Source organism: Malus domestica, chromosome 07 (assembly GCF_042453785.1).
Source record: "Malus domestica chromosome 07, GDT2T_hap1".
In the NCBI taxonomy this organism is placed as follows: Eukaryota; Viridiplantae; Streptophyta; class Magnoliopsida; order Rosales; family Rosaceae; genus Malus; species Malus domestica.
Window position 1 is genome coordinate 7,457,972 of NC_091667.1, and position 144,179 is coordinate 7,602,150.

Genomic DNA, 144,179 nt, shown 5'->3' on the forward strand with positions numbered 1-144,179 from the left:
CATGTTCATAGAGAACAAAATTTTGCAACATACAGGTTAGCCAAGTTGGGTCTAACTAGTGAGATGGATTTTCAAGAGCGTGCAGAGCCTCTCTTGATTTAGTCCAAACTAATGTTGATGATTGCTCTGGTGTTGCCAGAGCTAAATTAGTTGTTCTTTAGTTTCTTCTCTCATTTTCTCCCTTGTGCCCGAAAAATTATGAGCAATACTTATTTTTCTCTTAACAAAAAAATATGCACAAGTCAATTATTAGGCTACTCATGTAAGTAGTGTAGTTTATTATATAGTATCCAAAAACAACATGCCTGTTCTTGTCCTTGGCGATAAATAGAATGAGCTGCATGTCGTCCTAAGCGGCCTGGTTTAGCATAGGAATGTTTTCTGCAGATGTTTCAAGCCTTATTGGCGGATTGCTTACCTCTGCCCTATTCTTTAAGTTTCTGCCTGCTTAGCCAGGTTAATCGGGGCATTTTGATTAATTAGTTCCTCCAACCTTTTCTTTCTTTCATGTTAATCTTTTTCCCATTGACATTAGAGGCCGTTTACCTGCATAAATAATCGCATCATGGCAATTGACGAATTAGTTTACGTTGTTTTGTAACTCTCGACTCATGTTGCCTTGCAGGTTATCTTTGGGGGAGAGCCTTGAGGGTATTAAGGGTACATTTAATTATTAAACATTGAAGGCAATGTTGCTTGTAGAATAAGTTCATATGAAGCCATGGATTTCTTCTACACCGGAAAAAAGAAGAGAAAAGGTAAAATAGAAGTCGGACTTCATTTTCCGGTCATCCCTTGGGTGTATCCCCTTGCATGTAGTGCCATGTTCTACAGGATGAGCTCCGCACCGGATTCAGGCTGTCCAGAATGTCTGGCATTACGGCTCATGTTCTCGTTCATCGACTTGGAAATTATCTGTAAGATTGCGAGTTTACCAAATGAGACGTGAATGTTTTTCTTTAACTTGTTTGATAGTACTGTAATATGATTCCGTCAATAAGCACCACTGATCCCGCCCCAATCTTCACGTTCCCCAGAAGAGTTGCACCAGCACCAATTAGTGTACCATCATCAACCATTGGGTGCCTGTGTCCGTCCACCTTTCCAGTCCCACCCAATGTCACATGGTGCAATATTGCCACATTGTTGCCTATGACTGCCGTCTACCCAAACACCACGGTTGTCGTGCTGTCGAACAGAACGCCGTCACGGATCCTTGGGGCTGGGTGAATGTCCACGGAAAACACATCCGCAATTCACGAGTGGAGTGCAAGTGCTAGTGGTCCACGTGACTGACCACAACTTATGAGCCACTCGATGAGACTAACAAAATGAACACAAACTTCTTCTTCTTTTTTTTCTCTTTTTTTTTTGTTTTATTTTTTTTATTTTTAATTTCATTATAAATTAATCCAAAAGAAGATAAAAAGCTAAGGGTAATTATATATATATATATATATATATATATATATATTAAAAAATGGACCAGTTAGTGTCTTTGTCATGATAGTTCATCCTTCTGGAGGGTCATGAAGACTTCAGATAGGCATTTAGTTTTCACCTGGCTACTATGGTGTGGTTTACCAGCGTTACGAATTGAATTCAGGACGTGCCGTGTAGAATACGAGTTTGAAATTTGTCATTGACTAGTGAGCCACCCAGTCACTTTAGTACCCTTAACTAGGTGTTTTTCATCTCACCTTCATACCCAAATTTTGATTTTTATGTCACTTGCATAGTTTCATTAGTCAATTTGTCAATTGCATAGCTTGACCAAACAATTTTGTACCATGTGAAGTTTTAACATTAAATAAATTAATTAAGGAAAATTTGAAAAGAAAAGGACAATCTTTCTCCTCTGCCTTTGTCTCCATTGTCCTTCTGCTATCTGTCAGAAACTTCATGCTCAAACTAATAATAGGGTTTAGTTCAGAAAATAGCTGTGTATTATGTGAGAGTAGATGCCACCATATGTAAGTACATAATTCTTGCCAATATCAATAAGGATTCCCAATTAGGAAACTAGACATGTTTCCTACAATTTATTAGTTTAAGGGTAATGTTAGAGAGACCAAATTTGCAAACTAAAAGATGTGTTACCAATAAGAATTAAGCACGTTAATCAACGGTTAAGTAATAATCCAATCATCAACTTTCATGTCATTTAGTTTACAAAATTTAGTCTACAAATATAGTCTCCCTAGCATTACCCTTAGTTCAATGCCATATAACAATCCTTCTTAAATAAGAATTAGCATTCCTCTTCGAAAATGACTTTCTTATACAAATTGGATTCAATTAGCCAGTTTTAAAACACCTAATCTCATGCTCATACTCTAACATTTTTCCACTTGAGCATGAAACCAATTTTAGACACAGCTTCACCAATTATCAAGAAGTGATCACATAGCCTTATTTAACATCACGACGAATGTTCATTGCATTTCAAAACATAGAAACTGAAAGCCTTCCAACTACAAACCAAAATGTAGTATTGATTCTAAGCTTATATACAAAGTAACTTGTGATCACATAAAGCCTGAATTTTTTTTGCTTTATTTTAGTATTTGGGGTTGCATAGATGTGTAATTAGTGTGATTTTTTTTTTGCACAGGTTCTTTCATGTTTTCTATTAAGATGGTCACTTACCTTTAGAACTTATGTTTACCATCCCACTAGTCTTTGTGTATTCTGCCTGGTCATATTTAATAATCTATTCATTGATAGAAAGTCGGAATTCAATAACTTAAGTTTTGGATTTCAGTTTTCATTTCGATTAAGTGTAATTTCTAAAATATAATTCATGAAACTTCAATATTTTGTGGATTGAATATATTTGTTTGTCATGAGCTAAATCAAATAACAACATGCAAAAATTGTTGTCAATAAGTAAAATGACAACATGCAAAAGTTGTTTTCTAGAAGGTACCTTTGGTTTCATCAAATAATAACACCCAAATAGTAGTATTACGAATTAACTACAATTTCAAAGCAAACGCTAAGGTATTTTTGGCGCCATCAAATCGCCGACTAGGCTTGCTGGGAGTGGATTGATCTCATCCTCATCAGTTGGAGAAGCAGCTTGTGCCATGAACAACTTTTTGTTTTTCACATATAGAATCCAAATAATATTGAATAACATTTCTCACCAATTATTATTATTATAAAAATAGAGAAAACATAAAACATTCATCTCAAGAGGAAACTATGGGCATTAAGCTTAAACTTGATTCAAATGGTAGTCTCACCATTTCTGTTGAATGTGAACTTTTATTCAAATGTGATTAAAGGCTTCAAAAATATCAAGGCTAATTTTTTATGCAGCAAATGACAATGTGCATAGGCAGTGGCCTATGTCATTTATGGCTTTTTTTTTTTTTACATTCCAAGTTGATTTCTACTTGTCCTTTTTCAACTTATACATATATGCAGTTGGTAATGTTTATGTGGCTTTAAGCATATCATTGTTTGCTTTTCCTTCTCGTATTTTGTTAAATAATATAGTTAATGGACTTGACCTTATTCAGTCTTAATGGATTAATACATAGAACAATTCTCTTGCAAAAAGTACGGTATTCATTGATCATATTAAGAATTTGTATAAAGTGGATATGATGTTTTAATGGGCCTCGATAAAAATATTGCTAAAGATTTCAATGCTGTTGAAAACAATAAAGTCTCACATCACAACTACATGTTAGCTATCCTCTGTCAAGCGGTCTATTATTAAGCCCAGAAACTCCTCACCAAACAAAATTTTGTGTTGTTAAACCATATCGTATCTGTTAAAACATAAACTCAAGGCCAAGATTTAGTAACATAAACCACAATTGACCAAAACACAAAACCTAAATTCATTGAATCAAACAAATAACACTAACCTCGAGAACTTTCATTCACAGAAGTCATGGTTGAACAAATCGCATAACACTTCCATTAGTCATTCTCTTCTCTATCAGAAACCTTATGCTCAAACTATAATAGTGGTTAGTCTAGAAAATAGCGTGTATTATGTGAGAATAGAAACCACTACATATAAGTATATATAATCCTTGCCAAAATCAATAAAAATTCCTTATTAGAATCCATATAAGAAACTAAATATGTTTTCTACAATTTATCAGTTTAATGATATATAATAATCCTTCTCAAATAAGAATTAGCATTCCCCTTCTAATAAGACTTCCTTACACAAATTGGATTTAATTAGTCGGTTTTAAAACACCTAACTCATGCTCATACTCTTAATATTATCCTAGTTGAGCATGAGACCAATTTTAGACATAGCTTCACCAATCATCAAGAAGTGATCACATAGCTTTATTTAATAGTTTAACTTCACGACCAATGCTCATTGCATTTCAGAAGATAGAAACTGAGAACTTTCGACTAGAAACCAAAGTGTAGTTTGATTCTATACTTACATATATACAATCTTGAAAAATAACTCGTGATCGAACTGATGCTATCAAACCCAGTTTGCTCCCACTTTATAAAAGATTAAAATACATTAACCGCATGTGAGAGCAACATTTTTGATATCTAAATTGACAATTCATAACTGCTCAACCAAACAATGTTTTCGAAGCATCAAATGAATTGTACTTGGGATTAATTTTTCTTTCAAATATACAAATTTCTTTATTTAGGAAGAAATGAAACTTAATTTGAAGACATTTACTGAAACAAAAAATTGACTACCAAAACTAGTTGCAAAACTAGCTCAAAACCAAAAGGAAAATTAAAACTTAACTTCATTAGGATTGAACCGACTGCATCAGTCTTTTCAACTTCACAATAACAATCCCAATCTTCTGGCAACAATGAAAACTACTCTCACTGATCACAACTTTCCAGCACATCCATCTGAGAAACATGAGACTTAAACTTTCCAATTGGCAATGCTTTGGTCAGTGGATCATCAAACATCTTAGTTGTGTTCGTGTACTACACATCAATAATATGTATCAACCCACACAAACATTACCAATTGCATATATGTATAAGATGAAAAAAGCAAAGTAGAAACCAACTTTGAATGTAAAAAAAAAATCACAGATAACATAGGCCATTGCCTACGCGCATTGCCTTTTGCTGCATAAAAAAATTAACGTTGATGTCTTTGAAGCCTTTGATAACATTTGAATAAAATTTCACAACCAATAGAAATGGGGAGACTACCATTTGAATCAAGTTTCAAGCCTCACACCCATAGTTCCTCATTTGCTCTTGTTTTGATGCTAATGATAAAATCATTATGCTTTGTTATTGGCATTCTCACATCTCTCAACATAAGGTTTTTGAAAACATTAATTCTAATAATTTTATTCCTTAATGTGTACTAGTTAATTAAATTACAATCGAAATATATGCTTGCTGTAATTTTATTTTGGCTGTAAATGTGTAAATCAAAAAGTTGTTCATGGCATAAGTTGCTTCTCCAATTGATGAGGACAAGATTAATTCACCGCCATGAAGCCCTGACCGATGATTTGATGACACCAAAAGGTATATGTATGTGTATGCTTTTAAATTGTAGTAAATTCGTAAATACTATTATTTTGATGTTATTATTTGACGACACCAAAGAAACCTTTATGACAACAACTTCAGTACATTGTCATTTTACTTATTCACAACAATTTTTCATTTGTTATTTGATTTATCTCTTGACAAACAAATATCATCGATTCACAAATTGATACTTCATTAACTATATCTAGAAATTTACGCTTGTTCAAAATGGAAAAAAAAAACCGAAATTCAAAACTTAAGTTATTGAATTCCGACTTTCTATCAATGAGTAGATTATTATGTATGACTTGGCAGAATACAAGTATTTATAGTAACTAACTTGCCGCTAAATTTTATAGTGATTTGTTATATCATCTTAGCAAAAGTAACTTTTCGAAATATAATTGTGGTTGATTGCTTATTTGTGATAGAAATGTATAAGAAGTTTGAGACAGACGCATAAGGTTGGTGATCCTGTTTAAAGCACTCTCAAGTCAATTCAACCCATTCACAAGCCGACCCAAGCCACTTCATGCGACTCGCAAGCCGTTCCGAGCTAATCCAACCTGCCTCCTCTTCTTGAGCACGAGTTTGCACTAAAATGAAGAATTCATGATTCATAGGTGGGCACTGTCTAACGCGTATTTCTATTTTATGCTATATATAATGAACCTTGATCAATGTGTTTGAAGCTACCATTTAATCACATTTCATTAAAGTTTCACATCCAAAATACATGGCATTTGAATCTCGTAGCTCCTCCACTGCTCTTGTTTTGAAGATGAAGATACTGTGGTTAATATGCTTATTATTGCCTCCGTTTGCAACTATCTAAAGGTGAGGGTTTTGATTAATACACCTAATTATTTAATTTATTTCTTTACAATTGAGATACATTTTCCTATTTCGCTCTTTTTTCTTTTTAATATTTTGCTCTCTATTTCTTGTTTTTTAGTTTAATTTTTCTTGTGTGTGAAAAACACGAAGATTTTCATGGCACAAGATGCTATTCTTGATGATAATGATATCAATCCATTGGATGGAAGCCCAACAGTTGGTCTAATAACACCAAAGGTACATATGAAGTTTCAAAATTAAGTGTTGTACATTGCATGTCGTGGATCTGGTTATTGAAAATTCAGAATTTTCCCCAGTATTCATGGCATCCATGTCCATATTTTGGAAAAGATTCACTCTATTTAGGGTACTTATGAGCCAATCTTACCCACTTGTGAGCCGACCTAAGCCACCAAAATTTACTTGTGAATCGCTCTGAGCTGATCCTAACCCGCTTCCATTTCTTGAGCACAACTTTGCACCAAATTGTAGATTATGTGCTTCATAGGTGGGAAGTTTCTACACTTATTTTTATTAAACATCGAAGAAATACTTTGTCAATCACTCTATTAATTGATTACGTGACATAGCTCTTACTAACTTTATGCCATGTGAAGTTTTAAAATTAAATAAATATTTTCTTAATTATAAATATATAAAGAGAAAATGTCCAATGCAATTTAGCCCCTTTTAAAAACTTAAACGATTATAATGATTAAAAGTTGCAACTAGAGGATGGACACCCCAAATTAAAAAAATTAGTTATCTTATTTATTTATTTCGCCAAGGAGAAAGAGGATTTTCTGTCTCAGGTGGGTATATGGAAGATGATGATATAATAAAAAGTAGCAAAATGAAAAAGAGATCGTATAATAAAAACTCTTAATAAAAAGTTGCAAAAAGAAAAAGAGATGCATATTAAGAACTTTAAGGGAATGTAGTTTCTACATTTGGAAATTACTTACAACTAACATTGGACTTACTCGCAAAGGAAGCCAACTCTCACTAGGTATATGATATGAAGCTTTGGTTCATGTGTGTGTGTATATCAAGCCTTTAATCACATTTCAAATGGGATGACTGCCATCTGCTCTTGTTCTGATAATTATATAATATATGTTTTTATAATATATTTGATTCCCACCTTACGACCCCCCCACCTAGCCTCATGACAGAAAAAAAAAATTGAAAGAAAAGACTCAAAGAAACCCTTCACCTTCAGTAACTTGGTTCTCTCCCTCTCTCTTCAAACACTTCTCATTCAGCGATCGACACTCCACACTCATCCATTTGGAGTAACATCTCTGCGTCAAACACTCCCACTGACCTAACCTAACTAATTGATTTATACTTTATTAATTGGTTCTGGTTCTGAAGGTTTCATTTGATGGAAGAGATATTGTTAATTGGTAGTCAATTTTTTAATGATGATTGAAGTTAATATGATAATAATATTGTGTCTTATTTTGGGTATTAATGAATTAGGTGAAGATGAAGTCTAGGATTAGCTAAAACAAAGTGACAAATACCATTACCATACCATCTCATCCCGCACTATTTGGCATACCAAATTTCGGTATACCTAAAGTTTAGTACAAGTAATGGTAATAGATTTTGCAAATCTGAAATTTTGGTACGGTCTTTGGTATTGAGGTTTTGGTATAGTAACCGTATCGAACCCATCCCTACTAGTAAGCCTAGCCGATAATTTGAAGACACCAAGGGTAAGTGTCACATGATAATACCAATGGATGTCACATGATGATGATATTGTAATTATTAATAATAATACCAATAGATAATTAATAATAATACCAATGGGTGTCACATGATGATGATATTATTATTATTATCGTCGTCATCATCATCATCATTAGAGTATTCATGTGAATGGTACTCTTGCATATCAAACAAGATAAGTTATCAGTAGAATTATCACAACGCCATGTAGTAATCAAGCCGAGAGACCTAATTAAAGAATTTAAAAGATTGGTAATTGATCAATGTAACATGATGGATAAACTGAATTGTAACTTAGCCAAAGAGTTTAGTTAATCTGGTTTTCTATTTTACATATGGCCTTACTACAACTGAATCAATATCTAATGGTATATTATCAACATACAGATCAAAAGAATCTCCTTTTACATATGGTCTTACTGCAATTGAAACTCTATATTTAGTTACATGTTATTATGTAATACATAATACAAAATAAAAAGTAGCAAAAAGAAAAATAGATGGTATAATAAGAACTCTAAGGGAATGCAGTTTCTACATGTGGAAATTACTTACAACTAACATTGAACTTACTTGTAAAGGGAGCCAGCTCTTACTAGGAATATGAAGCCTTGATTCATGTATATATATGAAGTCTTTAATCACATTTCAAGTGGAGAGACTGCTATTTGCCCTGGTTCTGATATGCTTGTGTTTTGTTGCAATTGTACCAAAACTTATATACCGATATATTTATACCGAAACTTATGTACCAATACATTCATACCGAAACATATGTATAGATACATTCGTACATAAACTTATGTACCAATGCATTCACACTGCGACTTATGTACTGATGCAATCGTACGGCTACATACTTACCGAAACTTATGTACCGATACATTCATGTTGAAACTTATCTATCAATGGAATTGTACCGAAACATATATATCGATACATCGTACCAAAACTTTGTACCGATACAATTGTACCAAAAATTATATACGGATACATCGTACAAAAACTTTGTACTGATACATCATACCAAAACTTATATACCTATGCAATCGTACTAAAACTTACGTCCTGATACTTCCTAACCTATGAGGGTTTTTTTTAAATACAAATTGTTTTTGTATTGTTGTTGACTTTTTTTAATTATAAAAAATGTGCTATTGGAAGCTTAACTTTATAACAGTGTGAGAAGTCAATACTCACATGCAATGTAAAATATTGATGATTTCAACCGATTCTCCTTGAATTTTGACATATTATACTTCACAAGCCAAAATAGAACTTCATGCAAAATACAATCACAATCAAGACAAAACTAAACTAAATTCATGTTTAAACAATATATTAATTAGGTTGAAATAATAATTTAACTTTTGTATGTAGGTTATATATTGATCCTTATAAACAATAAAAATATTATTTGACAATTATTATTAAGTTTCCACAATTAAAAAAACCATATATATATATATATCATATATTCTTCATTGTGCGTAAATTTCTCTCTCTCTCTCTCTCTCTCTCTCTCTCTCTCTCTCTCTCTATATATATATATATATATATATATATATGCATATCACATACCTATGTATGTACTATAGTTATGTGCCGATACATTTTGTACCAAAACTTATGTACCGATACATTCGTACCGAAACTTATATACCTATGCAATCGTACCGAAACTTATGTACCAATTCATTCGTACCGAAACTTATGTACCAATTCATTCGTACTGAAACATATGTACTAATACATTCATACAAAAACTTATGTACTGATGCGTTCATATCGAGACTTATGTACTGACGCAATCATAGCACTACATTCGTACCGAAACTTATGTACCGATATATTCGTGCCGAAACTTATGTACCAATGCAATCGTACCGAAACTTATTTACCGATACATCGTATCGAAACTTATGTACTGATACATCGTACCGAAACTTTGTACCGATACATCATACCAAAACTTATGTATCTATGCAATCGTACTGAAACGTACGTGCTGATACTTCCAAACTTATGAGGTTTTTTTACAAATACAAATTCTTTTTGTATTGTTGTTGATTTTTTTTAATTATAGGAAATGTGCTATAAATACTTAAATATGGTAAGTTTTGATACTAAGGACTTAAAATTAGATTTATAAAACCATCCAAGTTAAAATCTTAAAAGAATCTTACTTAAGCCCTAAAATTTAAAATCTCCTTTTTACTTATCTTGTGCTATATGTATAGATGCCGTATTTTAGTGATATTGCACCATCGGCAAGAACACCATGCAAACCATCATCCCACACTCGAGTCATGATTTTTTGGTTTGTCATGGCTTTTATCATTGGCTTCATTTTGTGGGCTATGGGACATTCTCTATATCGTGGATGGAAAATGAGAAAACAACAAGACCTTGAAACGACACTGTCTGATTCTACGTGTGTTACATCTGACAATTCTCAAGTGATTCCACCTCCAATATTTGTATCACCCAGTGACAATTCTCATGCGATTCCACCTCTAATATTTGTATCGCCAAGTGCTCCACCACTTCAAGCATTAGCCTGCCATAGATGTGGTTATCCGGAGTGCAACATCCTCCCTTAGCAGCTTGTGTGCCCATGTTGTGGGAATATGTTGCCACTTAATTAATGTCTACACGTTTTAAGAAGTTGGTTTTATCACTGTCTTACCGACGTAATAAATAATTGTAGTACAAACTAAAATCATCTTATGTTTTATTGGAAGCTTAACTTTATTACAGTGTGAGAAGTCAACACTTACATGCAATGTAAAATATTGATGATTTCAACCCATTCTCCTTGAATTTTGACATATTAGACTTCACAAGCCAAAAAGGAACTTCATGCAAAATACGATCACAATCTAGACAAAACAAAACGTAATTCATGTTTAACAATATATTAATTAGGTTGAAATAATGATTTAGCTTTTGTATGTAGGTTATATATTGATCCTTATAAACAATAAAAATATTATTTGACAATTATTATTAAGTTTATACAATTAAAAAACAATATATATATATATATATCATATATTCTTCATTGTGCGTAAATTTCTCTCTCTCTCTCTCTCTCTCTCTCTCTCTCTCTATATATATATATATATATATATATGCATATTACGTACCTATGTATGTACTATAGTTATGTGCCGAAACATTTTTTACCAAAACTTATGTACTGATACATTCGTACCAAAACTTATATACCTATGCAATCGTACCGAAACTTATGTACCAATACATTCGTACCGAAACATATGTACAAATACATTCATACAAAAACTTATGTCCCGATGCGTTCATACTGAGACTTATGTACTGACGCAATCGTAGCTTTACATTCGTACCGAAACTTATGTATTGATATATTCGTATTGAAACTTATTTACTGATACATCGTACCGAAACTTATGTACTGATACATCGTACCGGAACTTTGTACCGATACATCATACCAAAACTTATGTACCTATGCAATCGTACTGAAACTTACGTGCTGATACTTCCGAACCAATGAGGCTTTTTGTCAAATACAAATTGTTTTTGTATTGTTGTTGACTTTTTTTATTTATAAAAAATGTGCTATAAATACTTAAATATGGTAAGTTTTGATAATAAGTGCTCCACAACTTCAAGCAATAGTCTGCCATAGATGTGGTTATCCGGAGTGCAACATCCTCCCTTCACAGCTTGTGTGCCCATGTTGTGGGAATATGTGGCCACTTAATTAATGTCTACACATTAATTAATGTTTACATGTTTTAAGAAGTTAGTCTTATCACTGTTTTACCAACGTAATAAATAATTGTAGTACAAAATAAAATCATCTTATGTTTTATTGGAAGCTTAACTATATTACAGTGTGAGAAGTCAACACTTACATGCTATGTAAAATATTGATGATTTCAACCCATTCTCCTTGAATTTTGACATATTAGACTTTACAAGCCAAAATGGAACTTCATGCAAAATACGATCACAATCTAGACAAAACTAAACGTAATTCATGTTTAAACAATATATTAATTAGGTTGAAATAATGATTTAGCTTTTGTATGTAGGTTATATATTTATCCTTATAAACAATAAAAATATTATATGACAATTATTATTAAGTTTCCACAATTAAAAAAACCATACACATATATCATATATTCTTCATTGTGTGTAAATTTCTCTCTCTCTCTCTCTCTCTCTCTCTCTCTCTTTCTCTCTCTCTCTCTCTATATATATATATATGCATATCACATACCTATGTATGTACTATAGTTATGTGCCGATACATTTTGTACCAAAACTTATGTAGTGATACATTCGTACCGAAACTTATATACCTGTACAATCGTACCGAAACTTATGTACCAATACATTCGTACCGAAACATATGTACTAATACATTCGTACAGAAACTTATGTACCGATGCGTTCATATCGAGATTTATGTACGGACGCAATCGTAGCACTACATTCATACCGAAACTTATGTACCGATATATTCATGCCGAAACTTATGTACCAATGTAATCGTACTGAAACTTATTTATTGATACATCGTACCGAAACTTATGTACTGATACATCGTATTGAAACTTTGTACTGATACATCATACCAAAACTTATGTACCTATGCAATCGTACTGAAACTTACGTGCTGATACTTCCGAACCGAACCTACGAGGTGTTTTTTTTTCAAATACAAATTGTTTTTGTATTGTTGTTGATTTTTTTTTAATTATAAGAAATGTACTATAAATACTTAAATGTGGTAAGTTTTGATAATAAGGACTTAAAATTAGATTTATAAAACCATCCAAGTTAAAATCTTAAAAGAATCTTACTTAAGCCCTAAAATCTAAAATCCCCTTTTTACTTATCTTGTGTTATATGTATAGATGTCCTATTTCAGTGATATTGCACCATTGGCAGGAAAGCCATGCAAACCATCATCCCACATTCGAGTGATGATTTTTTGGTTTGTCATGGCTTTTATCATTGGCTTCCTTCTGTGGGCTATGAGACATTCTCTATATCTTGGATGGAAAATGAGAAAGCAACAAGAACTTGAAACGACATTGTCCGATTCTACGCGTGTTACATCTGACAATTCTCAAGTGATTCCACCTCCAATATTTGTATCACTCATGTGATTCCACCTCCAATATATGTATCGCCAAGTGCTCCACCACTTGAAGCATTAGCCTGCCATAGATGTGGTTATCCGGAGTGCAATATCCTCCCTTCACAGCTTGTGTGTCCATGTTGTGGGAATATGTGGCCACTTAATTAATGTCTACACGTTTTAAGAAGTTAGTCTTATCACTGTCTTACCAACGTAATAAATAATTGTAGTACAAACTAAAATCATCTTATGTTCTATTGGAAGCTTAACTTTATTACAGTGTGAGAAGTCAACACTTACATGCTAGGTAAAAAATTGATGATTTCAACCCATTCTCCTTGAATTTTGACATATTAGACTTCACAAGTCAAAATGGAACTTCATGCACAATACGATAACAATCTAGACAAAACTAAACGTAATTCATGTTTAAACAATATATTAATTAGGTTGAAATAATGATTTAGCTTTTGTATGTAGGTTATATATTGATGCTTATAAACAATAAAAATATTATTTGACAATGATTATTAAGTTTCCACAATTAAAAAAACCATATATATATCATATATTCTTTATTGTGCGTAAATTTCTCTCTTTCTCTCTCTCTCTCTCTCTCTCCCTCTCTCTCTCTCTCTATATATATATGCATATTACGTACCTATGTATGTACTATAGTTATGTGCCGATACATTTGTACCAAAACTTATGTACCAATACATTCGTACCGAAACTTATATACCTATGCAATCGTACCGAAACCTATGTACCAATACATTCGTACCGAAACATATGTACTAATACATTCAAACAGACACTTATGTACCGATGCGTTCATGCCGAGACTTATGTACTGACGCAATCGTAGCGCTACATTCGTACCGAAACTTATGTACCGATATATTCATGCCGAAACTTATGTACCAATGCAATCGTACTGAAACTTATTTACTGATACATCATACCGAAACTTATATACTGATACATCGTACCGAAACTTTGTACCGATACATCATACCAAAACTTATGTACCTATGCAATCATACTGAAACTTATGTGCTGATACTTCCGAACCTATGAGGTTTTTTTTCAAATACAAATTATTTTTGTATTGTTGTTGACTTTTTTTAATGATAAGAAATGTGCTATAAATACTTAAATAAGGTAAGTTTTGATAATAAGGACTTAAAATTAGATTTATAAAACCATCCAAGTTAAAATCTTAAAAGAATCTTACTTAAGCTCTAAAATCTAAAATCCCCTGTTTACTTATCTTGTGTTATATGTATAGATGTCGTATTTCAGTGATATTGCACCATTGGCAGGAAAGCCATGCAAACCATCATCCCACATTCGAGTGATGATTTTTTGGTTTGTCATGGCTTTTATCATTGGCTTCCTTCTGTGGGCTATTAGACATTCTCTATATCTTGGATGGAAAATGAGAAAGCAACAAGAACTTGAAACGACATTGTCCGATTCTACACGTGTTACATTTGACAATTCTCAAGTGATTCCACCTCCAATATTTGTATCGCCCAGTGACAATTCTCATGTGATTCCACCTCCAATATCTGTATCGCCAAGTGCTCCACCACTTGAAGCATTAGCCTGCCATAGATGTGGTTATCTGGAGTGCAACATCCTCCCTTCACAGCTTGTGTGTCCATGTTGTGAGAATATGTGGCCACTTAATTAATGTCTACACGTTAATGAATGTCTACACGTTTTAAAAAGTTAGTCTTATCACTGTCTTACCAACGTAATAAATAATTGTAGTACAAACTAAAATCATCTTATGTTCTATTGGAAGCTTAACTTTATTACAGTGTGAGAAGTCAACACTTACATGCTAGGTAAAATATTGATGATTTCAACCCATTCTCCTTGAATTTTGACATATTAGACTTCACAAGTCAAAATGGAACTTCATGCACAATACGATAACAATCTAGACAAAACTAAACGTAATTCATGTTTAAACAATATATTAATTAGGTTGAAATAATGATTTAGCTTTTGTATGTAGGTTATATATTGATGCTTATAAACAATAAAAATATTATTTGACAATGATTATTAAGTTTTCACAATTAAAAAAACCATATATATATCATATATTCTTTATTGTGCGTAAATTTCTCTCTCTCTCTCTCTCTCTCTCTCTCTCTCTCTCTCTCTCTCTCTCTTTCTCTCTCTCTATATATATATATATATGCATATTACGTACCTATGTATGTACTATAGTTAAGTGCCGATACATTTTGTACCAAAACTTATGTACCAATACATTCGTACCGAAACTTATATACATATGCAATCGTACCGAAACTTATGTACCAATACATTCGTACCGAAATATATGTACTAATACATTCATACAGACACTTATGTACCGATGCGTTCATACCGAGAGTTATGTACTGACGCAATCGTAGCGCTACATTCGTACCAAAACTTATGTACCGATATATTCATGCCCAAACTTATGTACCAATGCAATCGTACTGAAACTTATTTACTGATACATCATACCGAAACTTATCTACTGATACATCGTACCGAAACTTTGTACCGATACATCATACCAAAACTTATGTACCTTTGCAATCATACTGAAACTTATGTGCTGATACTTCCGAACCTATGAGGTTTTATTTTAAATACAAATTATTTTTGTATTGTTGTTGACTTTTTTTAATTATAAGAAATGTGCTATAAATACTTAAATATGGTAAGTTTTGATAATAAGGACTTAAAATTAGATTTATAAAACCATCCAAGTTAAAATCTTAAAAGAATCTTACTTAAGCTCTAAAATCTAAAATCCCCTTTTGTACTTATCTTGTGTTATATGTATAGATGTCGTATTTCAGTGATATTGCACCATTGGCAGGAAAGCCATGCAAACCATCATCCCACATTCGAGTCATGATTTTTTGGTTTGTCATGGCTTTTATCATTGGCTTCCTTCTGTGGGCTATGAGACATTCTCTATATCTTGGATGGAAAATGAGAAAGCAACAAGAACTTGAAACGACATTGTCCGATTCTACACGTGTTACATCTGACAATTCTCAAGTGATTCCACCTCCAATATTTGTATCGCCCAGTGACAATTCTCATGTGATTCCACCTCCAATATCTGTATCGCCAAGTGCTCCATCACTTGAAGCATTAGCCTGCCATAGATGTGGTTATCTGGAGTGCAACATCCTCCCTTCACGTCTTGTGTGCCCATGTTGTGGGAATATGTGGTCACTTAATGAATGTCTACACGTTAATTAATGTCTACACGTTTTTAGAAGTTAGTCTTATCACTGTCTTACCAACGTAATAAATAATTGTAGGACAAACTGAAATCATCTTATGTTCTATTGGAAGTTTAACTTTATTATAACATGAGAAGCTAACACTTACATGCTATGTAAAATATTAATGATTTCAACCCATTTTCCTTGAATTTTGACACATGTTAGACTCCATCACAAGCCAAAGTGAAACTTCGTGCAAAATACAATCACAGTCTAGGCAAAACTAAACGTAATTCATGTTTAAACAATATATAGTTCATAGTTCCTTTCAATTTCCTTTGGTCACAACGAGAAGGATTATAGAGTAAAAGTTATATTTGAATAACCTACAACAACTCGAGAAAATGACCAAGATTCCCTTACTATTTCTTGCCAAGTCTAAATAAAAAATAGTTATTGAGGGAGAATCTTGTTTCGAATGATATGATCTATGGTTTCTCGGAGTCAAAATTTACTTACCGCCATGTTAGCCTCTTTAAATCCTTGCCCATAATTTTTGTCCATATTGACTTCTGTTTTGTATGCTGCATACTTTTGCAAGTTTTTTAAAAATAAAAGCCTGTTCATACCTGGTGTTGTATGGCTCTAATGTTGGCTGAAAGGAAATGAGGACAGCTCAGCTGCCAAGTCAACATAGGACAACTCAGCTGCCAAGTCAGCACAAATTAGTTAAAGGAAGTTAGAGAGATAACATGAAGTTAGTTAGGGTGGTTAGAAGTGTAATGAGTAAGATACAACAACCTATAAATACAAGGCTAGAACAATGTAATTGATTCATTCTGTCTGTAATACAATCTACTTCCTTTCTCATTGCTTCTTCTCTCTCTCATTCGATACATTCATCTTTTACATTTCTGCATTTCTTGCAAACCTTCATTTTCTCCAGTTTCGTGGTTCTGTTAATGTGGTATCATTGCCGAGGAACGACTGGGTGAATCTTCCGCTGTACTATTCTGCAAGTGATGGGTTTTCTATGGTGATTTCTGAGTTGCTATCGTAGACGAATATCAGGTTCTCTATGTTCATATATGTTCTTGTTTTCGTATATAAGGTGTTTATGATATTGTCTGAGTGAAGTTTGATATGATTTTCATGAGTAATTGATTGAAGGCCGATGCCATTTCTTGTCATGATATGATATGTTCGATGAATGTGATGAAGAATGTTTGATAAGGTTGATGTCAATTGTTTAATTTCAGTGAAATTAATTGAAAAATATGAGTTTCTTACTAGTGAAGAATTGTTGAAAAATAGTTGATTGAAAGATTGAGTGTTTTGTTATCAAAGGCTGAAGTTAATAGTCAAGAAAGTGTGGTGTATCTTTGCTGATTAGTTGGTTGCTCTTTTTAAAGATTTCCTTTGTTGATTCTTGAAAGTAGTATGTTCTTGGAAAGGCATAGTATCAATCTTGCATGATTTGTGAAGCATATTATATCAGAAAACACTATGAAAATTGAAGGGCTCCTTGGAATATTGACTGTGAAGCTTCAGGATGATAATTTTGTAAAATGGTCTTATCAATTCCAACCTATTTTGCGTGGATATGATCTGTGTGATTTCTTTACTGTGAGAGTCCTTGTCCACCAAAATTTGTTATTGATATTGAAACGGGTGTTACGAAGGAGATAACTGATGCATATAAAAGCTGGGTTAAAAAGGATATGGCATTACTCAGTTTGTTAATTGCAACTTTACCTGATGATGCAATGGAACACACTATTGGTTGTAAAACTTATCAAGAAGCTTAGACTTGCGTGCAAGATAGGTTTGTTTGATTTATGTTGCGAGAAGTAATCAATTAAAGACTAAGTTCTACACTACCCAAAAAGGAGTACATTTAGTTGATAAGTTTTTACTGCGATTGAAGTCTATCAGAAATCAACTTATTTCCACAAGGGAAAAGGTTTCAGATAATGATCTGGTTATAGAAACTTTGATAAGATTGCCACAAGAGTTTGATATGATAAAAAAAATGTGATATTGGCAAGAGAGACATCAATTTCAGTGAAGGATTTTATAGCACAACTGTTGAGTGCAGAATTGGAAAATGAATCCAAAATTCATCTTTAACTAATTCTATGTATGCACATGGTGAAAGCTCAAATTCAAGTGCCAATAGGGATCAAGGAAGATATCAAGGGGAAAGCTCAAACATGGGATCTGACAGTTATCAAGGGGATTCAAGTCAAAAGGCCCTATTCTTCTCAAAACAAAGGGTCATATAATTCTAACAGATATTCTTCTGGAAACAATTTTTCAAGGCCATATTTTGGGAATCGATACAAAGGCAACAATGTTTTCAATCAATCTAGGTTTAGTGGTGTTACTTCCACTAATGGTTCTAAACAAGGCAACAATTGGGAAATTGGGAATGGTAATACAAATTACAAATCGTCTGTGTCACCTAAATGTCAAATTTGCTCTCAATGAGGGCACACTGCACCAAACTGTCACTTCAGATCTACCAATGCTCAGGTTAATGTGTATGTTCCACCTATGGTTTGTCAAATACGTGGGAAGGAATGTCACATTGCTCTTGAGTGCTATCACAAAAATAACTACTCTTATTAAGCTTCGGCCCCACCTACTTCAATCACTGCAATGATAGCTCAAGGATCTCAAAGGTTTATTCCTAACAATGATGCACAACAAGTTCATGATTTCAATGGTGCAGACACATGGGTGCTCAATACTAGTGCAACACATCATATGACATCAAATATGGATAAACTTAATCAACCAAGGCCTTATAAGGGAGAAGAGAAAATTATTATAGGCAATGGTCAAGGTCTGGAAGTAAAACATGTTGGATCTACAATATTATTTACTCATGATTGTTTCTTAAATTTAAAGAATGTATTACATGTTCCTAGTATAACTGTGAACCTTTTATCAGTTAAGAAATTATGTCATGACAATGGATGCTGGTTTATATATGATGATCTTGTGTTTTTCATACAGGACAAGATTACAAAGGTGATATTGTACCAAGAGTGATGGGGATTTGTTTACAATACCTATGACAGTATTTTCAAGGAATTTCTCTGTTGCTGGAATGAATAAAGAACTGAAAGCTGGTTTGATTGGGAAAGTGGTGAAGACATCAACATGGCACAACATGCTTGGGCATCCATTTGAGGAAGTCTTGTCAGCAATGTTAAAAGCTTCTAAAGTCTCAGTTAGTAATATTCATCTAAATCTGTTTGTTCTTCTTGTGTTCAGAACAAAATGTGTAGGCAGTCTTCTGATGTTAGACAAAGTAGTGCAAGTTGTATGTTTCAAAAAGTACATTCAAATGTATGGGGACCTTCTCCAAATATATCAATATAATGATACATATATTACATCAGTTTCATTGATAATATTCAAGATTCTTATGGATCTTTCCTTTAGTTAATAAATCTGATGCTTTTGCTGTTTTTGTGGAATTCAATGCATTTGTTTCAACTCAGTTCAATACTTTAATTAAGTGTCTCCAAACAGATGGAGGGGTGAATATATAAGTAAAATGTTCACTAGTTTTCTGGAATCAAAAGGCATTGTTCACATGATTTCTTGCCTCTACAAACCCTAACAAAATGACCTAGCTGAGAGGAAGCATAGGCGTTTAATTGAGATTGCACTTACTCTCATGTCATAAGTTTCTTTGCCATCTACATTCTGGTATCACTCTTGTTCATATGTAGCCTATTTAATTAATAGGATGCCTTATAAGGTTTTGGGAATGCAATCACCATATCAGAAGTTACATAATGCTGCACCAGATATTCAACACTTGAAAATATCCCCTTCTCATACCATATAATGATCATAAGTTGCAACCAAGATCAGTTCAATGTGTTTTCCTAGGATATGCTATGGGATACAAGGGGGTGATCTGCTACAATATTAAAACTAGCAAGTTCATAATTTCCAGACACATTATTCATGATGAATCTCAATTTCCATACAAGTTGCAGACAATTTTGAAATATAGAGATATCTAGGGTTCTTAGTTTAACTTTTAGATACCAATAGTGGTTCAAGTTCTAATACCAGGACTACCAATGCCTTAGAGTTCACAAGTACATAATTTTAATCAAACTGATGACGGGTTGTCTGTTTCAATGTCTGAGAACAGTCTTATGTCAGGGAATGGATCAAGGTCACATGTCTTTTTCATCAACCAATGATTCCCATCACTCCCCTACTACTCTTCCTGGTACATCACCAATGTTACATATCCATAATGAAGCACAATTAGAGGTAATTCTCCATTTCTCTTCTACTTCATTATCATCACAAAGTCATGATTCATATACTATCATTTATGTTCATCTTATGGTTACAAGACTCAAAAGTGGGGTAATAACACAGAAAATCTATAAAGGATATATGGCTTCATTTCCTGAGCTACTAAGTTTGCAGATTACTGAAGAAGAACCCCTTGTTGGTGGATATTCCTTTGTTGCTTCCATTAGTGATGTTGTAGAACCATCAACCTTTAGAAAAACAGCAACTATACCACATTGGCAGTTAGCAATGCAAGAAGAATATGATTATTTAAGAGCTCAAGGCACATGGTAGTTGGTTCCACCACCTAAGGATAGGTCCATAATTGGTAGAAAATGAGTATATAAAGTCAAGAAGAACCCATATGGATCAATATCAAGGTATAAAGCTAGATTAGGGGCTCAAGGGTTTTCTCAAGAGCAGGGAATTGATTTTTTTGAAATATTTAGTCAACTAGTCAGACACACAACAGTGAGGATCATATTAGCATTGGATGCAATCAACCATTGGGAATTAAGACAATTAGATATCAAGAATGTCTTCTTACATGGAGATTTACAAGTGGAAGTTTATATGAAACAACCTCGAGGGCTTGTTGATCCAAGCTATCCAACACATGTATGTAGATTGATTAAGTTTCTATATGGTCTGAAACAAGCTCAAAGGGCTTGGAATTCAAAATTCACAAGTTATTTGCCATCAATGGGTTTCACAGTTTCATCCTTAGATTCTAATTTGTTTGTTAAACAAGATGGTGAAGATGTTACCATTCTACTACTTTATGTAAATGATATAATTTTGACTGGTTCAAACTCTCAGAAGGTACAAGTTGTGATAACTGAGTTAGCTGCAGTGTTTGAATTAAAGGACATTGGCAAACTAACAAACTTTCTTGGATTGCAAGTTAAGTACAAGGATAATGGGAATATGTTTGTAAATCAGTCTAAATATATTAAAGATTTGTTGCATAAGGCTGGGATGGACTCATGTAAACCTGCATCCACTCCATGTAAACCCCATAATCCATTATCACTCAATGAAGCAGAAATGTTAACTGATCCAAGTTTATATCGACGTTTAGTAGGTTCACTACAATACCTCACTTTCACAAGACCTAATATAGCCTTTACAGTGATTTTAGTTTGTCCATTTATGGCACCTACTGAAGTACATTTTGGAGCTGTTAAACGCATCTTAAGGTTTCTTCAAGGAACAATGAATCATGGAATTACATTTTCAGCAGACACATAGTTAGGCATCACAGCTTTTAGTGACTCAGATTGTGCTACAGATCTAAATACTAGAAGGTTTGTGATTGGCTATATAGTTTATATTGGTTGTAATACAGTGTCATGGCAATCCAAGAAACAACTTTCAGTTTCAAGGAGTTCTATAGAGGTAGAATATAAGGCACTTACTCACATAGCTGCAAATGTGGCTTGGATTCGAGCAATCTCAAAGACATGACTGCATTCATACCAACACCGTCGATGATTTACTGTGACAACAAGTTAGCTATTACACTAAGTGCTAATCCTGAGTTTCACTCAAGAATAAAACATATGGATACAGATTATCACTTTGTAAGGGAGCGAGTACAATAAGGAGAACTCACAGTTCAATACTTGCCTACTAAAGATCAAACTGCTGATATATTGACTAAGGTCTTCACAGTCCACTTTTTCTTAAACATTCATACAATCTCAAACTAGGGATCCTAGTTGAGATTGAGAGGGGATGTTGGCTGAAAGGAAATGAGGGCAGCTCAATTGCCAAGTCAACACAGGACAGCTCAGTTGCCAAGTCAACACGAATCAGTTAAAGGAAGTTAGAGAGATATCATGAAGTTAGTTAGGGTGGTTAGAAGTGTAATGAGTAAGGTACAACAACATATAAATACAAGGCTAGCACAATGTAATTGATTCATTCAGTTTGTAATACAATCTACTTCCTTTCTCATTGCTTCTTCTCTCTCTCATTTGATACATTCATCTTTTACATTTCTACATTTCTTGCAAACCTTCATTTTCTCCAATTTCTTGGTTCTGTTAATATCCAAACCCTTCTTAGAGCACGATGTCAACCACTTGTGCCATTACTTCACAAATGCCTTCTGAAACCTCTTTTTTTTCTTTTTTTTCTTTTTTTCCAAATGCTTACAACCTGTTGCAAATAAAATATTCATCAATTAGGATAATTTTTTTAGTGTAAATGTGGCACCACCACTTTGTTTTGCTTAAAATACATTGTCATTTTGGGTTAAAATCAACTTTTTATAGTAATACTAATAAGTATACATGCTATTATAATAGGTAACGTAAATATTATAGTATTGCATGTCTGGAGTTGTAATTCAAATATTAATTGTTTGTTGTTAAATTTCTACTTCTTGTTGTTTAATATTAATTATTTGTTGTTTAATTTCTACTTGTTGTTTAATTTCTACTTGTCATTAAATTATTTGTTGTTTAATTTGTACTTGTTACGATTAGGTTGCTCCCATTATTTGTTGTTTAATTTCTACTAGACAATACAAATATTGCTAGTCATGTAACGTACATTGTAGTTATCTATGCAAACGAAAAGTGGATGATCATAAATTGGTAATATTCTAACCTTGAAGAGCTAACAATGCATGCCTCAGCTTATGCGCCAAAGTTGAACCAATCATCACCCTGTATGTATGTAATAAAATATCAGGTAAATAAGTACTATTTTGAGAGGAAATTATGAACGTTTAAAGTTTGATTTTTTTTTTTTGAATCACTTGATTTCCTTGAGTATTGAAGAAGTTATGAACGTTTAAAGTTTACCCAGTTTCCGGCGAGTTTTCAAGTTTTCACTCAGACCAGTCAACTTTGAGGTTATTTTCCGGCCATCTTTGGCAACTATTGAGCTTCAAAATAGGTATAATCTTATTCTACACTTTTCTATCTTCATTTTGATATATTATGGGTCGAATTTGGTTAGGAAACAATTGAGTTATGAAGCTTTGAAAATTGCCCAAACTTCTGGCTAAGAGCTTTGAGACACTTAACGGAGTTTTTAACGGAATGACCAAAATGATGGATGGTGGACAATCTTAGGGACCACTTTTATCGATTTAGAATCTTAAGGACTAAAGTAATAAGTTATGCAAATCTCTGAAACCATTTTGACGACTTACCCTAAAATATCAGGTAAATAAGAACTATTTTGAGAGGAAGATTAAATATAATTTCGACAGTAAGGTAATTGAGAAGGACTTGGATTGTCTGTCCTCCCATTTCGGTGCCCTCCCCGTGCCCTCCTGTTTTGTGTGATCACGGTTAAGTCACGTCAACATTTTATATTATTTTTTTTATAAAAATAATAAAATAAAATAAAATAGTAAAATAAAATATTGACGTGGTTTTACCGTGACCACACAAACAGGAGGGCACGAGAAGGGCACCGAAATAGAAAGGCAGACAATCCAAGTTCAATTGAGAAAGAGTACTTTGGTTGCCCGAACAAAAGTAAAATTGATGACACTTTGCCCGATGCTTACTTCTTGATTTCATTTTTCTGCACTTCATCATTATCACCTATCCTTGAACATTTTGAAATCTGTTACAACCCAAACATAATCGGCATATAGCTATAAACATAAAAATATATTTATATTATAAGGGCGACGATATGTGGGTGTGTGTGTGTGTGTGTGAAGTTAAAGTTCCATATTAAAATGTTATAAGAAATTAAGTTTTAGGTTCAATTGTTAATGGTAGCTGTATTGTAGAACAGACTTTACGAGTAGACTCTTACCGTCATGATAGTAAGAGCTCCGAGACACTTAACAGAGTTTTTAATGAAATGACCAAAATGATGGATGGTGGACAATTTTAGGGACTACTTTTATCGATTTGGAATCTTAGAGACCAAAGTAATGAGTTATGCAAATTTCAGAAATCATTTTGACGATCAGGTAAATTATTACTTTAGTCTAAAGAAGGCTTTTCAATTGCACTGTACCAATGAACAGTGTTTTGAACCACATTTCAGTTTATTTACAAGATTGCCACTCGGATGCTTTTAACCAATTTTCACTTAATTTACAAAATTGCCACTCAGGCTTAAAAACCTATTTTCAGCCGTTGGCTACATTTCACGTTTGACTCAGCGAGAGAGAGAGAGAGAGGGGAGCCTGACAAATTGAAGAAAGACAACAGCTGGGTGTGCCTCTGGCGAGCGGAGAGAGGGGGATAGAGCGACTACAGAGGAGGGAGACACAAGGCCTGACAGATTGGAGAGAGATGGGAGCTACGGGTTTGGACTGAGTGAGAGAGATATTTAGGTAGGTGCTCTGCCAGGCTCTCTCTGCCGCTAATCTTGATGCACACGTGTTGATGATCGTGGGAAGGGAAGAACGATGGTAAAGCTGGCCTTTTACATTTCCTTCTCAAACCCTCATTGCCTCTTCCGTCTCCCACACCCTGCGAGAACGACGGTCTCACCTCCATCCTATCCTTCAGTCGCCGCTACGACAAAAACCACCTTGGAGCCAGTATAAAGGGGTATGAATTTGGATCTGAAACGAATACCTTTGTATATTTGGTTTTGTAGTTAATTTCACCTTCTGGGTTTATGCTGGGTTTTAGTACAATTTTAAAGGGAGGTATAATCTGGTGAGGTTTCTCAAGACCATGCAGAAGGCAGGGCTTTATGCTCACCTTCGCATTGGCCCTTATGTTTGTGTTGAGTGGAACTTTGGGTAATTTTTTTCTCTAGATCTATCATTTTGGCTTTTTTTCTTTCTTATTTTTTAGGATTTTCCACTCATTCTATTTTCCTCTCCTAATTTTAGAAAAAAAGTATTTAATTTTTCTGATTGTGTGGTTTGTAGGGGTTTTCCTATTTGGCAGAGGCAAGTTTTGATTTTTACTTTTCTTTTTTCTCACAGGGGGCTCTCGGAGAAGCATGTAATGGAGACACCACTTCTGTCATTATCTTTGGAAGTATTTGATGGTTGACTGGATGATCCTATTAGCGTGTCCTTCCGAGGAGGTTTGTATTCATCTTTCCACTGTTTTTGGAAAAATGTGTAGAAATCATAAAGATGCTTCTGAAGATAGGTAAGCAACAATTTCTAAAATTTTAGTGTAATCTTTTTTCATTATGAAGTTGTTCTAATGCTAATTAGTGATTTCAAACAAATTATGTGAAGTGAAAAGTGAAATTTTGTATGTTAAGCCACCACCACCTAGAACAAAAAATAAACATCCGCCACTGCTTTTCAGCTGTCGTCTCCTGCGATCCATTCAAATCTCCGATCGAAACAGGTATTTACTTCCGATTCCATTGATTTCAGATCGTTCAAATTTTCATCATAATTCGCAATCAATCTCCCAAATTTGTTGGATTTAGGGCTTTGTATCTGAATTATTGCTGAAATTGTGTGATGGGTTGAATGCAGAGAGAAACTTAGGGAAAGATGAGCGACGTATTCGAAGGGTATGAGCGCTACTACAGTGAGCTATCCGCCAACCTCACCAAAAAGTGTACGGTAGCTGGTGCTCTCAATAGAGACCAATTTTTTTTTCTCACTTTTCCTTATTTATTTATTTTTGTGAATTTAATATATACATGTAGTTGCGTTATATTTTAGATGATTTATGTTGTATTCAGTTGTGCTGGTGTCCTATTCAACGATTACTTTTGTCTCGAAATCTTCCGTTCTAGCTCTCCATACAAAACCGAAATCTTTGGTTCTCTCTAACTTCCTTTCCTCTTTTTTTTTAGTTGATGTTAATCTCGCGCCGATGGATCCCTTCGATTTGAAATGGTATACTATTGCTACTTCATTTTGCAGCTTTATTATTTTCATTTGATTTTTATAATTTTTTTGTATTTTACTTGCATTTAATTTGTTGAGATCTTTTGAATTCAGCTGCTTGAGTAATTAGGGATTTGGTTCCTTGGAGTGTCCTTAGGAGTAGCAGATTGAATCGATGAGATCGACGGCTTTGCCGTTTGGGATTCCGAAGTTGTTGCCGAATTTCCGACGAATTTCCAGCCCAGTTTGTGCGCGGCCTGTCTTCAGATCATAGTGAAGCGAGTTTTATTCAACTCAGGTACTGTATTTGAGTTTTAATTTTGGATTTTTGTTAATTTGGACGACACCCTAACAGTTTGGTTTTGCGGTGAGTTGTGGTGCTTTGTCAGGGCTTTCCCAGCTAAAAGGGGATTTTGCGTTTTGTCTCCTCAGTTGATAAACCTGAGATTTGACAGTAGCTAGAACGCCACTGTTACTTTTTGGGTATGTTTTCTGTCCTACTTTTTCCCAATTTGAATATGTATTCATAGTTGTCGGAATAAAACATATCTGTAGTTTTTGGGAAGAGCTGATGAATGATGGTATCTGTTCCTTCCATGTTAGAAGCATTTCGGGGTTTTATTTCATCTTATCTGCATGATTACTTGCCACCACATCCGCTGTTTCCTGTATTTTCTCGATTTTTTTTGCCTGAACCAGATCTATCTGATTCGTCTAATTCTTAACTTCGTGTGGTTTAGTCTTAGATTTTGAATATTGAGAAATTTGGATCTTCATGTGATTTACCATGCAGGATATTGAGTCTGTATGACATCAATAAGGAGGACATTGATGGTGTCATTGATCGTTCTCAGCTTTCAACAGTAACACAACCATCTCCACTCCAGATGCAGCTACCCATATTAGAGTTGCCAAAAGTTTGTTCTTCTCCATTCTGTTTATTTGTGATATTCATGTAATTTCAAACCCAGCATAGGGACATTAGATGCTACTAATTGTGTTGCGTTTATCTAGAACCTCCAAGGTGTTTGGTGCTCCTGCCTCCCTCCACCTTTCTGGAGTTGTTATTGCGTCTACTTAGTTTGCCTGAGTCGGCATGAAATATCTTAGTTGTATCTTTATGATATTAAAGCGAGCATGTTTATGTGTGTTCAATTACGTCTAGGTTTCTTCTTTATATAATGTGGTTGTCACCTTCGTTGGAATTTCTGAACTTTTTGAGATGTGAGATATCTCCATAAAAATAATGCTCATCATATGACGGGTAATTTAGTAGAACAATATTGATACCGTTGCTTGAGTTGCGGGCATTCTGTTTTCCTCTTCTAGAATTGTGACTCTAGGAGCTTTTTATGATTCACCGTTTCTGTTTTGCTTCTGTGATGATATTTAGGTTGGGATTCCTATTTCAGTGTCGTTTTCTCTCATCTCTATAGGATATCTTTGCCACAATTAATCACCCCCAAAAAAATTATTTGCATTGATTGTTTCCATCACTGGTCAGCGGACACAGGTTCTGTAGATCAGTTAGCATGTTTTGTTCCAATGTACTGTCATGAACAACTGTTCCTGAGAAGTTGAAGAGTACCATTCAACTTTTAAAGTTTTGGATTTCAAAAGATTAATCGACTCCATAAGCTATTAATAACTTGATTCTATAGAGACACCGAAAGGTCCTAATAAAGCCACTCAATCTGCAAATGTCAAATAAAGCAACTTATAAGTCTTATATATCACTCACCCAACGCATATTACTTTGTCTGCAATGGTACTGAAATATTGGTATACATCCCAACAGTGAGCATACATTTTCAAATATCTGCCACTTCAAGTCTCTGTGTGTGTTGTTTACCCCAGACTTTACACATCAATTTGGTTCTGTTTTCTTGATGGTTTGATGCGTTTTGTGTAATGTTTTTCGGTCAATTGACTAGGTTCATATGATTAATTCCCATGGTTTCCATGCCATATTGGTTGAATTTATTTTAACTATATTTATTTTTGGTGCAGGCATATCCTAATATGAACAACAAGTGGAAGGTTTACAGGACATTAACCAATTAGTTGGGCTATTAGTTCCTTTACTTTGTGGTGTCCCTATTGTGAGTGAAAAAACTGTTCAGGTACTTTATAGTTGGGAAGATTTAATGATGCTTTTTCTATGTACTTTACTTTATTATGTTTTGATAAACGGAGGTTCAGCAACAGGTTATTGAAATTATCACTTATATATATAACCTCCACCACAAAGTAATTTCCTAAGAAATGTGTAGTACTTTGTCTTCTGGGTTAGTGTTCTCTAATTTAGATTAGACATTAGGGCTTTGAGCTTGGTAAGGTTTCTTTTCTTGATGCACCTCATTTTTTTATTTATTGTTTTTCTTTTTGGAGTTTTTGATTTACAGATAAATTCAACATTTAAATTCTCTTTTTGTGATCGTGCAGATTTTGTCTCTGTAATCAGATGGTTGATATCGATGTCTGATTTCGTTCTTCTTCACTTTCAAGAAGCACCGGTGTTTATTGAAGGTATATAATCCGTTTAGACATTTAGTTTTCAATGTATCAAGTATTTTGCGTTGTTAGTTTTCTGTTACTTTTGTTGCTGCCTGCCTTTTTTTTCTATTTTTTTTCATTTTTATCCGCTTCTCTTTTACTTTTGTGCAACCCATTGTCCTCAGTTTATAATCTTTCGTTGGATAATTTGATCGCCTAATGTATTCTCAAGTGATATCTTTGGTTTTAAACTGTTCTAAACAATTTAATCTTTAAACTGTTCAATGTTAACCCCAACATTTTATTTTCATTCTGTACGCATTGGAACCAAATTTAATTGGTGCTAAAAACGTACAGAGCCTTTAACTATACCATGAATGCAATGTTAGCCAATAAATAATTATAAAAGTAACTTTGTCATGGGCTATAATCATATCCAGCATCGTTCCATGATTGTTACCAACCTTTAAAATCAAATTTAGCATCAGTATGTTTTACCTCTCTGTTTCAATCTCAACCACTAGCAGCTACAATTTTGTATTAATCACCGTTATCGATTGTTCTTAACATATGATCATCAGATCCCAATATGTCGACCATCGTTTTCCCTACCTTATCGTATGTGAAACGATTATATTTGCACTCACTTTTATTTATTGGAAACAGTATTTGTGTCTCTCCATATCCAATCCTTGGTGCAAAATGTTTACAATTTGAATCTGTTTCATCTTCCTACAGCCAAATTGGAATCAATCTGAAAGAACTGGGTCTATTCGCGGTCTTCAAGGTATAACATTGATCACTCTCAAATTTCTTTTTCAACATTTTTTCCTTTTGCATTTCTAAAAAAAAAAACCTTTATTCAATATATATTGATATGGTCACTTATAGCAGAACAAAACTTCATCTTTTTTGTCAATATTTAAGTTTTTTTTATTTTTCTTCATGAACCAGGTCAGCCCATAACTCTGTAACCATCCACGTATAGAACTTATCCATTTTTGTCATTGTGGTATCAATACAAATTTACTCTTATTTTTTGAGGTGGGATTGGTCTTAAAACACAGGAACCAGAATTTAATTGATCCCATTGTTCTGTACACAAAAATTCCATCAACCCAAAAACCTCACGTGGAAAACAAACGTATTTACCTGTTTTTTTTTTTCTGCTTTTCCTTAGTTTTAACCTATTTTTTCATTTTTTTTCCGCATCATTCTCTCTTTTCATGATTAGTTTTAGCGCACAGTTTTTAAACCTCTTAAACCCTGTTCGTTTTAATGTTTTGCTTCATTATTAACATTCATTTGGATTTGTGATTGATATCAACTTGGTCAGGTTTTCATTACTTGCAAAGCATCTTTAGAGTAATGCCTTTAAACTGTGTCAATTTTTCAATGAAAAACCTTGAGAACCTTATTCAGTATTTGGCGATTAGATGAAACATCAACATAATTTCCCTCGCATTAACCGATTCTCTGTGATTAAAGTCTGGAAAAATACAGTGAAAAAATGCAGCTTTTTTATGGGATTGACAATTTTCGGCTTAGTTTTGGCTAAAAAAGAATTAGAGTGTTACTTAGTAAGTTGAGTTAACAAATTTGCAGGATGCAACAGAGCACATAGGACAAGTTTTCAAACGAGTTAAGAAGATCCAGCTGAAAAGAGCATACAAGATAGAGAACTGGTATGCTACTTTGTCTTTGTGTTGGATTTTGATGTTTAGGTTCTGCTGCTCAGTAGACTTCATAGTGTTCTAAATCTGTATTGTAAATGTGCTAAAAGATTGGACATGTTATTGAATATTAGCCATGTAGTTTGAATTGGATATGTGATTGAATATTAGGTATTTAGTTTGAATTGATTTGGATATGTGGTTTATTGAATTGGAATTTGGATATGTGCTAATTTGAATTGGATATGTTGAATTAGAGATGTGCTACTTTGAATTGGATAAGTTGAATTGGAGTGTGCTATATTGATATATGATGAACTGATGGTTACAGAACACACACGCACACACTCACTAGTCATCACATACTCTGGGGCTGCATAACCATAGGTTCCCATGACTTGCGTCGGAACATGAGTTTTATCACCCTCAGGATTATCTTTCGCAAGTTCGAAATCCGAAAGCTAGGCATTGTAATCCTAAAATAACTCATTCATTTAACACATAAAAATTGTGCATTTTCATAATTAAAGTTTTAAATTGTCATCATTCTGTTCAAATGCACCATTTCTGTTTTGTTTCCCTTCTCTCATCTTGCAAGCACTCATGGTGTCCATTTCCTTTTAATTTTGGTTAATGCAGGTTTTGAAATTTGTGATGATCATTTTCATATTTCTATAAATTTTGAGAGAAAAAAGCATGTGAAAAACCACATTAGTCTCTAGGCATAAATCACATTAGTCTAATTATGGCCAGGATAAAAAACCATGTCATAAAATGTGGCTTGGTTACATTGCAATTTCAATTTGGGATTTGAATTTATTTACAAAATTACGATCCTTTTTAAAATTTAGAAAAGAGCATGTTAAAAGACCAATTTTCTTTACAGGAACTTGAACAAAAAGTAGGCCATGAGTGAAAACCAACCAGCAAAGATTATTATGGTGATTCACTAATTTAAACATAAACTAGCTTTGAGAGTCATGCTCACCCATTGTTGGTTTTCCTTGCGTGCATATTTCCTACCCAAAGTTTCCCAAACTATGTTCTCAAACCGCTGCATCGGCATATCTTTCCAACTTCTAATGGTCTTTGGTGCTAGAACATCTTCTAACTTCATTCTAAAAAAATTGATTCATAAGTAAAGACACCTAAAAGCAGCTAAGTAAACAATTTAATCAAGAAGCAATTCAGAAGTAGAACCAAATAAGCCACAGTTCAACTTTCGTACACCCTCCGGCGTAATTTAATATCAGAAATCGTCTCCTGAATTCAAGTTTGCCTAGAGCTTCTAATTGTGTGTGCCCATAGTGTCTTTCTTGGTCTACAACCAAGGACTGATTAGTGAGAGCTTCAAAAATAGATAGTTGTCATAAACAAACAATTGATCACGGTGATGTCTATGTAATTTGGGTTTATAGTGCTTCTAAATGCTGTTTTAATTGAGTTTTCTGTGTTTGGTCGATTTGTTGTTGCGGATGGGTGATACGTTTTTTTTCTTTCAGTTAAGAAACAGTGCCTTTCAGAGTTTGTAATTTTTTGTTGGGGTTTTTTCAAGCTGCTGTGTTAAAGGTATATGATGTGTTTTTTTCTTTTCGCTTTATTCTTGCTGATTTGGGATGGTTTTTACATGTTTTCAAAGGATGTTAGTGTTCAAGCTCTGCTGATATTTTATTCTTTTCATTTTGATTTTGTTTTTCAGTTGTGGTTATAGGATTGTTTTCTCTTTTTTTTCTTTTCTTTTTTCCCCCTTTGTACAGCTTTTCCAAAATTCAACTGTTGTTCTCAATTTGGTTATTTGAACCGAGGCCAGTTAGGCTCTGCCTTTGGAAGGTCTCACTGCTTTTAAAGTTGAATGGTGCTAACTGAATATAATGCGTTCATTCTTCAGTGTGTGTGAGCGTATGTGTATGGAGTGTATGTGAGTGCATGCAGTGTGTGCAGTGTGTCACTTGGGCCGTTGGCTTTTTTAGGTATGTTCATTTATAGAGATTTTGTAACTGTATTGTTGAATTTTTAATGTATGCTTGGATTTTAAAGGGGCACCGTATTTATGGGTTGTTGTACGATTCTAGGGAGATAAAAGAGGGGATTGAGAGGTCATGCTAAGGAGAGTATATTACTTGCCATTGAGGAATATACTTCATATAATAGCAATGTTATGATGTGTGGCATGCTTTAACTAAGGGATATTTTTATGTAGTAAGAAAGCCATATAGAGAGTCACATTTTTTTTTTTTTTTTTTTTTTGGATTTGGTAACTGAAATTTTGTGTAAACAAATGTTTCATAAGAAACAACTTTTTTGGAAACCATCTCTTTCTAATCAAAGACGTTCAGTTTCTTCCCACTCATTGTACAATGTGTTTATATACCAGCTCACTTGAATGTATAAAAAAAACTGTTTGTTTATAATTGTGTTGAATTTATTCGACTTAAATATGTTTTATTCATCCGATTACACCTGAAACAATAGGTTCCCGCAGCAACGCGGGGGCATATTTTCTCGTCTATTCTAAAGTAGGGGGAGGGCAGGCACTGTTCACGTTTGTTTTGATTTTGCTTTATTTACAACAATACCAGCCGAATGGGAGTGGGTTGGGAGGGTAATTCTCAAAATTTCAGAGGGTGATTTTGTCCTTTGAGGTCAATTCGTCCCCCCTCGATTTTGCTTTATTTACAAAAAAACCATGGGATTTGAGGCTGGGTTGGAACGTAGTTATTAAAAGTTAGGAGGGTAATTTTGTCATGTACGCTTGAGACGGATTGGGGTGGGTTTGGATATGCTGTCATTCAGTGAGGGTTTCGAGGATGGGAGGCCATGCCTCCGATAGAGAGAGAGACAGAGCGAGAGAGAGGGAGAGGGAGGAGTGGGGATCTCAGTGCCATTGCTCCAGATCCTCGATTTCATGAGTGGGAGAGGGGGGACAGTCAGAGAAAAGTATGGGGGTACTCCGATCTCTCTCTCTCCTCCGTTTCTCTCTCTTAATTTCCTTTTGGTTTTGGAAATCTCTGACCTTTTGGGTGAGTGAGAGATTATTGATGATGAGAAAAGTATGGAGGTCTGACCTTTTGGTTTGGGTATGCTTTCATTCCTCAATTTTCTCCATCCGAGCAATGAAAAATCGAATTGGGTTTTCAGATTATTGATGCACAGGGATTTACGGACAGAGAAGGGAGAGAGAGAGTTGATTGAGGGAGTTGGTGAGTGTGGGCTTGCACAGAGGGAAGATAAAAACAAACGTGAAAAGCGCCTGCCCTCCCTCCTAAGTGGGAAATGGCGAGCGTAGTGGACCCAATTTCATGGCAGGTTGGTTTAAAGCAATTCCAAAATTTGGGATCGTTTCGTATATTTTTAGGTTTTTCAATTTTTCTGATTCATTATATTTTAATTTTTATTGAATTCAGGTAACCATCTTCAATTTTTCGGTTTGATTTAAAGGAATTTTTTAGGCAGAAAAGCTAGGGCTTTCCGGTGAGTTCTTCAGGTTGTACATCCGGGTGGCTTTAATTTGTTTAAATTTGGGGCTTTTGTGATTTGGGACTTATAAATGGTTTGAAATTTACATTTTTCTAATTTCAGTTCCCACTCAAAAGTTTGTACTGCCTCATCATTAGAACTGTTTCCTTCTGCTCTTCTCCTCGAAACAAGGTCGCAGATCCACAGGCCATCAAGGTATGTCATTTAATTATATATTGTATATGTATGTATTGTATTATGCATGTGTGTGAATGTGTTTTTCTCTGTTAATCTGTATTGGTTTTCTTCTGATTTAGTTAATGGACTTTGTTTTTATTTCAGATAATTTGGTTCATGCTAAAGTTATTGAACGTACGATGGAACCAGTGGTCTTTCAAAAAGGTTGGTTCTTCTATATTTTTATCCTTTTGGTCGTTTTGAATGGACTTCCTGTATTCTGAATGAAGCTAAATTGAATAGCTGTTTTTCGTATACTGTATTTTCTTTTGTTAAATTAGTTATTTTTTTGTTGAAAAATGTTATTTGGTTTTGCAGATCAAAGTTTTTCAGCAAGAAAATTATCTGTCAAATTAAATTTATTGTTATAATTCTACATGTTCTTGGTTTGCATTTATTTTACTTGATTGTGTTAGTGGTTGCTTTTGTTTTCACCCAGCTACCAAAACTTTGCCTACACTGTCCATCTCTGTTCTCCGCCGTCCGTTACTGTAAGTCCCTTTTTCTTTTTCCAGATTTTTCAATCCTTTATGTTTCATTTTCTGAAATCTTCATGTTTCTGTGCATATATATATATATATATATATATATATATATATATATATATATATGTGTAAATATTGTTAGATATGGGACTGTAAGCAGTAGTGGATTAGTGTCAAATTGCACTTAATTAGTGGTTGGGGTGTAAGTAATGTGCTTATGCGTACCTGTTTCTTAGTTTTAATTTAAGTTTTCTGCATTTAAAGAGTGGTTAAAGAAAAGTTTTATGTAATTGATTTTCTGCTATAATGTTTTGCATTCTTTAGTTATATAGTTCTACATGTTCTTGGTTTGCATTTATTTTACTTGATTGTATTAGTGGTTGCTTTTGTTTTCACCCAGCTACGAAAACTTTTCCTACACTGTCCTACACTGTCCATCTCTGTTCTCCGCCGTCCGTCACTGTAAGTCCTTTTTCTTTTTCGAGAATTTTCAATCCTTTTATGTTTCATTTTCTGAAATCTTCATTTTCTGAAATCTTCATTTTCAATGCATATGCAAATCTATGCTGAAATTCCTCTCTAGGGATTTTCATTTGTAGTAGGATTGAATCGTTTAAATTCATCTTTATCATTGTATGAGAGTGGCCATGTTTTATTTTGTTGTCATCTTTCTTGATATCCTAATTGATTTGACTGGGTTAATATGCACTTAGTAATGCATTCTGGCAGCAGTATGCATGTTAATTCAACCGAAGAGTTAAGGTTCTATCACACAACAGGAAACTGGATTGATACCTACTACCTGGCTATCAGTAAATGCTTAATAACAAATTTATACAGATTATAAAGGTTCATGCATTCACAATCTCATTTTAAACTTGAAGGTAGTTGAGCTGAATATACTGAAAGATAGAGATGTGCGCACCGCTTTCATCATTTCAGTTATGAAAAAAATGTTTGAAAATAAAATATATTAATTTTTGGTTCTAATTATTTAATCCACATGAGAGCTATTGCCTTAAGGTCATGAGTTTTTTGTTGTAATTGGCGTTTCTTATTGGTCAACACAATACAAGCTTTACCAGAGCACTAGCTAATACTTTACTAGACTAAAGTAGAATGATTGTGTTTTCCAATTTGTCTGATTGTAATCAATCAATAATTTATTAAGCCAGTAGACTAAAGTAGAATGATTGTGTCTTCCAATTCACTAAAGCACTAGCAAACAATCAACTGAATCCCGATTTGTTTGCAGCGTGTCAGCAATGAATTAAAACATTTTATGGTGGATAATCAATTGGAAACAGCTTCAAATGGGAAGTTGGGCTGAGTTGGCACTTGATTGGGCTTTAGACTGAGAGAGTAATCTGGTACAATAGAGCCGATACTAACATCTGGTTCTGTCTAGACTCTAAATCACATCTTTAGTGGTCACATTTGAAACTTTGAATTCTTGAGTTTATATAAATTTTAATTCTCATTAGTTAATGCTTAACATTTGGCCTTTTGTTTAGAATAAAATCATTCCAATTTTTTTGTGTCTTTTTAGGTGGGATTTGGGATATGGTATACGTTTGGCCTATGTGAGTGATCCCTGCTACAGGAATGGACCTCTGTTAAATTTGATTTTCCTAAGCATTTTCTTTTGTTTAGTGTCAAAACTATTTATAAGTTATATTTATAAGCAAGTGTTTATATTAGGAGGTTGTATGTTGACTAAGCTTTTAAGTTAGAAGGTGGAGGTGTCTTTAAGGTTTAATACAATAGATAAGTGGGTTAGATTTCTCAACTTTTAAATTGAATGTACCACTGATGTGGGTTTTCGACCTTCTATTGGATTTACCACTGGGTTAAAAATTCTAAAGAAATGCATGAACTTGGTGGTTCTAATGATGTGTTCTGCTGTTCGGGTTGGATATTGGCAATGTGGGTCAGATCCCATTTTCTGTGACACTGCAGGTTTCCGCCTTCGGGATTTGTGAAACAGGAAAAACGAATTTTGGGTGTCTGAGTCCATGGCCATAAAAACCGAATCTTTCAACAGATTTATAGACCTTTGCAGAGTTATGATTAACAGAGACTTCGTGGAGTGCAGTATTTGAGTCTGGTTTTGGCTAAATGTGAACATTCTAATACATTGTTAAGGAGATACCTTGAATTTTCCCTTATATGGACAGTACTGAAAACAGTAATGTGAAACCATCTTAGTTTACGTTCCATTGTTGGAGGAAACTCTATACGACTTTTGATTTGCCAAATAATGTGCATGTTGTGTATATGCTTTATAGTGCATATAAGCATATCAATAATTCTTGGGGATGGATGGAGGGTTGTGTGGGTATGCTAGGATGATAGCATACTTTATAAGAGTGTTAGCTTCAAAACTGAGTTGCTATGGTGCTTCTTGGATTTCAGAACATTGGCTATGCTATATGGTACACCAGCCTATACAATGTTATACGGAATATGACCAAAATATTTACTTTTTGAAAGCGCTAATGAGCAAGAAAACGGAAATCTGTTATTGAAATGCAAGCATGTTCAATTTAATGTTTGTTAAAAGACCTTTTTTTTATTATGGTTTCTTCGGAGTTTCTTTTTCATTCAATGATGTAAATAATTTTCATCTTAATTTGTTTGTTTAATATAGGTAAGGGTGCTGTGCGAGAAGGCCAAGGAAATATTAATGGAAGAAAGCAATGTCCAGGTGGGCCTTTTTAGTTGCAAGTTTCTGTTTCATGTCTTTATTTGTATTGTTTCATACAGGTTTTGGACCTATAAAGATTTGGGCATGTCATGAGGTAAATGAATAACCATTTTGGGTTTTATGTGTTGTAGCCTGTAAAAAGCCCTTTAACTATCTGTGGTGATATTCATGGACAATTCCATGATCTGGCGGAGCTTTTCCTCATTGGAGGAAAGGCATTGTTCTGATTTGGGCTATTTAATTTATCGTATGTGTTCTTCAAGGTTGTTAATTGGTTGCTACTTATTGGTGATGTTTTCTCTTTCTTATTTTGTAGTTTTCTGGTTTGTTCTGTTGGATGTTTCACTTTCCAAAAATAACATTAATTTCCTGTTGCAATTTTTTTGCAGTGCCCAGATACAAACTATTTGTTTATGGGAGATTATGTGGACCGTGGCTATTATTCAGTTGAAACAATGACTGTAAGTATTGAGTATTTTTATTTCTACTTCTTATCTTTCAATTAGTTAAGCTATAATTTTAGGGTTCTCCTTCTGGCACTAAGATAAAGGTATTTTGGAAACTCTGTGCAATGATTTGGGTTGATTATTTAGGGTTTTGATCAATGGCAAGCCCAAAAGGCCTAACTATCTGCCTCTGGAGGTATGCCAGTTCCTTTTTATTATCATATCATTCTTTCTCAGACTCTTAGTCTTATCTTTTTGGAACTCCTCTGTCTGATATCTAGATTTGTGCTTCCCCATGGGGTTTCTCTTGGTGTTTTAGCTTTGTTCATTAGTTTTGCTTCAACGGTATACAAAAGCATTATCTTCAAAGCAGAGGGCATCCTTAGTTGAAAAATCAAGGCAGAAGGCTCAGGAAAGAATAAGAACTGTGACTGATATAGCTTTGCAGGTCATGAAAGGTTTAGTTTCTTTACCACATGTTGCAATAATTCTTCTTGCTCATTTGATTTACTATTGCAGGCTATGAAAAAATACCAGTATGATAATGATCCTGTGCTTGCTACATGTGGAATTTCTATAAATAAGGACTTGACTCAGGTCAAGGGCTGTGTTCTTGAGACTCCGAAGGTAAACTGTCACTTTATATATGGGCTTTGTGGGGTGGGGGGGGGGGGATTTGCAACTTGGATATTTCAAATGAGCTCAATAGGTTGTATCGAGTGCACAAATGAGCTCAATATGGCTCATCGGTTATAGAGAATTAGAATTTGCGACTTGGATATTTCAAATGACTAACAAACAGTAATCAATTTAACTTTTCTTCCCTGTCAGTTTTCGTGCTTTTTCTTTTCTTATTACTTTTAGGAGTTAATTTTTGAGATATTTTATGACTAACAAACTTGAATTTTTTGCTATTTAGTAGTGAATTTGTAGCACAGTGGAAATATGTGGAATGAGGGCGATGTCTTCTACTTGCTCATCCAAAGGTTCCAATTTTTTGCATTCTTTTGGGGTTTTTTTTTCTTAATTTTATTTATGAAATTAGATGACTAATTTTCAAATAATGAGAAATTAGTTCTTCGTTGTGAAATGTTCATTTTTCGGTGTTTCTATTAAAACAATGAAATCTTAATCTTCTATCAAATGGGCTGTAATTTCATATGTTTTAATGTAAACAGTTCACTGATTATGGTTGTAGTGGGTTGGTCTGAATTGCAGGATTATTAAGGTTTGGAAAAACTGATTATGGTTGTAGCAGGTTGGTCTGAATTGCAGGATTATTAAGGTCTGGAAAAGTTGCAGCCTGAGATGGACCAACTATCTGAGGCCAAACTTGAAGAGAGGTCTTTTATCATAATATGAGGAGAAGATATGCGGGATGAAGAGGTGAGCGAGAGAAACGGTGAGGTTTTATTTTCTGATTTGGATTGTGAAATTGAGTAATTTTCTGCTTTGTGTCTTTTGAGCAGGTGTGGGATTTAGTTTCATGCCAGGGGTTGTAATGGGTGGATTGGATGTAAAAAAAAATTCAATCCCCCCTAAATCTCTTCATTCCAACCAAACATTTGAGGATTTGGTTTTAATTGTTTGTTTGGACTTTTGAGCTTTTGACCAATTATTTGGATGCTAGGAAAATTTACATGCTATTTGGATACTAGGAATATTCATGGAACTCAAACAAGATTGTTTCATAATTTTTTGAGAAATGTGGAATTTCGTTTCAGATGGTATTGACTATTTTTCAAAATCCTATAATCTGATCGGAGTTCTGAATTTCCATTAAGATCAATATTAGTTGTTTTTGGTTCAAGAAATTCCAACATTCTTTGTTGGTCCTTGAAATTTTCATTAGCATGGAGTATAGTGGTTTTTGGGGCAGGTTTGCATGGAAGATGAGAAGACAATCTCTGTGTCCCTCGAAACAAGTATTTTGGGAAGCTCGATGATTTGTCTATGTTTTGCGAACAGGGTTCATTTTCTAAATGTTAATATTTAGTGTATTTACACTCAGGTGTTAAGCCATACATATATAGATGTATGCATGTTCTTTGTTTTCCCCATAATTTTCATATAATTTATGAAGAATGTATACGAACGACAATGATCGAGTGGATTATGCAAGTCTCACCATATAAACTGTAAATTCTACATGATTGTTCTCCTTCCCCCTCTCAAAACACAGTTTGGGTGGATTAACTAAGATATGTGTAGTTAATGTTTTTGTTTGTCTACAAGTCATGGTTTAGAACTTTTGATGCTTGGTGACTAACAATGTAACATATAATTAATGAGGCAGGTAGTGACACAAATTTGGGCAGGGCTTGGAGAGGCAAACCCCATATGGTGTATGCCTACACCAACATGACTAAGGTGGTTAACCCTGCCGGCTGGAGCGACGATAACCACCCTGAATGTAACGATAACCACCCTGAATGTAACAAGTTAGCAGATTATGTCATTTAAAACATGATTAAGCATTTTCATATAATTAGTTTTGAGAGTTAATAATATAATTTGAAATTGCAGCAATGTGGCCTGCGAAGAGTACAAGTGCATGGGTCCAGGTTCAAGTACATATAATGAGAAATTTGAGCAAATAACTGACTGACAAACAAGTCAAGCCTTTCATTAGCCTTGGATATATTCAGGGTATGGTTGCTTCCTCCTCCAAATCCAAAAGTGTAGTTATATATATATATATATATATATATATATATATATATATATATATATATATATATATATTACATATGTACACTACTAATTTTGTTAGTACTAGGAAAATAGTTGATTTTTCTACGTGCACATATACATATATAGGTTCGATTAAAAAATTCTGTCAATTGAAAATGATACTTTATGTTATCATTTACTTGGTACGTGAAGATGTTTCATTTTGAAAATAAAAGATAGACTATATACTTGGAACAAAATTCTGGAGACTGTTGAAGTGTGCCTTTGGATGCTAACTTGGTTCTTAGAGACTGTTTTGCATTGCTTCTTTCCTTACTACGTTATATGATATGGACATAATTTTTTGTTTATCATTTTGGAGGTTTTCTGGACCCTTGATTTTTTAACGTGCATTTGAGCTTTTCTGTTAAATAGCGTAGAATTGAGTACATGCTGATGGTCTCAATGAAAGAAGGTCATCATATACGGTAGAAATTGGTTTGAATTTCTGATGTCGTGTGAGTGGGTTTTAAATTTTTCAAACCACTATATTATCTTTTTAGTAAGCAATGAACATTCACAGAAGATGCAGTTTGGTTTCCTGTTGAAAATTTTAGTACTGATACATAAAATTTGCTAAATATCGTAACTCATTTTGGTCGTGAGTTTGTTCTGTAATTTTTTTTCCTCTGCTATTAATAGCTTACCACATGTGGTAGCAGAGTGATTGCGTTGGTAGCTTATGTATACAAGCAAATTCAGAAGACACAATGAGTTTGATATTCAAAAAAATGTCTGTTGGTTCAGTTTTTGAATCTTTAAAAATTGTCGAATCAATTTGAATATGTAATTTTATGTTTATAAAAAGTATAGAGTTTGGCTGTGTAAATGTGTATAGTTTTATACGTTTCGTTTAGTTGACAATATGATAATGGTTGAAGTGCATTCTTTAATGAAATGTGTTTTCTTTCCTCGATCGTAAATGTCTTTTTGGTATTTTGCAGATCGAAACAAAGTGAAAGCTTTTCACTGTGAATTTTACAACCGCTGCCTTGCTGCTTTGGTAAAGTCTCAACTTTTTGATAATATCATTTAATTTGGCATGTAATGTTAGGGTATTGAGTTGAATGCATATGCTACATGGCATAGGTCTAACATGATTAGAACTTTAATATCATGATGTGTGATGCTAATTAAGCACAATATGAGTATCTGTACCAAGAAAGACATGAGCATCTATCTGTTCCTATTGAGTCAAGTAAGGCATTGTATGCATAAGCACAAGTCATGACTAATTAATGTCCTATTGTTGGTCCAAGATGCCATTTTTATACCTTATATCATTTGGAGCTTTAGTTATATAACAAGTTGGTGCACTGAGTTGAATAAATGGTTGATAGGTTTGGTTTCATATTTATTGGAAAAGGAAAAATGGAGACATGGGAACACAATTATATATAGCATTGCTTATTTTTCTTGAAAGTCAAAGATGTGCCGATGGTGTTGAGGAGAATACCTAATTTAGTTTGACTGTTCTCATTTCTTTGAGTTTTGTAATTGCATTTTTAAAGCCAACATAGTTATCTAAGTTTGTTAGAATTTATGGTATTTTTTTAACAAGTTTTAAAAGATTCTGGTCATTTCGGTAAATTAAAGGTTTAAGATATCCACATTCATTTAACACATGAAAATTAAGCATTTTCATAATTAAAGTTTTAAATTATCATCATTCTGTTCAAATGCACCATTTCCTTTTTGTTTCCCTTCTCTCATCTTGCAAGCACTCATGGTGTCCATTTCCTTTTAATTTTGGTTAATGCAGGTTTTGAAATTTGTGATGATCATTTTCATATTTCTATAAATTTTGAGAAAAAAGCATGTGAAAAAGCACATTAGTCTCTAGGTATAAAACACATTAGTCTAATTATGGCTAGGATAAAAAACCATGTGATAAATTGTGGCTTGGTTACACTGCAATTTCAATTTGGGATTTGAATTTATTTACAAAATTACGATCCTTTTTAAAATTTAGAAAAGAGCATGATAAAAGACCAATTTTCTTTACAGGAACTTGAAAAAAAAGTAGGCCATGAGTGAAAACCAACCAGCAAAGATTATGGTGATTCACTAATTTAAACATAAACCAGCTTTGAGAGTTATGCTCACCCATTGTCGGTTTTCCTTGCGAGCATATTTCCTACCCAAAGTTTCCCAAACTGTGTTCTCAAACCGCTGCATCGGCATATCTTTCCAACTTCTAATGGTCTTTGGTGCTAGAACATCTTCTAAGTCATTCTAGAAAAATTGATTCATAAGTAAAGACACCTAAAAGCAAGTGAACAGTTTAATCGAGGCAATTCAGAAGTAGAACCAAATAAGCCACTCCAACTTTCGCATACCCTCCGGCGTGATTTAATATCAGAACCTGTCTCCTGAATTCAAGTTTGCCTAGAGCTTCTAATTATGCGCTCCCATCGTGTCTTTCTTGGTCTACAACCAAGGACCGATTAGTGAGTGCTTCAAAAAAAGATAGTTATCACAAACAAACAGTTGATCAAGATGATGTTTTTTGTGATTTGGGTTTATAGTGCTTCTAAATGCTGTTTTAATTGAGTTTTCTGTGTTTGCTCGATTCATTGTTGTGGATGCCTGATACTTTTTTTTTCTTTCTTTTAGTTAGGAAATGGTGTCTTTCAGAGTTTGTCATTTTTGGTTGGGGTTTTTTCAAGCTGCTGTGTTAAAAAAGGTATATTATGTGTTTCTTTTTTCCCTTCCTTTTGTTTGCGGTTGAGACTTTTTTTTTTTTTTTTTGGCTTTATTCTTGCTGGTTTGGGATGGTTTTTGCATCGTATTTTTTATATGAGTTTATTGTCCCTACTCATGACTCTGCCCTTTTCCAAGCAACCTACCACACTGTATATCTATATCTGAATTTGATTTGTTTATATAGTTATATTTTCTTTGTGAGGAGATTTCTGTTTGCTGAATAAATGCTCAAGTAATTGGATCTTCAGGCTTAATTTAATTTTGGTTGGTTTTCATCATAATTCTTTTTGCTGCACTTGGTTTCTTAGCAACTTGGTGGAGGAATGATGTTAGAAAAAATTGCTTGGTGGAAAAGAACCATATAAGATGAAGGTTGAAGAAAGGGTGGCGTTTTCACATATAAGTCATTGACAATGTTACACTTCAAAGAAAAATAATTCGAACTAAATACTTCAGGAAAAACCCCAGTTGACTTTGTAATGAGAGAAGGGCACCAAAATCAATTTGAGCATAGCAAGTGGACAGACGAGGCTCCTGAAGTATTTTTGTATAAAAATTATAGTTGTTGGGATTTTTGCTAATTTACTGGAAAGAGGGAGTCATTAGGTGAGTGAGCTTATGGTTTATAGAGAAGAATGAAGCTTGCCTTCTTTCTTGCTTTGATAGTTTGTATGATTGTTATATGTAGGAAGGAACTAATGGAAGGAAGATTCATATTTGAGTTTGTATGTGGATACATACATTAAAAGTGGTATGGTAATTGGATTGGGGTCTGGCCAAGCTTTTGGTATGGCCATACAGTATATAGGTCTGCAACTTGGTGCTGGTGCTTTGAAAGATATAGTCGGGATACGTACATTAAAAATAGTGTCTTTATGCTGTTAACGGTCCGTTTGGTTGAACGCTATTATGTGATATGCTCTCTCTGTTTGTAAAGCAAAATAAACAGGTTGGAGTATCTTCTAATGAGCTGCTCCAATCTATAAATGGGCTCCTGCAATCTTTTTAATTACTCTGTTATTTCCATTAGTTATAGGTATCTGACTTTCTGTTTAATTTCTATATATGTCGTTCCAATGGAATCAAGTGCCAAAATTAGAATAAACATCCTTTGGTCAAGTTGGACTTTTTTCCATATAATATTTGGTTCAGGGATCCCTTATACAAACATTATCTTCTTATGTATTTCAATCAAACTTGACCCTCATGGTTTAATAAGTGTGAAAACTGTCTTAACTATACAATTGGAGCGTTATAGTTTTAGTTAGTTTATTGAATCTGTTTGTTAGCGGTTTGAATTCTCACTCTGAATCTCACTCATTTTTTGTAGTTTAGATTGGACTCTCATTACAGCATTGTAATCTGCTCTTGCTGCTGCGTTTTGAATAAACACTTTGGTATGTCACTTGAACTTAAATGCATTCTTTTCCCATTCTTTCTGTTTGAGGCACCACAACTTTATGATTTTATGATTGATTGTTTGGTTTGATCTCCTTATGTTATTCGTTTAGCGTCCATAATGGCTGCCTTTGTTACATTTATGATTTATGTTTTTTGCTATACTGTCGAAGATGTCCGGTCCCAGAAAAAGTGAACCCCATGGTCTCCGTGATCGAATGCTGCACACCATGCTGCATATTTTTTTGTTTGAACATCTATGGTTGACGACTTGCCTGCTCAAACACCACTTTTTCTGTGTTTTGCTAACTGCTAAGTGAGGTATGTAGGTTGCAGAGCATATATTTTGCCGTCTTAACTGCAGGAGCAAAATATGTGTAAACTCCAGCTTGCTTCTGTTTCTTCAGTTTCATATGGAATAGACCTGGTTTTTTGCCTTTGAACAGTTGTGGTTCCAAAATTAGCTACTTGAACAAGTCTTCAACACTTCTGTTTTAAATTACCTGTTGAACTAGCTGCTTACATTGCAGGACACATATTATATGTGTGAACTAAATGTTATTTTTTGAAAACCATCTCTTCCTAATCAAACACGTACAGTTTCTTTCCACTCATTGTGCAATGTGTTTATATGCCAACTCACTTAAATGTATATAAAAGCACAACCGCTTCTTACTGGCCTCATTCGCTCATGTATCCTTTTGTTTGTTTGTAATTGTGTTGAATTTATTCAGGTTAAGTATGTATAAAAGCAAAACCGCTTCTTATCGACCTCATTCACTCATGTGTCTCTGTTCATTCATGATTGTATTGAATTTATTTAGGTTAAATGTGTCTTATTCATGCAGTTACGCTTGAAACAGTGGGTCTCGCTGCAACGCGCGAGACTTATTTTCTGCCTATGGTCTGATTGACGTTGGGTTTACTCGAGTTTACAGGTTTATGTGTGCAGCAAGCAAAATCCTTTCATTCATATGAGCTTCTTGGGCCTCTTTTACCTTCACAGCAGCTTACCTACCTGGGTCAGTAATCTTAAATTGATTCCTTCCAGCTTATTTCCGTCTGCAGCTTTTCTTTTGGCTCCAGAATACCATATGGAGACATATCATCTTTCTCTTCTCTCTCTCTCTGTCTTTCTCTCTTTATGAGCGCTGTCTTTCTTTCTTTAGTTGCGCACCATCAGGGACCGTAGTTACATCTTATCTTTTTGCTATATTTCTTTTACCTTTGAGTATTATGAGGATGGGATTTTAGACTCATCAACGACAAAAAAATTTGCTTTCATTTTATGAGTGAAAGATTTGATTTTTCATGCACTTATCTTTTAATTTTATTTGTTTATTTAGTTTTCCCAATATTTTGGGTGAAATTCTACCCCATGCATTTGGGTTTTAGTCTTTTCTAGGCCAGTTGCTAGAAAAAAAAGGCGTTTTAGAGAGAGAGAGAGAGATGACGGCTTGAAAAATTTAGTATCTTGAAGTGATAAAGCAAAGAGATTTCCAAAGCTAATCAAATTGTTATCGTCAGCTTGCTCTCTTTGGATTAATTGATGTTATAATGCATTTTGAAGCTTAAATTATAGATTCCTTTTCTGTAGCAAACCTTGATTTATCAGTGGAAAAAAAATATCAATTCATTTCAGTTTAAATATTTCTGAAAAGTTAGAGATGGTTTTATTAGTTTCAAATTATATACTACTGAAAAGTTTAACATCTGCTGAGCACGTTGAGCGTTTGTAAATTAGCCAAATTATAGGGTCATGTGCAGGTGTTCTGTTTAAAACTTCTTTTTTTCATGAGTTTTTATAAAGCTTTGTGACTTTTTTTTTTGTATCTGTTGATTTCTAAATTACTATAATTAAGAACAAGATTAGTGAATTTATAATTTGCTGCTTAGCTTAACACGATCCTTGAATAAAATTTGAGTCTTGGTTAAACTTAGGTCATATTTTTAAGAATTGTAAAAACTAAGGAAATTTTTTGGGTATCTCCTATTAAACTTTTGTTGGCAAATTGGTCTTTGCTAATCAATGTTATTTTTGGGTGCTAACTGTTTTGGTCTTTATAAATTTTGGTAGCGGTGATTTCTTGTACACTTATGATGTGACAACGTTGTGTAATGATTGTAGGTTTTTGAAAATTTTGAGCTTCACAAACTGTGGAAAAAGAAACAAGTTTTGCTGAAATCAATTTAAAGGCACAATAACAAATGTATAAAAAAAATCTATTGGATGATGTAATTTGGTTTGGATTTGTAAATTATGCTTTTCAATGTGGATTAATTGTTTAAGTAATTTTAGATTATGCTGGTTGTCTGTTTTCTCTTATACTTATTTTGTGTTTTCCAGCTATTTTTCTGTACTTATCTTTTGTTTATATTATAGGACAGGTTTGTAATTCTTATTTTGATAATTTTTTCTCCTTTCTCTTTTTGATACTTTGCATGTGTATTCACTTGGAAAAAAATACTTCAGTCTAAATGATATTAATGCTGAAGGATATATTTTCTTTTGGAGCCATAAAATCTGCAACAGATTTCCAAGAATACAATGAGGTTGCTGGCGTTTCAGCGCTTGACTTTGGTTACACAAATAACACTGCAGTGTACCATACAAAAGTTTTTTTCCTTCCCTTTTGCCACTTTTTTGGGATATTAGTTACAAAATCTGTTTAGAGCATAGATGTGAAATTTACAGGACGGGTTAGTAAGTTAATTAGTTAATTTAATTCTCAATGGATATGAGTTATTGCGATTTGCAGAGATAGACTAAAGACTAAAAGAAAATAATGTTTGTTTTGAGTACTTCTCACTTCATTGAGGCACAAATGTTGTTCCTGCATTAATTAATTTTTTTTATATCGAAATTGAATAAATTTAATTTTCCTTGATATCCAAATGTATTAAAGTAATTTTGATTGAAGTTTGTTTATGTCTACTTTCCAAGATTTATTTTTTGGTTACCAGATATCTCACTTTGTTTATGGTTTGCTTTTTTTTAGTTAATTGAAACAGATGCTTTTTATTTTTTGTGTTTTCAGGACTTCATTCACTCTTTACAAGTCAACCCTGCAATTAGACCTGTAAACGGATCGGGTTTATTGGGTTTGGGTCGGGTTCAACCTAACCCGTTAAGTCAGCCCTGCAATTTGATCCTTTTTTTTTTGTGTGAAATTATAATGGAATTGCAAGTCAAGTATATCTTAAGATTCTTGGTTGCATACCCACCTTCCCACAACTATTAGTCTCTTGATTGGATGGATTTTTATAATTTCTTGGATCTACAGTTACAATGCTTTTTATAATTTCCTAGATCTATCATTTTTGTTCGTTCATGATTATGTTGAATGTTTTTCAGATTAAATGTGTCTTATTCATGTAGTTAAGGCTGGTGCATTCAACTCCCGCGGCATCGCGCGGGCTTATTACTAGTAATAACTATTTTGAGAGGAAGATTAAATATAATTTCGACAGTAAGGTAATTGAGAAAGAGTACTCTGGTCGTCCGAACAAAAGTAAAATTGATGACACTTTGCCCGATGTTTACTTCTTGATTTCTTTTTTCTGCACTTCATCATTATCACCTATCCTTGAACATTTTGAAATCTGTTACAACCCAAACATAATCGGCATGTAGCTATAAACATAAAAATATACTTATATTATACAGGCAACGATATGTGGGTGTGTGAAGTTAAAGTTCCACATTAAAATGTTATAAGAAATTAAGTTTTAGGTTCAATTGTTAATGGTAACTGTATTGTAGAACTGATTTTACGAGTAGACTCTTACCGTCATGACAGTGTAAGGATGGTGTATGGTAAGACCAACCACCATATGCACACATGCAAATATAATATAAGTACAATGGAACGAAATAAATTTGGTATACTAGCTAGCATCTGTGCAAATTCTATATTAAAAAACATATATACAACATATGATTTGTCAAGTTGATTACCTATTCATCCGGGTGAATTCTTCCCATCTCATTGTCCTCGACCAATAAAATAGGAATTTCTTTATCCACTTTGAGGCCTAACTTTTTATAAAACTTATGCACAATTTCAAAAGGACGTTTGCATTTACTTGGATGAAAGATAGCAGTAGACAAATGATGCAGTAACCAAGGCTCTCATGCATGTATTGGAATCTACCAAGAGTCTCATGCGTATTGGTACCATCAAATTTGAGTTTTAGAGCAACACAAATAATTAAGTAGTCATTTAAGAACATTTTAAATATTTTTGAGGTAGAGCAAAAGTCCAATTTGGACTAGAGTTTCATTGTGTTGTATTCCTTATAAATATATGTTTACCATTGAGAAAGAAGACTTGAATGAATTGAAATATATTTTGCTTTGTGCAATTGAAGTGAATGATTTCTCCTTCACCAATCAAGCATTTGACTTGGTCGTGTAAGTGAATCCATGATTAACAACGTGAACGAGTTCCGTTGTCCCTAATTGAGTAAATCCCAAATTATTTATCCCTCGTCTCCTCGAGACCCCTTGGTTCTTCCTGCCTCAACTAACATTCCGAGCAAAGATTCACATATTCATCATGCCCTGTTGTCTGACAAATGAAACTTCCTAGAAGTAATATTGTTTTATAGTTGAGCTTATATATGTTTGCATTAATATGAACTTTCTCGGTACATGTATTATAATCTAATAAATTTTCATTAATATATTTGCAAAAAAAAAGGAGAGAAAAAAGGATCAAGTGTGAAGTTGTTTGCATGCAGACTGATCCAAAGCAGTCCCCCAGCCTCTCACAGTTAGAATTTTGCTTTCTTAAGTATCAAATCAAAAGATAATAAACAAGGATTGAGAACTAACTAAATACGAATTAGTTGAAATCTCAATCGCTCACTCGTGACGAAAAAATGTGAGGAAGAGAATCGTACCCCACGACCATTGCAGTCCTAAAGGGCATACATATATACTATGAGTTACGTTTTAGGGGTTTAGAGAAAGGAAGAGATCAACACTTTTCCATTTATTATTAAATAAGAAAGCCCATTCCTAGAGCCGAGGATGGGAATAGTAAAGCAAATATATATTTAGCTAGGAGAGAAGCTAGTTCCAATCAATTCCAAATAAATACTTTTCTGTACAAACCTTGAATCTGTCGCAAGTATTACACCTTGGAGGTCCATCAGATTCATGTATCTTGCAATAATCTCACATTATTCTGTAAGAAAGAAAAAAACGTTGAAATAGTGTAAAATTACAATAACCATATAAACTATTTTAAAAAGTTCCAAAAATTTCAAGCAAAATCAATAAATGAAAAGATATAAATTAGAATGGACTTGAAACAAAACATTGAAGATGATAAAGAACTTACATATCTTGTAACAGATGTGTTGCAGACATCGCATACAAAGTAATTTGGCCTCCTCCAGTCAACAAGAAATAAGCCAGTATCTTCCATCAAGTTGAACTGTATAATGTAGCATGCATGGTTAGTCAGAAACATAGGCTAATAGCTAATAGCTACAGATGTGATGCTTTCTAATTAGTAGGAAATTGTTTCCCATCAAATACTAATACAAGGAAATTAATGTCCCCAAAATATTTATACATGTATGGAACTTTTTTTTTAGTGTAATAGTAAGACAACTAGGTATTTAAAAAGTAATAATATTTTTCGGAACAATATATTCATACACAATTCAACAATCAATATTTAAACTTAATTGAAATAAGCATCTCACTCTTACTAATTGAATAATTTTTAATTGCCATTAAATTATGACCAAAGGTTCATCCATTAAAAAGGGAGCAAGACTGAAAAGTAAAAAAGATATACGGAAATATGCTTGTGGTTGTAGAAAAAAAAAAAAACTCAAGTTAGTTTTTTATTGCTAGAGAAAAATGAAAATAAAGTAATACACAATTTTTTCTTAGAGAAAAGAGAAAAATTAAAATATTAAGTATTGGCTCTACTTAATCAACTGTAATATAGACAAAATTATATGATGATGATTTTTTATTTTCAGTCAAAAACTTTTTTATTAGAAAATTTATATTAATATATAATATGTAAGAGGATGAAATTTTTTGAAGATCTTCATAAATTCGGGACCCTATGCCACCACACTTTTTATACACCCTCAACTTCGCCTCTCAAGAGACAACATGCAATATTAGACCACCCTTTTCTACAATATCTAGCTCAGCCCTTGCTTTGACCCATAAATCATGCATATTATGTAATCTACTCTTAAATAATGGCTTAGACAAAAGCGATATTGTAAGAAGAAAATAAAACACCAAACCAAAAAAAAAAAATATAATCATCATCATAAAGTAACCTCAAACTGCAATTTTTTTAGGTCTTTTAGAGTTGATTTGAGAGCTGCCTCCAATTTTTTACTCAAATTATTTGATTGCTTGAGTAATTGGGATTTTATGGCTTTGAACAAAAAAGAAAAGGAAAGCAGTTCTCGTTACTTAATCCTGGAAACTTGCATTTGGGTGACTTCTGACATATGCCATTTCAGAGTATATACCAATGAACAGTGGCGGATCCAGGAATCTTACCCCAAGGGGTCGCAGTGTAAAAGTTCAAATAAAAATTTAGGATGGAAAAACATATTGAAAATGAAATCATAGTACTTTCATTCATAATTCATAATGGAAACAATATTACAAACTATAATTGTCCACGACGAGGTTTCATATTTTGAAAACGAAGCATTATAGCTTCATTTTCAATACAAGCAAAAATATCTCTCTCAATATAAACAAGCAAGCTATCACTCAACCATTGATCTCCCATTTTGTTCCTAAGTGGACCCTTAACAATATTCATGACAGAAAATGCTCTCTCCACTGAAGCAGTTGCAACTGGTAAAACTAAAGACAATGTAATGAGCAAATATACATAATTGAATACTTGATGCATCCTTGTCTCCGCCATTTTTTTTGCAAGATCACCAATCCCTTCCAATTGAGAGAAATCACTACTGGAACACACATAATGAATATAAATCTCAAGTTGATCTTCAAGTGCCAAACGATCTACATCCGAAAAGTCTTGAGGATAAAATTGAGCAAGACGAAGTAACTTTGGTTTATCAAAAGCTACAAATGAATCTTTCAGACTCAAACATGCCATACAAATAAGCAACTCGGTATTTACCTCATTAAAGCGATCCTCTAACTCCGTAATTTGCTCATCAATGACATAAATAAAGAGCTCCACACGATAATGATGACGATTTGTCTTTATTGGAGCATAACGCCTTGACCTCCCTGGAAGTATAAATGCCTCTTCCATGTTAGGAACATCAATATGATGTTTTTCACAAAAAGAAGATACTTCATCAACCAATGCATCGAACCCATTATTCCTCATCCAATATAGCTTTTCCTTGCATGATTTCACTAAAGCCATTGCATTCACAATTTCTTGATCTTTCCTTTGCAATGCTTGTGACAAATCATTTGTGAGTCCCAATATGACTTTCATCAAGAAAAGGTGAAACACAAACTCAAAAGTAAGTATCTCTCTCATTAACTTATTTACTTCACCCGCACTTTCATTGGGATTATCATCAATAACCATTTGAAGCACATGAACCACGGATGAAAACATAGAAATGATGCTAATCAAGGTACCATAGTGTGAGTTCCATCGTGTGAGTTCCATCGTGTGTCACCGGCACGTTTGAGACTTGTTTCTTGATTTAAGTCTCGCCCCGTTATAAGACAATCATTTTCAAAAGCTATCACAAGCTCTTCTTGAAGTTGCCCTCTAAGTGAATCACGCCGCTTACAAGATGCTCCAACATGATTAACCACACTATTAGCCGTTGCAAAAAAAGAGGCAATGTCTATATTCTTCTTTGCTACGGCAACAAAAGCTAGTTGAAGTTGATGAGCAAAGCAATGAACATAATATGCACAAGGTTGTTCGCTCAATATCTTTGTTTTAAGGCCATTCAACTCACCTCTCATATTGCTAGCACCATCATAACCTTGTCCTCGTAGCTTGGAAATGCTCAAACCGTTGCGAGAAAACAATGTGTCAATAGCATCCTTTAGTGAACTTGAAGTAGTGTCGGTAACATGTTGGATACCCACAAATCTTTCAATTACATGCCCGTTGTCATCCACATAACGCAACACCATAGCCATTTGCTCTTTCACAGACACATCACGTGCTTCATCCACCAATATTGAAAAGAATCTATCTTTTAGACCATCCATGATAGCATCAAGTGTTTCAAGGGCACATGAATTCACAATTTCTTTTTTAATGGAAGGAGCTAGTAATTTGAGATTCCCCGGAGCATTTTCCATCACAACTTATCTAACTTTATCATTATTATCTGCAAGGAATTGCAATAACTCCAAGTAATTTCCCCTATTGCTTGAAGTGGCACTTTCATCATGGCCACGAAAAGGAAGACCTTGTCGCAATAAAAACTTAGTGCACTTGATTGAAGCAATCAAGCATGTGCGATAAGCCTTACGAGCTTGGTCAGAGTGTTTGCTCACTGCCGTTTCAATATGTGTAGCTTGATTCATCAAATTTGTAGCAGCTTCTCTAGCCTTATTATGAACACTCCCAACCGGTCCAACATGCATCTTAAATCTTTCTCTCCCTTTCTTCCAATTCTTAAATCCATCTCCAGTGAAAGCTTCACTACCCACTTGTTTAAAATTGGTTTTAAAGAGATAGCAATAGAGACAAAATGCCGCATCTTTAGATACACTATACTCCAACCAATCAAACTCATCAAACCATTGGGGAATGAAGCGTCGATTAATTCCCGACATATTAGTTATTGGGAAATTATGACCTCTAGGTTGACAAGGTCCTTTTTGTAGATATAATCTTCGGACCTCATCTCTCATATTAGCGTCATAATCTATTATTCGAGTTCTTAATCCAGGATCCGCTTGAAGATTACCCAAAACATCATCTAACTGACTTTGTCTTGAACTTGGAGTTCTTGAACTACCAACAGTATTTGAACTATCAACATTATTCGAACTACCCGAACCGGATGATGACTTTCTCTTAAAAAACCGTTCCATAATAATGCTACATATACAAAATATTCAAAATAAATACTCACAATATAAACAAACCATAAACATAATCAAAATAAATATGAATTGGATTTCAATTAAATTAAATATCTCATCTTGCATTCTACATATACAAAATAATGAAAATAAAAACTCACAATATAAACAAACCATCAATATAATCAAAATAAATATGAATTGAATTTCAATTAAATTAAATATATTCTACATATACAAAATATTCAAAATAAATACTCACAATATAAACAAACCATAAACATAATCAAAATAAATATGAATTGGATTTCAATTAAATTAAATATCTCATCTTGCATTCTACATATACAAAATAATGAAAATAAAAAATCACAATATAAACAAACCATCAATATAAACAAACCATCAATAAAAACAAACCAATAAAAACTCACAATATAAACAAACCATCAATAAAAACTCACAAAATAAATATGAATTGAATTTCAATTAATTAAATATATTCTACATATACAAAATATTCAAAATAAATACTCACAATATAAACAAAGGGAGGAGATGGAGTTGGAGCCGCCAGCAGGGGAGCAGCAAGGGAGGAGATAGAGTTGAGGGTTTGGGGGCAGCATCAACAAGGGAGGAGAGGAGTTGAGGGTTTGGGGGGATTGAGTTAGGGTTGGAGGATGAGAAAACAAAAGAAATTGGGGCTTTTGATTGTATAGAAGTCGGGTAGGAAGGCTGGGACTGGGGGGGGACACGGTGGGAATTTCTTTTTTCTTTTTTTTGTTAGGCCTGGCCCAAAACGACGCCGTTTTGGCCAGGTCATTTAAAAAAATTTCCTGGGCCAAAACGACGCCGTTTTACCCGTCTGTTTTGAAAAAAAAGAACCGCGCGCGAGCGCTGCTTCTTCTTCCTCTACTTGCCGAGTCTTCGTTCAGGCTTTTTGTCGAACAGTTGGCGTGCGAGTCCGACTCCGAAAACCCCAGCTCCAAGAGGTCGCATATGGGAGCTTCAAGGTTGTTTCCATGGTTTCCAAGGGGTCGTGCGACCCCGACGACCCCACTGTGGATCCGCCACTGCCAATGAAGGAATTGTTGATTTGGGTGAATTTTTCCATTTGGGTGAGTACATTGACAGTTGAAATTAATTTTGCAAACTGTGAAAACCATCGAAGGAATCGAATATGCGAAAATGTCCCTCACCTTTGCCCGACGAAATCTTCACTTTGCCCGATGAACTATAAACCCTAAACCCTAAATCCTAAAATATACCTTCACTCGACGAATACTTTCACTTTAATAGACAAACTTTTCCGTTGAGCAAAATTACCTCCACCGACGAACTTGCTTTCCATCGGGCAAAAGATGGTGTAATACTCGGCAATTTTGTCCCTTGGCGCGAAATCTTTTCCCGACAAAATGTGCTTTGCCCGTCAAATTTTTTCATTGCCTAAAGTCTTAAAAAAAACTCAAAACGGTGTGACGGTATTTTTTTATTTTGTCGAGTAAAGTTATTTTGCCAACAAAAAATTGTCCGTAAAGCAAACTTTCGTCGGACAAATAATAATTTCTAGTATGTAAGGCATGATCACAGACCCACAGTAAGGCACGGTCATAGCAAGACATGGTCACAGCAAGATAGCGGTATGGCAAGCAAGCACATGGCAAGGTAAACACGAAAATCCCCAAAAAAATTTAGGTCAAAAGCAGAGGCAAGGCAAAGGTAAAATAAGGCAAAGACAAGAAAAAAGCAAAACAAAAGTAAAGTTAAGGGCAAGGTAAGACAAATTAAGGCCAAAGCGATGAAAAATTCTAAATTTTCATTTTCGTGGCGAATAAATGTAACCTCATTGAACAAATTTTTTTAAATACAGGTAGTTTTGTTTTAATACAATGATATATTAACATTAAAATAGTAATAAAATAAATTAATATCATTAAATCGTTGTAATAAATGTATAATAAAAGTAACCTTACTACATATGAGTAATTATAACTCACAGGCCTCATCAATCATCATCACAAAGACGTCCTCACACGACATGCAATCGGTAGATTTGGTACGTCATAATCAAGCGCATCTGGCTCCATTCACACTCTTGAGACTTTGAGTTGGAAAACATAAATTTTGGCCTTATATAATAACTGAGATATGAAACCTCAAAGATGTTGTTGGAACTAATTACATGATATAATCGAATAAGTTATAGTAAAGAAATATTTGAAGTGTTGGTTTTTCATTCGATTTTCAAAAAGTTGTGGATAATAATGCTTATTTTTCTTCATCATCGAGAACATAATGGAGAAGTGACAAAAAGCACTGCCAACCTTCGACAGGACGACATAAATGTTTTTCGTCTTTTGAGGTGACGAGTGGCAACAAATCATTTTGTTGACTAATATTACACATTAGGAATCATCTAATCTAATAGTTCGTTAGTAAATCGAATGGGATTTGGTTCCATCTGGATCCAAATGGTAAGAATATTAAAGATTCTAATATTTTAGTCATTTATCGTACATAATACAGTTAGAAATTATTTAAATTTTATTATTTAAAATTAAACATAAATAGTAACTAACAAAAACTAATCGCACGATGTACGATTAACGATTAGAATGTGAAGACTCCTAGGATTTCCACAAAGAGGATCCTCATCCCTCCTAGGATTTCCACAAAGAGGATCCTCATCCCTCAACCATGAAAGGAAAAAGGGAGCTGCTTTAGAGTGAATTTCAATTCAGTAAATATTTTTTAATTTTGGTAACTAATTTTTAATAAAGTTTAAGTGTACCAAACAAAAAAACAACGATGCTAAATGTACTACATGTGTATACTAAATATCTGAACTTCACATTTGTATGTCGATTTGCAGTGGTCGATGGGGGCGGAGACTGGAGATGAGGTGGAACCGCCAAATTCTGCAGGCTACTACGTGCATTTGTTAACTTCAAACCACTTACAGCGTGAAAAGAGTTTTTAGTGTGAAAATGTGAGGACAAAGTCCCACATTGGTGAGGAACCAAACTATGTAAAAGTTTATAAGAGGCTAAGTTACTTCCCATATTTTTAATTGATTTTATGGTAGAACCCCAACTTTCTTCATGGTATCAGAGCAAGTTGGCTCACGTGTGAAACCCAACTGACACACGTGCTCCACGATCACTCCCTTTGTATTGTCCACGTGTTTGACTTGAAACTTCGCCACACGTAAGAGATGTGTGAGAATGTGAGGATATAGTCATACATTGATAAGAGATCAAACCATGCAAGAGGTTATAATTAGCGGTTGAGCGACTATTTGTCCTTAAATAAAAACAAAAAATAATATCATGAGGTTTTTAGGATTACGTACCTAAAACCCCCAACTTTTTTGTGTTATTCCAAATTGGTCTCAATTTTTTTAAACATTATAAACAAGTACCCAACTTATTAAATAGATCACATTCGTTAAGCCCCATTTAATTTTTCAAATATGGATTATATTCAAAACCCACTAACTGGGTATATCATGAACAATATTAATATTAGTTGCTTCAAAATCTAAATTTCAACGTAGATGATATAATATGGAATCTAATGATCAACCAGGTAATGAATTGAATTGAATTGAAAATGGACCCCAATTGAAATTACATAACGAGGACAATCTCTTAACAAAGAAAAGGATTAAGAATTTAGATAGGGTTTCAAGGAGTTTGTTTGTGCTCATGTGATTTTCTCATTTGTCGATTCTCGACTCGTAAAACTTACAGTTCTTTGGGGGAGGGGGGTGAAAATGGTGGTAGCTGCATCATGGCAATCCATACCATTTTAGCAACCTCCATGACCTTCTTCTCGATGTTGGCTGCTTGAGTTGTAGGGTTGAGTTAGTGGTTGTCCGTTGGATTTGGAGTTGATGGCATGGTGGAGTGGTGGGAACCGTTAGTTGGTGGAGGCTATGTTTATATGATTTTCTATTGATTTTGAAGACAAAATAAGCAAGTTAATTTAACATATTTTTTGAATAAAAAATCAACAGATTTTTAACTAGGGTTTAACGAATGTGACATTTTTAATAAGTTGAGTACTTGTTTGGAATGTTTAAAATTGATGAGATCAATTTGGAATGACACTAAAAAGAATGAGGTTTTACGTACTTAATCTTTATTTTATTTTATTATTATTTATCTTGAGGGTTGTTTCAAAAATTACCGTAAGGGATGCATGAGGAGTTTATTTTCAGGAGAAATATTTCAACTGTGTATGGACTACAGAGTGATACACCACATGTCATTATACAAGTGAAGGGGCACTTGAAAAATAAAATTTCCCTCTACTTATATGTATCCTGTATTCCGAGCACACTAAAATCTTTTTCTATTTTCAGCTTCCCTTCAAGTAATCCATGCAATATTTCATTCTATTAGCATCGTAAGAGGGCGAAATAGGACCGCCTATTTTTTAAACACCTCTAACAGCGATCAAATATAGTCGCCTTGAAGTTCCTCTAACGACTAGCTCGTCGTCGACTAATGTCCACCGCGCGCATCAGGTTATTAACCCATATACAATCAGGCGACAGGATCTAAACTTCGTCGTATTGGGTATTTTCCCAACAAAATTGTCTTCGTTGGCTAAAATTTTGTCGCAACCATAATTTTTTTGGGTAGTAATTTGATAATCCAATACATGTATATACACATATACATATACATATTATATACATATGACCTAAAACTTTTTCGTACATATCAAAGGTTGCGGATATGATTGTTGTGGTTTTAGACTGCCATGTATCCAATATGTTGGGCTATGGGTAGGTGTTCCCCACAAAATTAAAGTAATGATTCATAAGTAAAACGTGAGAATTGCAATCTTCATCTACAATCTAGAGTATTTAGTGGAGAATCAGAGAGAGAGAGAACAACAGCTAGCTTCCATTGATCAATGATGTTTTCTTCTTAAATCTTGTATCCTAGAGGGAACCCAACAGATTTCCACAGCCTTCCATCCAAGTATACTTTTGTTTTTTTTTTCTTTTCTATTTGAGAGTTGAAGGCAAGCCATGGAGGTCCAGAAGAGCAACACAGAGCATGTGATAGTCACCATAGACCAACCAAACCCTAAACTCAAACAGTCACCCCAAGCAGACTCTAATATTTCAATCCCACAACCCTTATCAAGTGCAAAAACCCTTAAACGCCTAAAATTCTCGAAGCCCCGGTCACGGTTTGAGGAGATTAAGTACCCTTTGCCACCACGAACAATTCTCGAATCGGAAGAACTCCAACACTTAAACCCATCCCAAGACAATAACTCGTCCACGGATGAAGATGACGATGAAGACTGGTACGAAAATGAAGAAGACGATGAAGATGGGGACGGCAAGCACGTAAAGCACCGAAAGAGAAGGAAGAGAAAGATAAACAAGCGAGCTGTAATTGAGTGGACTTTGTTTCTCATAATAATGACTTGCTTGGTATGCTCCCTAACCCTAGATGTTCTGAAAAATAAAGTGAAATGGGGTTTGGAGATATGGAAATGGTGTCTAATGGTCATGGTTTTGTTTTGTGGGCGTTTAGTCTCTGGTTGGGTTGTGGGGTTTCTTGTCTTTCTCATAGAGAGAAACTTCATGCTTAGAGAAAAGGTACTCTACTTTGTGTTTGGTTTGAGGAAGAGTTTCCAAAATTGTGCTTGGTTAGGCCTTGTTTTAGTTGCTTGGACGATCATGTTCCCTGACAAGCACAGCAAGGTCCTCAAGAAAGTCTTTCGTGCTCTTATCGCCGTGCTAATAGGAGCCACGATATGGCTGCTTAAGATTTTGTTTGTTAAAGTCTTGGCATCCTCGTTTCATGTAGCTACATTCTTTGATCGCATGAAAGAGAGTGTTTTCCACCACTATATTTTGGAAACCCTATCTGGGCCTCCACTAGACGAGGACGAAAGGGAGCTTCCACATCATCGTTTTCAGGCTTCGAAGTCGTTGCCCGCAAGGCTGAGAGACAAGTCTCATCCAGTTTCAAGGTCTTATAGGCGAGAAGGGTCGAGGAGGATTGACATGGACAAGCTTAGAAGGTTGAGCATGACGAGAAGGGCAACGGCGTGGAGCGTGAAGAGGCTTGTAAACTACGTTAAGTCTTCGGGGTTGTCCACGATTTCGAGAACCATGGATGATTTTGGAAATGCAGAGTCGGAGATTACAAGTGAATGGGAGGCCAGAAATAGTGGTCAAAGGATTTTTAAGAACGTTGCCAAGCCCGGTGCTAAGTAAGTTTTTCACTTTTCACTTTCCCTAGCTAATGTACTTTTACCTTCACTAAATAATTTGCATATTTAAAATAGCATGTGGTGGTGCATCCTCAATGAGTACTAGGTTAAGATATCATGATGCACGGCAGCCCTCTTTATTATTTTTATCACTTAATATATAATAAGTGCTTGAGACACTACTGATGGTTCATCATGCATTTGAAGTAATTATATATATACGGTCCCTTTCTTACTTTTGCTTATTTTTTCAATTTTGGACCATGAAATGAACATGCTTGATGCATAGTTATCTCCTTGATTAATTTTTTATATATGGTCCCTTCTAGCAGTTATCTCCTTGATTAATGGAATACTTTTCAAATATGAAACCCTCGAGTGTCACTTAACAGACCCATTGATAATGTTTTTATGCTTTACTATATATAAGGACATGTTTACTTACAAAAAAAATAAGAGATGAGCAGAAATGGGTATGAGATAAACAATCTTTGTATATTAACGGGATATACACACCTTCATTTTAATGGTATGCCATGCTCAGAACATATGGGACAGATCTATTTTTTGAACACATAAATAAGAATGATACATATTCTTTCAAATTCCATTTCTTACAAGTATACATGCCATAAAATTATTATGCATAGTTTTTCTATGCCTGGCCAACAAAAACAATAAATTTATTGTTTGTATACAAACAGTTTTCTTATTAGACGGTTTGAGATGTTGAATTGTCTTTTATAATTTGATTTCAAATTCTTTTCAGTGTTGAATGTTGATTAGACATAATATGTTCTATTTTGTGATATTATATTGGCGCCCTCAGAACACAGTCTATATACCAAACTAAAATCTTACCAAGACTCAAAAAGTGTCTCATCTTTTAAGTTTTTTTTTAGCCTATAAAAGTATGCATTAACTAGACTTGGTTTATGAGTACACTTGTTATATAATGATGATACAAAGAAATCTTAGAGCCTTCTAATTGAGAGCTTCTTACTTTTTTAATCAGTAAGTGTAGTGTGTTTGATTAAAATTTTTGCCCTTTTAATTTGTAGCCATAGCACAATTACTTCAATATACAGAAATAAAGGGATTTTGCTTGCAATATATTAGTTGTAGTGTTGTACATATAAGAAGGGCACTCACTATATTCATAATTCGGCATTTTAGCCAAAATGATTGTTTTAAAATTGGTATAACTCTTCATTTTGGTTCCTATGATTTAAAATCGATATAAGTAGTTCCTGAGATTGTCTATTATCAATCATTTTGATCATTCTGTGAACAATCTTTGGTAAATTAAGGGTGTTTTTGTCAAAATAACTCATTCACTTACACTGGTGTTTGTTTAATATAACATAAATGTTTCACAAAAGCACAAAAATGATTGACGATAGACAATTTCAATGATAATTTCTATTAATTTTAAATCTAAAAAACCAAAATTAAAAGTTATACCAATTTTAAAAACTATTTTTAGTAAAAACCTTTAACAATTCACGACTACCAAATGTCAATAGTGGTCATGGCATCTACCCTTATCATCTATTATCAATCATTTTGATCATTCTGTGAACAATCTTTGGTAAATTAAGGGTGTTTTTGTCAAAATAACTCATTCACTTACACTGGTGTTTGTTTAATATAACATAAATGTTTCACAAAAGCACAAAAATGATTGACGATAGACAATTTCAATGATAATTTCTATTAATTTTAAATCTAAAAAACCAAAATTAAAAGTTATACCAATTTTAAAAACTATTTTTAGTAAAAACCTTTAACAATTCACGACTACCAAATGTCAATAGTGGTCATGGCATCTACCCTTATCATTCTACGTACGTCCTTGAGCACAATAGCGATTTGTGAGTATAAATGGCACACAGCTGGCACACGTGGTCGTACGAGTTGCGTGGTGCACTGAAAGATGCACTACTTTTCTGTAAAACTGTAGCCTTATTTATTTATTGAATAATATTATTAAAAAATAAATATTTAAATAAATATTTAATAATAATTCAATCATCATAATTCATATTATTTGGTTTATAAAATTTAGTTTAGAAATTTAATTAAGTTGCATATTAGAACTCGTTAAAGGCCGATTCACATTATTATGCTGGATAAAAGATTTTTTTTTTTAAAAAACGATATTATCTACGCTAAAGGGGAGGGAGTGTGCTTAACTTCACAATGAGTTAGTAATAATATGGTTCAAACTTGCCTTTAGCGATAATCGAACCTAAGACCTCTTACTTACAAATGAAGGGAAATACCTGTACTAAATGACAGATAAAATAAATTAGATGTGTCTATTTATCTATCTCTTTGACTCTTCTTCCTAACATTATTCTTATTTATTTATTTATTTATTTAGTTTTTGTTAAATTTAAGCATGCTCAACGACGTACGTTGAGAAACCATACTAATATAGTATCGAGTTTGATGGTGTCTTAAAATAGTGAGGTATGGAACTCGAAACATGCCAAAAATCTGAATAATCTAAATTAACTAAGTTACAAGTCCTTACAATAGTCTTTTTGGCTTGACTGTTTTCAATTGTTATTATATCTACATGCTGAGCAATGAGCATGCATGAACTCATTGATATCATAATTTAGCTAACATTTTGGTTTTAATTAGATATTTTTTTATTATGTAGCCTTTCGATAATTGAGACCGACCAGGCCTCGATGAATACCATTCTCAAAGTTTTAATTTTTTTCTGGCGTCCTTATACAGATACATAGAAGAGGAAGATTTACTACGGTTCTTGAAGAGTGATGAAACTCACACCATATTTCCTCTCTTTGAAGGAGCAATTGAAACTGGGAAAATAACGAAGTCTTCCTTCAGAAATTGGGTGGTGAGTTTCAATATAATTTACAAATAGCAATTTCCTCGGTCAATATATAATGTTGTCGCCAGAAACTAAAGGAAAGAAACAACAAACATGGTACTAAATGAAATCAAAACAGCACACATTGAACTATATAGACGTACAAAGCTAATTAAATTGCAGTGTCTCTCCGTAACAAGATCAGTTTGTCTGTCTAAATAGCATTACTCGTTTTCTGATAATAATTTTAAATTGTTTGACTGGTTTTATAGGTGTATGCCTATATTGAGCGTAAAGCATTGGCTCACTCCTTGAATGATACCAAGACTGCTGTCCAACAACTTCACAAGTTGGCGAGTGCGGTCGTAACTGTAATTATAACCGTGGTGACCCTTTTGGTGATGGGTCTGGCCACAACTAAGGTGATCTTTGTTGTTACGTCTCAACTGCTGCTTGTGGGATTCATGTTCCAGAACATGTGCAAAACTATGTTCGAGTCCATCATCTTTGTGTTTGTGATGCACCCCTTCGATGTTGGTGATCGATGTGTGGTGGATGGCGTGCAGGTCAGACATATTTATATATTTTATTTTTTGGAATACCTTCTTTAGGAAATTATATTAACAACCCATTGTACAAACCTTTTTTCTTCATTCATCTCTTAGAAAAAAAACAAAATCGATTATCTTGCGGTCCCAATTTATAGGTACGTACATAGAGAAGGTTTTGAGGAGTAATTTTTTGTAAGGGTAATACTAGGGAGGTCAAATTTTTAAAGGAAAATTAACAAAAAGTCTAAAAAAAAATTAGTTTTAATGAAAAATGATAAATAAATGTGTAGTGAATAGTACCTAAAAAAGGTAAAAATAAATGTATAGTGAATACTACCAAATTTGCAAATTAAATGATGTGTCATCAATAAGAAATAAACATATTAATCAGCATTTAAGTAATAACTCAATCATCAACATCCACATCATTTGGTTTACAAAATTTAGGCTAACTGAAAAATTTGGCCGAAAAAGATGGAAACTTGTGGTGACCGAGGACTTTCTAGAGTGTAAATATAATATTGTGAATATGATATTAACTTACAAAGAGAAAAGGTGTTCTGAGTAGGGGATGGAAAGGAATACATATTTTCTAAGGTGTAAATAAAATAGAAAATACAATTTTATAAAATAAATAATAATCTGAAGAAAGAATGAAAATTTAGAGCACCATAAATAAATGAGGCTCAAAATTGAGCAAAAATTAGGATGATCTGTTGTCACAAGTCTTATAGGTGGTTTGGGAGTGAGGTGCTTAAAAAAAAACACCCATGAAAAAAAACTGTGAGAGTTTTAGGTGTTTGGTAAATTGAAAAAAAATGGCTTATTTTGAAAGTTGTTGTGAGAATAAGCTGAAATCAAAGAAAAAAGTTGAAGCTGCTATTTGCAGCTTTGGAAAACTGGCTTTTTTCAAAGCACACGGAACTACAGTGCTCCTTTAATGAAAAGACCCACTATTAGACTGCTTTTTTTTTTTTCCAAAAGCACTTTTACAAAAAAATTTACCAAACACTATGCTAATTTATTTCACAGTCACTTATTCTCACAATAGCTTTTTTTCAAATCACAGCAATACCAAACTAGCCCTTAATGTTGGAGATGAAAAAAGTATTGTACGTCAAATTATTTAGGGTAATGTTTAGGTGAGGTATTTTCAAATTTCAATGCATTTATGCCAAAAAAAAAATGGCCACAAAAAGATAGATGTCAAAAATTAGAAAATGCACTACATGATTACAAAGATATGTAAAAGAGAATTATAAATGACTCATTCATTTCAAAATCTCTCACACATGCCTCTTGATCAGCTCATGTAATGCCCTTCTAAGCCCTCCTATTTAACTTTTTATGATGTATTTCTCCATCGTTATGCCTTAGTTGAATTCATTAGAACCTTAGTGAAGAAAATAAAGTAACCCTATCAATACTAAACATTGCATAAGCATGGTTTTGGAATTGGCCTTGTTATTTCCTCTAGGATGATCTAAATTTAACGTTGAGTACTTATTTTTATGCAGATGATTGTAGAAGAGATGAACATTTTATCAACCGTTTTCTTAAGATACGACAATGAGAAAATATACTACCCAAATTCTGTGCTTCTTACAAAGCCCATTAGTAATTTCAGAAGGAGTCCAGATATGGCCGACACTGTTGATTTCACAATTGATGTCTCTACTCCAGTTGATGATGTTTCTGCACTCAAGAAGTCCATACAATCGTAAGCAACCCATCTCATCTACCTTGCATATTTATATTTCCATTTTTACAAGGTTACATGATCGAAATTATTAAGGTAATATATATATATATATATATATATATATATATATATATATATTTCACCCTGATTATAAAAGCTATATCTTGTGATACCATATTTCTATTTACGTGTATAATTGGGTGCTAATTAAGTCATAGGTCACCAATTTATTAGGTCGATATATATGGACTATAATATATGTACATGCTTGGTACGTAGTCCTTAATTGGTTAATCCTAGTAAAGTTGGAAGCGAATTTTCCAAGGAAATATGATTTTTTTTTTTTTTTTTTTGTGAGAACACCATATGTTTAAGTTTAATATATCGTTACCGTTGCATTATATGTATGTCACATGCTAAACCTTTTTCTGAAACTAAGGATAGATTAGTTGCAGTAAACAACAGTTATATAATAAGAATAGATTAGTAATTTTACACATTCAAATAATAGAAAGAAAAACAAAATCAACTCTTTTATATTCCATAATTTTCTCTCACATGCAACATGTAAAATTGTTAGTTTTTTACTATGAAAAGTCACAGGAAAACACTTTAAACTACAACATCATTACATATTCAAACATATGTTGAGGAATTAATTTTTGGTTACAAATGTTGCGTGGAATTTGTGCAGATACCTTGAGAGCAAGCCGAAGTATTGGAACCAAAAACACTCAATCCTAGTGAAGGAGATAGAGAATGTGGACAAGATGAAAATGACGCTATGTGTTCAACACACCATGAACCATCAAAATTATGGGGAAAAGAGTGCTCGAAGATCAGAGCTTGTGTTCGAGTTAAAGAAAATTTTCCAAAATCTTGGCATAAAGTACCATCTTCTTCCTCAAGAAGTAAACATGCCGCAATTCAACACAATCAACGGGAGGTTAACCATGGCTTCTTAATCACTACCATTTTCCATCAGGGCCATGGAAATTTACCTGCACTTCACTATGTTAGACATGTTTGTCCTTTGTATGCCTAACTTTAATGAATCATACATTGGAGATGCAACTAATGGGGTTTTCAAGCACTCGGAATTTTACTAAAAATTATTTGCAATTCTGACTTTTGTTTTTGCAACCCTCCTCCTATATACTTCTTTCATTTACAATCTTCCTCTTATTGGTCAGTATTCAACAAATTCAAACCTATTTTTTCCTGTTCCAAATTAGAACTTTCAGTTACATAGCACCATTAACTCTAACATTTGTATTATACTTATATGACATAAAATTAATAAACATTTGATATTCTCTTCTCACAACGATCCGTCGGTCCCTCAATTCATATATCATACCAAAATTCAAATTAATTTAACAACAACAAGATTTGTAAAATCTATCTTATTCTCTATTTTGTGTGAAAGTTGATACAAATCATGTTTCATTTGTTTGTTGTTAATTACTATGGAACTATTTAATTATAAAGAAAAGTCATTTTTTTGTAAGGAAAACTAACGAAAAGTCCAAAAAAACTTTTCTTTTAACGAAAAGCCTTTTTTAAAGATATAATCAAGGTATTAAATATCAATAATATCGGAAATATCGGTAGTCCGAAAACACGGAAACATCGATGAAAATATCAGGATAATATCGATATCAATAAAAATAATATGGAAACCACGGAAATTGTAAGAAAAATTTGGAAATTTTTATTGAAACTTTGCAGGATGGTTATTTAGTCAATTATCTATTAGTTTATCACAAAAAATTGGAAGGAAATGCATTGCATGATGGATTTACCATTATCAAGTTGATTATATAGCGAGCTGGCAAACATTGTGAGTGTAGAAAATATGTAGTAATTAATGAAAGAAGTTTAAACACACCATAATAATTTATATATAATGAATTAGTACAATATTTTACACTTTATACATTGCATGGTAAGATACATGAGTGACTTAGTACCACATAGAGTTCCTATGAGGTTCAAAATTTTCACTATCTTCATCATCTCTATGTGTAGAGTGAGTGTATTATGAAGAGTAGTTATCAAATGATAAATCCCCAAAATAGTTTTGCATGTAATTGTTAACATGCCACCCATATGGATCCGAGATTGGTTGACCTTGTCCATAAGCAAAATCATTTGAGATTGAGTCTCGGATTGTTTCCATGAGTCACTCGATTCCATCCCAACAGGAATCGCATATGAAGGGTAGGGAAATGGTTGGTTATGAGTATTGTTTGTACCATACTTGACCAATCCCGAAACTACTGAGCACCGGTCAACGTTATATCGTCAAGGACCCAGAAGAGCTTCCCTTCAACCAGGAGGCCAATCACAATGCGACACGTGTCGACATCAGAAGCCAATCACAGTTCGACATGTGTCAACATCAGAAGCCAATCACAACACGACACATGTCAATTTTAGAACAAAACTAGAAACTCTCTTCTATAAATAGGGATCATTCTCCCACAATAATCTTTAATGTCATTTTGTACTAAACTATTCACTAGAACTCACAAAATGAGAGCTTGAACCTATGTATTTGTGTAAACCCTTCACAATTAATGAGAACTCCTCTACTCCGTGAACGTAGCCGATCTGGGTGAACCACGTACATCTTGTGTTTGCTTCCCTGTCCCTATTCATTTACGTACTTATCTTCACTAGTGATCGAAGCAACCAAGCGAAGGTCACAAACCTGACACTTTCTGTTGTACCAAAGTCCTCGCTGATTTTGTGCATCAACATTTGGCGCCGTCTGTGGGAAACGAACCCACGACCACGTGGTCTAACAACTTTTATAACAAATATATATGAAGAAGGAGTTTTGGGCTACCACTTAGAAAGGAAATGCCTCATTCGTCAACTCCCTCGACCAGAGACTTGGGGGACTCCTACCATATGCTACTGCACCTTGATACTCGGAAGTCTCACGACCACTTAGTGACTTGGATTTTTCAAGTCTCCAAACGAGAAGTTTTCCTCACTCGGGAAATTAAGGGAGCACTACCTCAACCTACATGCTTCACTCACAAAGTTTTAACATACAAGCTTCAACAAAAGAAAAAATTCAAAGAACTTAGTGAAGAAGGCCTTGGTGTATTTAACACAATACGTTGAAATGAAGCAAATCTTGTTTATTGATATTTCTGATAAGTTACAAATATGTACATATACATGAATCAAAATAAACAAACAAGAGGGAGCCTTCACAAAGGTTGCTCAGGGGAAGTCTCAGCAGTCGGTAGAGCCCCAGAAAGAGAAAGCACTGGAGGGTGGTTATCCGGAGCCTCAGTACTGGACAGAACCCCAGAAGGAGGAGGCATCGGAGGTTGATCATTTGGAGCTTCATTACGCGGTACAGCCCCAGAAGACGCCGACAATAAATGCCTTTGGAACAAACCGACAAACCGCTGATGATCAAGTAAAACCTGACCATCAGATTCCTTCATCTGGTCAAGCTTCCTCTTCATGTTTGTAGCATAGTCATGTGCGAGCCGGTGCAACTGTTTATTCTCATGCTTGAGCCCTCTAATCTCCTGTTTGAGACTCATCACTTCAGCAGCCAATGATTCAACTTGGCGGGTTCTAGCAAATAGGCGTTGGGCCATATTAGACACAGAACCTGCACACTGAACACTAAGAGCCAGAGAATCCTTAACAGCCAACTCATCAGACCGTTTGGAAAGTAGTCTGTTATCTTTGGGAGTGAGAAGGTTCCTGGCCACCACCGCAGCAGTCATATCATTCTTCATCACAGAATCTCCAACGGTAAGAGGACCAGTAGGGGATATGAAGGATGGGCGCCATATGTTGTCTGGAGAAGGCGTGGCTGTCTCTTCTCCAAGGTTCAAGTCAAACGACGGTCGGAGGGGCCAAACATTTTCAAAGGTGTTTAAGAGGTAAGAGGTCAGACAAATCAAGATCTTAGAAGTGCAAGAAGGGAGCTTCTACTGGTGGAGATTCAAGTGTGCTGTGGCACTTAATGCCAACCTCTATAAAAATCTACACTTGACGGAGCTTCAGGAATCAAAGAGGCGTTTGCTTTCTTGGAAGCTGAGCTGCTCAGAGACCACGAGGGCCGATCTCAGAAATCGAAGAAGCACCTGCTTTTTCAGCCTCGTCAGCACCTGTCACATGCACACTCAGCTTTGCGGAAATTACGGGCAATCTGTCGAAGATTTCTGATGAAGTAGAAAGCACGTGAATCTTACTGTTCAATCACCATTTTCCACACGCACCATCAACTCCTCGGGTACCACTTATAACTTTGCCAAAGATCTCTGACAAAGTTTAGGCACGAGAATTTTGAAGTTCCAGCTACCCTACTATTACCCACAAGGGTAAACGAACAGCACCACTGCTTGACAACTGGAAAGTCCCTATGTGTGTCGACCTCCGTGTTCCGTGGCAAGACAGGCTAGCAAGAACGTCCAACCTTTACTCACATTCGAGAAAAGACTCTCAACATAATTACTTTCTCAAAAACCGAAGCGGCACCGATTTTCGAATCTCGAGAGCCAGATCCCTGACGGGATTGCTTGTTCGAAAACCGAAGAGGTACAGCTCTCAGAACTTCGAGAGCCAGATTTCCTTAGATAAAGCTTGTCTGTAATCTTCACACGCAACATCAGCTTTCCAGATACCACATACCACTTTTTCAAAATGCTCTGACAAAGTTAAAACACGTGAAGCTGGCAGCTCCCACTACATTGCTGTAACCAAGAAGGGTAAATGAATAGCATTACTACTTGTTATTGGGAAATCCCTATATACATCGACCTCCCTTCTCAACGGACAGGTAAACCTGCAAAAATGCTCAACCCTTTCTCGCATTCGAGAATGCACCCTCAACATAACCTCTCGAAATACTCAGCTTTATTTCCCCCCGATAATACCTCAGCAAATAAGCCACACCAAGAACAAGAGTATCTCATATCATCAGGGTCGAAAGCAAGAGTATCCCATATCATGCTTTCTCCCTGTCCTTGTCTTCGTCCTTGTCCACACCTGCAGGACAAAGAGAAAGAGAGCAGTAAGTCGGAACCTGAAATCAAACCTCCAATCTGGAACTAACTGCCTGAGACCTTTGCCTGGTTGCTTACTTAGCATTGCTCTCGAGAACTCATCCTCAACTACTGTCAAGGTCATGAATTCCACCGGCACATACCTCATGACAGTTGATCAGATATTGGCTCTTTACACTGAAGCTGCCAAGCATGGATGAGTCACTATGAAGGAATGTTCTGAAGGACCATTTAAATGCAAAGGTTGCACACCACTTCTACCATGCAAAAGATTGAAGCAGAAGGTTCAACGGTGAGCTGAAACTGATCACTACAGCACGACACCTTTCCATACCACATTCATTATTCCGTCAACAGCAAAAGTATCCTATATCATCAAGGTCGAACGTACTCTAGATTTGATGGACTTGTTTTGACCCTCAAATTCTTGAGTCGGCCTTTTACTCTGAAGGGAACCAGAAAACCCTCCAGCACAGTTCAAGAATAAGCATGTGGAAAGTTACTTCTTCAAAAGCAAAAGTATCTCATATCATCTCTTCTCCATTTGCTTCTCCTTATCCTGGCAGCTGAATGAGAGACAAGGAGAAGGAGAACAATCAACCGGAAGCCGAAGTCAAACCTCCGATCCTGGGTTGCTTGCTTGGAAATTTGACTGCTTACCTTGTCTGTCACCTCTTTCGGCAGATCTCCTAGCTCGGCGACTTGGGGGACTCCTACTATAGGGTTTGTATCGCACTTGACCAAGCCCGAAACTACAAGTAAGCTTCAAGTGAAATTGATACATTACCTTGTGTCGGCCTTTTACTCTGAAGGGAACCAGAAAACCCTCCAGCACAGTTCAAGAATAAGCATGTGGAAAGTTACTTCTTCAAAAGCAAAAGTATCTCATATCATCTCTTCTCCATTTGCTTCTCCTTATCCTGGCAGCTGAATGAGAGACAAGGAGAAAGAGAACAATCAACCGGAAGCCGAAGTCAAACCTCCGATCCTGGGTTGCTTGCTTGGAAGTTTGACTGCTTACCTTGTCTGTCACCTCTTTCGGCAGATCTCCTAGCTCGACGACTTGGGGGACTCCTACTATAGGGTTTGTATCGCACTTGACCAAGCCCGAAACTACAAGTAAGCTTCAAGTGAAATTGATACATTACCTTGTGCATCTTCATCGGTTAAAGATACCACCCATGGATGGAGGAAAAGTACTTCCAGAGAAGATGCCACATCTACATATGAGACAGATAAGGCACGTGAAAATGATACCACACTTCAGTACTTAGAAGTTTCGTGATTACTCAATGGCTTGGATATTGCAAGTCCCCAACCGATGAGCTTCCCTCACTCAGGAACTTAGGGGAGCACTGTTTGTACCATACTTGACCAATCCTGAAACTACTGAGCACCGGTCAACGTTATACCGTCAAGGACCCAGAAGAGCTTCCCTTCAACCAGGAGGCCAATCATAATGCGACACGTGTCGACATCAGAAGCCAATCACAGCTCGACACGTGTCAACATCAGAAGCCAATCACAACACGACACGTGTCAATGTTAGAACAAAACTAGAAACTCTCTTCTATAAATAGGGATCATTCTCCCACAATAATCTCTAATGTCATTTTGTACTAAACTATTCACTAGAACTCACAAAATGAGAGCTTGAACCTATGTATTTGTGTAAACCCTTCACAATTAATGAGAACTCCTCTACTTCATGGACGTAGCCGATCTGGGTGAACCACGTACATCTTGTGTTTGCTTCCCTGTCCCTATTCATTTACGTACTTATCTTCACTAGTGATCGAAGCAACCAAGCGAAGGTCACAAACCTGACATTTTCTGTTGTACCAAAGTCCTCGCTGATTTTGTGCATCAACAAGTATAACCATAGTTACTACTTCCCAATCAAACAGAGTCCGAAGTTATAGATAACGAGTCATCTTCTTGACTTGACAAAATCCCATTGCCTCTTTCTCTACGAGTATAGTCCTTCCCTATGGCACCAATTCCTGGTCGTGCCCGCCTACTGCCATGGTCCTCATCCTGTGTTGCATGTGTGAAGTTTGCCTCACCAGTGAAGGGGCTTATAAATCCGGGAGGTGGTTCAACATAGTTTCCATATCCACCATCACTACCTCCAGCTCCACTATATCCTTCATCATTCCTATCTCCGGTGTTAGGTGAGTCTCCTCCTGATCTTGTGCTAGAGCTATCATTAGTATCAGCACGATGTTGTGGTTGTTTAGGATTGGAAGAAGGTGGAATTCCAGTGTTTCTTGGTCTTGGGCGCAAAAGTTCTTCCAAAGAGTCAGCGCTGCTAGATCCAACCTCCTCCGCTAATACTCTTTCTACATTTATCCCTTCATTACATGCTTCTTCAGCAACTCTGGGAGCTGGGTTGCCTTCATCATCATCTAAATGAAGAGGTCTAATCCATTGATAAAGTTGGTTACCCTTTGTATCATCATCTTCAGCAACAATATCAAACACATCTAGTGGGTCACCACGGTCGACATGATCTATTTCTGCTTCCTTATCTCGAATTTGAAGCTTCATGTTGTAGTAGCAATAAACTAATTTTTCCAACCTACTATAAGCCAACCTATTTCTTTGCTTTGTGTGTATGAGTGCAAATGTGCTCCAATTTCTTTCACAAGTAGATGAGGAAGCTGTTTGTGATAATACTTTGATTGCTAACTTTCTCACAGTTGGTGCATCGGTCCCATACATGATCCACCGTTCAGCTACAATGAAAAACAATGTTGATAAGCCTAATAACTCCAACAAATTCTATTATAAACTTATCGTGAAATATGTTTACACTCACTAAGAGACATTTTTGTTCGAGCAGCAACTGATGTTGGTTCTCCAAAAGTTATTCTTGCATCTTTAAACCATGTTAGCTGAATTCAATAAATCGTGTTAGTTTAATCCACAAAGTAATTATTATAATTTAAGTAATTGTGTACCTCATTTCCAAATTGGCCAACTGTTGGTGATGCAGGGTCTAATTTAGAGTATACATTATGTACAGCACGTATAAGGGTACCATCATCTCCAACATCGGGTCTGTATTGGTATCGAGGATTCAAATAATATGCTGTTCAAAGAAATACATACTCTAATAAGAGAATTAATACTTATGCAACTAAAGAAATGAATTGCAAATTATGACTTAATTTATACCTGCTGCATGCAAATCGTGATATAATGTTTTATACCATCGGTCTTCAATTATCTTTATGACCCACCTTGCACCATGTTTTCTTTCCAATTCATCCTTCACTACACGCATCAACTCATATATTGCCCCTATAGTAGGATACACTTCTGTGTCAATGATCCGTAAAACTTTGTAAAGAGGTTCAAACACTTGGCACACATGTTCTGATTGAGTCCAAAAAGCATGATCAAGCACTATACTTTTCACCATACGACTTGCATTTGAGCGGCTGAAATTGTGGTTGGCCTAATCGTCACTAGTGAATAGTTGCTTCAACCCTGCTTTCTTCTTAAGTAGACTGTCTAATGTAATATAGTTGGTGGCGAATCGAGTGGTAGCTGGACGAATAATTTCTCCTTTGCAAAATTCACGCATCTTTGCCAACAACCAACCGTGATTGTAAATATAATTTGTGATCGTTCTAACTCTTTTTACCATAGTACCAACATTCTCTCTCTTCCCCATTGCCTCAAACATGAGATCAATACAATGTGCTGCACATGATGTCCAAAACACATTATGATGCTTCATTAACTTTTTTACAACTTTGACAAATGCAGAACTGTTGTCGGTCATGACTTGGACAACATTACTCCCACCTCCATGATTACATCCCTCAATAATTTGTAAATACACTTGTAGTTCTTTATATGGTCTGAAGCATCAACAGACTTCAAAAAAATTGTCTTTCCCTTGGAGTATACCATGAAGTTTGTGACAGACAATCTAGTCGGGCCGGTCCATCCATCACACATGATTGTGCAACCATTAGTTTTCCACTTTGACCTCAACTTGTTAACATATTCGCCAATGTCTTTATACTCCATATCCAAATATTTGTTTCTTATCTCATAGGGAGTGGGAGGTTGTACTCCAACACCGGCCTGTTGACATCCCACTACCATATTTTTGAAATGATGTGATGATGCTTTCTCAGCAGGGACATTTTCATAGATAAAGAACTTGCTAATTAGACACCTCATTCCCTCATTCACATTACCTCCAGTGAAATAACTCCAAACACTCTTTTGACGTGCTTTGGATGACTTATATAAACTTAGGGCTATTGGTGGTATTGGTTGTGATTCTCTAAGACTGCCTCCCTGTCTCATTTGTGCACCACCACTTGTCCCGGAACCTTGTGCTCTATTAGGAATTTTATGAAAGTGTTCTCTTTCCCATGTTGACTATTTGGAGGCACGTAATGCTTGTTTCAAACTGCGTTGTTCTTCAGGTCCTATATCATCATCACATTTGTCCTCATCGTCATCATCATCACTGTCAACCGCTTGGCCATAGACTTCTCCCCGTAGCCCAGCTCAAATATTTTCTATTCCATGTGTTATCTTTTCCTTTTGCTGTTTTTTATTTTTTAATAATGTGCTGATGAATGCCTTCACTTCTAGGGGGACATTATCGCATCGTTGGACATTTTTTGCTGGATCTAATCCACTAAGATGGTACTTAAATACAATTTATTAAATGTTGAACTAGTTGATTTTATCGTTAAAAGATTAAAAAAACCATCAATTTTTATTTTTTATTTTATATATATGTGGAAGATTTTCATATGTTTATGGGCTTTTGCCTATGGACTTCCCTCCCCGGTGTCATTTCGTAATAGAACATCTTCTGTTATGTCATTTTATTTTACTTTTTGCTCAAAATGTGTGTAAATATATTTGGCTTATCCTATCTTCTTGGTGACAAGGTAATTATGGTTTCTGTAGTAAAAAAATTAAGATTTAAACATTCGTGTTGTAATTCGTTAGTAAATTTGATCCAAAAGTATTTTTTCTATTAAATATAGAAGAAATGTACTTTGACGTGTGCACATTCTTCTTTCTTGTCTCTTTGCTCTCTCTCTCTCTGTCTCTCTCTCTCTATAATTTTGTATTTTCATTTTCTTTCCATTTTAGGATGCTGTATTTTGTATTATAGAGAAATACCTCAAGAAAGCCGAACATAAATCAGCACAGCTCTTCGCACATGGTTGTTCATCCAAATTTCTACCGCACCATAATCAGTTGCCTTATCTAACACCAAGTCACCTTCTTGCTAGTAACAATTAAAATCAACACGTTAGCGCACCACATTTATTCCATAACATGTACATTCTTCAATATAACAGGTCTGCACAAACAAATTAATCAAAAATATGTAAAGAGATTGAATTGATTAATTACTTTATTAACTTGGAAGAAGGCTTCTTGTTAGCCAATGAAACTCTTTAAACAACTCCAAAAGCACTTTCACCCAACTTTTTTCCTCAAAACAAAATCATCCTGCAAACCCACAAATGTCAACACAAAACCCGCTTCAGATTTTCAATAAAAATCTATAACTTTAAACAAAAATCAACCAAAGGTTTCACCTTTTTTTAAGTGGGTAGGAAGAGCTTCTGAATAAATAGTATGATCCAATCAACTCTAATTTGCAGAAGCAATGGCAATGGAAGACGAGGACAGAAGGTAGAAGCATAGCTCCAATTTATTTTTTTGTAATAATTTCTTTTGTAAAATATATTTGTTGCTTACATCCAAGAGCATGAGCTCATATATAATTGATCGCTCAACTAATACTTATTATTTAATCTACTAATACATTACTAATTGTGATCAAGATAATCACAGATTCATATCATTAGCTGCTTCTGTTGTCTGACCAAGCCTCTGCACCAAAGCCTAAACTCCAACAACATTCCTTTGCTTATAAATTCTTCGGTCCAACACTGCTTGTAGGGTGACTTCCTACACTAGACCTTCCTCTGTGATCACTAGCAGGGTGGTGGAAGGAGCAAATTACGGAATCCATGTACTGGTCCAGTTGACGCAATCTATGTGCTTGCTGATATGCAAGATATGCAAAATACAGCATCCCGAAATAGAAGAAAGTGAACAAATTACAGAGAGAGCAAAGAGAGAGGAAGAAGAAAATGCACACGTGAAAGTACATTTATACCTCTGCATTTAACATGCATTTGACTAACAACCACTTTTGACTAAATTTGATATAAGACTACACCACGAGGGTTTAAATCTTAATTTTTTTTTTACCACGAGCCCATCTTTCGATTAACTTATCTCCACGAGAATCGTTTATCCTATTAGGCCAACAAATTTTTATATTACATTCAACATCACTCATTAGTTGTGGCAAATCAAAACTTGGAATTACTGTATGCTTGACTTCTTGATTCAACTCAGCGCCGGAAAACAGTTTTATTTGTGCTTCCTTATTTTTTTTCATTGGTAAACTTATTTTTACTTTCATATAAAATATTTTATATGGGTAAATTACATAGTAGCCCCTCAGGTTTGAGATTTATTACAACCCCATACAATATCTTCAAAACATTTCACTTTCATACATCACGTATTATTTTATTTCAAAATAATATATCCGTTACATTTTCCATCCATTGATCCGTTAAGCGCTGACGTGATTGCCACATTTGTGCCACATGTCAACCAAATGTGTGCCACGTGGCAAATTTTATTTATTTATTTTTTTAAACTTGAATTTTCTAAATTTAAAAAGAAAAAAAAAACCAAAACCCATCCCATCTCCCCGTAAACCCTTCTTCCCCCACCACCACAAACCAAACCCAGATCCCTTAAAAAAAAAAAAAAAAAAAAAAAAAGAAACCCATCCCATCTCCTAGTAACCCTTCCCCCCTCCCCCCATCCCATCTCCCCGTAACCCTCCCCCCTGGGACCCAACTCACCCACAACCTGACCCCCACCCCATTTATCCCTTCTTTCATCTGTAACCCTACCCACCCTTTTCTACTCTCTACAACTCGCTTGCACTCACCTTTCTCTCCCATCCCAACCCTGCTCGTCGGCGAGTCGGTTAACTTCGACAACGAGGTATGTATTTAATTTTGTCCTTCAAATTTTGAATTTTTTCGATGCTTGGTTGGTGGTGGAGTTAGGTTTGCTAAAGGTGGGTGGGGTTGCAGATGAGAGAAAGGAGAAAGGGGGTGGGGGTGAAGAAGAGAAAGGGATCGTGGAAGGTGGGGGTGGAGTGGAGGTTTGCTGGGTTTTTTGATGGAAGGAGAGGTGAAGAGAGTGGAGGAGAGGGAGGTGGGTCGGGGGGGGGGGGTAAGATTTATGGGTTTGTTTGCGGGGGTGGGGGGTTGCGGGAGGTGGTTTTTAGTTTTGTTTTTTTTTTCTTTTTTGAAGAAGAAGATTCAGGTGGGTTTTTTTTTTTAATAAATTTTGTTTTTAATAAATTTTTTTTTTGGCTGAAAAATGTAATGATGTATTATATTGAAATAAAATAGTACGTGATGTATGAAAGTGAAATGTTTTAAAGATGTTATATGGGGTTGTAATAGACCTCAAACCTGAGGGCCTACTATGTAATTTAGGGTTGCGGGGGTGGGGGGTTGTGGGAGGTGGTTTTTAGTTTTATTTATTTATTTATTTTTAAGAAGATTCAGGTGGTTTTTTTTTTAATTAAAAAATTATTTTTTTTGCCACGTGATGTGCCATATTGGCAGCCACGTCAACACTTAACGGATCAATCGATGAAAAATGTAACGGATGTATTATATTGAAATAAAATAGTATGTGAGGTATAAAAGTGAAATGTTTTAAAGATGTTGTATGAGATTGTAATAGACCTCAAACATGAGGGGCTATTATGTAATTTACCTTATTTATATTGATATGTAATAGAAAATAATGAGAATGATAATGACAAAATAAAGGGTAAAGTGAATAGTACCATGATTGACTTTTTAGTGTAAAAATATGATTTTTCGTTAAAGTGAACAATACCGGAAACTTTTCGTTAAAGTTCTATTTTTTGAATGATACGTAGCACTTATTCATACAAAAAATTAATAGATGAAATTAAAAAAAATAATGGTTATGCAAGTTATTATATCTAATACTTAAAACACCCGTAACATAAAATTATTCTTTAGTATCGAAGCACAATAATTGTTAGTAATTAGATATCAAATTCGTGTAATACCTCCAACTTAAAAATACTTGGCAAGTTATCCATTTTTATTTGTTATATTTATTTTGTTGGGGCGGGCACTTGGCACGGTCCAAGTGTCTCAAACACAGTGGATCTTGTCTTAATGATTACGCTGCCTGAATAAGTCAATACAAAGCTCCGATGCCAAGGGATCACCACCTCCTCTTACTCTCTTATTCTCAACTTATCATCCAACCAACTCGCAAAAATCTCTGTACTGAGCTCACTACTGCGCCATGGGACAGATCCTCGACAGATTACAAGGTACAACTCTATTCCTTCGACATCGTGTTAATGTTTTCTTTCCAGTTCTGAGTTTTCCCTGTTTTCTGTTGGGTTTTATTTCTTTTTCTTCCTTTTCTGAATCTGTAGTTTTTGTTTAGATGCCTTCTCCAATCTCCATCCTTGAAAACTTGTAGGATCTGCAAATGATGTTGAACTGTGGATTCATGTGTTAGATGTTTTGGTGATCCAGCTGAAAGTTACCTTTTTGAATACCCATGTTTCCATTTATCTTGTTCTTGTACTGGATTTTATGTATCAATTTATAGTATGGTGTATGGATATCATCAGTTTGATATTTCTCTATGCGCATCGAAAAATAGAATTATTATCCATAAGTAAGTTTGTAGATATCCGTCGGCACAGACGGTCTGCCATTTTATGTTACAATTACCGGACATGAAGCAACCGTTAATTATATATATGTTTATAAGGTATCTGATAATTTTCTGGATTGCAGGTAAGCAATGGAGGCAAAAGCAAATAAGGAGGATTACAGATAAGGTGTTTGATCATTTTAAAAATGAGACAGGAAGGGCTAACTTGAATTTTGAGGATCTGTACATCGGTGTACTACTTGTGTACAAGTGAGGAGCTTTTCGTGCTAAACGTATTCCGATTGTCTTTTTAACTGATTGTTAAATCATGCTGCTAATTTTAGCTGATTGTTGTTTAATCTTCCTGTTCTAGTGATATCAATAAGCGTTTACCCGGCCCGCATTTTGATCCACCCTCCAAGGATCTAGTCAAAGCTATGATGCAGGTACTCTAGTTTTTTTCATCGGATACAATCAAACGGTTGAAATGAAATTTTTTAGAATCAAACCATTTACAAATAAGATAATATCTTTTGAAATTTCAATGGTATGTATCCAATTTAGCAGCGGATTTCATATACATCTGTTATGTTTCTTCAGTTAAGGTGCTGTGCTGCAAAAGTCAAGTTGTAGTTGTAGTCCCCAGTATTAGGCAAATAAGATTCGTGATCCAATTTTCGTTTTGGGTTATGGAAAGCTAGTTATCTGCACATATTCTTGTAAGTTTTTCAATCTTTTGAGCACAGTGAGTAGTTACTCTCACAAGCGATGTAGCTTTGATTCGTATCTTTGGGGTGTAAATTTCAATTCTAAACTTCTGACAGCTAGACCAATATACCATACTCTTTATCTTATGCATGGAAAATGAACTGAAACACGTTTAGGTTGCTGTGGTCAGAGAGAAGCAACTCTCGGTCCTTCTTTACGTAGTCTGGTTTAGCAGGATGTGACCAGTTTGTTTGAGGTTCTATATACGCAACCAATTTATTCTGCTCTGTGTAGACTCTAAGTTTCTTCATCTTCTGATTACCGAAGTTCAGTTTGTTCCGATTAAGCACTTATATGTTAGAAACTTTGAAGATAAGTTCGTTTGGCTGCAAAATTCATCTTGTTTCAGTAGGCCTGTTGGCCGAGGCACTGAAGAAAGTCTTCGCCTGGCTAGTTCTCTGAAAAGAGGGAACCTCTTTCATAAACTGTTTCTAATGCCTACTTATATGTAAAATTTCCATCGAGATATCTTGCCTGAAGGCATGAAATGATAAGAAGGTCGATTGTTGTTTGTGGCGTGCATGTCAGGTCGGATGTTATAAAATTTTGTGAGTTAAGTATTGTTCATGTCTCGTTAGCAATTCCCTAGTTCAGGAAATGTGATTGAAACATGGGTTTAATTTTGGATGGTGTTTGGACATTGATGGAAACTGTGTTTGTCGACTTTGGTTGTTTAAGTTTCTGCAGTTTGCTATACAAAGAAAAATTGTTGTTGCTGCTGTTTGTTAGGTAAGAATCCACTTTGAGAATCTGTCTAAGGTGTCTCTTTCAGAAAACCTATAAAAACCATTGGGAGACTCTGAGCTCGTTATTCTCTTTTAGAAAATGTTCAATCAACGACTTGCCTTGAGAGAAACTCGTTTGATTCGTTTAATAATGTTTACCCTTGATATTTGCAGGAGAACGATCTCAATCTTGACGGAGAAATTGACCGGGAAGAGTTTGCGAAGTTCATCAAGCAGTTGACAGCAGACACGTTCGTTGTAGTCAGTCAGGGACTGATCCTCACACTGGTTGCAGCACCAGCGGTGGCAATGGCGACAAAGAGAGCTACCGAGGGCGTACCAGGGGTCGGAAAGGTCGTGCAAAGGTTACCCAATTCAGTTTATGCATCCCTTATAACTCTTACTGTCCTGTTGTTTCAGCAAGCGCGCCAGGAGTGCGATTAGCCACAAGTTTGTTCTCAGTTCAATCCTTCTATGGTCTATTTAGGCAGACTTTACCGTATAGACAATCTGGGTGTGTGTGGTTTCCAATAATGTAAAAGGAGAATGGTGTTTGAACTTCTCATATATAAAGAGTAATCTTTTTGGAAGTTAACCGTTTTAGTTCGTCCTTGTAACTACCACAAAATTTCCTTAAGAACACTGCTTGACTCGTTACTTGTAAGGAGCCATTGCTCTGTACTCGCAACTTGTAATCCGATGCACGAGAAGAAAGATGTTTGCACGCGTGATTTGTGCGCGAGGAATGCCACTTTAAAGGGATGGATTGGTGCAAAAATCGTTTCCTTTCCTTAACCCCAAACTCTGCAATCCCTTGGCAGTTGGTGCTAGCCAACCAATGGATTGGTGTTTGGGAATATCTTGTTCCGACCAGATAACTCTTTACCGATTCGATGTTTGCTCAGTATATGTTCTCAAAGTGTCTCGTCTCAGTAGGAATAGGTTTCAGATTATGAAAAGCCAATTACCAAAGCCAATCATTCAAATCTGGACTCTTACCATACAAAATGATGCATTTTTGGCGAAACGATAGATAAATTATGGTTATCTAAAAAATATGAACGCAATGTACGAGCAAAATTACAGATGTACTAGAGAAAAAGAAAAGGAAAGGAAAATCTACGACATAACGCCCCTCTCCTAAAGTTGCCACAACTATTCTTCTACAAAATATCCATGGTAGAAACCGACATTTCAGAAATAAACAATGGGTAGCGTTGATGGGGTACCAAAAGCAAAGAAAAGAGTCCCGTAAACTGCAAAGCCAATAGGAGTCTGCAACAAGAAGCGGTTCACCCGTTCATTATCCTGTTTCACAACACCAATTAAAGTATCAAATCATTCATTATCAACAATTTCCCAAAAGGCTGTGTCCTTGCAAGAAAAGGTCAGTCCGACTGACAAAAGCCTGTGAACAACAAATTTTCGAGCTAAATCTTAGTTTTAGTCTTCTGATTCGTAAAGCTCAAAGGAGTATAATCTCTTCCCATTTAAAAAATTGTAAACTTTGATTAAATTTAAACCTATGAGAGGAATACAAGATTTGAACGGATACAAACATGGAGTGGACAACTATAAAGGTTAGTTATAGCTTTCATTCTAACAAATTTTATATTGGTTGAGTTGTTATTTAAAACATCGTAGCCAAATTTTACCTACATGTAGACGAAAATTTAATAGTTCAATAAACCAGTTGGACATCAAGACATACTCAAATCATAATGTTTACTCGATGCTGAGCTGATATCAGATACACACTTAAACCCCCTATCATTAACTTCTGGTAAGCATACTCCTCATGATTCTCTATGTTATATTGAGGACAGTTGTGTAACTATTGACTCTACCCAATTTCTCTTTTGTGAAAACGTACCATTTCTTGCAAGAGGCTTGTTCCTCAGTTAGTTAAGAGCGTTAACCCCATGCACCCATGGTTCTCAGTTCAATTCCCACCACCCCCAATATCTCTTGTAGCCTAAAGAAAAACATGACCGATTTTCCACAAACTTTGGCCAGGAACAAGTTTTCTAGGTTCCCATAATCCTTCTTTACTCATCAAAACGAACTGGATTTGAAATTAATATCAGCTTATAAAATATATATATATATATATATATATCATTTACCCCTATTCAACCATATGGAAAATAAAAAAAAGAACAAAACTCACTCATAATTTAGCTTTCCCTTTGGGCTTCTGTGTTTCTGAGATTTGGAACATTCTCTCTAGTATTTTAGCTGATCGGAAAGCAGCTGTTTTCTGAGTCATATGTATTGGTTTATATTCGTTGAGGTAGAGTATATACCAATCTTTTTCTTTACTAATGTGTTTCTGGGTTGGCATTTTACCTACCAACAGTGTACTTGTTTTATTTTTAAAAATTGACAAGAATTGACACTTAACATGTAAAGACTACTTTGTTTACTGATACAATAACACAAAATTTTTAAAGTTTCTCCTATAATTCTCCTTAAACAGCAAAAAATTTATTTGGTGTAAGCAATAGATAAGAGAGAAAATAAAATGCATGGAAAAGCATATTGCAAACAGAGGCAGAAGTCAGTCAAAGGTAATAGAAAAAGGACTCTTTCGTTGACAGGATCATGGTAAGCACTCAAGCCATCATTAGCCTGATGAAAGATAATGATAGAAAGGAATCGTCTATCTTTATCGTTCAACTACAACACTTGGTAGGCATTTTACCTTAAGAGGCTGTCGAACTACAATCATCGCAAACAAAGTCATATCAAGAAGAATTCAGACTTCCTAGTCTTGCTTTAGCCAAATCAATTTGTTCTGCACAATAAACAATCAAGAAGAAAATCATTATGGCTGCTTAAAGTTTAAACGAATAGAGAAATACCACAAGATTTGATGCAAAACTTGTTACTTTGTTCAGATGCCGATGCTTTCTCGATTGTTGTACGAAAAAACAAGTTGCCATTCTTCTGATAGACACCCTGTGATCAAGAAAGAGCTATACTTACATCTCTGTAAACTAAAAAGGCACTCCAACCAAACAAGATGACGAGAAGCGCAATTGGCAGTTGAGCTTGTACTTAAATTGCTATTAGCGAAGATTAATTTAAGCCTAATTACTATTATCTGTTACTTGTAGCTAGAGTTTTCCATGAACAAAATCATAAAACTTTAAAATGTAAGTACCAATTTCGCAAAATTTAACATTTACGCAGACATGAGTTAGGCCAATTGGCCATTTGCACCCGGTTTCGAATCTTCTTCTCCGTAAATAAGAGTAGTTTAGAAAGAAAAAAATATCATCTTTTCGAAAAAGAAAAAAACAAACACATGCTCACAAAGGATAGAAATTTTTAGCACGGATGATAGGCAGGGCATAGAAATTGACAAAACTCTGTTATTTCATATCAAATTACAAGAACTAATTGACCAAATAAATAAAATAAATGATAAATTCTGGTTTTTCGTTTCGAAATAAATCATATATATATTACCCGGGAAGATGAAAGAGCACCGAGCTCTGCAATTGCGACCTCGTGGCTCCGTATCTGCTTCAAGAGACCGAGTTTGGGGTCCACTGCCGCGGAAGAGCTCGAATTTGCCTTAAACGACGACGGCGGAACGGCTGCCATCTCTGAGTCTCTTTTGTGTTTCTTCAGTCTACTCCGCCACTGGTCGGTAAATTATAAAAATAGAGAAGCTGGGAGAATTGGGCCAAGAAGTTTCTTGCTCTTTACAGTTTGCATAGATTTCGGCCAAGAAGCTTGGTTTGGGCTCAAAGACTTGACTGTAGTTTGGATCGTTTATTTATGGCTTTTAAAAAGGCCCATTCAATGGCTCCTAAAAATAGCGGTTAATCAACTGATAGAAGGGTGAATAGAGTTATGTATTCTAACCTTAGTATTACGGTCTAGTGATATTTCTCTTCACTTGTAAATGATAGATATTAAGTTAGATTCTCGCCAAAGGTAAGTTTGAACCATATTATTGCTAGCACATTATGAGGCTAAACCTACTCCTCTCCTTTAATGTAGATAATATCGTTTGTTAAAAAAAAATTAATAATAATAATACAAAAATCACCTCCTTGACCGTAATTATAATTGTGGCCAATTTTAAACTGACTCGATTAAAAGAGTTATGAAAAACAAAATTTACATATATGTGTGTGGGTCAGAATGGAAAGCAAATTTTTTTACATGCTTTTTTAGAGCCGACTCTATAACATTTTTTTATGATCCAAATCATTTATACTTTAATTTATCGTTGATATACCATACTTGCAAAATATTAGGCAAACTTAAAATTATTACCACATTCATTTGTTGTGAAGAAAATGAATAAATACAATTCTGCAAACAGTTAGATCGTAAAATACATTACGAAGTGAACCGTACAAATTGTGTTAAAAAAAAAAAAAAAACTAATGAAAATGACTTGAAAACTTTGAGTCTTAACGATAATGACAAAATAAAGGGCAAAGTGAATAATATCATAATTGATTTTTTAGTGTTAAAATATGGTTTTTCATTAAAGTGAATAGTACCATAAGCTTTTCGTTAAAATTCCCTAAAAAAAATCCTAACCCTGTATGTATAAATCCAGTTGCCTATTTTTTATGAAGGACATTTAGGGTGCGTTTGGTACGTGGGACGGGACGGGACGGAACGGGACGAGGCGTTCCGTCCCGCGTTTGGTGCGCCAAAAATGGGTGGAACGGGCTGTTCCACGGGACAGATTTTGGATGTTTTTGCGTCCCACCTACCCCCCTGGAACGGGTTTGTTCCACGTCTGTGGAACACAATGTTTTACCATTTTAAGACAAATATACCCCATGTCTTTTTCAAAAATTACACCTTCGTTCCGTCCCGTCCCGTCCCGTCCCGTCCCATCCCGTCCCGTCCCGTTCCGTCCCGTCTGCGTACCAAACGCACCCTTAATGAACCCATATTATTGGATTGTTTCAAAGGAAAACTAATAAAAATGACTTGAAAACTTTGAGTTTTAACGATAAGAACAAAATAAAGGGTAAAATGAATAGTACCATGATTGACTTATTAGTGTAAAAATATGATTTTTCGTTAAAGTGAACAATACTGAGAATTTTTCGTTAAAGTTCTGTTGTTTCAACCCAAAGTCTGACTTGATTGCCCATATTTCAAGGGGCATCTCTACCATAGCCGGCACCTTGGAGGCTTGGACCAAAACAAACGTCCCACACTTGAAACAAAACAGACAGAACCCTCTCTCCTTTGGTCACCTCACAGAACAGAACCCAATCATCATTTCATTTCACACAAAAACCCTATCACTTTTTCTCTCCCCTCACCTTCTCCCCCATATTATCTTATATATAAAGTCAAGGGTCCAATGAACAGTATTTTTTGGTGTTACAAGCTTCATAAAAAATAATTAGACAGAAATGCTCCTCAAATACAAAACTTCAAAAGCAACCCAAAATAATGCATCAAACGTGGCAAAGGTATAGACTTCGAAGCCCTTTGTGCACAAGGTAAATAATTTAGAATTTTCCTTTGAGGATTTTGTGTAACAAATTTTTTTCTTTTTGTAAATTGTGGAGGTTGAATTTTGTACCATGTGAATGTTGAATCTGAGCAAATCCATTTATTCTTAATTTTTTTTTTGTGTTTTGGAGAATGTTGTTTCCTTTTTTTTTTTTTTTTTGTGTGTGTGTTTTAGGTGGTGTTGCATAAGTTAGCCTACGATAAAGAGGAATTCTGATTAAGAGTGAGTTTTAAAAGAAAAACAAAAGAAAAAATGAACACAATGCAATCTCCTTTAATGAACTCTTAAACCCTAATTTCTCTCTCTCCTCTCTCTCTAAAATCCATTTTGCATTTTCTGAAAAGGATTCAATGGATATCGTCTCTTTGTGTAGGTGGTACTCGGAGAAGTTTGTCAAGGGCCAATGGGACAAGGAGGATTGCATTTCAGATTGGCAGAAATACAAGGCCTCCCTTTCTGTGCGTTTCCAATCTTTACCCTCCTAAATTTTCATCTAAATCACAATTTATACGATTATTTTGCTGACTCTATTTTTTGGTATTTGAGTTTTTATCTCTTGATTATTTTTCGCAGAGGTTGTATTAACTATCCTTTGACTGGAAATTTGGGATTTCTTCAGGTATAATGTTATCAAATTTTTTTTTTCTGATTCAGGTATAATGTCATCAAATTATTCTTCTTCTTTTTTTTTTTAATTTTCTGACTCAAGTATAATGACACGCCCCAACCCCGATATCCCCAAATATCAGGATGGGCACGTGCTGGCCGACACCCGAGGGTGACGAAGCCATTTTAAACATGCATACAAATAAAATGTGTAATTAGAAAGATTATGACAAAGTAGGAATGTGTTCAAAGCATACAACTAATCAAGAATAATATGAAGGAATTAAAATAAAATGTACGAATATAGGAACGGGACTACACTGAGAAGATTCGAGGATACCTATGTGGAAGTGCCCTGACGTCAGGATCGCATGCCTCGACTCTAACTCTTGAAGGGGCGCAAAAAACCAAAAGGTAAGTGGACCAAAGTTTATAATAATAATAATAAAATCATTTTCTTTCTTAACATACTAATCCCCTGTTTTGAAAACACATATATAATACTACATAGTAGGTTTTCTGAAAATCCTAGCATGCCATGTAAAACGTTCATAAAACATGTGTGTATAAACCAATATTTAGAAATGGTAGTATTGTCACCAGAAGGCAAATCCGTAAAAAATTTGTAAATCATATCAGTGATGTACTCAACTAGGGGTATCATAGTCGCCCGAAGGTAGTACCTGTCCATCACCTGAAGGTGAAGCTATACAACATTAGGTTACACTAGTGAAGAAATCATGGTCTATCACCCGAAGGTGAAGCTGTACAACTCTGGGTTACGCCAGAGAAGAGACATATAACATCACACACCTACACTAGCCCCCGGCTAGTGAAGCTGGGGGTATCATCATAATCACCTAAAGGCAGTACCTGTCCATCACCCAAAGGTGAAGTTATACGACATTGGGTTACACCAGTGAAGAAATCATGGTCCATCACCCGAAGGTGAAGCTGTACGACTCTAGGTTACACCAGAGAAGAGATATGTACATAAACATCCTTAATTGTGTCATATGACCATAGACGTCTACATACCCGTGTTGTGTGGATGCGCTATATTATAACCCACTAGATAAGTGCCGAAAGCATGACTTAAAATCTTATATCAAATCACCGGAGCTCAAAAGCTCAAACCTCGTCTCATAAATCCATAGTAAGTTATATTCGTAAATTCATTGAATCTCATATTCATAAACTCGTAAAATAAATCATATTCAAAATCCATAGAAATTCATATACACAAATCGAATAATTCATAACATTTAGTAAAACGTAAATTCGATAAATTATAAATATTATGTAAAAGAAATTTAAAGAAATCATAAATTCTTCCAAAAACATATTATAAAACATGCTCAAATCATGAAATATGAGATGCATGATAGGCTAATATTTTATAAAAACATATAAGTTAAGAAGGGGTCCATTCATAGTTATTCCGCTACCAGGGAGCCACTCGAACTAGGGAGGACGAGATCACTTCCACCGATGCACCTAAACGCACATAAAGACCACTTAGTAAAACTCTACTAAAATGGTCAAATTTGAAAAAATGGACAACAGATTTGGATTCGGCATGTCGAAAAACCTAAGGAGGGACCTCAGGTTCCCCCCCCCAACGCCTCCGCACGAGTCGCCACAGGGCGGCTGTGACGACTCATCCCTAATTTTCACTGTAATTTCCTTTCTGTTTGTGTAATTTGACATTTTTACCCTTTTTGGGGAAAAGTGTAATCTGACGTGGACTTTGTTTTCGATTGTTGTACTCGTCACTACGAACACGAGAGTGCGTGTTAGACTCAAATCGGATCTGTAACGAAAAAGTTACACTCCGTTAAAGTACGATAACCACAGGTACACACATGCGTACAAATTATCAGTGTTTGAAACACTGTAAGAAATCAGATTTCCTATCCCTAAAAAGTGGATCCGTGTCTCCCAATCAACAACAAATTAATTTTTCTTTCCACCAATCACTCCCCTCCATTCCTTTTTCCCGATTTCTCTCTTCACCACCCAATTAGATTTTTCCTTCTCTTACATAACCAATCAATGAGTTGCACACTCACACCAGTCACCAATCAATTTTCAAAATTCACTATCTCTCTCCTTGAAGGACTCCCTCTTCACTTGCATTATGCAACCTTCTCAAACACACACCAAACCTTACCATCGAGACCTAAAAACCACACCAATTGACTCTTCTTGAACCCTCGATCACAATCGTACCATTGGATCACGAGTTGACTGAGTTTTAGACATCGAACTCGGAAGGTCCGAACTCAATGGGTTTAAGTTCAACGAGTTTCAGATTGAGTCAAGGAGTTTTGAAGGTTGGGGAAGCTTTCCTACAACTCCCCGAGGCTCCTAGGACAAGTTTAAGGAAGCTTTGACGTGAAACAACCTGCTTTCGAGAAGTCCCCATTTTGGCCATACCTTTCGAGGCTTTTTCAGGCCACCTCCGTCTACCTTTTGGGCTTTTGAAAGGTATAAGTGATTCTACTCTTCATAAGCTTCATTTCCATATAAATTTTGTGAAAAATGGTTGAGAAATGAAGAAGATATGAAGGTTTGAATTTTTCCCTAGTTTTCGATGACTTTTTCCAGAATCCAGCGAGTTTGGACGGTGGCGACCTGCAAGGACCACCTGAGAAAACAAGGGAATATTCCGCCAACTTTGACGAAATATTCCAACGGCATCAGATAACGTTAACGTCTGTTAGCATTTTAACAGAATATTCTTAACGTCCGTTAGCCTTTGCCTGTGCGTGGTGGCACGTAAGGCCATGCCTTAGGCAGCACGTTCGGCCTCCGATTGACCTTCTGTCAATTTGTGTAGGTTGGTGACGTCAAGTAGATCAATTTCATATATTTAAACCTTAAGTTTGAGCAAACTATGAGAGATTTATTTAAGTTTCAGTATATGTGTTATTAATTAATTTTAAATAGTTATTTCACATATAGGGCCCAAAGACGTACGGGGTCAGGCAAGGCTCGGAGGCTACGACCCAACGACGTATTTTTGAGTGGGCAATATGTTTTTATATCTATACATAGTTATAGTTTCCATAAATGCGTGCTAGCATAGATGGGTTTATACTTGATTATCACATGTTTATATTACTGCAGCATTTGATATATCATGTCTTGGCATATTTATGGTTATTGCTGTTGTGCTTTGTTTACATACTGACGTAGTATGTTTTAAGGAAACTAAACTTGTTTTACAGCGAGGGGTTACTATCTTTGAAAGTAAAGGTTTTTACAAAAACGTTGTTTTGTTGACCCACTCAATTTTGTTTTTCGCCCCTCTAAGACCTAGATAGTTGTACTCTTTGTGGCACTTGAGAAATCTTCGGCAGTTTTGACATTAGCTCTGTTTAAAAGTATGAACTTATCCACTGTTGTGTAATAAGTGTACTTTAACTAGTTGACTACTCTTTTGTAGTCGTACTATCTATTATGCTCTGAATAATTGTAGTGGGTTCTTCCCACGACTGCGCACTATTTCACTGTTTAGTTAAATTAGTTATAGTTTGGTTTTAATTTAGTCATTTTTTCACATTACTTACCTTATGGTTACGTCACCTTCCGGTGATGGCCAACACGCTTCGACCTTCGGCGGTTGAGGTGTGTCAACGGCGGCTCGGAAGGCCACGCGCCGTCACATGTGGAGGTTTTCGACGAATGGAAACCCAATTTTCTGATTAACTTTAAAATTTACCAAATTTTACACGCAAGTAGAGCTCAATGAGATGAACAACTTTCATGCCTGAGTCGAATCCAATTCGATCGGGAAATACCTGAAATCTGACACGGTTCATCGGAAAACCCTAGAATAGGTGATCGTCAAATCGACGTCACCTAAACTCCGATGCCTCGAACCGTGAGTGGGTCTTGTTCCTGAGTTCGAGGAGAGACGAGTGAAGGTGGTAGTGAGCATCAGGAAAAGCCAGAACGATGAGAGTACCGCTGTGAGTGCCGGAGAAGACGAAGTTCGTTTGTCGTGAAATCCCGACCAAAAGCCGTCAAGTTTGGGTGGGAATGGAAGCTGGGACGACGCCGAGTTAATTGGTGGTTGTGGTTCCTTGTGATTCACTGGATAAACACCGTGAAAGGCGTCGGAAAACATTGGTGGTGGTGCTTTTCTTCTTTCTCCCTTCCCTCATTTCTTTCTTTTCTCATTGGTTCACTGTTTTTCCCCCTCTTTCCCAATTGGTCCGCACCCCTTCATTTTTCTCATTTCCCCTTTCTCTCCTTCTTCCATCTTTCTCCTTTCCCTCATTTCTCCTCTTATCCTTCCATCATGGCCACGTGGCACCATCTTACTGCTTCAGCAAATCTGGAGCCTTCTAGATGATGGTCAAATGACCATTTCACTCCTAACTTTGCTCGCCTATAACTTCTTTGTTATAACTCCAAATTACATTCCGTTTGCGCTCATCACGAGTTTGTAATGATGAGTACTACAAGGACACGCCAAGGAAACGAGTCTTACATGACACAACACAACGATAAACAAAAGTCAACATTTTTTGCTTTGAATGGCATTTTCGTAATTTCATGATTTAAAATTATAAAAAAAACCATAAAATTTGGGAACGGGTTGTTACATATAATGTCATCAAATTCTGGACAAGGTGCATCCAGACATCAGTTTGGTAAAGGTAAAGATTTGCCTAATCCTATTGGTACATAATCATATGAGAAAATAATGATTTGAACATGTTAATTAGCTAAGAATTAGTTTACATTGGAGAGCATATATGATTTTGGAATGTGTTGGTGTAGCTAGGGACAATTATATCTGTGAATAGATGTTGGGTTGGAAGGTCTACTCATAAAGAAGAACAAATATAAGGGTAGAGTGAAACTGAAAAGCAGTCAAGCTCAAAATGTGATTTGCTAAAGATCAAGATTGACCCTTTGTTTTAAAATTTTCATACTTCTCATTCTTATGTACCCTTATGTATCGGTAACATGTATTCGACTTTAGAACTTTATCCAAAATCATTTGGTGGGTGTTTGGAATTTTGGAATTAGATTTTCAATTGGTTTTGTGAATTCTTAACTTTCAATCTCATTTGTGTATAATTAGTTGGTTTTGTTTTGAAATTGTTCACTGATTGCATATTGTTAATTTGATACATTATGTTTGTGTTAGCTCCAATTTCTTGCTTAAAGAAAACCACTTGGTTGGTTTTAAGTTTTTAGTACTTTTCGTTGTTTTGTTTGCATAAAAACATGTTTTACAAGTTTGGGGACTGATCTGAAATCATATGGTGGATTTTTGTAATCCCAGTTGGAGAAGACTCTTTTTGCTCTAAAGTTTGTTAATTGATAGAGATTGCAAGTATAACATGGTGTTGTGTTGGATTTTGGTTGGTTTAGGTTGCAGAAGATAGGGGGCTTTGGATATAAAAAAGGTGGTGACAGACACCAGGGGTGACTTCTCATCATTTGCAATTGGTTGCATGGGGTGTTTTCTATTTATACCAAAGTTAGAGAAAGAGTTCAACTTTGGTATGTATTTGAAAATCAGTTTTTTTTTTAGTCTAATTCTGTGGTATATATCTTCTGCAAATTTAGAGAACTTTGTGATTATAAGCATTTTCATCATTCAAGGGAGTCAGAATGATGATTCTTTGCACTACAACTTAGTCATGTTAGGCTTTTATTATCATTGAGCCAAAACGAATGGTGATATAGGTTTTGCAACTTATCATGTCAGACTAATAATTTTTCCATCAAATTCTCATATTTTTTTTTTGGTTTACGAACATTAATTGTTTGATCCATGGTATATTGTGTTCAATGATAACATGTTAACAGTAGTTTTAAACAACATGATCTTACCCCATTTCGAAAGCAAATTAAAGAAATAATGATGGACATGCATGTTAAAAAAATTATGAATTTAAAGAGGTGAAACCCATCTCACAAATGCTACCTGTTTAGTTTAACACAATTTTCCTCTGCTTGGTTGCTCATAAAATGTTGGGAAACAAGGGAACTCAATTTGAGTGCTATTGTTATGATGGATGCTTATTTTGACGAGCTTATTAAGTCTTGGATAATTTATGATTTAAGATCTTCAATTTTAGTATTTAAAGAGTAATATGTGGTTTTTTTTTTTTTTGGTGCTGCGGTTAAAGAAGAGTGCAAGGAAATTGATCATGGTATTTAAGTTTTAACAAAATTGGGTAAATGGTGGCAATTAATAGTACTTTGAAGATGGATTTTTGATTTTTTAGTTTTGACTCTTTATTGTGCATTTTTTATTCAGTCTTTGGCAAGCCATCATACATGATAAACAAAAGTAATTGGGTTTTAGTAAATATTGATTTTGTAAAATTCGTTGTTTAAATTTCTAGGTTCTGATGAATTCTAATTTAGAGTCGGTGACAGCCAATCGACTCACCACCAACTTTAGATCAAGATTCAAGTATGCCTTAAATGTGAGTCATGTTTTTCATTCTATTTTGTTGATTTTGTCATCACAATTTATTAGAAAGTTGGGATATTGGTTAATTTTTAGACTTGGATTTTAACTTTTTATTTGTATTTCTGGAAAATTGCAGAAAGCTTGCATTAAGATTTAGCTCTTCGATCCAAAGGACCTTAGGATTGAAGGCTGAATTATTGTAAGTCTGTCTTCCATCACAAGTTTACCCATATTCTTCTGTCCAATCATTTCTTGACACTATATTAGTAATCCCAATTATTATAGGGATTAACAGATTAAGATCTATTTAGATTCTATATATACATTTTATAGAGTGAATTAAGTTAGGTATTCTGGAACTTAGGTATTGTATATATATATCAAACACAAGCTTTCATATGTTTCCAATATAATCTTCTATACAATTTTTAATCCCGCAGCAATGCGCAAACATCGATTTCTAATTTTTCCTAATTTCACAACGGTGATGTTTTTCTAACTTGTCTTCTATCAAGTCCTATAAAATTTATATTTTAAGAAAATTGATAACCACGGACTTTGTTTTTGCTTCCCTACACAACTTTGTTGTTTAATCATGTCTCTTGTCTTTGTTTCATTTGTCAAATCCAATAGCTAAAATACAGAAGAGTGTCGGAGAAACGGAAAAATAGTGCGTGGCTGTCATTTCTGAAAATTAGAGAGAAACATGTAACAGATTCAGAGAGCAATTCATATTTGACAATATAGAAGAAGGCTTCAATAATAATTACAACAAACACTAGGGAGACCATAACAAAATTCCACACTGAAAGTTAAGCATAAAAGGCCTGCTTGCCTAGCACAAGAGAGCTCAAACTATTAACAAAAATGGCAGAAGTGAAGCTCTTCAGGATATGGTCAAGCCCTTTTTTCTCTGAGAATAGTTTGGGCGCTGCAACTCAAAGGCGTCCCTTATGAAACAATCCACGAAGATATTTCGAACAAAAGCCCTAAGCCCTTACTTCTTCAGTCTAACCCTATTCGTCAAAAAGTTCCAGTGCTCCTGCACAATGGAAACGCAGTTGTTGAATCACTCATAATTCTTGAATATGTCGACGAAACTTGGAAGGAGAATTCCTTACTGCCAGAATATCCTCTTGAGTGAGCCACTGCACGCTTTTGGGCTGGATATGGCGATGAGAAGGTAATCTAAACTAGCCTTTCATAATCAGATAGTTTCTTGCACAATAAGTAAAAGTATCGACTGAAAGTACATCAGATAACTAAACTGAACCATCATTACTTACCTGAAAAATAAGGAAAGAAAACTGCAATCTTAGTAAGAAGATGTGCTGTCTGATCAGTTCGCAAATTTCCACAGTAAACTGCAGGATATTTGGCTACATTTTTTCATTTAGTGGTGTATTATGCGTATGACATTACTCTACTTGCTCATGCTTGAAGCAAATTAAAAGAAAATTGTAGTTAATAGCATAATCTAGTTTCGATATGTGATTATTCGGGTTGGTTTGTGATTTCTATGAAAGGTTTTGCCATCTATTGGGGAATCCTTTATGAAGGGAAAGAGCAAGAGGAAGCTATTGTAAAAGCCAAGGAGAACATGAAGTACTTGGAAGAAGAGCTAAAGGGAAAGAAATTCTTTGGCGGAGAGAAACTTGGATTTGTGGATATTGCACTTGGATGGCTCGCACACTAAGTGAGTGTGTTTGAAGACGTAGCAGAAATGAAAATGGTGACCGAAGAAGAGTTTCCATTGTTATCAGCATGGGCGACAACTTTTGCAGATGTTCCTATAATCAAAGATAATTGCCCGTCTAGAGACAAACTTATTGCCATGTTTCAGGCTAGCCGCGAAAGTCATCTTTCGAAAATGTACCAAGTTGATTAAATGATCTGGTTTGTGATCATTTCATGAATTGGTTAAATAAGTCCTGTCAAAGTTAAGAATTACACAGAGATGATCATGGATTTTGGAAAATTAAGTAATGTCTGGTTTTTACGTAGCTACACTTCAAAGTTGAAGCAAGTTCATTCTTTCTTAGTTTGTGCTCAGTTATGGCCAGATTTCTGTTTCTTCCTTCAATGCACGTTAACGAAAAATGCAGAGAAATTATTGTTTGTTGAGATTAATTTCTTTAAAATAAGTGTAACTATAATACATACATTATCTGCAATTGTAATGTATACGCTATCTTCGTTACCATATGCGTTGAGAAATACTAAGGGACACAGTAAACTATATGCTTAATAATCTTTAGCGGAACACAGTAACAAAGTCGTTTTTCTCAGACAGTTAGTAGGCAAACCTGGAATACGAGCCGTCAAAGATGCTTGCTTGCTTACTTCCCAACCTCTAAAACTCAAATCTGCATTCCATTTGACGCCAAAATGGTGAGAAAACAAAGAACAAACAAAGAAAAGAAGCTTCTGAATCCAATTCAATTTCACGGAAAAAGCGCCAAAATGGTGAGAAAACAAAGAACAAAAAAAGAAAAGAAGCTTCTGAATCCAATTCAATTTCACGGAAAAAGTGCAAAAAAGAAAACAAAGAACAAAAAAAGAAAAGAAGCTTCTGAATCCAATTCAATTTCACGGAAAAAGAGCAAAAAAATTTGGACCATTTCTCGATTTATGCGTGTCATCCTTGCGCAGGGGCCATGCTAATCTTCTCTGTATCGTTCCAATTTTATCGGATGTCCCCGAAGGGACAAGCCTTGTTGCCTAGCTTCTCTATATAAAGAAGTGATAAACAGCATTCACCGCCGATGTGGGACAAGCGCATCCCTCTTTTCAGCAGTCAAGTTGCTTGTTTCTTCAGATAGGGTCCGTTGGACCTCTCTTTGTGGATCAAGGGGCCATGGATGGATGTTGGAATGAGTGTTTTAGCACCCATCATGATTAACCTTTCAACCATGAAAACTGGGAGTTAGAGGGATCCAGCAATTTGAATCTGCGCACAAATCCGAAACCAAATTGAACCGAAATTAAATCGAACAAAACAAGTAGAAAGAAAATTGAACCAAACATTAATCTAAATCTACCTTTTAATTTTGACAAAAAAACAAACTGATTGAGCCAAGGCACAAGTGTTATCCCTCAAGATTAATGTGTTGCTACGTCTAAAGCTGAAAGTCAAACATCTATATGTCACTTTGACTTGTTCAGTCAACTGTCTAGTTCTTCTATAACTAACAAATCCTCACCATTCTTCTTCTACTATACATTGCGATGGCCGATGGCGGTGAGATTTTTGTGGTTTCAGGAGCTGGGCGTGGCCATCTCCAACCCTGCGCGGAGCTCTGCAACCACCTTATCTCCCGAAATTACCATACTACCCTCGTCATTCCCTCCTCCTCCTCCTCTTTCACCCAAAACCCCCTCGCCAAAATCCTCCAACTCACAGCCTCCCCGGGCCCACCCAATCCAGGACCCGACCCGCTCCGCTACCAAGCGACACAAGACCTCCACGACCACCTCGCCAGCCTTTCCGATATTCCCGACGCGCCCCTCCCTGTCTGCGCCATCGTCGACTTTCAAATGGGTTGGACCAAGGAGGTCTTCTGGAGATTCCAAGTGCCGGTCATCGGATTCTTCACCTTTGGCGCGTCCGCCGCCTCCATGGAGTGGGGCGCTTGGAAAGTCGGCGTCGGTGATATCCGACCCGACGAGCTCCGACCAATTCCCGGCCTGCCCGACCACATGGCTCTCTCGGTTGCCGATCTTAAACGAAGGCCAGCCGGTCCTCCACGTGGCGTCCCGAACCTGCCTCGGGGCGGTGGAGGAGGAGGAAAAGGAAGAAGTGGTGGTGGTGGTCCGCCTAAACCGGGAGACCGACCTCCCTGGGTCCCAGAAATAGAAGGCTCCATGGCTCTGATGTTCAACACGTGTGACTTCATCGACCGTGCGTTCATCGACTACATGAAAGATCAGATGGGGATGCCCGTATGGGGTGTGGGCCCACTATTGCCGGAAACGTACTGGAACCGGAACCGGAACCCGAACCGTCCGGTCGAAGAAAACCAGCGCCAATCGAACTACACTGAAGACGACGTCGTTCAGTGGCTGGACTCAAAGCCACGCGGGTCCGTCTTGTACGTGGCCTTCGGCAGCGAAGTGGGTCCCAATGCGGAGGAGTATCCCCAACTGGCGAGTGCGCTGGAAGAGTCGACCCGGCCATTCATCTGGGTCATCCAAACGGGGGTGGGTGGCGGGTACAACCCGGACGGGCTGGAGAGCAGAGTGGGGGAGAGGGGTTTGATCATATGCGGATGGGCACCGCAGCTGCTGATACTGAGCCACCAGTCAACAGGCGGGTTCTTGTCGCACTGCGGGTGGAACTCCACCGTGGAAGCCGTCTGCCGTGGGGTCCCCATTTTGGGGTGGCCCATTCGGGGGGACCAGTATTGCAATGCCAAGCTGGTGCAAAAGCATCTCAAGGTAGGTTATGGAGTTTGTGAAAGTTTTGAAGAATTGGTTAAGAAAGAAGATATATTGAAAGGGATTGAGAGGCTGATGGGCGATGAAGATATGAAGAGGCGGGCCTTGGAGACAGGGCGGAAGTTTGAGGGCGGGTTTCCGGCCAGCTCCGCGGCTGCATTGGATGATTTTGTGGATTTCATTAGGCCAAAAACCAGCTCACAAGTTTAGAATTGATAGGTTTAATGTCAAGTGTGTAGTGTTTTAATTTGATGCTCTGTGGCTGCATTGCCTTAGCCTTTTTTGGGCGAAGCAAGACATCATGCATTATGCATATATATAGTTTGTGAAACCTCAAAAAATATGATGAGCTCCGTTCATTTGTAAGAGTGAAAATTTCTTGCGTACAACGGGTGTGAAAATTTCTCCGGCAATAAGACAGGCATATATCATGTCGTTCCGATCAAGTGACTAGTTAATAGTTAGAGTAACGTTTTATATACAATCGTTGTGTACAAGAATTGCTCCGAGAAAGTGGCACAAGATGAAGGAAAGCAATAAAAAAGCAAGTTCATGATGTTTTAATAGATAAACTTGGTCTGTATCTGATTCTGCGGGTATTGTATTTGTATTAAAACAAGAGTGTATTCATTTTTGGTTAATGGAAAATTGTATCCCAATGAATCCTCTGTTTTCTCTCTTTGGTGTCTGTGTTTCTTTTATGATCCTCTCAAATATTTCGGCTTGTTTAATCAGATGGTTAGATTAAAGTTGCAATTATATATCGTATTGCCACTCAGCACTATGGTTTAATGGTATTCCTCTTCACTTGTAAGTAAGAGGTCTTAGGTTCGAATTTTGTGGATAGCGAATTCGATACCAAATTAGGCTGTCTATTGTGTGGCTTAGCCGAACTCCCCATTCCCTTAGTGTAAAAATATCAATGTACTAAAAAAAAAAAACTTAATAGATTAATTGCATTTATTGTTCTTGTTGGTTGTAGTTGTTGATTGAATGTTGGTTTCTTCAGAATAGGAATGTTAAGGGTGTAGCATGGTTGAGAGGCAGGTAAATGTTCTAGCATTGAATTCATTTCGTTATTGCTACTGTTATTTGAAAGAAGTTGGAATTGTTGTGTGGAAGCACACCCACAAGTCCCACACGTACGAGGTCAGTATTGACGATAGTCCTCCCACTTTAGCCATCGGGAGAAACGGGTATGAGATTTTACTAAATGACCTTGGCAATATGTGTGTGGTACCATTACTTATAAAAGCAATACATAGCTCTTCCTCTAGCGAATGTGGAACTCAAATGTGACTCTAATCTAAGCCACCAAACCCCAACAGGAACTTCTCCCCGTTAACTCTAGCCATATTTCATTCAACAATAGCGCAATATATTCCACGCAATATTTTAAAAAGCAAACGTGAACTCCCCCAATCCAAAACCTAATTAGATCAACTATATACGGACCATTATGTATACTAATACCATAAAAAGAGGTAGGTAAATTAATTTTGTTAAAAATTCAAAAAGCAGATACTTTAACTTTGTAAAAATTCAAAGATAGGTACATTATTTTCATATAAAATAAACAGTAGGTAAGTTATTTTCATAGTAGGTAAATTATATTTATATAAGAGTAAATTGTAGCAATGGTCCCTGAACTTTACTCAAATTGGAGCAATGGTCCATCAACTAAAAAATCATTACCATTGGCCCCTCAACTTATCAAAATGTGTAGCTATAGTCATTTTCATTAATTTCTTCAAAATTTTGTCAAAATATGTTATGTTGGAATAACCATTTATTTAATTAGGGTCCCTCAACTCATCAAAGTGTGTAATTATGGTCATTTTCGTCAACTACGTAAAAAATTTTGTCAAAACGAGTTATGTTTGAAGGACCATAGCTACAATTGAGATAAAGTTAAGGGACCATTTCTCCAGTTGAATTAAAATTGAGGGACCAAAGGTAATAGATTTTTAGTTGAGGGACCATAGCTGCATGTTTTAATGAGTTGAAGGACCAATGGTAATGGATTTTTAGTTGAAGGACCATTGCTCCAATTTGAGTAAAGTTCAGGGACCATAGCTACAATTTACTCTTCATATAATTATACAGTAGGTAAATTACTTTTATAAGATTAAACAATAGATATTGTTGAAATTAAACACTAAATTAGGTATATTCAAATTGAAATATATTGTTGAAATTTAAAATATTTCCAAATCAATTCCTATATCTAGAACCAGATTTTATGGCTACAATACCTTGCCAAATTCAATGCACGTGATCAATTAAAACGTAATTACAATACCTTTCCATACTGGCTTAGATGAGGGTATATTTAGGAATCCAAAAAATATAAAACTTGTAAGTTTATGAGTATGAGTTATGGAAGGTATCAGTTCTTGTGTTTAAGATTGATATGGAAAAGTCTTGGTCAAAAGCCTTAAGTTATTTGGTTTCCTTGTGGAATAAGTTTTGTGAGATTCTGAATAATCCTTGTGGGATTAGAACTCGGTAATAGAACATGTTTGGGATTGATATGTTGTATCAATTGTGATGTTTGAATCCTAAGTCTATTCTGATAGGGAATGACAATAGGAGTGCTATAAAAGCTTATGCCACTGTTCTTGCAATATACGGTTATATAGAGTTCCAAGTCCTATTGTCTGGAAGAACCATTGAGATTTGTAAAAGAGGAGAAGGCACTAAGCTGTGAAGTCGCAATGGCTTCTTCATCTGGTTCCAATTCTGCAGGTAAGTTCTCGAGCTTTTCTCGTGTTTTTGTTCATCTATTGGTTTAGTGGAGTTGTGATTTAATTGGTTGTATCCATGTTCTTTAGATTGATGAACTGTTAGAGTTTATTCTTACATGTGGTATCAGAGCCTAGAATTCTAACCATTAAGTTCAATTCTTCATGAAAATCATTGAATCTGGGAACGAGTTGCACTGTCTGGGTTTTCGAACTAAGCCTTAGGACTCTTAAGAAATATATGAACTCAAAACGATGTCGTTTTTTTTTTTTTTGTATAATACTTTAAAAAAATATATATTCACCGATTGCAAAATCTGGGTTTTACGCTTTCGATGGTGTTCTTCGAAGTCTGGGTTTTCATCACTCATTCAAATCTTAATTTTGAGTCAATATTGATGCCATGATTCATACGATTCATCAAAGGGTATGAATTATGATCTAATTCACACCTGAGGTTTCAATTTTTAAATTTGTTTTGCATACTGTCATGCTAAAAGGAAAACTTGAAATTGTTATGTTTTTTTCTGATTACCTTGGATGCCGATGCAGTTTTGAGTTGAATGGTTGCATAGATCGTTACAAATTGCTTCCACTGGTATAACTAATGAGAAATCAACCAAATAAGTTTTGTCTTATTGTTTTATGTTGTACAATCGGTGCTAACCAATTCTGCATAAGTATGACAAATAGTATTGCAGTTAGAACAATTAATGTTGTTTGTGGATATCATTGCAATTGTTTACTCTATGTATATCCTTAAATTCAAGGATATGTATATAACTAAATTGATTCAATGAGCTAAAATTTTAGTGGTGAAAAAGATGGAAATCAGGGATCTTTAAAAGGGTTCATAGTTTTGATTTCATTAATCAATTCTGCGGAACCATTGAACAAAGATCATGTTACCTGCATATTGAGATTATATTATCATTATGGCCCTTCATATTGACGTTAACTCGTTCATTGTTCTATTATTTCTCTTGTTTTATTGAAATCTGATGAGAATTGTCTTTTTCCGGGAATTGGTGCCAACGAGATTCTGGCTGATAACTTTGGTGATGATTTTGGATCGGCGTGTCTATAATAATGGCAATTCACTTCGATAATCTGCAATGGTACGAGGTCCATGGGAATTTGGAGTGATGGCAATCCACATGGTTGGGTCTCGAGCATTGATGGATAATTTGTTTCATTTATTTGGAGCCGAGGAATTGCAATCGGGTTGACGAATATGGATCCAATGATGCATTCAGGTCAAGCTATGAATTTTGAGAATTAGCTTGTGTCATCCATATACAAGGATGATAAACAAATTAGCTTATGTGAGACGTTGTCTATATTTTTGTACAACACAAATTGACATTGCCGAATGCATATTGATTTAACTTATGAATTCATAAGGAAGCCTGTGCTTATTGTATTGTGAAAATCATGGAGTTTAAGATGCATGCTTATTGTATATGTATATTTGTGATTTCATTTATGATGCATGTTTCCGCTGTTATGTTTTGGTTGAAATCACAAATAGGGAGGAAGAAATAGTGGTCTTGATTATCTCGTTTTAATCAAGACATATTGTTGTGATATATATCTAGGCATTATCAAATTTGGTTGATTTTGCTCGATGGATATTGAACTAGTTAGGATCAAATTGAATACAAAAATATTGTGTTTGCTATTCTGATTTTGATCATTATTGAAACTGGTGATTTTGGGTTTATGTGAGATAAGTTTTTCCAAATGGATTGTGACTATCTTTTGATACATAGACTGTTTGCATAATGGTTTAGGTATTTATGACTAAACTGAGATTATGCAATTGGGGAGGAATCGGGAACCAATTGGTTCATATCTCCGGTTTCTTTATCGGTTGTGCAGTACATTCTACTTATGCTTAAGTGGGAGAATCATATGTTCGAATGTAAGCATAAGGCTAAGAGTATTTAGGCCGACCATAATAATTCATTTGGATGCTTAAAAACCAGTTTATGGTTTTATTGAAGCAATTGGTTGAATTATTTGTGTTACTTAATTTGTTTAAGTAATGAGAAGGATCCTATGATGTTAGCATTCAAAAGGAAACAAATTTGGTTTCCATATGGATTCTGATTAGTCATTCATTGTATTGGAATGATTTTTAGTTAATATAGTTGCTATTAACTTGTACTTAACTTGGTTGTGTTAAGTATGGCCTAGATAAGTGGGAGTGTACTATTTAAGGGCTTGAAGATAGTTGCTTTTGTTCAGTTAGAACATGGCAACGATGAGCTTGAAGATTCCCAGAACTAAAGTAGTCTAGTTGGCTTAGTTATGCTTATCTAGTTGGTAGTTTATTTTGGTGTTCAATTTTTCCAATTATGTGATTAATTGTTCCAGAAGACAAGTTTATCTAATAATAGTTGAGATTGCTAAGAAGATCATTTTGGATTTTGCTGGAGCATTCTTTATAAACTGTTATTATACTATTGAGTTTGATAAATGTGTTCTGATAATTAGTATTCTGTTATGAAGTTGGCTAATATCAGTGGGAATAATGTTTTGGTATTACTCTAAAATTGTTTCACATGAATGTATAGATCAGATATGCTGTGATTGTTGGATCGATTCTGTGTTGTACAGATTAGATTCTTGAATTCCATATTTTGAAATGTATTTTGGTGTGTGATTGTGAGCTTGTTGATTTTGGACTTGGTGATCATTTCTATAAATCTTAAAAGACTGGTTTTGCATGTTCATACTCAAGTGGGAGAATGTAAGTTTATGAGTATGAGTTATGGAAGGTATCAGTTCTTGTGTTTAAGATTGATATGGAAAAGTCTTGGTCAAAAGCCTTAAGTTATTTGGTTTCCTTGTGGAATAAGTTTTGTGAGATTCTGAATAATCCTTGTGGGATTAGAACTCGGTAATAGAACATGTTTGGGATTGATATGTTGTATCAATTGTGATGTTTGAATCCTAAGTCTATTCTGATAGGGAATGACAATAGGAGTGCTATAAAAGCTTATGCCACTGCTCTTGCAATATACGGTTATATAGAGTTCCAAGTCCTATTGTCTGGAAGAACCATTGAGATTTGTAAAAGAGGAGAAGGCACTAAGCTGTGAAGTCGCAATGGCTTCTTCATCTGGTTCCAATTCTGCAGGTAAGTTCTCGAGCTTTTCTCGTGTTTTTGTTCATCTATTGGTTTAGTGGAGTTGTGATTTAATTGGTTGTATCCATGTTCTTTAGATTGATGAATTGTTAGAGTTTATTCTTACAAAACTGACACACACTTAATTTGGTAAGTTGCTTAGTTGGATTTTAATTATTGGGTTTTATTCAAATAAATATGATATGACGGGTTATAGGCTAAAATAAAAAATGTGCACTTCAAACTTTCTATAGTTAAAAACGAAAATACACTTGTGATGAGTGCAAAATGAGATTTTTGTAATACCAATAATAGTTCTCTTCATAATAAACTAATAGAAACTAAGTTAGAAACATAAAATTAGCATGAATTTAAAATAAATAAATAAATCTGCCCAAAACGACGTTGTTTTGGATTTGGGTTAAAAAAAAAAAAAATCAAATGCCCAGCTCACCTAAGTGCCTGAGGCGATAGCCTAGGCGTTTAGGCTAGTCTATAGCCCACTCCCGCTGCTCAAATGCGTCTTCTTTATAGTTCCACCCTAAAAACCATCTAAACAAGTCTTAAAACTAATTTTTTAAAACACTGATTTTATCTTTATTATTTAGTAATAGGAGAAATTAGGTTCTCATCATTCATTTTACTACTCCATTGATTAAAATCTTATTTTTTTTCAATTTTTGATCAAGATCATTGGGTATTAATAACATCATTAATTATTTCAATAATAAAATATTTTTTTTATTTCTAAATATATTCATTTAATGTTAAAAATGTTACAATTAGTATATTTATATTTATGATTAAAATTTTTATCATATATTTAGTTTTAATTTGTACCCATTTTTAATTTGTAATTTTTTTTAACTTGTACCAAATTCTTTTCAGTTTTAATTTGTACCTATATATTAATTTCTTTTTGTGCCCATATTTTTTAAAGTTTTTTTGTATTTGTACCCATATATTTTTTTGTATTTGTACTTTTTATTTTGCTAAATGTACCCATGCTAATTATATGTACCCATTCATGTAAAACTTTTTAATCTTAAAATGTACTCATTCTTAAATATACCAATTTGTTATATGTAAAAAGTACCTTTTTTTTATATAAAATCTATTCAATTTTTTTCTAATCCATTTTTAAACTTATATGGGTACATTCTTTTTTCTTTGATTTTAAAATGTATCCATGTCAAGTTTAATTGAAGAAATTTACTGATGTTATTAAGCCTAAATATCTTTCTTTTTTTTTTGTGATTTTGAAGAATGTATCCATGTTTTGATACATTAAATTTTTTGGTTAATTTTGATGAATGTATCCATGTTTATATACACACACACACACAATAGTATATTTATATTTTAATATTTTTAATCCCACAAATTATGGTTTTTTTATTTAAAATCTCATTTATATAAACAACTAAAATTTCTAATTTTTAATTTAAAAAATATAGTAATGTACATAGAAATAAATTATCACATTAATTTCAAGGACCTCGATCAAAAATTAAAAACCAACAAGGTTTCAATCAAAGAATATTCATAACTAATGATCGCATCCAAAGTCTCCTTTAGTAATATCTATGTGTACGTAGACACACCATAAACTAGGGGTGGCAGTTTTTGACATAACAGTACAACAACGACATTAGCGAATTTGCATTGACCAAGAGGGTTCAACTTTTCTCCCACATGGTATATGAAGTTTGATTCCCTATATATTGGGTCACGTTTCGAATGGATTGTTCCTGCCTTCTAGTCTTTGCAAAACACTCAATCCCTCTACCAAAAGAATCCTAGGCACAATCACCTTTACGGTGGGGTTGGGTTCGGTTGGCAAACCGTGTTAAATTTATTGTGCCATTAACTAGCCACATATGCATAATGACTGAAAAATCAGTTACAGCTAGCTAACCGTCTTTTTACATTTGCCAAAAAATCGGTTCGTCCAATATTATTGGCTGGTTTAGTTGGTAAATAGCACAAGCAGTGACCTGTAATAACATTACTATTAAAAAAACCTACAAAAACATCAGTCCAAGACCACACACCGCTTGTGCAGAAGAACAAACTACAAAGAAAAAAAGTAATGCTAAAAAGAATTTGTAAACTAAATAATGTGATTATTGAAAATTAGGATAAAGTATCTAAAACCCCTCAACCTTTTAGTGTTATTCCAAATTGGTCTCAACATTTTTAAACATTCCAAACAAGTATCCAACCTATAAAAAAATGTCACATCTGTTAAGCCCCAGTTAAAAATCTGTTAAATAACTAGGCTTACTTTGCCTCCAAATTAAAAAAAAAATCATGGAAGAATAGCCTTGACCAACTAACGGTTACCACCACCCTCATCATGCCATCACCTTCGAACCCAACGCAAAACCACCAACTCCACCCTACAACTCAAGCCACCAACATCGATAAGGTCATGAAGGTTGTTGAAATGGTATGAACTACCATGACGCGGCCAACACTATGTTCATTGCCCACAAAGAAGAACCAGAAGCTTTACGAGCCGAGAATCAACGAATGAGGAAATCACATGAAACATAAATTTATTGAAATCTTATTTGAATTCTTAACCCTCTTCTTTGCTAAGAGATTGCCCTCCTGATGTATTTCATTTTGGGTCCATTTTCGATTCAATTCAATACGTGTTTGATCATTGAGTTCCATATTATGTTTGAAATTTAGATAATCTATGTTTGAAATTTATATTTTGAAGCAACTAATGGTAATATTGTCCCTGAAATACTCATTTGGTGGATTTTGAATATAATCTACGTTTAAAAAAATTAACCGGAGCTTAATGGATGTAACATTTTTAATAGGTTGAGTACTTGTTTAGAATGTTTTAAAATGTTGAGACTAATTTGGAATGACACTAAAAGATTGAGGGTCTTTAGGTACTTAATCCTAAAAATTAGAATGAAAATCAAATCATAACTTAATAAGCCAACACCAATTTGTATGGCAGGGCCGTCAGCTAGCGCGGTGGCAAGAGAAGTGTTGGTTCGTTGAAAAGAAGATAAAAACTGAGAGAGCAATGCTGCGAGAAGTAGTGCAAAAGTAGAAAAACATGCAAAAAATACAAAAAGTATCTAAATATATATACTGGTCGGTAGTGTATACCTCTCGCTAGTATACAAAACCCAACATTAAAGTCATACCATTAATAGTCGGTTTGGCATAATGCCAACCGATTGTGAAAGTATGCCAATACTCTACCATATCAATATGAATCGACCGATCAGTTCGGTCGGTACGTCGCAAAATTTTGCTACCCCTACTTTTATCACAATTAGAAGACCACTACACAATAATAAAAATATTTTTGGAAAATTAAAAACAATTCATTAGCATTAAAACTAAATATAATCAAAACAAACTCTAAAACAACAGTTTAAAAAAAAAAAAAAAACAGGGAAATTAAACAGTCAAAAAAGGATGAAGGAAAATTAGACCTGTAGGCTTGTACCGCTAAAAGGCTAGGGAAACAGTAACATGTCGGAAAAAAGTCTGTGAGACTGGAAATCGGATTTTCATTTTACTAATACACCCTCACTGTATTAGACTGTTTTCTCTTTGCATTCCTTAGAGTAAATTGTACAAATGGTCCCTCAACTTTAATCAAATTGGAGCAATGGTCATTCAACTAAAAATCCATTACCTTTGGTCCCTCAACTTATCAAAACGTGCATCTATGGTCCCTCAACTAAAAATTCATTACCATTGGTCCCTGAACTTTAATTCAAGTGGAGAAATGGTCATTTAACTTTAACCCAATTGTAGCAATGATCCTTCCAATATAACTCGTTTTGACAAATTTTTTGACATAGTTGACGAAAAGAACCATAATTATACACTTTGATGAGTTAAGGGACCCTAATTATATAAATGGTCATTCCAACATAGCTTATTTTGACAAAATTTTGACAAAATTGATGAAAAGGACTATAGCTACACATTTTGATAAGTTGAGGGACCAATGGTAATGGATTTTTAGTTGAGGGACTATTGTTCCAATTTGATTAAAATTGAGGGACCATTTGTACAATTTACTCCATTCCTTAACGTGTGTATTTTTGTGGACTTTCAAATTCCTCTTCAATGTGTATCACATCTAAGTGTGGAAATTGGAATCATAAAAGTGTTTGGTAGCTGGTGGGGCAATGGACTTTACCACCACTCTGGTCATTATAGTCCATCCATCCGCATCCTTCTTACTTTTTACTGTTGGGACATCTCCGTTGCACATAATATCTTCTCTCTTAGAAACTCTGCAAAATAATGTAGAGGTCTTCATCTCTTCATTTGCAAATAGTATCAATGGCTGGTGCTTCAAGCTCCATGCAGCTGCACGACACTTCTTCACGCTCTTACCGATGTACTTATCATGCGTTCTTGAGTTTCAGAGGGGCAGATACGCGTAAGAGCTTTACTGATCACCTCTACCGGGCTTTGGAGCTGGCAGGAATCCACACCTTTAGAGACGATGATGAAATCAAGAGAGGAGAAGATATAGCAGCAGAGTTACATAATGCTATAAATGAGTCAAAAGTATCGATAATTGTCTTCTCCAAGGACTATGCTTCATCGCGGTGGTGCTTGGACGAACTTGTTAAGATCATGGAACGTAGAAGAAGTGATGATGGACACTTTGTTTTGCCGGTTTTCTATGATGTGGATCCGTCCCATGTGAGGAAGCAGACTGCGAGTTTCGAAGAATCATTTTGTAGACATGAAGAGCGCTTCAAGGAGGAGATGGACAAGGTGGAGGGGTGGAGAAGAGCACTTAAAGATGTTGCAGATCTGGCAGGGATGGTTTTGGAAAATAGGTAATTAAGTTTTTTTCCTGAAAAACTTCAATTTGAATGTTTTAGCTTTTGATTAATTTTGACATGGATGTTTAAAAAGATTCATTTGTTTAATACCCTATATTCAATTTGCATTAGCAGGAGTTTACCATATATATTCTTTCCAACGGATGATACATCATCAAATTGATTCACTCTGATCCATCAGGAAAAATTAATAAAAAGGATCTAATTGTGCTCTCTATACTCTGATCTGATTTATAATTTATAGGTACGAGTCGCAGTTTATCCAAGATATTGTTAAAGAGATCGGAAGTAAATTGGATCCCAAAGCATTGAACGTTGCACCGTATGCTGTTGGCATAGACGATCGTGTACGAGGCATAAACATGTGGTTACAAGACGGATCAAATGATGTTGGTATAGCTGTGATATGTGGAATGGGTGGAATTGGCAAGACCACCATTGCCAGAGCTGCCTATAACCTCAATTATGCAAGATTCCAAGGTAGCAGCTTTCTTGCAGATATTAGAGCAAATTCAGAACAGCCATATGGTCTCGTTCGCTTGCAAAGGAAACTTCTTTCGGACATCCAAAAAGGGAAAGCAGATAAAATATACGACATAAATGAAGGGATAATGAAGATCAAACATGCTGTCTGTAACAAGAGAGTTCTTATTGTTCTTGACGATGTGAATGACTTGGATCAATTTAACGCAATTCTTGGAATGCGGGAATGGTTTTATCCAGGAAGTAAAATAATCGTAACAACCAGGCACGAGCATTTGTTGAAGGCACATGAAGATTATGCAATGTTCGAGGTTGAAGAATTGAATGAGGATGAATCGCTTGAGCTTTTCAGTTGGCATGCATTTGGACAAGCCCATCCTATTGAAGGTTACATGGAACTTTCAAGACCAGCAGTGCAACACTGTGAAGGGCTACCATTAGCTCTTCAAGTTTTGGGATCCTCTCTATCTGGGAAAGCAGTAGATGTATGGAAAAGTGCTTTACAGAAGTTATGCGAAATTCCTGATGACAAAGTTCACAAAGTTCTTCGAGTAAGCTATGATTCTCTACAAGATGATAATGACAAAAATGTATTCCTCTATGTAGCCGGTTTCTTCATTGGAAAGGAGAAGGATTTTGCAATTACAGTACTGGACAACCTTGATTTTTACACGAGGATTGGAATTCAAAATCTGGTGGACAGATGTCTAGTAAAAATCAATAATGAAGACAACAGGCTGGCCATGCATCACCTACTTAGAGACATGGGAAGGGGAATTATTCGTGAAGAATCACCTCAAGATCCCGGAAAGCGTAGGATAGTGTGGCATAAAGATTCCTTTAATATTTTGAGAAAAAGAACGGTAAGAAAAACATGACGTTCGCTTGTATGTGTATTAAGAGTTATGTTGCGTGTCTGGTTACTTATAGAATGTTGCGATTTGTTTGCAGGGTACGGCAACTGTTAAGGGCCTCATGCTCAACCTGCCTGTGTTGATGGAAGATGAGTCTTTGAAGCCATTATTTGGTAAAAGTAACAAAAAACGATGCAATGTTGAAGATTATGAAGGAAATTTTGCAAGACGTCGTCGGCTTGATTTCTTTTCTTGGAAATCAATTGCAAGTAACTTTTCTTCAACAAACTCAACTCCCGCATCAAATGATTTGAAGTTCAGAACTGACGCATTTACAATGATGAACAATCTTGAACTGCTCCTGCTCAATAATGTAAGCATCTGTGGAGGCTTTGAAGATTTTCCAAAATATTTGACATGGTTGTCTTGGAGAGGGTTTCCTTTAAAATCGATACCAGCCAATTTTTGTTTGGAAAATCTAGTTGTTCTTGACTTGCGGAATAGCAGCCTGCAACATGTTTGGAAGGGAACCAGGGTACTATACTACTACTCTCTCTCTCTCTCTCTCTCTCTCACACACACACACACACACACAAATTAACACACACACAAATTAATGAAATCAATTATATTCATGGAAACTAATTGCATCTCTCCTTTACAGTTTCTTGGCAGAATGAAAGTTCTTAATCTCAGTCATTCACACAGCCTTTTGACAACCCCTGACATGTCGGGACTTCCTAACCTTGAGAGATTAATTCTTAAAGATTGTATAAGTTTGGTTGAGGTTGATGAGTCTATAGGAGACTTGGAGAAACTTCTTGTTTTGAATCTAAGAGACTGCAAAAATCTCAGTAAGATTCCAAGTTTGAGTAGGTCAGGATCTCTTCAAGTTCTCATTCTTTCTGGTTGCTCAAAGCTCGGTAATGCAACGGAGCAGGTCTACTCAGGAGCTAGTGTTATGAAGAAATTCAATCTGTTATCAGCTAACTTATGGCAATCATTAACGTCGTGGGTATTACCAAGAAAAAATCTTGCATTGACCAGTTTCTCATTCAAAAGTATACCACATTCTTTAGGAAGATTAAGTCTTGCCAACTGCAATCTATCAGAGATTTCTAGTGATCTTGGTGTCCTATCGGCGTTGAAGCATTTGGATCTATCTGCAAACCCAATTCCAAACCTACCGGAAAACATGAACGGTCTTCACATGCTCCAAGAACTGCTGGTAGAGGGTTGCACAAAGCTCCAAATGCTTCCGGAGCTTCCACCAAAATTAAAGACATTGGAAGCAGGTCGGTGTACATCATTGAAAAGAATAACAAATTTACCAAACGCTTTCGAATCATTGAGTAAAAATTTTGAGGAATGTGAGAAGTTAGATGAAATTCAAAGCTTGTTCGAAATAAAACCGTTGAGAAACGTTGACATAGAAATGATCAAAGATGTGGGCCTGTTTAACTTGGAATCCACTGAAAGCACCGAGGTCGAAATGATCAACTACCTGACATATACAACCAAGAAGTGTTGCCTTCAGGTTCTCTCTCTCTCTCTGTGTCTCTCTCCGTCTCTCTCTTTCTGTCATATATTGTTGTTATGGACTATGGTTATAATTTCTATGGCTCAGAGGCTTAGTTGTTCAAATGATTATGATAGGAGAGATTATCATCCTTAGATAAATGCGTTATTTTGAATATATATGTAGATATATCGATCACGTAAGAAAAACAAAATTCGAATCTGACTCTGGGGTGTAATGATTGAGCGATTTTATCCAAGTTTGAATATCTAACTGCTAGCTTGTAGTTATTTGAAGTTGTCATCTCCGTGAAACAGGTACTGAAAGAATGCGGCATATTTAGCATTTTCATTCATGGGAGCAAAATTCCAGATTGGTTCAGCTACAGGAGCATGGGTAACTCGTTGTTGTCGATTATCGTACCTTCACATCTTAATATCAAGGTCCGAGGCTTAAATGCATGCGTTGTATACACACGACTCCCTGATCGTAAGGGTGGTGTACATGTTGCCAGTGAACACTTTCTCAAAGTGAGTAATGAGACCAAGGGTCGTATGTGGACCTATTCCCCTGTCGCAATGGGTCTTCCAAAAGAGAACGAAGACATGCTATGGCTAAGTCATTGGGTGTTTGGAAGTGATGAACTGGAGAGTGGGGACGAAATACGGGTTTCTGTGAAGTGCGGTTTGTGGATAAAAGAGTTTGGAATCGAACTTGCGTACGAGGACGAAGATAAGGGTGAGGGTGTTCGATCAAATAATGAAGAAGATACAACACTTCCTTGGAGCCAAAGTAACGTTGTTGCTGGAGACGTGACAGTGTCGGATTCAATGTACGAAATGTGGAGAGGCAAATACTTTCTTTGTAATCATAGGTTAAGAGCCCATCAAGCTCAATTCAGAAGGAGACAAGAGAACCCAGCTTTTGGTGATTTTTCATACAAGCCAGGGGACTCCTTTTATTTGAATGGTTTCTTATTCAAGCACGAGGTTGACATTGCTGAGTACCAACTGCAGTATTTTAGAAAAGCATTGACTAATTAAGCTATCCAATTTAGGTGTTGCTTATGTAATTTACATTACGTAGGCATTGATATGTAATTAGGTTTCATTCTCTATAATCTGTCTTCTAATTGTCGTGCCTTGAATCTACTACGATTGAGATGAAATAAAATGTAGAGAGAAATTTATATTAACAAGTTAATGACATCGGTCTGTTTTGGACTATATTATTTTTTTTATTGGCTTTTCGTCAACAATTAATCTTCCTTCCCAGAAGCTTATTCGATTACCAAGGCCAGTTTGCAGGCTAGCCGGATAATCTTACCTTTTTCCAGTACAACAGCATATGTTGATAAGGGATTCAAATTATATACATTCTCTGATATCAAGTTCAATGGAATTCTTGTGAGTTGGCAGCATCTTTGATATTCAACATGTCATGGAGATCATATAATGATATCAAATTGTTGACTTTCCATACAAGAATGCCTTCTACGCAGCGGCAATAACCAGGTAACTAGCTACTCTCTCTCTCTCTCTCTCTCATATTTTGTTTTAAATTGTCATTTCTGCAAAGTGCAGATATTACAGAACATACGAGTAATTTATCGTTTGCAAACTTATAGGTTAGCTATAGTAGCTCTTTACCTTCATGTTTAGCTACTAGCTTGTGCACTTTCGACACAACAAGCTTCTTTTGAGTACAAGAGTGCAAAGATGATGGTTTTAGCATATGACATGAGTGCCTAGCTCCAATAAGACATCATTGATGTAGGAACTTTATATTTGGTCCTGTTATTTGTTACATGTCGGAACTTCTACACACAACTGTTTCCCATATACACATCTGTCGAGTTTTGAAATATTGGCCGATTTCCTCATATATATAGTGTATCTTAGTATTTGGTAATACATCTGTGTAATAATTCATGGGCTCGTTTGGTACTCTTGATTGGAAGAATGGATAACCCGCTAAACTAAAGGTATGTTAAAGGGAGAAACTATAAAATTATAACCGCCTAGGAGAATAAAAGATGGATTACTCGATGAAATAAACGTATCCGTTCCAGTCGTTTTTAAAAGTGGTGGGATTAGAAGGGATGAATTTCCTTAATAGCTAATCCTATCCTAATCCCTCCAAATGAAAATTCATTCATTTTCACGTTCAATATACATTGAAATTTGAGACTTCTCCATTCCAACTCAATCATGTTTACCAAACTAGTCCTATGTCCATATATGACGGGATCTAGATATGTAATAAACTAGGGGCGGTAGGTTTTGACATGACATGAACCTAACACGAGATTGACGGGTTATCAGGTTTGAGTTAACAAACAAGGTTTTAGTTCATCAGGTATGGATTTTATATATTCCTCGAGGTACCTATCTAGCTACTTACTAGAGTTTTTTTAGCCTCTTAAAGATTGTAGGGTTTCTACTTAGTATTAAGATATGATGGTATTCTTCTTCATTTGTAAGTGAGATGTCATAAATTTGAATGTCATGAATAGTGAGTTCTACCAATTTATTCTTCACACCTTAGTCGTAAATATATTAGCGTTTGCGTTTAAGCCACACAAAAAAGGACAAATGCAGTGGACATGAGGAAACCTTAAATGTATACGGCCAACCTTGTGAAATGAACAACATGTAATTTAAATTGTAGGACTTTCAGTCTTTGGAAAACAATTGATGCCTTTGCAATTGAAAAACAACAAAATACATGTTGCCAAAAGAAAAAAGAAAGTCAAAGTCAATGATAAATTGGCTTCAGACGAGACAGCAAAGTTTGTGCTAATTTTTAAAATTTTGTTTTTATTTATTTGGTTGAAAGTTCAAACACATAGGATGACAGAAATTTCCTACCTCCTTACCTATCAATTTCTTATTTTATTCTGTTGGGACATTTCATTGTGAAATATTAGCTAGAAAACTGCAAAATGTAAGCTCTTCATCATTCATTGCTAGGTCAATGGCTGCTGCTATAACCCTTATGCGGCTGCATGATGGTTCTTCATGCTTTTACCGGTGTAGCTATCATGCATTCTTGAGTTTCAGAGGTGAAGATACCCGCAAGGGATTTTCCGATCACCTCTACCGAGCTTTGGAGCTGGCAGGAATCCACACCTTTAGAGATGATGATGAAATTGAGAGAGGAGAGAATATTGCAGCAGAGTTGCACAGAGCAATAAACGAGTCAAAAGTATCAATAATCGTCTTCTCCGAGAACTATGCAACCTCTAGGTGGTGCTTGGATGAACTCGCAAAGATCATGGAACGAAGAAGAAGTGATGATGGACATTTTGTTATGCCGGTTTTCTATGATGTGGATCCATCCCATGTCAGGAAACAGACTGGGAGCTTCGGAGAAGCATTTTGCAGACACGAAGAGCGTTTCAAGGAGGATATGGATAAGGTGGAGGAGTGGAGAAGAGCACTTAGAGATGTTGCGGATCTGGCAGGGATGGTTTTGGAAGATAGGTAATTACTTTCCGAAAGTATAAGATTTTTCTTGAATTTAAATTGACATGTTTTAAAGTCTTATAATTATGACATAATGATCAGCACACTCAATTTGTACTAGCAGGAGGTTCTCATACTGATAATATTTCATCAAATTATTGCAACAATGATCTTATTGTTCTTTTTGTACTTTGATGTGATCAATAATTCATAGGTACGAATCGCAGTTTATCCAAGATATTGTTAAAGAGATTGGAAATAAATTAGACCCCAAAGCATTGAACGTTGCCCCATATGCTGTTGGTATAGACGATCGTGTGCGAGGCATAAACATGTGGTTAGAAGACGGATCAAATGATGTTGGTGTAGCTGTGATATATGGGATGGGTGGAATTGGCAAGACCACCATTGCCAAAGCTGCTTATAACCTCAACCATGCAAGATTTGAAAGTAGCAGTTTTCTTGCAGATATTAGAGAAACTTCAGAACAACCCAATGGTTTCGTTCGCTTGCAAAGGAAACTTCTTTCGGATATCCAAAAGGGGAAAGCAAATAAAATATACAGCACAAATGAAGGAATAATCAAGATCAAACATGCTGTATGTTACAAAAGAGTTCTTATTGTTCTTGACGATGTGAACAATTTGGATCAATTTAACGCAATTCTTGGAATCAGGGAATGGTTTTATCCAGGAAGTAAAATCATCATAACAACGAGACACGAAAATTTGTTAAGGGCACATGAAGATCATGCAATGTTCAAGGTTGAGGAATTGAATGAGTATGAATCACTTGAGCTTTTCAGTTGGCATACCGTCGGACAATCCCATCCAATTGAAGGTTACATAGAACTTTCGAGATCTGTTGTAAAACATTGTGGAGGGCTTCCGTTAGCTCTTCAAGTTCTCGGGTCTTCCTTGTCTGGGAAAGAAGTAGATGTATGGCAAAGTGCATTACAAAAGTTATACGAAATTCCAAATGGCAAAGTTCAAAAAGTTCTTCAAATAAGCTATGATTCTCTACAAGATGATCATGACAAAAATTTATTCCTCCACATAGCCTGTTTCATCATTGGAAAGGAGAAGAATTTTGCAATTACAGTACTGGACAGCCTTGATTTTTACACGAGGATTGGAATTCAAAATCTGCTAGACAGATGTCTCGTAAAAATCGACAATGAAGACAACAGGTTGGGCATGCATCACTTGCTTAGAGACATGGGAAGGGGAATTATTCGGGAAGAATCACCTCAAGATCCCGGAAAACGTAGTAGAGTGTGGCATAAAGATGCCTTTAACATTTTGAGAAAAAGAACTGTAAGAAAAAAAAAAAGTTCAGTTTTAGGTACATTTGCAATTGTGTTGTGTGCCATGCTACTAATGGAATGGTCTGATTTGTTTGCAGGGTACAGAAAAGGTTTAGGGCCTCATGCTCGACCTGCCCGTGTTGATGGAAGATGAGTCTTATAAGACATTATTTGGTAAAAGTAACAGAAAACGATGCCATGTTGAGGATTATGAAGGAAATGCTTCAAGACGTCGTCGGATTGATTACTTTTCTTGGAAATCAATTGCATTGAGCTTTTCCTCAACAAATTTAGCTCAACGTTCTACATCAAATGAGATGGACTTCAAAACAGAGGCATTTACAGGGATGAATAATCTTCAGCTTCTCCTGCTCAATAATGTCCAAATCAATGGAGACTTTGAAGATTTTCCAAAAAATTTGACATGGTTGTCTTGGCGAGGATTTCCTTTAAAATCAATACCAGCCAATTTTTTCTTGGAATATCTAGTTGTTCTTGACTTGCGGAATAGCAGCCTGGAACTTGCTTGGAAGGGAACCAGGGTACAATACTCTCTCTCTCTCTCTCTCTCTCTCTCTCTCTGAGCCACACAGACACAAAAACACACGCACACACCCACACAGATTGTACACATACGGGTAATGTTAGGCAAACTAAATGATGTGTCATAAATAGGAATGAACACGTTTATCAACGTTTAAGTAATAATCCAATCCACTTCATGTCATTTAGTTTACAAAATTTTGTCTACAAATTTAGTCTCCGTGCATTACCCGTACACGTACTAATGGAAAATACTATACTCATGAACCTTAATTTGCATCTCTCTTTTATAGTTTCTTGGATGGATGAAAATTCTCAATCTCAGTCATTCGCACGGCCTTAAAACAACCCCTGACATGTCGGGACTCCCTAACCTTGAGAGACTAATTCTTAAAGATTGCATAAATTTGGTCGAGCTCGATGAGTCAGTTGGAGACTTAGAGAAACTTGTTTTATTGAATCTAAGGGACTGCAAAAATCTCATGAAGATTCCAGCAAGTGTTAGTAGGTTGGGATCTCTTCAGGACCTCATTCTTTCCGGTTGCTCAAAGCTTGGTCTCCATTCCAACACGAAAGCAACAACTGAGGAACACTCCTCATCTATTGCTACAAAGAAATTCAACCTGTTATCAGCTAAATTATGGCAATCTATCGTGTCGTGGATATTACCAAGGAAAAATCTTGAATTGACCGGTTTCTCATTTAAAAGTTTACCACATTCTTTAGGAAGCTTAAGTCTTGCCAACTGCAATTTATCAGAAATTCCTAGTGATCTTGGTTTCTTATCGGCGTTGAAGCATTTGGATCTATCTGCAAACCCAATTCTGAACCTACCACAAAACATGAAGGATCTTATTATGCTCCAAACTCTGCTGCTAGAAGGTTGCACAAAGCTTCAAACACTTCCAGAGCTCCCCTTAAGTTTAACAAGATTGGAAGCGAATCATTGTACATCATTGAAAAGAATAACAAATTTACCAAACATTTTCAGGTCATTGTGTAAAAGTTTTTGGTATTGTAAGAAATTAGTTGAAGCTCAAGGATTGTTCGAGATAAAACTGTTGAGCAGTGTTGACATAGATCTGATAAGAAACATGGGCTTGTTCAACTTGGAATCCACCGAAAGATCTGAGGCCGAAATGATCAACTACTTGACAAATACAACCAAGAAGTGTCCCCTCCAGGTTCATTTTCCCTTTCTATACATTATTTATAGTATATTCGTACATATATTGATTTAAAAAAAAAATCAAAATTCAATATGACACTGGAGTTTAACGATTGAACAGCTTAAAAATCAACTGCTAGCTTGTAATTGTTTGAATAAATTCTCTCTATGAAACAGGGATTAAAGGAATGCGGCATATTTAGCATTCACATTTGTGGGAGCGAGATTCCAAATTGGTTCAGCTACAGGAGCATGGGTAATTCCGTGTTGTCAGTCATTATACCTTCAGGTGTTAATCTCAAGATCCGAGGCCTAAACGCATGTGTTTTATACGCACGACAACCGGATCATAGGGGTGGTGTACAGGTTGCCAGTGAACAGTTTCTTAAAGTGAGTAATGAGACCAAGGATCGTATGTGGACCTATTCCCCCGTCACAATGGGCATTCCCAAAGAGAACGAAGACATGTTGTGGCTAAGCCGTTGGACTTTCAGAGACAATGAACTGGAGGGTGGGGAAGAAATCCGCGTTTCAGTGAAGTGTGGTTTGTGGACAAAGGAGTTTGGAATCGAACTTGTGTATGAGGACGAGAATAAGGGTAAGGATGTTGCATCAAATAGTGAAGATATACTTCCTTGGAGCCAAAGTAATGTAGTTGCTGGAGACGTGGCAGTATCAACATCAATGTATGAAATGTGGAGAGGCAAGTACATTCTTTGTAATCATAGGTATCGAACTCATCAAGCTCAATTCAGAAGGAGGCAGGAGAACCCAGCTCATGGCGATTTTTCGTATAGACTGCCTAGTTCCTTTCATTTGAATGATTTCTTATTTAAGCACGAGGTTGATATTGCTGAAAGCAGGATAATAAAGTATCTTAAAAGAGCAGTGACAATGTAAAACCTATATATGTAATACAATCTAGGTATCGACGTTTGTGGTTCTTTTCAAGTTAAAGTTAGAGATAATACAAGAGGTTGGCTTAAACATAATAAGTTATGTATTTATTTCCCGCTTTCCTGCCTTTTTTGTTTCATTGTATTTGCATCCCCGTTTACTCCCTCCCTCTTCTCCCTCGGCAAAACATTCAAATGAAGGTCGGCGACCGTGCTGGAGTACAGCACACTGGAGGCTGCCCTTCGTCTGAGTCTGGTTTGGACTTTACAAAGCCAGCAGAAAAGAGAGATAAGAGAAGATGGGACTATGTTCTACCTACTTTGCCATTCCTCTAAAACTAATAATATGATATGTTGTCTAATGTGTACTGAGAGGAACATGTATAATAGGCAATTAGTAAAAAGAAACAAAACACTAAGAGTTAATCTCCTCCGAGAGCAAATATTACAAATCACTGTCTAGAACATCAATATTTTTTTTTTTAATACAAGGGGGATCAGCCCCCTACGTTTATTAAACTATTAAAGAAGAAAAAGGTAGCACAAAGACGGGACACAAAAAGCCAAACCCCACAAGAGAAACAATGCCAACAAAGTCATGAAAAATGATAGCTAGGAAATCCTAAAAGAATTTCCTAGAATAAGCTGCAGACGCAAGGGAAGGGACATGATCCCACCAATGATAGCCAAAATGATCAATGCCATAATTAGCTAAGGAATCATCAACCTAATTGCGCTCTAAAAAACTATGAGAAAAATGAGAACACACTTTAGCTAAGATAGCTAGACATCTAACCAACAAACCCTAAGACGACATGGCACCAAAGAACTTGAAGAAGAAAGAAAATGAACAGCCAATGACGAGTCACATTCAATCCATGTCACATTCAATCCATAAACACGACCAACCTTGAGACTAAGCTTGAGTTACCACTTCAACCACACCAGAGAGTTCAGCTTCTAAAGCAGAAGCTAAATAGTAAAAAGCTAGCAAAACAACCCAAAGTAAAGCTAGCAGAGTTTCGAAAAATACACCAAAACTCGCTAAACTAGGATAACCATGAGCAGCACCGCCAATATTAACTTTAACCTAATTGATTACGGGAGGATGTCACAAAATCTCAACAATGTGAGGAGCCCGAGGAGGATGCCCACAAACACCAAGAGGATCCCACCTCTTGATATATATAGGCTCTCAATGAACTCTCAAGCCTTGGGTTCCCCTTATCTGGCATTTAATGTGCCACTTGTGTAGACTGGCGTACTAACACCTCTTCACCTATTAACTGAGTTTTCGGTAGCAAAGTGACAAATGGTTAGTTGAATTGGCATGCCTTTTTAGAGTGATGCATGTCGAGCGACTTGCTCGACCTTGGTTATCCAACCTTACCTCTTGGAGCAGCAACCCTGACACGCTCCGATCCCAGTATCCTCCAAATCACCAGGATGGGCACGTGCTGGCCAACATTCGAGGGTGACGAAAGCCAATCTACCATGCTTCTGCTAAAAGCATGTACAAGATGCCTGCAATTTGTGTCGAAAAGAAACAAATGTAAATAAAAATATGTAACGTAAATATTAAAAATATGAGAATGCATGAACATATTCAGAGCATACAACTAATTAAGATTATAAGCGGAAGGAATATTATACAAAAGTGGGATTATAAAGAAAGGGGTCCAACACTGAGAGGAGGACTCGAAGCTACTGATACGGATATGCCTCAACACCAGGATCGAGGCGTGTCAAACTCGACCACCTTTAAGGCCTATCCTAGGCCCCTGTTGTGAAATCTCGTTCCCGGATTTCACTATTTAAAATTACATATCTCATATGTAGTATTCATATTCATAGTTTTGACATGTTTATATTTACAGCGTATAAAATTTTATTGGATAAGTAAAAGGATGAAATTGCCCCTATTGTGTTAAACGAGATTCTTTGTGGACGTACTTGATATTTTCATAATTTTTCAGATTTCTTAGCATATCTGGAGAGTACGTGTTGATATGAACACGTGGGCGTAAATTGGAGTTATAACGAATGAGTTATTAACAAACAAAGACAAGGGCAAAATGTCCTTTAATTATTAAATTTGGAAGGCTCCAGATTTGTTGGAGCATGAATGGCTGGGATCAAGGAAGAAAATATCGGTAATATCGGAAATATAGGTAGTCCGAAAACACGGAAATATCGATGGAAATATCGGGATAATATCGATATCGATAAAAATTACATGGAAACCACGGAAATTGTAAGAAAAACTTGGAAATTTTTATTGAAACTTTGCAGGATGTTTATTTAGTCAATTATCTATTAGTTTATCACAAAAAATTGGAAGGAAATGCATTGCATGATGGATTTAACATTATCAAGTTGATTATATAGCGAGCTGACAAACATTGTGTGTGTAGAAAATATGTAGTAATTAATGAAAGAGGTCTAAACACACCATAATCATTTATATATAATGAATTAGTACAATATTTTACACTTTGTACATTGCATTTTTGGTTCTTCTCTGACAGAATTTGGTCTTCACGTGGAGAAGAAGATAAAGTAAGCAGATTTTTTGGTTCTTCTCTGACAGAATATTTGGTTCTTCTGTGCAAAGTCACTTCCAATTCTTTCATACAAAACCGTGTGCCACACACACACACCCTCAAAGTTTTTTTCTTTTTCTCTCGGATAACACACACACACACATAACCATACACACACACACACACACATAACCATAACCATACACACACACACACACACACACATAACCATACACACACACACACACACACACACACACAACCATGGTTTCATACAAAACCGTGTGCCACACACACACACACACACATCCTCAATCCTTCATTCACACACACACACACACACACACACACACACAACCATGGTTTCATACAAAACCGTGTGCCAAAACCGTGTGCCACACACACACACACACACATCCTCAATCCTTCATTCTCTCTCGAATCGTCTCGATCCTTCCTTCTCTCTCTTCTCTCTCTGAGTCTTCTCCCTTCCTGTAATTGTTCTCAGTCTTCTCCCTTCCCCCTTCTCCAGTTCTTCCACACACACACACAGACATCATCTCTCGAATCTCGATCCATCTCTCGATCCTCCTCGTCCGCGTCTCCCTCTGCTCCTCCCATCTCACCCGCCCTAAACCCAGCCGTCGACACCACTCCATAACCGCCTTCTAAAGCACCTTGTTCCATGGAGAAGCCCTGTCGTTAGTCCCAGTCGTCGAGTCGTAACTGTCGCGTCATCGCAAATCAACGGTTGTGGAGAAACTGAGTGGAGGCAGCGGACACCGGACGATGGACCGAAATTCATCGTAGTCGTCGGTGAGGAGCACGACGTTGTCCCAGCCGTCTTGGATTCGTGAGGAAGACGACGTTCCCAGGCTCCTACTACCATATTCTTCTCGGCTTGTAATTTAATTTTTGTACAGATTTCGAATTTTCTGCATGTTGCACCATTTTTGTACTGAATTCGATTTTAGGGATTTAGGAATTAGGGATTCAGTTCATTTGCTTTGAATTCGAATTTGGGGATTTAGGGATTCAGTTCATTTGCTTTGAAATCGAATTTGGGGATTTAGGGATTCGGTTAATTTGCTTCGGCGTTCTTCTCCGATTTGAACAATGCCAAAATATCGTGATAGTTTCGAAAATATCGCGATATTATTGATATTATCAATAATATCGTGATATTTTGACGAAAACAATTTGGATAGTTAAAAAAATATCGGACCCCTAAAAAAACGATAATATCGGCGATATTTCACCGATATTATCGATATTTTCTTCACTGGCTGGGATGAAGCCACATGTGAGGCTGTGATGGAGAAAAAAGGAAAGGAGATGAGGGGAGAGGGCTCAGCCAATCAGAACGGGGAGAGGAAAGAAATTGACCAGTTAGAAAAGAGAAATGAGGGGAAATGAGAGAAGAGGAAAATGGGAAAACCGTGTAGTCGCTGACCCAACCCGATGGCATTCACGGTGTTTCATGGCGAATTGAGGCAAATAGCCACTTGGAAACAACTCCCTAGCCTTCCTTATTCCATTTCCACCCAAAATTAGAAGGAATTTAGTGGTAGTTTTGGGGAAAAACGGAAGGTGGTGCGTGTGGGTTTACAATGACGATTCGCAAATCGTGAAGCTAACTCAGCCAATTACCACCACCAATAGGCTCCCCTCAACCTCAGGAACAAGGCCCAAGCATTGGATGAGGCGTCAGAGTTTGTCTTGGTGATGAATCAAAGCTTACCCTTTTCGGGGTTTCCGACTTTTCGAGGAATTTTTCAACCACTTCCCGACCGAACTAGGCTTCGGCCCAAGTATGAAAAATGTTCCTCTCCTTTAGTTCTACATTTTTACAAAATTTGGTGAATTTTAGTGTTGGTCGGAATTTGGGGTTTCCGTTCGTCGGAAACTGCCACCCGCAGCGGTGCGTGCGGTGGCGCGTGACCAGTGGGCCGATGCTGCCTTTTTAAGTTAAATTTGATGTTCTTATTTCAAATTTGATAACCATTTGATATAGTTTGATAGTTTGAACCTAGTATGGAATATTACACCACTTGACCATTTATGATTCGATGATTTGACCGTTGGATCGTCACCAAACCTTAACACGTTATAGTACGTAATATTTGAGTGCCATAAGAATTGATGGATTGGAAATCCAACATATGAATCTTCCTAAATTGAATTTCTAAGTTTGTAAAACCAAACGTTGATAGCAACCTAATTCTAGCAATTAGCGGAGATTCGATCGTTGGATTGTTCAGAAATTTTAGAATATTATTCTAGAAGATAAATGAGACCCTTGGGAAGTTACAGATAGGAAATCCATGGCGGATGTTCCAGATTGACTTGTATAGGGTTGTGGACCCCACCTTTGACAGAGACTTGACTTTTGGTCAATAGGCTCTTAAATATTAAAATATGTATTACTAGAGACTATGTAGGGCTTAGTGGGTCTATATTGGTTAGTGGATTATCCCAGATATATATACGTATAAGTTTACGTGTATGGGATGTCATATTGTGATATATATGTGTTTATTTATCTTCTTAATAATGTGAATGATAAATGTTATGACAATGTGATCCTAGAATCCTATTAGATGTATTCTGTAGAACTTATATGCTTGTGTGAGATATTAGTTGGTGACCATGAGAAGTTGATGGTGAAGATGACTACATTGTAACTCATAGGGGTTGAGGTATAGGTAGGTTGTGTGTTGAATTTATTGCACCATGTAGCAATCGTACTTGGATAGTCCTGCTTGGTATATCCGCGATAGGTGATCACAGCCTACACGATTAGACTATGCTTATGGTTCTGCTTGGTATATCCGAGATGGAGGGCCATACGCATTCTAAGAGTGATCATGCTTGGTATATCCGCGATGGGGGACTGTTAGGGGTGATCATACTTGGTATATCCGTGATGGGTGATCACTACCTACGATATTAGACTATGCATATGGTTTTGCTTGGTATATCCGCAATGGGAGACCATACACATTCTAGGAGTGATCATGCTTGGTATATTTGTGATGGGTGATCACTACCTACAGTTTGGATGTGGTCATGCTTGGTATATCCACAATAGGAGATCACTACCTAAAGTTAGGATGTGGTCCTGCTTGGTATATCCGCGATGGGGGACCATATGTATTCAGGGGTGATCATGCTTGGTATATCCGTGATGGGTGATCACTGCCTGCATGATGAGATTATGCCTATGGTTCTGCTTGGTATATCCGCGATGGGGGACCATACGCATTCTAGGGGTGATGAGGATTAGTTGTACTTGGTACATTTGAAATAGGCGACCATAGTTTAGTTAGATTCCGTTGAGTGGTCTGGAATCCCTACTCTTACTTACTTCGATAAAGTTAGTCCGGCCCTTAGATTCGAGTGAATAGGAATTGTTCACAGTAGACATTGTGTTTGTAAATTGGATTTATCATGTTATTACTTGGAATCCAAGTAGGGAATTATGTTGAATTCCTTTATTAAATTTCGTGAATTGATATGTAAACGACATTGGAGTGATTGTGGAATGATGTTGGATATGATTGTTATTATTACGATCAGATTAGTTGACCAATGTGGCTAGAGAATAATATTGTGTTTCATTGGTTCTTTGATATGTTACATGCTATGGATTGCGATATTAAGTTGAAACATAGTGATTTATGATGGATGAATTGGAAATCTTGATTGTTATGTGGGTTGTTATGTAGCCATGAGTATAGTAATTTCGTGCTTGTCAAGTTCTAATGATTGATTTAGGAATGTTATGCCTTTCCATTAGGGTACGTAAGCAATTTAACGAGGATGTTAAATGCAGCCATAAAGTATACGAAAATTTCTACCCAATTCGAATCTTGAATTATGCTTTGTACATATCCCGGAGGTGGGGTTTGTTGGATATATGGATACTTGGTGACGTCACATGTCAATCCTGGACGTATGTTGAGATCAGGGTATGACACTTGCTTTCGATTGCGAGTCGCCACATGGCTCAATCGATGTCTGAGTAGACCTGCTCCTGAAGCCTCGTCAAATTGGGATGGTAGACGATCGATCTTAGGGCTCGGAACGCCTTTCTTTATACCTTTTGGGCCTTAGGCTCTATAACATTCTTTGGTCTTTAATCTCACTTTGGGCTTTTTGTGGCCTCTTTCTCGGTTTACACCATTTTGTGGGCCTAGAAGTGCCCAACATTAAAACATCTTCATTTTGGATAAGTAAACATTGTGTTGACAATCAGTGACACCTTTAGTTTGGATAAGTAAACGACACTGGAGCCGTAGAACCAGACGATTCAGAAACACCTTCAGTTTGGACAAGTAAACAATACTGCTTCTGGTTGGTTGGTTATCTAACCAAGTCTCGGTCGGCAAAGAGTTCTTGATTCTTTCACCTAAAGAAGTCACTTCATTAGCCTTAGTGAAGTGAGGTGTTCTAGGATCAGTTACTTTGAAGTGTACTTAATAGTTCGTCTTTTGGATGGTCGAACCAAGTTCATTATAAAGACAGTCACCTCATTTGGGTACATTTGCCCCTACAGCCTAATACCGATTCAACGCACTTATATTCTCACGAATATAGTTGAAGTGGTCAAACCCTAGTGCACAAGATCCTGAACTTCACGATAAATTAAGCAACCTTATTTTCAGGTTCTAGAACCCTAGGCTGAGAGGTATTCATTCCTCAATCGTAATCTAACAACGCATTCGATACAATTGCCACAATTATTCTACTTGTCCGACTAAGCTCAGTGACGAGTTGGCATGCCCGTATTCACAAGAATGATGTAAGTAACTTATAATTACCCGGCTTGCGTGCCACATAAATTTTGTAATTTTTAGAGTTAATATGATTTTTATTGTTGGCACATGACACCACCGTTACACTACACACAACTTTGTACATTTATTTTACATTATTTTAAGGCCTTATTTTAACTTTGTTCATTTATCATGCTTTGTACTTCTGCAGTCCGATTTTTAGTCGGCATCATTCTTCTCTTTTTAACTAAAATCCATTCGAAACTTTCCAAAAATCCCCGGAAACTACTTAAAGCCCCTGATTTAGCACACTGGGTGACGCAATTGTTTATTGTAAAAAACTCGGAAAATCTTAATGCGGTTGTCGTATTTACTATTCGGCTTCGCTCAGCAAAAGTCGGACTTTGGCCCTTTTGTCTCACAAAAGAGAACAAGATGACCAATCTTCGTTTTATTTTACAAGTTGCTTCAGCAACTTGCCGGTTTCGAATTTAGGTAAGGGCTTTAGGTTCATGAATCTACTTCGTGTTTAATAATTATATGCCTCGGTTGAAGCCTAGGATTAGTTGTTTTTTTTTTTTTTTTTGGGAAACAGCTTAGGATTAGTTTAGCTTGGACAATAAATACATTAGAAGATGAAGAAGTTACAAAGAAAATTCATCTTTCTCAATCCTACTATTTTTGCGTAGGGATTTGAAGGAAATATGCAAGTTGACATCAATATTTTTATTCAATATTTATTGAAGTTAGTGATTTGTCCAAGTCAAGCTAATCGTATACATTAAATGATGCCCTAGGGTTTTAGTTTTGATTCTAATAATCTATGTACTTATCTATTCGAATATTTAAAAACTAAACACTTAATTGTAAATAAAATTATATTTAGTGCTTAGCTTAACTTGACAAGAGAAATTTTAATATGATGATTATTGTTTGTTCAAAAAAAATTACACGAGAGTTTTGCCAAAACAAAATTCCAACATCAACAATGAAGTTGTATATAACAATCAGTAAAGAAAATATACTTTGCATAACAAGTTAACAACTCGCTAAAAAGGGTATGTCTTCAAAGTCCGTGATACTGCGTAGTCCTGCTTTTTATCAATTAAATTGGCAAGTAAGGAGAAAAAAAATTCAATTCAATTCTACCCGTTCATTTTTCATATTACTGAATAGTTTGAACTAATGAAGAAACATAAAAAAAATTCAAAAACTATACTAGTTATAATGTGAATTCTGGCTTCTTGATACAACTCACTAGTATAGCCCTATACTAGTGATAACATGAATTGTGTTAAAATAACGCTAGAATTATAATTTTATGAATTTGAGAATAAATTGTGTTGGTACATGTTAATCATAATTGGACATCGAACTCGTCATTAATAAGAGTCGACGCAAGACTAACTTATAAATGAAAATGAATACTACTAAACTATAAAAAAGAATTTAAATGAGCAAACAAGTTGAGATAAGCCACATATTCATTATTATCATTATTATTATTTAGAAAATTGGCACATTCATTATAGATATTTTCATTTGGTGTCACAATTTTCTTATCTTATAAATCTTAATTAAAAAAAAATGTTAACTAGATCATATTTTTGTACCGTATTCATGGTATGACAAGTGACGTGGACATGATAAATTAATCAAACGAATTCATCTTATTAACTAATGATTGTCTGAATCATATGCCATGTTATATAATACATCAAGATGGTATAAATTTGTGGTCTCCCAGATTGTACTCAAATTTGAAATACAATAAAATACATGCATATTAATTGCTGTCTTTATGTTGGCTATCGATGCAATCCAAAGCACCAAAACTCCACATATCAATTTGCACACATGGAGCCACTTAATACTTAACACAGAAGATGAAATGAACCCACGTGAGGATAAAAAGGCACAAGCTTTCCATACACCCAAGCCCGTCTAAAAACCACCATACTATCTATACTAGAGAGAGAAAAAAAGTGCTTCTCGCATCTCTCATCTCACACTAAACAATAAGGCCATGGATCAAGACATACCAAAACCAAAACGCAACAAAAACACACAGAACTCTTCCAACGAGTGTTTGTTGTTGCCAGGCTTACCCAACCACCTTGCACAGCTCTGCCTTACAAGGATCCAACCTTCAACTCTCTACTTTGTTTGCCGTTCATGGCGGCGCCTCATTTACTCTCCTTCATTCCCTCCTTTCTACGCTCTCTATGCCATTCTCTCCCCTCCACCTCCCCACAACTGCAATTCATCAATTGAGTTCTACTCACTAGATCCCCTATCAAACAATTGGACATCTCTCCCTCCACCTCCTTCAGACCCTCCTCTTCACCTCCTCCGCCGCCACCCTTCCTTCCTCTCCCGAAAAATCCCCATCCAATCACTATCCGTCTCTGGCAGTCTTGTCCTCGTCGCAGCCACTAATTACAATTTCACTCCAGCACTGCCTCGTCCTCTCGTCTTCCGACCATTGTCCAACCAATGGTCATTTGGCCCTCCGCTAGCAGAGCCTCGCCGGTGGTGTGCGACGGGGACAGTAGGGGGAAAAGTCTACGTTGCAAGTGGGATTGGATCAAATTACAGAGGCGACGTGGCGAGGTCTATGGAGGAGTGGGACATGAATAAGAAGAAGGAGGCATCTTCATCATGGGTTAAGAAGGCGGGGTTGAAAGATGGGAGGTTTAGTAGGGAGGCTGTGGAAGCAATTGGGTATAGAGGGAAGCTTTGGATGGTGAATGTGAAGGGCAATGCAAGAAAAGAAGGAGCTGTTTATGACGTGGAAAATGACACATGGCAAGACATGCCTCAAGGCATGATTGGTGGTTGGAATGGGCCTGCTGCTGCATCCATCAATGACGACGACGACGATGATCATGATCATGATGTGATGTATGTGGTGGATGAGAGTACAGGCGTGCTGAGCAAGTATGATGATGAGAACGACTGCTGGGAAATGGTGGTGGAGTCGGATGTGTTAAGAGAGGCTGAACAAGTTTGTGCAGGGAGAGGGAGAGTTTGTGTGGTTTGTGCGAACGAGAAAAGGATTGCGGTGGTGGATGTGGTGGCGCCGCAGCCGAGGATTTGGGTGGTGGAGCCGCCGCCGATGCTGCAAGTTGTGGCGGTACACATTTTGCCTAGGATGTGTAGGTCAGAGTAACTGTCTGATCTTCTGAAATAGTTTAGTGTGGCTTGGATAAGAGTAATGCTTTAAATCATATTTTGCAAAAGGAAAAATTAGTATCCGATGTCTAGTTAATATTGTTTATTGACTAAGATTTTATTAGTTTTCAAATTTTGATTGAAGTCTCTAGTATTAATATGATAATGAATTTACATATGTTTATTACATAATTTTTTAAAATAAAAATTAGTAATTGATTTAGGGTTTTAATACTCAAACCTCTATTAAACTTCTAATTAATTTTCAATTCAAACATTTCCAAAATAAATAAAAAAAATTAGAATAAGTTTGTACCCATTAGTTTTTTATAAAAAGGTTCTCAATTTTTTAATCTTAAATGTACCCATTCATATAATTTTCAATTTTTTTAATCTTAAATGTACCCATTCATATAATTTTCAATTTTTTTAATCTTAAATGTATCCATTCTTAAATGTACAAATTTGTTATATGTAAAATGTATCATTTTTTAATATAAAATGAACCAATTTTTCAATATAAAATCCATTCAAAAAATTTTAATCAATTTTTAAATTTATATGGGTACATTCTTTTTCGTAAATTTTGAGAATGTATCCATTTCAAGTTTAATCGAAGAAATTTACTAATATTATTAAGTCTAATATCTTTTTTTCTCCTGTGGTTTTGAAGAATGTACCCATGTTTTGTTTTGGTACAATATTTTTTTTTTTGTTAATTTTGAATGTACCTATATTTACATATATATATATATATATATATATATATATATTGAGGGAATATTTACATACACACACACAATATAATAGAGAGAATACTTTATATTTTATTATTTTTAATCTCACAAATTATGGATTTTATTTAAAATCTCATGAATATAAACAAATACAAATTTCAATTTTTAATTTTTAATTTAAAAACTATAGTAACTTACATTATTACATTAATGTCAGGGACTTTGATTAAAAACTAAAAATTGACAAGGTTTCAATCAAAGAATATTAATAGCTAGGGACTGCATTCAAAGTGTCTCTTTGCAATCATACAACACGGTTATTGATAATTAGATTATTACTTTAAAGTAGATTAACATGCATATTTTTATTGGTAACACATTACATGATCTAAAAATATGATCTAAAAAATTAGTCTATCTAAATTACTCATTGGATAATTAGTGGTGGTGGTTTGTCCAATTTTTTTTGGGAACTTTAACGAAAAGCACCCGGTACTGTTCACTTTAACGAAAAACCACATTTTTACACTAAAAAGTCAATCCTGGTACTATTCACTTTACCCTTTATTTTGTCCTTATCATTAAAACTCAAAGTTTTCAAGCCATTTTCATTAGTTTTCCTTTTTTTTTTCTTTCTTTCTTCCTAGGGTGAGTGTACAGGAAGAACTGCTCTCTGTCACTTGCCTTATTGTAAATAAATTGTGAAATATATAGTTTACAAAGAATTGAAATGTCTGTTTGAAAAGAACAAAGAATTTCAGCGGCTGCTTACTAACAGCTTTATTATCTTCTTTTCTCAAGTTTGTTTATCTAAGGAATATTTTAATATAATCTAAACTGCACAGTGTAACATTTAAAATTGAGTGTCCAAAGAAAAAAGAAAACACATCGTTGTATTTAACTTGACTATTTTAACTTCAAATTTCTTCTTATTTGGTCAAAACTTCAAATTTCTCTAAAAAAAATTGTGATTTAAAGAGTAGATTTGTTTTAAAAGAAATTATGATATTTCAATTTGAGGTTCAAATGTCACTATACTTGTGGAGTAAAAAATAATTTGAAAAAATCTAGAGATAACACGTTGACTTTTATCCATAAGTAATGAGAATGCTTTCATTAAATTGGCGAGACACACATCTGTTCCATGTGTAGTACAACCACCAAGAAGACCTGAACTGCTGACTACGGCTTTTCTAAGCTCCACTACCCATAACAGGGAGATAAATCAAGGGAATTGAAGATATAATTAAGGGGTGTGCCTATCCACACACTCATTTTTACTTCACACACACCTCTTGTTAATTTCTGTTTGTTGATCTTCTTCAATTCATCTGATTTGACGGCCAAGAATTAGAAGGATGTGTGAGAAGTAAAAAGGGGTGTGTGGATATCACACCCCATAATTAATAACTAATTCCTATCTTTAAGCTTTCATTGAAGACCAACTCAATCGAGCAACGAATTACAGTCAAATCCAATCAAGGATTATACGAGATAATTCCGAGATATTATTAATTAAGTAATATCTTTGGGATAATTCTCTCCTCCATCCAACGGATGACACACCTTGACCAACTAGATGCCTACACATGGTGTGAGATCCCTCCCCCCATGACTGACCCTAACTCCTACAAATACTCATTCTTCATGAATTTCTAGTAAGCTTTTGCTATGCAATTAAGCCATAAACTATCTCTTTTCAGAGAAACTGACTTAGGCATTGGAGATCCATTGGCCGAACCCCCTGCTTCCTTGGGTGTGTGGCTTTGGACTTTGTTCAAAGGTGCTTAATTGTTTTGTAGGTACAATTGTTCCACAAATTGGTGCTTTTATTGAGAGCTTCATTTAACTTTCAAAAAAGCTTTAGCAATTTCTTTCGGGAATTTCCCCCTCTTTGAATTTTTCTAGTGCTCATCCGAACTTTTTAATATCTTGATTTGTGTGCCTTAGAGAAATGAAAACATAGTTGGAAGTTCTGAAACCACGACAAATGGCATTTCCTACGTGTATGGGTTTGCACCTAACAACAAAAGTCACCCCGTTTCTCATGACGGAACACAAAGAATACTTGATCAATGCACCAAATCTCCCTCTTACGTGGAAGATCCAATGTTGTGATTATTCCAGATGTTTAAAGTTCCGACTCGGTGTGCAATTTCGCATAAATACAGAAAGCCATGTTAAGGGTGCCCAAATCCCATTTTTCGTATTTCGATTCGAAATGATCTTTTCACGAAAGTTGTTCATCTGATCGAGAACTATATGTTTTCCAAATCACTGTAGTAACAGCAGCCTTGTTGCAGCCCAGCTTGGAGCAACAACCAAGCCCTCGACGCGTATGCATAGCTCGCAGTAATAGCACAAGCCCATAACGCACAAACCCAACTCATAGTAGTAGCACACCCCAATGCGCGCAAGCCAACTCGTAAAAGCAGTGTAGCCCAACATGCGCAAACCTAAGAGTAAGCCCAGGCCAAGTTGCACGAGCCGAGAACCAAATCTAGAGACCCATCTCGTGCTACCTAATGCATTGCAGCAGCCCAAGGCGCACTGCCTTCAGCGTATCAGTCGCGCAAACCTACGCCATTAACTTGTAGTAGGCCGACTCATTCCAACGCTAGCACCAATGCGCTTGTAGTATCCCACATCGGTGGGATGAGGGTTGGTCCCTGGCCTTATATGTACATGCCCTTCTCTTCCTAGCATGACGCGTTTTGAGTAGTGAGGTTCTCTTGCCTAGGAACAAATCTATGAGGGTGTGGCCCCAAGCGGACAATATCGTGCTACGACGGAGTTGGGATGTGACAATTTGGTATCAGAGCCAGACTCACCATCCGTTCGGATGTGCTGAAGAGGACGTCGGTCTCCCTAAGGGGGTGGATTGTAGTATCCCACATCAGTGGGGTGAGGGTTGGTCCCTGGCCTTATATGTACATGCCCCTCTCTTCCTAGCATGACGCGTTTTGGGTAGTGAGGTTTTCTTGCCCAGGAATAAATTCGTGAGGGCGTTGCCCAAAGCAAACAATATTGTGCTACGATGGAGTTGGGATATGACAGCGTTCGACTTAACCAGCTCCAGTTAACCAATCTTGGTTCAGGCCGGATTGACCAGTCCACTAGCGAACCAAAAATTGAACCAACGACGAATTTGAGTGATTATTCTAACTTGTTTTTGGCAAATCTGACCATATTTCTAGCAAATCTAATCTGTTTCCTGACTATTCTAACTTGTCCTTGCTCAAATTTCGGGCCAGTTGTCCACTACTTGCTAAGATGCCTATCAACCGAGCTCATCCACTCTGAATAGTGATATAAACCTATCCGGACATATCACAGACTTAACAAGCGCCCTCGCATATGGTGGCCCCATGAATTGTTGAGGAGATAGGTGAAATTTGAAAGGGTAAAAGGTTCCAAAAAAAATGTAGACAACCATTCAAGGTCTAAGTTCATGGTCTACAAGAAGATTAGATAATACTTCAGTCAACTAAGTGACATCACTTTATTGAGAACTATCCAGAATATTCAAATGAGTATTTGTACTAATCGGAATATTTGAATGAGGATTTAGATTACCCGAAATTTTCAAAGGAGGAATTGGACTAACCATAATATTTGAATGAGGAGTTAAGCATTGTTTCTTATAGTATAGTCCCATTACGTAATTGTATAATGAGCACGTTCTAAAAAACGCCACATGCTAGTCTTGGGATGATGTGCCTTAATGCCTAGCGCCTAGGCAGAGCGTAGCCACACTAAGTGAATTTAAGTAATTTATTATATATAGTATACATAAATTGTATAAAATATTTATTATATAACATATAATATAAGAATTGATAGATTTTCCTTTAATATTTTGGTCAATTATATTATGGGATAAAAGTTCAAGTGACTACGAGATCATAAGATTTACAGAATGTTTTTTTTTAAACTCATATAAATTTATAGTGAATTTTAAGAGGAATAACGGTGTCAAGCATGTGGTTTATAAAAACATTGCTGAAGAAGGACACGTAGAAGAGCGCAACTTAATTGGACAATAACTAAAATAACAAGTGGTGTAATTTGATTAGATATCAATTGAAAAAACAACAAAAAAATGGTGAAAGTTAAGAAATCATGTGGGTGGGAATGAGTGAGAAACTCTCTCTTTTTCTTCCTAATCTCCTCCTAGTTTTCGAATTATAAAATAAAACTTTGATTTCTCTGGTTTCAAAAACAAAATTGGTCAATTATGTATTCTCTAGTTTCAAAAACAGAAATAAAACTTTAATTTTGAATTATAAAATCAGATTGAAAAAATAAATATGGCGCACACATCGCAGTAGCAGCGACAACATCCCTCATTCAAGCATATTTTCAAACCCTTTTCCATGTACGTTTAGAGAGGTGGATTCCTCAAATTTCCTAGGAATTTCAGATGATCAGAGGCCCCTCTTTGCTCTAGTGAAGATTCGCCCATGCTCACGTAGCAGACCACTTGGTGATACAACTCCTCGAGCACATCGAAACGCAACGCAATCATGACGAGGTGTTTTGAAGCAGGACAAGAGCGTATGAAGCTCTCTCTCCCAAGGCGTCCCAACAAGTAGCTACGCAACCAACAATCAGGCAGCGTGCACTCCACCTTGGCCCCTACGAAACCATTTTCAGCTTCTGCTTACTAACAACTTTATTCTCTTATTTTTTAAGTTTGTTTGTCTGAGGGATATTTTAATATAATCTGAACGGTATAGAGTGACATTTGAAATTAAGTGCGAGAAGAAAACACACTATTTTATCTAACTTGTTAGGTTATCTTCCTATTTGACCAAAACTTCAAATTTCTTTAAAAAAAAAGAGTAGAATTGTTCAAAGAAATTATGATATTTCAATATGAGGTTCAAATGTTACCATATTACCTAGAAAGGTGCATCGTGCATGTGAAGAAGAAATCATCAATCAACAAATTTATTGATAAAATAGTCAACATGAAGACAAAATCAGTAAGATAGGAGATGAGGCCACATTCAGAAAAAGGTCAAATGCATGAAAGTTAGTGAGGTGTAAAGGTTTAAAGGCATCTCTTTCTTTGTCCGCAATAAATTTGACGAAGGCCTGTAAAGTGATCAAAAGCGATGTTCCCTTCTCGAATGCATACTATACAAGTTATTACCACTAAAAGCAACAACCACTCCAACAACATCTACCTTTACAAATTTAATATTTTTGACTTGATAAAGCTCTGTGAAACCTAGTCAGTCGGATACCTGTTTGGTCTTTGTTCATAGTATTGACACAGCCAGCTCTGGAAGATCACATGAAATAACTATAATCCATGTGAATACAAACAATATACGCATGATTAGTTATGTGATATAATGGATTAATTAGACTGATTTACGTGGAACCAAGTATATTTTGTGGTTGGGCCACCTTGTAAGTGTGGGCTGATCACGTCCCGATCTCGACATACGTCCAAGATCGACGTGCGATAGTGATTGTAGGGGGTGCAAAGAAATACAAATAATATACAAAATGGCATACTAAAACTGAAATTAACAACATTTACAAGGTGGTGGCATCTCAGTCACAAATATACAACTGTACAACAAAGCTAACGCATGTATGCTCCCAAAAGAAAGTCGCAAAGAAATATAAGGAAAGGTACAAGGGTAACCTAATCGCTCCAATCGATGAACTTTGACTGCTACCCCCAATCCTTGTATCTACTCAGACCTATGTCCTACACAATCGCCCATACATTGCGAGAATAGTGCACTGGGCAAAACAACAACCCGGATAAGCTGTGAAGCTCATGCGAGTGATAATAATCTGACGTATGTGATAATCATAAAACTAGTCCACCGATCATAGTTTATTAATGACAAATATAAATCAATTCTTTATAAAAACATAATCAAAATAAAAAATAAACCACTGAAAATCTCAAAGGAGTCACACAGGCATCCATTGGCCTTTCTAAATCAACCACAAAGGCTGTCTCGCCCCAATCCCGACTTATGTCCAAGATCGACACGTGACGTCCTCAAGTAACCATAAACCCAACAGATCCCGCCTTCGGGATATGTATGAAGCATAACTCAAGAATCGAATCGCATACTAATTTTTCGCATACTAATTTTTCGTATACTTTATGGCTGCATCTAACCTCATCGTTAGACTACCTACGTAACCTTAACAGGGATCAAGCCATTCGTAGTTCACCATTCATCAAACTCTAAAACTTTTCGTAAAATACTTCTAGCAGAACTCATAAAGTCCCACATTACACATCAACCTTACGCCAAACAACAAATATCACCTTATCATGCATGCCGGTATGCCATTCTCACACAAATGCTTTCCAATTTATCCATTATATAAATCACTATGTTTCACATAATACCGCAATTCATAGTATGTAACATATCAAAGAACAAACGAAGCACAATATTATTCTCAAATCGCAATGATGAACTAATCTAATCATAATAATATCAATCATACCCAACGTCATACCACGATCACGTCAATCAATCAATTCCATAAATCAAAGACGCTCGATATTAATATCTAAATACATTAATCAATCAATGAAATAACATATAACTTCCCGAATGTAATTAAGGAACTCTATGTAATTCCCTACTTGGATTTTAAGTAATAAACATGGTAATTCTAATTTATCTTCACAAGGTCTATGTCACGCCCCGGACCCGGGGTCGGTAGTAAAAACTTGAACCCGAATCCGAAACGCGAACTAAAAACTAAATAATTAAAGTAAAACTGAAACGGGTTGGAAAATAAAATTCTTCTTATTTAAAATAATTCAATAATTCTTTACAAGGCTAAAATAAAGAAATACAAAATTCCATCCTCACACTTAATCCGATCTCATCCCGTCTACCCTCTTAGATTGTTTAGTTCGTAAACCTGCATATCAATAGAGGGGTGAGCTTTAACAGCTCAGTAGGGACATAACCTTATTACAGTACATTGACAATATTAAATTAAGTGTCATAAAATCATGTAATCAAGTACCAAATCATTATCATCAACAATGCATGAGTGCGATACAATACTCTTCATCTCTACCCGTTAATTCATGTAATAAAACACGCGGACCTGCACGTCCCATACCGTGCATTTTACCTCTGCAGTGGTGGTTCGAATGTTTTAATATACAAATTAACCCCATGTAACTCAATCATCCCAATTTCCCCTTTTGTTAGTCATCTTGCTCAAACTCTTCGTCGCCAGTCCCGAATTACCCTTAAATAATCTGTGCACTGTGGGCTCACCTGAGACCTGGTACCTGCTAAGAATTTGGCTCAACTACACAAAAGATTCTTTCCAACTACCCTCATTTCCAGTTCCTTTCTCAACACTGAACTTCCAACTATTCTCATACATGAGTAATGCACAAATAATCTCATTTCATCGTTCACATGTACCACAACATATTCTCAGCGAATAGCATTTCACCAATAATTCCATAACCAATAACAAGTAAACACGCAAGAGCAGTATTTGTCCAATTAATAAACCATATCACATTAATCAACCAACAAGATCAATAACAATAATAATATAATGCTTCACAAAATTTAATAAAGCCAATCTCCGTAAAGGTCTGCCGTATTTCCCCTACCTGGATTCCAAAGCATTGCTCCGAGATATTAACACAAGAAACCACAACTGTGATAAGCTCCTATTCACAAGTATAAGAAAATCACTATATGCAAGACAAGAACTTTAATCCCAGTCAAAGCACTTGAGATTACTAACTTAACAACACCTATTTCAAATGCCCTTTTGGTTGATCTAAAATAATAACATGGTCATAACAGAACGTTTGAATGAGTACAACTTGCAGAACAAGGGACATGTGAAATACAAATATAAATATGCATGCTGTCTTTTTGGTGTATAAGCTGGGAACATAACTTTAGCCAATAATTAAATAAAGTCTTTCATATGATTAATGAATAAGTATATTAAACCACATATATAAGAAAATTACCAAATGCATGACATGAACTCTAATCCTAATTAATGTATTTAAGTTTATCGATTCCGCAATACTAATTCACAAGTTATTATATGTTGATCAACTCCAAACACATGCTTTACTTGATACAGTTGAAACTATACCTATGAATATATGCAGATAGTTCCATGCTGAGAAAGCTAGCTTGGTTTACTCAGACTTGTGCAAAGTTATATGCATGAATACCAGCATATACATATATAGTTTCTCTCAAACCAATAAGAAAGATATATGTTCGAATTAATATGCCTAAGCCCTCTTTTATATAACAACCTCTAATAAAGGTAAGAGATCATATTTAGCATGTGATAAATATGTATAGGTTCAGTCCTATCACTTTTGTGTAGGTAAGATGATCTCCAATTGTAAAGTCTGATAGCCAAACGTCTATGCAGATATACATACATATATAATACAACCAACATAGATGAAACACGACTGAGTTCTACAATATATAGAGCTATGGAAAGACTAAAGAAAATATGAGAATCATTACCCATATTTATCCTGCTACAGATTTGACACCGCCGATTAAGAAGCACCTCAGCTTCTGGTTTCTTACTCCCTTCTCTTTCTTTCTCTCTCTCTCTCTCTCTCTCTCTCTCTCTCTCTCTCTCTCTCTCTCTCTCTCTCTCTCTATATATATATATATATATAAATATATACACGCACAGCATATGTATGTGTATATACACACACACACACACACACATGTAAACACTATATGAGCTCCAGAGCATGCAGTGCATGCTAGCTTGAGTTCGAAAACAATGGAGTTGATCTCCTATTTATAGGTTACTAAACGGAAACCACAAAGCCCCTTATTGGTTGAAGTTGGCGGCTGACCACAGCTGTTAAGCTAGCTGTAGGCACTGAGGAGAAAGAAGATAGCAACTAATTCAGGTGAGTACACGTGGTCTTAAGTCATAGACCGCCAGAAGAGATGGCAATCTCATTCAAAATATTTGTGTTGGCTTCTAAGTGGCCAGGTGGGTCAGTCAAAACAAACTAATTATATATACATACGTATATGTACATATGTATACACATTAAATACGAGATCTTACAGTCTATTGTTGGTAATTCCCATTCACTCGAATCTAGGGTTCAAGTCTAACTTATGGAAATGAGCAAGAGTAGGGATTCCGGACCACTCAACGGAATCTAAACTAAATTATGATCGCCTATCGATATGTACCAAGTACAACTAATCATCATCACCTCTAAAATGCGTATGGTCCTCCATCGCAGATATACTAAGCAGAACCATAGGCATAATCTCTTCGTGTAGGCAGTGATCACCCATCGCGGATATACCAAGCATGATCACCCCTGAATACATATGGTCCCCCATCGCGGATATACCAAGCAGAACCATATGCATAATTTAATAACATAGGCAGTGATCACCTATCGCGGATATACCAAGCATGATCATCCCTAACAGTCCCTCATCGCGGATATACCAAGCAGGACTATATTCTGTAGCTCTAGGTAGTGATTACCCATCGCGGATATACCAAGCATGATCACTCCCAGAATGCGTATGGTCCCCTATCACGGATATACCAAGCAGGACCATCTAAGTACCACTGCTACCTAGTGCAATCAGTTTAGCACACCATCTACCCATACCTCAACCCCTATGAGTTACAACCAAGGTATAAAATATCGATGATATCGGAAATATCAGGATATTATCGATATCGATAAAAAATGAATAAAAACCACAAAAATTATAAGAAAAACTTGGAAAATTTTATTGAAACTTTGCAAGATGTTTATTTAGTCATTTATCTATTAGTTTATCACAAAAAATTGGAAGGAAATGCATTGCATGATGGATTTAACTTATTTAAGTTGATTATATAGCAAGCTGGCAAACATTGTGAGTGTAGAAAATATGTAGTAATTAATGAAAGAAGTTTAAACACACCATAATCATTTATATATAATGAATTAGTACAATATTTTACACTTTATACAATGCATGGTAAGATACATGAGTGACTTAGTACCACATAGAGTTCCTATGAGGTTCAAAATTTTCACTATCGTCATCATCTCTATGTGTAGAGTAAGTGTATTGTGAAGAGTAGTTATCAAATGATAAATCCCCAAAATAGTTTTGCATGTAATTGTTAACATGCCACCCATATGGATCCGAGATTGCTTGACGTTGTCTATAAGCAAAATCATTTGAAGATTGAGTCTCAGATTCTTTCCATGAGTCGCTCGATTCCATCCCAACAGGAATGAGATATGAAGGGTAGGGAAATGGTTGGTTATGAGTATAACAATAGTTACTACTTCCCAATCCAACAGAGTCCAAAGTTATAGATAACGAGTCATCTTCTTGACTTGACAAAATCCCTTTGCCTCTTTCTCTACGAGTATAGTCCTTCTTTATGGCACCAATTCCTGGTCCTGCCCATCTATTGCCATGGTCCTCATCCTGTGTTGCATGCGTGAAGTTTGCCTCACCAGTAAAGGGGCTCATAAATCCGGGAGGTGGTCCAACATAGTTTCCATATCCACCCCTACCTCCAGCTTCACTATATCCTTCACCACTACCTCCAGCTCCACCTCCGGTGGTAGGTGAGTCTCCTGATCTTGTAGTAAAGCTATCATTAGTATCAGCATGATCTTGTGGTTGTGTAGGATTGGAAGAAGGTGGAATTCCAGTGTTTCTTGGTCTTGGGCGTAAAAGTTCTTCCAAAGAGTCAGTGCTGCTAGATCCCACATCATCCTCTAATAATCTTTCTACATTTATCTTTGAAAGAATATCACCTGAGGCACATGGTTTTGAATCTTGATGCATGAAACCACCATTAATTTTGTCTTGTAAAAAATTGTACAATTTCTAAAAGCTGTAAAAGTTGAATTATTTAGGTGTTTTTTTTTCTCACACCGTCACACACCACCGACACACACACACACCACTGACACACACACACACACACGCACACACAGAGATCACACACGCCACCACACACGCACAACACACGCATACACAGACGTCAGTCGTCTCTGGATCATTCTCTCTTCTCCCTCTCCTTTCTCCCACAAACACACACACAGAGATCTCACAGATCTGTCGAAGTCTCGATCCTTCTCTCTTCTCAATTCTCTCACACACACGCACAGAGACCTCAGTCTCTCGATCCTTCTCCCACATGGCCTTCTCTTCCTCCCTCGCCTTCCTCCTCGTCCGCGTCTTCCGCCTCGTCGACGCCGTCTCCATCTCCCGTGACCTCTACCCCCATCGGCGTCCTCTACGCCCTTCGTAGTACTCCGTCAACAGCATCATCATCACCATCTAATCCTCGTCTCTCTCTTCCTTTCTCTCGGTGCAGCTAGGACTGTGGAACCTAGGAACTCTCCGGCGAGTTCTCTTGATCCTTCTTCGGTTAGGTAAGCCCTCAATTCATCTTGCATGTTGTGTGATGTGGTTGAGAATCGAGATATACTAAGTTTTATCTAGTTTTTTTAACAAGGTTTTAGAAGGAGATCGACCTGGGGGAAGGCACACCCAGCTCCGGCAAGGCCGTGAGGGTCGAGGAACTTTCCGAACACCTCCGACCGTTTCACGGCAAACGGAAGTTATAAAAACATTCCTCTCATCTTGTATTTCATTTTTATACTTAGATCGGAGTCTAAGGTGCTCTTTTACAGTCGGCCGGAGCTGTAGAAGCTCCGACGTTCTTCTCCGATTCGCACCAGCTCAAAATTTCACGATATTATTGGTTATATCATGATATTATCGATAATATTGATAATATCGCGATATTTTAACGAAAAATCATTGGATAAGTGTTAAAATATCCCTCTCTCACAAAACCGATATTATCGGCGACATATCGCCGATAATATCCGCATTTCAGACCTTGGTTACAACGTAGTTACCTACACCATTAACTTCTCATGGCCACCAACAAATATGTCACACAAGTAAGTTCTACAACATACTTCTAATAAAAATCTAGGCTCACATTATCATAATAATAGTTATACACATCATTCACTTTGCTAAAAAGATAATTAAACACACATATATCACAACCATCATCAGTACACAAGCTAACTCATGTTTAATAGACATAGGTCTATGGCTAAATATATAAAAATCACATTTAAATAGAAATCACACTTATAAAACCAATTCATATTCACAACGGATACTAATATAAGAATTTAAAGTAATAACCCTATCCCATATATTCAAGTCACTCTCTAACCAATGTAGGCCCACTAGACTTCACTTAGTCTTCCGTAGTACTAATTTTAGTATCTAGAACGTTTTGAGGCATGTTGACCAAAAGTCAACTCTCGGTCAACGGTAGGGTCCATAACTCTACGTAATTTGATCTGGAAGATCCGCACATCGGATTTTGAATCCGTAACTTCCTAAGGTCCACATTATGCTTCTAAGACAACATACTAAATTTTGGTGACGATCCAACGGTCGGATCGTCGATTCATTTAATGTCCAAGTGACGGTCTTTATCGAAACTATAGTCATACGACGAGATTTTGTCAATCGAACGTCACATATGGATTCAAGGTATCCAAATTAGTCTAGGAAGGGCAGGTGGGGTCTCGGTCCACGCGCTGCCACACATGGCGGCCTGCCGCCCCATCTCGCCGGAAAATTCAACTAACTCCAAAAATTACCAAAATTTACAAAAATGTAGATCTCAGTGAGTAGAGAAAACTTTATACTTATGGCCAAATCTAATTTTTTTCGGGAAAAGCCTCAATTTCACTCAAACCTGCCGGAAACCCTAGAATAGGTGTTCTTCGATTCTCCTTCCTCGATGTTCCAATGCCCTTACCACTGGTTGGGTCTTGTTTCTGGGACCAAGGGAAGTTGATTAAGGGTGGTGGTTACTGTTGAAACTCACCAGATCGACGAATTGCCTCTAAAACCTGTCGGTGTCACCATGCCTAAATACCACGAATTTACCCCAATTTTCGTCCACTCTTGGGTGAAAATGAAGGAGAAGAAGTATGGTGGTGATTGCAGGTGAATGTGGGGTGAATTTCGCCTGAAGGTAAATATAATATTTGCTAAGTATTATTAGGTTACAAAAATTATTTAGAAGACATTTCTGTCAAAGCATTTATGTCAATTTCACGGTTACTCGCAAGGAATTTAAATTAATTTGGCCAATTCCTTGATGATGAGAATCATCATTCCTGTAGCAGTGTTATTGAGAGAAGGACTGATGAATTCCTTGCTAATTTATTGGGTGCTAAGTATTATTGGATCGAGAACATGGTTTGTGTTAGTTTTACATACATAAAATAAATGGGTAAATGGTTACCCATTTATAACCGAGGTTAATACCCATAACCGCCCATTTAAATTTTGCGGGTAAACGGTTATACCCATAACTGGTTATTTATTTAAACGGTTACCCATAACCGTAACCGTTTAATTTAAATAGGCGGGTAACCGCGGTTACCCATAACCAATGGATATTTGCCCATCCCTAATCATCATCGTCCAACACTAGCAATTTTCATCCAAAGTGGTGTTGGCCCGTTGGGTCCTTTATGGGCCACTTGTGCACTTCTAGCCAACTTATGATTTGAAGTAAGCCTATTGAACTTGGGCCATGTGGACTGGCAACTTCCGAGGAGGAAATGTTGAATCTTTTGGATCTATGTTTAATTAGTGCTCGTTTAGAAGTGGTTTTAAAATAATACTAGCGATAGTATTACCCCTGCACACCGCGTGTTTCCTGCAAGAACTACATATTTGGTGCTTCTTCTCAAAACCACTTTTTGAAACCCAAACTGAATTTCACCAAAAATGTTTTCGGTCATTTTAAAAGCACCTCCAACTGGCCCTTATGTTTTAGGGATGAAGTATTAGCTTTAGACTCTATTTAGTAACTCAACTTTATATATTATACTCATTTGTAATTAACCACAATTGTAGCGATCAATTATGTGATTACATTAAACTGGCCTCTAATGATTATCAATGCACATCCTATAACATTTTTTGTTCCTTTCTTTTCTCTGTCATTCACCTTACTTCGTAACCTTAAATTAATCTGATGGTAGATTCATCAATATCTTTATATATCCATGTTACATCCTAACAAAATAATAATCTCAATTACAAATAAAAGAAAAAAGGGTTTACACGTGAAACCCTTCCACCTTCTTCCCTTACCCTTCTCTCTTTGTCTCTGTCTTTCTCTCTCTCCGCTTCATCCTCTTTCTCCCTCCCCTTCCCTTCATGTTAGCA

General features: G+C 35.8%; 11 protein-coding genes, 3 long non-coding RNA genes and 1 other non-coding gene across 52 annotated transcripts in view; 10 read left to right on the forward strand and 5 right to left on the reverse strand.

Annotated features, from left to right (window-relative positions):
- Nucleotides 1–1,021, forward strand: part of LOC103439310 (uncharacterized) — a 4,992-nt gene extending 3,971 nt beyond the window's left edge. The window contains exon 5 of the mRNA XM_008377853.3: nucleotides 626–1,021. Coding sequence (XP_008376075.3) covers nucleotides 626–677 — 52 coding nt within the window. The 3' untranslated portion in view covers nucleotides 678–1,021. The remainder of the gene's footprint in view (nucleotides 1–625) is intronic.
- Nucleotides 1,022–33,961: 32,940 nt separating this feature from the next.
- Nucleotides 33,962–48,219, forward strand: LOC103450647 (serine/threonine-protein phosphatase PP2A-2 catalytic subunit-like). 36 transcript variants are annotated; one of them, XR_011582645.1, is made up of 21 exons: nucleotides 33,962–34,089; nucleotides 34,188–34,254; nucleotides 34,363–34,455; nucleotides 34,582–34,641; nucleotides 34,916–34,967; nucleotides 35,362–35,423; nucleotides 37,612–37,668; nucleotides 37,800–37,931; nucleotides 38,058–38,129; nucleotides 38,262–38,310; nucleotides 38,434–38,562; nucleotides 38,634–38,741; nucleotides 39,034–39,100; nucleotides 39,373–39,500; nucleotides 40,411–40,527; nucleotides 40,641–40,763; nucleotides 41,792–41,850; nucleotides 43,464–43,533; nucleotides 44,884–44,950; nucleotides 45,890–45,973; nucleotides 47,080–47,259. XR_011582645.1 is itself a non-coding variant. In XM_070824564.1 (17 exons), exons 13-17 carry the CDS (start codon nucleotides 39,486–39,488, stop codon nucleotides 48,025–48,027), a joined length of 282 nt encoding a protein of 93 aa, XP_070680665.1. In that variant the 5' UTR covers nucleotides 33,962–34,089; nucleotides 34,188–34,254; nucleotides 34,363–34,455; nucleotides 34,582–34,641; nucleotides 34,916–34,967; nucleotides 37,612–37,668; nucleotides 37,800–37,915; nucleotides 38,058–38,129; nucleotides 38,262–38,310; nucleotides 38,434–38,562; nucleotides 38,634–38,741; nucleotides 39,034–39,100; nucleotides 39,333–39,485; the 3' UTR covers nucleotides 48,028–48,219. The 36 variants fall into 36 exon arrangements, 11 of the variants coding, with proteins under 11 accessions (XP_070680665.1, XP_070680666.1, XP_070680667.1 ...); XR_011582648.1 differs by having other exon boundaries at nucleotides 44,889–44,950; XR_011582643.1 differs by lacking the exons at nucleotides 43,464–43,533; nucleotides 47,080–47,259 and adding an exon at nucleotides 47,990–48,219.
- A 1,894-nt stretch (nucleotides 48,220–50,113) lies between these two features.
- LOC139197657 (uncharacterized) lies at nucleotides 50,114–53,262 on the reverse strand. The gene is made up of 4 exons (XM_070825599.1): nucleotides 52,911–53,262; nucleotides 52,100–52,422; nucleotides 50,300–50,395; nucleotides 50,114–50,143 (listed from the first exon to the last, which is right to left on the reverse strand). Exons 1-4 carry the CDS (start codon nucleotides 53,260–53,262, stop codon nucleotides 50,114–50,116), a joined length of 801 nt encoding a protein of 266 aa, XP_070681700.1.
- Nucleotides 53,263–58,883: 5,621 nt separating this feature from the next.
- On the forward strand, nucleotides 58,884–66,463 carry LOC103438914 (mechanosensitive ion channel protein 10-like). The gene is made up of 5 exons (XM_017333164.3): nucleotides 58,884–60,240; nucleotides 62,992–63,115; nucleotides 63,361–63,654; nucleotides 65,157–65,359; nucleotides 66,036–66,463. The coding sequence occupies exons 1-5, from the start codon at nucleotides 59,039–59,041 to the stop codon at nucleotides 66,304–66,306; spliced, it is 2,094 nt and encodes a 697-aa protein (XP_017188653.3). The 5' UTR covers nucleotides 58,884–59,038; the 3' UTR covers nucleotides 66,307–66,463.
- A 12,175-nt stretch (nucleotides 66,464–78,638) lies between these two features.
- Nucleotides 78,639–81,280, forward strand: LOC103438890 (uncharacterized). Its single transcript, XM_029105445.2, has 4 exons — nucleotides 78,639–78,862; nucleotides 79,341–79,467; nucleotides 79,571–79,643; nucleotides 80,865–81,280. Exons 1-4 carry the CDS (start codon nucleotides 78,835–78,837, stop codon nucleotides 81,132–81,134), a joined length of 498 nt encoding a protein of 165 aa, XP_028961278.2. The 5' UTR covers nucleotides 78,639–78,834; the 3' UTR covers nucleotides 81,135–81,280.
- Nucleotides 81,281–81,705: 425 nt separating this feature from the next.
- On the reverse strand, nucleotides 81,706–84,359 carry LOC139197339 (uncharacterized). Its single transcript, XM_070824568.1, has 4 exons — nucleotides 84,165–84,359; nucleotides 83,582–83,651; nucleotides 83,395–83,487; nucleotides 81,706–81,998 (listed from the first exon to the last, which is right to left on the reverse strand). The coding sequence occupies exons 1-3, from the start codon at nucleotides 84,300–84,302 to the stop codon at nucleotides 83,438–83,440; spliced, it is 258 nt and encodes an 85-aa protein (XP_070680669.1). The 5' UTR covers nucleotides 84,303–84,359; the 3' UTR covers nucleotides 81,706–81,998; nucleotides 83,395–83,437.
- Nucleotides 84,360–93,151: 8,792 nt separating this feature from the next.
- Nucleotides 93,152–95,245, forward strand: LOC114825987 (uncharacterized). 2 transcript variants are annotated; one of them, XR_011582666.1, is made up of 4 exons: nucleotides 93,152–93,263; nucleotides 93,387–93,449; nucleotides 93,884–94,433; nucleotides 94,777–95,245. It is a non-coding gene; the product is annotated as an uncharacterized lncRNA (long non-coding RNA). The 2 variants fall into 2 exon arrangements; XR_003774743.2 differs by having other exon boundaries at nucleotides 93,387–94,433.
- LOC139197340 (uncharacterized) lies at nucleotides 93,967–95,802 on the reverse strand. The gene is made up of 2 exons (XR_011582667.1): nucleotides 95,557–95,802; nucleotides 93,967–94,536 (listed from the first exon to the last, which is right to left on the reverse strand). It is a non-coding gene; the product is annotated as an uncharacterized lncRNA (long non-coding RNA).
- A 54-nt stretch (nucleotides 95,803–95,856) lies between these two features.
- Nucleotides 95,857–95,959, reverse strand: LOC114826212 (U6 spliceosomal RNA). The gene has a single exon (XR_003775133.1). It is a non-coding gene; the product is annotated as a U6 spliceosomal RNA (small nuclear RNA).
- A 322-nt stretch (nucleotides 95,960–96,281) lies between these two features.
- On the forward strand, nucleotides 96,282–98,133 carry LOC103438887 (UDP-glycosyltransferase 89A2-like). Its single transcript, XM_029105448.2, has one exon. It carries the CDS (start codon nucleotides 96,479–96,481, stop codon nucleotides 97,895–97,897), a length of 1,419 nt encoding a protein of 472 aa, XP_028961281.2. The 5' UTR covers nucleotides 96,282–96,478; the 3' UTR covers nucleotides 97,898–98,133.
- A 9,546-nt stretch (nucleotides 98,134–107,679) lies between these two features.
- Nucleotides 107,680–112,496, forward strand: LOC103438892 (disease resistance protein RPV1-like). The gene is made up of 5 exons (XM_008377432.4): nucleotides 107,680–108,408; nucleotides 108,659–109,760; nucleotides 109,849–110,286; nucleotides 110,416–111,288; nucleotides 111,588–112,496. Exons 1-5 carry the CDS (start codon nucleotides 107,900–107,902, stop codon nucleotides 112,311–112,313), a joined length of 3,648 nt encoding a protein of 1,215 aa, XP_008375654.3. The 5' UTR covers nucleotides 107,680–107,899; the 3' UTR covers nucleotides 112,314–112,496.
- Nucleotides 112,497–112,654: 158 nt separating this feature from the next.
- Nucleotides 112,655–116,580, forward strand: LOC139197341 (disease resistance protein RPV1-like). Of its 2 annotated transcripts, XM_070824570.1 has the most exons (4): nucleotides 112,655–112,784; nucleotides 114,243–114,755; nucleotides 114,952–116,053; nucleotides 116,142–116,580. In XM_070824570.1, exons 2-4 carry the CDS (start codon nucleotides 114,247–114,249, stop codon nucleotides 116,157–116,159), a joined length of 1,629 nt encoding a protein of 542 aa, XP_070680671.1. In that variant the 5' UTR covers nucleotides 112,655–112,784; nucleotides 114,243–114,246; the 3' UTR covers nucleotides 116,160–116,580. The 2 variants fall into 2 exon arrangements, with proteins under 2 accessions (XP_070680671.1, XP_070680670.1); XM_070824569.1 differs by lacking the exon at nucleotides 112,655–112,784 and having other exon boundaries at nucleotides 114,138–114,755.
- On the forward strand, nucleotides 116,166–118,778 carry LOC103428451 (disease resistance-like protein DSC1). Its single transcript, XM_029105449.2, has 3 exons — nucleotides 116,166–116,585; nucleotides 116,880–117,770; nucleotides 117,932–118,778. Exons 1-3 carry the CDS (start codon nucleotides 116,166–116,168, stop codon nucleotides 118,652–118,654), a joined length of 2,034 nt encoding a protein of 677 aa, XP_028961282.2. The 3' UTR covers nucleotides 118,655–118,778.
- A 9,157-nt stretch (nucleotides 118,779–127,935) lies between these two features.
- LOC103411102 (F-box/kelch-repeat protein SKIP25-like) lies at nucleotides 127,936–129,231 on the forward strand. Its single transcript, XM_008349757.4, has one exon. It carries the CDS (start codon nucleotides 127,998–128,000, stop codon nucleotides 129,141–129,143), a length of 1,146 nt encoding a protein of 381 aa, XP_008347979.3. The 5' UTR covers nucleotides 127,936–127,997; the 3' UTR covers nucleotides 129,144–129,231.
- Nucleotides 129,232–136,663: 7,432 nt separating this feature from the next.
- On the reverse strand, nucleotides 136,664–138,956 carry LOC114820754 (uncharacterized). The gene is made up of 3 exons (XR_011583229.1): nucleotides 138,414–138,956; nucleotides 137,519–137,578; nucleotides 136,664–136,800 (listed from the first exon to the last, which is right to left on the reverse strand). It is a non-coding gene; the product is annotated as an uncharacterized lncRNA (long non-coding RNA).
- Between the last annotated feature and the right edge of the window lie 5,223 nt (nucleotides 138,957–144,179).

Bases quoted from the DNA above. Each gene is read 5' to 3' on its own strand.
- LOC139197339 (XM_070824568.1), bottom strand. From the start codon at position 84,302: ATGGCAGCCGTTCCGCCGTCGTCGTTTAAGGCAAATTCGAGCTCTTCC. The intron at 83,652-84,164 runs GTAATATATATA...TCTTGATCACAG, and splicing joins GTGCTCTTTCATCTTCCCGG to GGTGTCTATCAGAAGAATGG. The intron at 83,488-83,581 runs GTAACAAGTTTT...TTTATTGTGCAG, and splicing joins AGCATCGGCATCTGAACAAA to AACAAATTGATTTGGCTAAA.
- LOC139197657 (XM_070825599.1), bottom strand. From the start codon at position 53,262: ATGGAAAATGCTCCGGGGAATCTCAAATTACTAGCTCCTTCCATTAAA. The intron at 52,423-52,910 runs GTGAGTTGAATG...TCTTGATGAAAG, and splicing joins TGGTGCTAGCAATATGAGAG to TCATATTGGGACTCACAAAT. The intron at 50,144-50,299 runs GTAAGTTCTTTA...TCTTTCTTACAG, and splicing joins ACACATCTGTTACAAGATAT to AATAATGTGAGATTATTGCA.
- LOC103411102 (XM_008349757.4), top strand. From the start codon at position 127,998: ATGGATCAAGACATACCAAAACCAAAACGCAACAAAAACACACAGAAC.
- LOC103450647 (XM_070824558.1), top strand. From the start codon at position 39,486: ATGCGGGATGAAGAGGTGAGCGAGAGAAACG. The intron at 41,851-45,889 runs GTAAAGTCTCAA...TCGAGTTTACAG, and splicing joins ACCGCTGCCTTGCTGCTTTG to GTTTATGTGTGCAGCAAGCA. The intron at 45,974-47,989 runs GTCAGTAATCTT...TTGTGTTTTCAG, and splicing joins ACAGCAGCTTACCTACCTGG to GACTTCATTCACTCTTTACA.
- LOC139197341 (XM_070824570.1), top strand. From the start codon at position 114,247: ATGGCTGCTGCTATAACCCTTATGCGGCTGCATGATGGTTCTTCATGC. The intron at 114,756-114,951 runs GTAATTACTTTC...AATAATTCATAG, and splicing joins GGGATGGTTTTGGAAGATAG to GTACGAATCGCAGTTTATCC.
- LOC103438892 (XM_008377432.4), top strand. From the start codon at position 107,900: ATGGCTGGTGCTTCAAGCTCCATGCAGCTGCACGACACTTCTTCACGC. The intron at 108,409-108,658 runs GTAATTAAGTTT...TATAATTTATAG, and splicing joins GGGATGGTTTTGGAAAATAG to GTACGAGTCGCAGTTTATCC. The intron at 110,287-110,415 runs GTACTATACTAC...TCTCCTTTACAG, and splicing joins ATGTTTGGAAGGGAACCAGG to TTTCTTGGCAGAATGAAAGT.
- LOC103428451 (XM_029105449.2), top strand. From the start codon at position 116,166: ATGCTCGACCTGCCCGTGTTGATGGAAGATGAGTCTTATAAGACATTA. The intron at 116,586-116,879 runs GTACAATACTCT...TCTCTTTTATAG, and splicing joins TTGCTTGGAAGGGAACCAGG to TTTCTTGGATGGATGAAAAT. The intron at 117,771-117,931 runs GTTCATTTTCCC...TCTATGAAACAG, and splicing joins CCAAGAAGTGTCCCCTCCAG to GGATTAAAGGAATGCGGCAT.
- LOC103438890 (XM_029105445.2), top strand. From the start codon at position 78,835: ATGGGACAGATCCTCGACAGATTACAAG. The intron at 78,863-79,340 runs GTACAACTCTAT...TCTGGATTGCAG, and splicing joins GATCCTCGACAGATTACAAG to GTAAGCAATGGAGGCAAAAG. The intron at 79,468-79,570 runs GTGAGGAGCTTT...TTCCTGTTCTAG, and splicing joins GGTGTACTACTTGTGTACAA to TGATATCAATAAGCGTTTAC.
- LOC103438914 (XM_017333164.3), top strand. From the start codon at position 59,039: ATGGAGGTCCAGAAGAGCAACACAGAGCATGTGATAGTCACCATAGAC. The intron at 60,241-62,991 runs GTAAGTTTTTCA...GTCCTTATACAG, and splicing joins GTTGCCAAGCCCGGTGCTAA to ATACATAGAAGAGGAAGATT. The intron at 65,360-66,035 runs GTAAGCAACCCA...GAATTTGTGCAG, and splicing joins CTCAAGAAGTCCATACAATC to ATACCTTGAGAGCAAGCCGA.
- LOC103438887 (XM_029105448.2), top strand. From the start codon at position 96,479: ATGGCCGATGGCGGTGAGATTTTTGTGGTTTCAGGAGCTGGGCGTGGC.